The sequence below is a fragment of the Melospiza georgiana genome, chromosome 3, assembly GCF_028018845.1.
Source record: "Melospiza georgiana isolate bMelGeo1 chromosome 3, bMelGeo1.pri, whole genome shotgun sequence".
Taxonomy (NCBI): Eukaryota; Metazoa; Chordata; class Aves; order Passeriformes; family Passerellidae; genus Melospiza; species Melospiza georgiana.
In genome coordinates this window covers 105,204,341-105,334,565 of record NC_080432.1, presented here as the reverse complement: position 1 = coordinate 105,334,565, position 130,225 = coordinate 105,204,341, and the positions used below count along the sequence as shown (strand labels likewise).

The 130,225-nt window shown below is 37.1% G+C and overlaps 1 protein-coding gene across 1 annotated transcript; it reads left to right on the top strand.

Annotated features, from left to right (window-relative positions):
- Positions 1-16,807: 16,807 nt before the first annotated feature.
- Positions 16,808-126,463, top strand: BCKDHB (branched chain keto acid dehydrogenase E1 subunit beta). Its single transcript, XM_058021015.1, has 11 exons — positions 16,808-16,915; positions 19,360-19,437; positions 22,000-22,068; positions 38,048-38,181; positions 38,861-39,016; positions 42,905-43,013; positions 49,390-49,487; positions 51,626-51,736; positions 80,571-80,657; positions 120,577-120,729; positions 126,035-126,463. Exons 2-10 carry the CDS (start codon positions 19,374-19,376, stop codon positions 120,715-120,717), a joined length of 969 nt encoding a protein of 322 aa, XP_057876998.1. The 5' UTR covers positions 16,808-16,915; positions 19,360-19,373; the 3' UTR covers positions 120,718-120,729; positions 126,035-126,463.
- Positions 126,464-130,225: the final 3,762 nt, after the last annotated feature.

The window sequence follows — 130,225 nt, the reverse complement described above, 5'->3', positions numbered from 1 at the left end:
CCGTCTGGTTGGAGAAGAGGCAGCACACGTGTTGGGGTGGGTGCCAAAAACGATGTGTGTGCTGACTGCCCATCTGTCAGGATGAAAAAAACATCGAGCTTATACTTCAGCTGCAACAGGGCAAGCTATTTGTGTCCATTTCCTGCCCCACTCCTTTCGCAATGGTTTCCATGAAACTTAAGGGAATTCATTTCTGAGTTTTTTCAGTAGCGGATCCAGCCTAGTTTTGCTTGGCAAGAGGGCTCCTGCTCACCAAATGGGGGCTGACAGACATGTAGATAGACAGCACAACAAAGAGTATGACAGCTTAGAATTCATTAGAATGTCAAGCTAAAGTCAAAGGAAAGAGAACTTGCAAATATATATCAAATATATATATATATATAATATATATATATATGTAAAAATGCACGTCAATAGAGATGGATGTTGAAAGGACTTCTAGAAGTCAAACAACTAAGGAAAAAGAAGTTTAAATAATAAAAAGAGTTTAGTACCTATCTGTTTTGACAAAAGTACACACATTTTTCTCCCACTTCGTTAATCAAGGGGAAGAAGCAAACCCCAACCAAGACAAACCAATTAAGCCCCCGAGTAGTAGTGATCACAGAAATAACAATCTCTGCAGTAAACACAGCTCACTTTCCTATGTCCCTAAGCTAACTAAACCTTTCAGAACTGCAGAAAGGTTTATGTAAACCTGTCTGAAAAGGGTGCCTAGTGCTCCACAGGGAAGATTGTGGCCAACATCTTGGATTTTTAAGGTGACTTTACCTTCTACCATGAAGGCAAATACTAGGCTTCAAATGGAACTCCCACAAGATCTGATACTCATGGATCTCACCTCACTGTGCTTGAATACAAGATTCTTCAGAAGATCAACAGATCTTATCTTGGTATCCTGTTCAAAGGGGCTGATACCACTTGTCTTGCTGAGGACAGAGTAAGAACCTGTATTTACTGTGTTTAAGTGTCACATGAAGGTGGAGGCTGTGCAGGTACAAGAAACTGGCAGGAACAGGAGAGGTGAGGGATTGTGAGCAGAGCTCAGGGGCAAAAACAGGAGCTCTCCCTGGAAAGTGGAAAGGCACAGCACCAGACAGACTTTAGAAGTCAATGGAAATGACTTAGTATTGGAATGAAGAAGCAGAGACTGAAATGAATAGAAGGCAAGAGGATGACAGCAGAAAAATCCATACTCCAGGAATAAAAGGAAAAAGAGAGAGAAAGAGGGAGAGACAAAGAGAGAGAAGCAATGAAGAAAGGTTTGTCACCACTTTATTTAGCTTCTGGGATTGAAAACAGAAGCACTGTTTCTCCAGCTGTGAAATCCACCAATGTGACGTGTGTAGCCATCCCCCTCTAGCGCCCAGGAGACGGCAGTATTGCCATCACCTGGAGTGTGAGCTTGGCTGCTGGAAGGGTGCCAGACACAGCGCCTACTGCTGCTGATGACCCAGGCAGAGCTTTCACTCAGGGACACATCCCCTTGCTGACTTGTTCAAAATAGTATATGGCAATACTTTTAAATTGTTAGAAGAAATCTACATTTGCAAAATCAAGAATGAAAAGTAAATTCAATTTGCTTGTGAAATCTTACTCCAGCCTCCTTCTAAATATGATCATAAACTCTGTTCATGACCTAATTACAAACTCCTGTGGTTTCCCCTCAGGACTCCCTGCCTTACTTGGGGCAAAGAATAGCCTGTGTGTGCTGTGGGAATGTGTTATAACTGGGCAATGGAGGAGCCTGCTGTCAGCTAAGGCTCAGCTGCTTTTGTTGCAGTACCATCATTGCAGAACCTGAACTAAAATGGATCTACAGTGCCAGAAACAAAGCTCTTACAATGAAATTGGTTGAATGACACATTACAGAGTGTGGGCGAGCCACATAAATTAAGTGGCATTATTCCAGAGTGGTATTGTCCCAGAAAAAAGCTGCTACTAACAGTGTTAACTGGAGTAAAAGGTTATCGTTTTTCACAGAGGCAAACACAAGACCTGGGAAGGGGCAGACTGCAGAAGCCAGAAGGCTCTCACAAGAAGCAATCCAGGTCACAACAGGCTGTGTCTTATGCTTCCAGAATGATGTATAGTACTGTAAGCCCTGAAAAATCAGTCTGTGCACACCTGAAATGCAGGAGGCTTTCATCAACTCTAATCTAGGTGTTTTCATTCCTCCTTTGTAAAAAGAAGGGGTAATAATAATGCCTTCATTTTTTGACTCATCTTTGAAGATTTTAATCAGTGTTTGTACTTGTACTTGAGAACATGAGGGAATCCCATTGAAAATTATTAAATTCAGTGTTCTATGCTAAATTGAGCAGCACACAGTAAAGTAATGGAGAAACCTACACACTACAGGGAAAGGATAAATAGAGAAGATATTGAAGATCAAGCTTTAGTAAGCACCAAGTAAGGCAGTGATCTAGTAGCAAAAGTAACAATGACATTTCCAATGGTGGGATCCATCTTGCAAGAGAGTCACTTGCACTCTCTCTAGAGCACAGAGAGGGACATGCTCTGAGGGAGATATGCCTCCCTTCTCTCAGACACCTGCCTCAATTTTGGGTGAATCCAAAGAAGTGCTTTACTTCTGCCTATTGGTACAGCTAAGGAGCCCACCTGACCATTTGAGATTCACTGCCTTTCACACAGTAAAAATGAGATTAATCCTACCTCTATGGCATATACAGAAGTGGTTTGGATCCATTTTGCACCTGCAGTATTAACTTTAATGTCCTCTAATTAATGTCAGAAGCATGCTTGGTTTTGCAGCCCTGACTATAACACAGTAGACTTATGCTTTCAGCTAAACATGTATTTCTAATAAAAAAACCTGATAAATGCTTGGAAACAAACATAATTCTGTGATTTTATTCACTTTCCCATTAATGACTAAGAAGGCACACATAGGACATCACATTTACAAATCTCTGTCCTATCTATACTGATATTTCTATGGAGTTCTTTTTCTTTGGCTGGGTTTTTTGTTTTTCCTGTGGAATGCCTTTCTTACCTCTTTTGTAGAACAGAAAAAATTTGTAGAAATCTCAGACATAATTTCATTTGCAGACACGGCATGGGTATGTGAAATGTGCGGTTCTTCACTTCACATTAATAGAGGCACACAAGGAAATATATGCTCCTTTTCTATCACAGGACTGCTGATAAAAGCCTGGCTCAGGGGAAAAAAATGGAGTCAAGTTTCTACAATAAATGCATAGTCTAAAAACAAGCATCCATTCCTGTAATGAAAAAAAAGGGTCTCATTGAAACCAGTGTTACTATTTGTGCATAAATCCTCAATCTTTCCCAGTAGGCTAGGAGAGAGGAGGGTGAGTCAGTAGTTTGGTTTTGCTTGGGCTTGTTATCAACTGTTGTCCTTATGAGATTGTGATTTTGAAAGTACAAGTTGTCATTCTTCCTGTGTTCTCTCTCTCTTTCTCTGCCTGGGGGGGTAGCAGAAATGTTGCAAGATGAAGCGCTCCACATCTCACCTAAGATAAGAGCATCTTCATCAAAGGAAGACATAGCCACAGCTTTCTGCAAGTAATCTCACGAGCCAAGAATGCAAAACTTCAAGTAGCGTGGGAATGGTCCCATTCCAGTCACAGCGGAAACAGTGCAACCCACGCACACTCATAACCATAGATTTTTACAAGGAGGGAAAAATGGAAATCTAGTGGGAAAAATAAAGGTCTTTTTTGTGCAGGTGACCACACAGTGAAGGGTCCAAAATTCTTTCCTTACCAGGATCTTATTAGAAATGGAAAGTAATCTGCCATACACCTGTAACAGACAAGTGTTTGCTTCCAAATATTCAAATATCAGTTGGTGCCTCGGAACATAACTTGATGCAGTAGATGGCTGTGGCCACTGCAGCATGAGCAGGGAGTTGCACGTCTGTTGAGGAGCAATGCAGCTCCTTGGAGCAAGACACAAAGTATGATGACAGACAAGGAAGGGGTATTTTAATCAGGAGGAACAGAGCACCATCTCCACTGTGCAGCATTGTCTAGGAACTCAACACAACTGGGAGGGCCACCAAAGATGTAAGAGCAAGTTGTCATTCCTGGTGACATGGTACACATTAGTGGTGTATCAGACTAGTCTGTCACAAAACACCACATTGTCATATAAAAGCAACCACAAGGATGTTGCACGTGGCTCCTGACCATGCTGCTGTGGCACCCTGGACTGGCACTTCTGGGATCTTGTGTCCCCTCAGTCCTGCTACATCACCCTGTACAGTCCCTGCATCCCTAATCTATGAAGTTTTCATACTCCTCTGAGGCACTGAACCTGTGAGCTCTGCACAGCCTTCTGAGGGTGTATGGATAGGTGTGGACTCCTTCGCCCACACTCCAAGTTAGGCGAAAGCAAGCCGGTTCAGATCTGGAAGTGGTGTATTTGCACAGATTTAACAACTTGGGTACAGCCGTGGGCCACTCCAGATGCTCAGATTCCAGAAGTGGGTGGCATCCAGTTGGCTTGGAAAGTGAGTGAGGCAAATGTGTGTCTGTCTGCACCTGTCCTGGTCAATACATATGAGTCAACAGCATCATTATTAGGAAAATAAGATTAAGGCAGGGACTAGGAAGGTCCACCTACAACATCCAATCTGGTCTCACTCATCATGGATATCAATATCAACAGTGTGTATGATTGCATCCACAAACTTATCAAGCTCCACCTGAAGATAATCTAGGATGTGTTTGCATACCCTGTTCCTAATAGGACAGTACATAATGAGACAGAGTCTCCTGATCCGATGGTTAGGAATATTCTAATTCCAGAACTTTCTAATTCCAGTTATAGGTTACTAACATTTTATTATATGCACCTTCTTTCTACTACCAGTATGAATTCAAATTGCTTTCCTCACTCAAGGTATTGGATATCCAAGATGTTTGTAGACAACAGTGATGTCCCCTATCCATTTGCCTCTGGCAGCTCCATCTGTCATCCCTACTCTGATAGTTTGCAACTTCTGGTCCACATCTCGCTTTCTTGTTGACTGGCAAGCTAACATTATGCTAACTTGACCTCCCTGATGAAACTCTTTGATACAGAGGTGAATCTCGGATTTGTTTCCATCTGCTCTCCTTCAGGTGGAGGTAATTTTGTTTCCTGTTCTATGTCAGTATCACATAAGGCTTCATTGCTCTGTCTGAGACTCCACCTCTTAGCTATCTCAACTGTATCTCCCTCTCCTCTGTTGCAACTGTCTTCCCTAATTTTCTCTTTTGCCATTCCATCATCTGCCTGATTTTTCATATCCCCTTCCATTGTTGCAATTTAATTTCTCAATTTTTTCTTCTCTATCAGTTAGTCTTTTTTGTTTTACTTTTGCAACTGCATCCTTCTTTCTCTCTTGCCCTTCAGGTAAGTTTCCTAGATCCAAGCCTTAAAGAAAGGATGAAAATTCTCAGATCTCCTCCTACAAATTGCTACACAAGCCACCCTTGCTGTTGTTTGTTTTGGGTAGGTAGAAAATTCCTTGCAAGAGTAATTTTTCCTTTGGTCTTGCCTGTAACAGTCTTTCACAAGAAGCTGAACGTGTGCAGTCGTAGGCAGTAGCTTTGACAATACATATGAAACCACCAGTAGGTCTTGTACCACCTCCTGGCACATTTGAAGGAAAACAACCCTGGGCATTCTTCTACTGCAATGTAAATCCTTCCAGTATCTCCAGACCTGAGCAAATCCACTCCTGTTTTCTATCCCATCCTACTTCTTGCTATCACCTTTACGCCATGCTAAGGAAAGTGTCCTAGGAAAGCATGCTTCTTTCTTTCCACTAATCTCCTTTCTGGATGATGTGGGAAGCCTATCAGGAATACAGAGAATGTTGTTAGATAGCTTAAGTGTTCACACAGCCATCATATGCCTAGGAAATACACTTTGTTCTGCTGACCTCCAGAATATTTTGACTTCTCTAGCTAACTTGCTTCTACCGTGCTGCCTGAGATCACTCTTTCAAAGGAAACTGTTTTCATTTGTTAATCTGAGTTAGGTATGACCAATGGTCTTGCATTTTGAAATATGTTTTAGTTTACTGAGGTCTCTTCAAAAGAAAGCACAGGAAAGTACAAATCTTCCGTTTCTTAAAGGGGCAGTTTAAGAAAAACAAAACCAAACTGTTTGGTGCTTTCTATAAAAAGGAGATGATACAGAACATCAAGAGTTTGGGATTTTTTTTGAAGCGAGGGTAAGGGGGTTGAGGCAGATGATTTTTCAAGTCCTGTTTTTTATTATATCCACCTCAGAAAGTAGATGGAAGATGCAAAGTCCTGCAAAGGGGGCTGAACTTTGTCCTCTTGGACACAGATAAGAGGAAATCAAAAAGGTGGTTGTGCCCACTCTTGCAAACAACTGTAAATTCTAAGTAGAGTCCAGGGAGACTGCTTGTTTAGATCCTTACATTCTCAAAATGTGACAATATCTCAGAACATATTTATCCTCTTCTTGAGCAGACTTTCACATCTGATTGTACAACAATGAAAGGACCAAAAGTACAAAAAGAAATATTCAGTATTTTGACTCAGCTGAGTAAGCAACTCTTAACATTTCTGATAAAACTGTAAAGAACAACATAAGGAAAACAGGCTGATAACATATAAATATATATAAATAATGTTTCCTAGCTTCAGGCGTATGGTAACCCACATTTGAATTATGCAGACTGGAAAGACCTTTCCTTTGTGGAGATGCAAATACTTCATACTACTTATCTGTGGTTTTAAAAACATAAAGCACAATAAGTGATCAGCTTGATGGTTATGATTGTTCCTCCCTTTCCCACAAAGATAAGCAAACCACCACTGCCCCAGACCAAAGCCCAGGATTAACCCATGTCCTGTTAAGCTCTGTGCTAGTGAAAGCCCAGCAGCATCAGGATGTGCATACACAGATCAGTTCATGCCCAATCCACCCCAGAGCTCGCAGTGTGCTGCAGACTCCAGGGGCAAATTGCAATGTGCACACAGCTTGCATTGCATCTTGCACTGCCTGGCACACACCTGTTCCCAGCAGCCTGTCCTTTGGAGAGCTTGAGCAGCCCCACTGAACACAATTCCCTCTGAGAAACACACTTGCTTAGTGACTTAGTGACTAGAGGGACATTAGTCTCTCAAAGACAAAAATTTTTGATTCTTGAACAACTCACAATGCACCAGAAAAAATATTGCTTGTTTGATTTCACACAGGGTCCAAGCTCAATATCCTAACACACTGCAGCTCCTCTCCCATGCCCTCCAGGGCTATGCTGCATCTTTCCTGGGAGGTTTGTGATCTACACAGTTAGAAGGCAGAAACAGGGCCGGGTGATCGATAGATTGACTGCTAGACTGATCCACTGGGAGTACCAATACTGCTGTCAGCATCGACAGCATGATTCAACATGCTGATAGCATGCTGAATTAGATTCAATCCTGCTTGGCAGCTTTCTGAAATCTGTAACTATTATTTGTGAGGGAAAGAAATTGATGTTGAAGATGACCCACCTTTTATGCTGACAGCTGTGGTGGCCATGGGACCGTGATGTGCACAGGCATTGAGTATTTATATTTGGAAGGAATCTGATTTTCTGCAATCCTGTTGCTTAAGTCATCTTGTGGTACCATTATTATTATTGGGTTTGGCATTTTTAACTATTGAAGATTCCTGTTTGAGATAGAGCGTTTCCCACAAGATTGCCTATGTCTGAACTGTGTGGATACAATACAACTACTTAAACTCAGAGACTGAGATTAAATATGTTGAATTCTAACTCAAGAAGACATGTGGACTTCACAAATAGTGAGGTTATTGTGTAGTTACTATCAGTGTTCTCAGGCAATGCTGGGGCTGAACAGGAGGAAAAAAGGACTAAAAGTGTGGGAATTCCATACATCATTTCTGATGTCCAGAATTGCCGAGACAAGCCTTGGGGGGCTCGGAAGTCCTGGAACGTTGCCAGAAGTGCTTGGTGGCTAGACTTTGATCCTGCACGGGATGCTGCACCTGTATGAGGATGGGAGGACCACACGGGGATAAGTGGTGAAGGGATAGATTAATTATAGAGTGAAAACACAGGTTTTAGAATCTTGGTACAGGGGGGTTCTAGGAGACAAGATGGAGGGATTAGGGCGTGTCCTGTCCTTCTTCTTCTTGTCATCCATCTTTGATGGTGATGGTGGCACTTTGAGATTGGTTCTTACTGAATTTGCACTTGTCAATAAGAGTGAAAGGTATTGGGAGGAAAAGGTGTTGTGGTGTGCTGTAATGTCCCATTTTGGTCTTCCAGGTCATTTCCCCAAGTGTGCCTATGCCTCTCTCCCTTCCCCCTTGCCCCCATGCTGAGTGAGTCCTGTCAATCAGGCTAAACGTTCCAGCAAGGCGTCGTGTGGTTGGTCAAGTTCAAAGGATGCCCCTATGCCCAGAGGTCATTGGCCTGTCTGGGTGTCATCTTCCCCTGAGACCCTGCCCCTCTCACCTGGTTGGTGGCTCACCTGTACCTCCCCTCCCCCTGTCCCTGAGCTTAAAAAGGCGATCAGACCATGCGGTCAGGATTCTGTTGGAGCAGTTGCTTACGTTCAGATCTCTGTAACCATGGAATAAACCTCTGGACATTAAACCCTCCAGCAGAATCCTCTCCTTTTTCTCTTCACCATTGCCTGAAGCTATTCCTCCTGAGGTAAATGGGGTTCCTAACAAGCCTGGACTTGTTCAGTGCCCAGCTGCAACCACCAGCAAGCCAAGGTATCTCTGGGGTGATACACTGCAGTTGCTGCCTTTGGCCTGGCAGCGAGGATCAGACTGGCCCAGGCACTATCTAACTGGTAATACTGGGAGCAGTATTCCAATAAAAAGGTAAATATCTTACATGTAGTTTTTAGTATAAAAATAAGCAGCCACCCTGAGGGAGGTCAGTGTGCCCATGGCTGACTTGCTGTGCGGACCTCTGTTGGGCCGGGAGAAAATATTGTAGATAAGAATTAATAAACAACACTGAAGAACTGAAAAACCTGAAGACTCCTTTCGTCCTTTGGAGCGTGGGCTGCCCCAAGGCCATCCAGAGCCTTACCAGGCCATTTGAACAGCTGAGACGGGACATAAAAGGACTCCTTGCTTCCAGAGGCAATTGCCTGACACAAAAGAGACACACTGTTAAGAGTTCTCTGAACTGCTACCACACATTTTTCTGTGAACAATGGATTTCTGTCTCTTGACTGTCACTGCCATGTTAAAACTGCATTGAGCTGAATTTCTCTTCATATCAGACTAATCAATAATAAATCAACAAAATATCTCTCTTGTGCTTCTCTTCCTTTCAGGTGTTCGCTTATCAAATGGGAATGGCAAACTGCAGCTGTATAGTATTTTCTGGAATTGTTATTTATTTGGCACTAAATTATTACATAAACATATGGAAAAATATACTTTGGGTCTTTCCAGTTAAGCATGAGTGACAATATCTGTGGCACAGTTCCTACCAGCATCACTAGATGAGTTTGAGCGAACAAGAATAAATCTTTTAGGGGATACTCTTGCAAGGGATTTAATTCCACATCTCTGGGAAATGCTGAGCATAGATTTCCTTATCTCCTACAGAGTCACTAGTAGTGCAATTAACTTCCCATACATCAATCATTGAGCGAGTTATCAAGCAGACAAGTCTTGCCCTGTGATTCCTGCCACCTACCCTCTCACCAGTGACATCCATTGCAACTCTAAAATCAGCAGCCGACTAGACTTAGAGACATAAAAGTTGCTAGTAGTATAAATTCCCCGTCTTTTACTTGCAGCCATCTGTCTGTCAGCCTGGGTGTCTAAGCCTTCTCAGTTCAATCCTTTTGTGCCTATGCTGTGTAAAAGATCCCTATTGATAGCCAGACCCAGACACAAGCATAGCCCTTACAACCAAGGCTCTCAAACAATAATAAACGTTCTTGCCTTCCACCAATGCTTACTGAATTAGACTGGCCTAGGGGTTTCTTCCAGCAGAGGACTTAGCCTGACCAGAAGCAGAGATTAGAAGCAGATACACAACAGTGCTGACATTTAATTTTTAAGGAACTCCCAGTGGAATGAGTTTGCCTTGTTGTTTTTTTTTCTGTTTGTTTTTTCCCCCTTATTTCACAAAAGGATTGCACAAAAATGAAATCTGAAGCAGTTTTGATGAAAGCAGTGAGCCCTGTTGGTAAGTCATTTAATAATTAGCTAAACAAAGCTCTTGACAGTTCACAGTAGGAAATCTGATTCAAAAAGGGTGGAGAGAACAATCTGATAGATCTGTATTTCAACATATGTATTTCATAAAGTAAATCTTTACTGTTTCCTGCCACCTAATGGTATTCATTAAAAATTACAAACCAGTAAGAAAATTCTCAATTTATGCTGTTTCTAATAGATGCTGATATATTTATTTAAATATAGAGAAAGACGAAAGTTAGGGATAAAAATGTGAATTATTATTTCTGGCTTTCAGTGAGATCCAGGCTGCCTAAATTAGTCTAAATCCTGTGTTTTAGTGAAGCTGTATTTTACATTAAATCCCTGTGCTGCCTAAGGGTGTCACTGAAAACCTGATTAAAGATATCCTGTTCATCTAAATTAAACTTAGGCAGAAGCTTGTCATATATGTATTTGAGACTATCTTTTCTGTACAAATCAAATCTTTTATATAAAAGAAAGCTTTAATTTAGAACATTGCCACAACCTAGTTGTCCTTTTTGAATGGGACATAGAAATGCTGAACCCATCCTAGATTTCCTAGACCCATACAACTTGCATGAGTGTTAAGCACTCCTTCTCTTGATGGTGACCCACAGAATTTTCAGGTACTCTGTGGTGATGAAAATCTTTAATCAAAAGAGAATACAGAAAGATACACTCTATATTAAAATGAAAAGATGCACCTAGATATTTTTTGCTGGGATGATGAAAATTGATTGGGTAAAAGAAAAGAGAAGTAATAATAAATACCACAACCAGGTACTTTAAATAAAGACAGCTGCAAGTGGGTGACTGCAGGGGTGCAGAAAGCAGTGTCACACTGAAAGCAGCTTTAGAGTCTGAATGTGAACCAATACCTGAAACCTAGCCTAGAAAAAACACCTAGAATACTCTGTAACTGCACTGATGGTCAAACTAAAAGGAAGAGATATGAAGAAGGAAAAAAGGAAAAAAAACCCCTGCACTTTGGAATAAATTTAGGCAAACTGACAGCTGAGTATGGGGTTTGGCTTTTATAAAATTAGTGTCACAGGTATCCCTAAAGTATGGTCTAATTTTGGGTAGCTTTGATTATTCATACTCTGAACACAGTTCTCTTCAATCCTCTCATGCTTGACAGCTATGAAACATGGGCCTGGATACTGCAGTGACTTATGAAATGCTGCTTTTCTGGCTAGTGGTGCTAGTTCAAAAAATGGCCAGGTGATGCACAGAAATTGATGTCTCCACATGTAGAAGTTTGGCATATTTTACAATTACATGGCTGCAGTAGGACTTGTTCACTGGCTGGTAGAGTACACATTTGGTATGCTTAATTTCAGAAATTACTATTAACATTCGGTGGAGAGATTTATTACTTTTGTAACTGATCACAGCTCCCACTCTGATCAGCAGCTGAAGGCCAACCTGTGGCAAGGTGAACATAGCCTCAAGCACTTATTTAAACCTCTTGAATGTGTTGCTTGGTACATGGTTATCTCTAAAGCAGCCCCAGCCAGCAGCAGACAGAACACCGTGGAAACCTTTTGGGAACTCATGGGATCCAAATGTGATCCAAATGTGACTTCTTTAAATCACATGACCATTACTTAAAACCATCTCTGCATATTTGTTTTTTGAACACTGCTTATAATGTCAGCTATATGTGTGTATATATATACATACACACAAATACATTCAATATACCTGAAAAATCCATCACTCCACGTGTTTCTGAATCTGATTTTTGGCATACTTTCTTGACCAGTCAAATAGCAATTCTCACTTTATTACTGAAGAACAGGTATTTTAGAACTGCAAGGTATAAATAAGATTTCAGTATGACTTCACCTAGTAGTTTTGCTATCAAGATAGTAATTTTGTTTGAGCTACAGTACATCTTCTACAAAGAAATCTAGTTATAATTTGAAGAGTGGAAGTGATGAGAATCCAACATGTTCTCAGGCAAATTGTTCCTACATTTAACTATCCCCAGGATAAAAATGTGATCCCCATTCCTTGCACAAATTTGATTTAATTATGACTTTTTTTGGCATTAGAATTGTGAACTGTCAAGTATAAGAAATCATTTCCCTGTACAGGTATTTCTAGATTAAGATAGTAGAAAATAGAGTTAAATATGCTCTGTGGTTTCAAGGCAATTAAAACTGATTGAATTAAACAGAGTGGGATTCTCATCCTGTAATTATGAAACACTGAGATGTCGTATAAGGAGAGCTGAATAATGTCTCTATGGATAGACACTGCAGTTTCTAGCCTTGATTCACTTAATGTTATGAATTACTCATGTAATTTAAAATAGGACTGTCTTCAACTTAAGAGTGCAGTACTTAAAAATCTAAAAAGCAATTGGTGATGAAAACCACAGTTACTATTCCAGACTGAGTGGGAAGCACAGTCTTACCACAGAGGTGGGTCATATGGCAGAAGTAACTGGATGATTTCTGACCTTAGATGAAAATGACTGCAAAACTATGCCATTAAAGCTTCTTTTCCTTTTTTTCCCCCCTGCTCTCTGCCAGACTACAACTTGTCTGGTTCCAGATAGATTGCTTTGACCTGCTTTTTGTTAAAGTGTAAAATAATAATTTCTCTGCTAAACTGCAAAAGGGTTTCTGGCATTTATACTACCTAAGATGAAACCATTTTATTCTAAATCCTGTTGATCAAAACCATTACTGCTCTGGTCTTGTTCAGTTTGTTTTACTCATTCTTAGGGGTAAGACAACCCTTTCTGTTCCCACATTTAATCTGTATAGGACTGACAATAAAACCAGTCAGGCCAAATGGTGCAACTTCTCTTTTTCACATATCAAAGAAAGAAATAACTGTCCCTAATCAACAAAAACTCCTATTTGCCTGAGGGAGGAGGGATGGGAGAAAACAGCTCCAAAGTACCAGCACAGAAAAAGAAGGAAAAAGCAGACAATAATTAGAGCAGAAGGAAGACATGCAAACAAAGCATGAAAACAGCTGTAACACCAGGACCTAGGAGTAGCGTGACAAGAGTGCTCACTAGCAGCTCCTATAAGAGGGAGTGAATCAGTTAATCAGCTGTTGGGGTGGAAACATGCCACAAAATTCCTTCCATGAACCACAGAGCAGGGAGGCAAACTTACAGTAATACTAAACCATGTCAGACAGATGTGACAAAAAACAACTATGCTCAAAGGAATGCAACAGAAGTCTCCTGCATGCTTCATCATCTACAAAAATGTAATTTAAAGTAACACCTACAAGGAAATGTGACAAGTTTAAGGTTCAGTTGCAAGCTATGTAAAAATTTTGAGAGATTTTGAAAAAGAATAGTAGACTTGGAGCCATATGTTTATGTCCAAATCCAATATTGCAGTTTGCTCACAGCTGGATCCATGTCAATCAGAGGCAACAACATAGACTTCAAAGGAGTTACATCTCATTGATGCTGACTTAAATATGTGCATAATCTGGTCTGGGTCAGTCAGTAGGGTCTGCAATCACCACCATATCCTCATTAATTGCTTAAATCACAAATAATAGTAATTCCTGCCAGAGTTTTTTAATGGTTGTCAAGAATACTAAGGATGTGCAAAATGACTAATACACACAGATGGGGAATGCAGTTGATTTCAGCCCTTAATGTCTGCTGTACAGATTTAACAGAAGTGGCCCTAAGTGACTGAACAATTTCCAAAAGAGAAAAATGTCTTCAAAATGTAATTGAAGTTGCTGGAATATCACAATATACACCAGCAACAACATGGATATAATTATTACCCTGTCAGAGCTGGAAAGACATAAATGCTGGGAGTAAACTCCACTAAAATATTGTTCAGCCAATGTACATTTGGATAAACCTCTTTGATTGGCCCCCCCCCTTTTTTTTTTTTTAATTACCAGTGCAAATATCCAAGGCCATGTGGACAAACCATCTTTTGTACTCAAAAGGCATCAACAATTTAGGTGTTAGTATGCCTTCAGATATTTTTTCTCTTTTACCTAGGTCTGACTAGCAGGTTTTACTGAAGATATTTCTTCTTTCCACCCTTCCATCATAAATGTTGTAAATTCCTCTGTAAGATACTGGGCCACATGACCATTCTTTTCCTTTCCAAGTTCCATGTATCACCAGGTATAGGAGACAAGAGTCACAGCATGGTATCTACTAACTGTACATAAGCAGGATATATCTGACAGTTTATAGTATGAGTTTAGCAATTCACAGTAACTGACACATTAGTAATAGATGACAGACTCACCTGTAAAGCAATTCCTTTCTATACTACTGCTCTCCATTTTTAAGTTTTGCAGATTTTGCCTCCATGATGTGAAATATAGCTAAATTCCTCCTACTCAGATACATTTGCTTTCTGAAAGAAACACAAACATTTGAATCGTAAACTTGGATATTTTTAACATCTTCCACTATTAGCAATACATATTACATGATTATATATCACTTGATGGTTATGATGTTTTCCAGGTTCTAAACTTTTTCAAACATCAAATGTTGCCTTCAGTTGAAGTTGGAAGCAACCTCAACATTTGACATTTATACTCCTTGTTCATTGCAAAGATGGCTTTTCTGTTGTTTTTTAAAATTCTCACTCCCTTTAGAAACTTAACTAGTGCCTTGTTTCCCTGGAATATAACTGGGATATGCTCAAACTTGTTTGATCCCATGATCAATCACTCAAAATTTGAGTGCTTTTTCAGCAGTCTCTAAGGATAAAGGGCATGTTAAAGAGCAAGTGGGTGGTCCCCCCAGTTAGCAGGAGGATTAAGCCTTTTATTTTGCACAAATCTTAATGATTAAGAAATTCTAAGTGAAAAAATATTTTTTCACAAAATACATAATGAAACAATAGTCTTCAATGAAATGGAACTGTGATAATTACAGGTATATTCAGTAATGCCTAGGAACTCAGATAGAAAAAGAAATCTAATCATAACAGTTATATATATTTTATGTTAGACATGAAATCTAACATTCCAGTATTTAAACCAGGCCCTGTTCACACAGGGTTACATATGAGCCATCTCATTTGAAAGAGGTGATGCCATTTATAGATAATTCTAATTTCTAGCCTTTTTCTTTGAGGCACAGTATTGAGTTAGAGTTCTTGGAGCAAAGTAAAGATGCTAGCCAGTATGTTTGGTCTTACAGATAACATCAAAACAGACAGGGAAGAACAACTCAAAGCTTGTCACATGCATTGGAGGCTGCATGAAAAGGCTTGATGAAGAGGCATGCACAGGGACAAGATGTGAAACACTGGCGAAAGGGAAAGTCAAAAAAGATTGATCTGGAGACAACTGAAAGGCAGCAAGGATGGGTGTACAGAGGAAGAAATGGAGGCTGCAAAAGCAGACCAAGCAGACCAAGTAGATTCACCTGGATGATGGAAGGAATGTGACATTGTCACACTCTGATGAGGAGAACATTAGAAAGAATGTTTTTATAAAACCTGACAAAGAAAATATGTGCATATGAAAGATCATAATTTCAATAAAATAATGTAACAAAGGTCTGAGCAAGAGAGTTTGGAAGAAAAGACATTGGAAAAAATGAATTTAAAATAAGGCAGACTGAGAGCCAGGTTGGATGGGCAGTTGAGAGGGATTCTGAGAGACAGAGTGGAACAGGTAATATCTGCAGGTCTATGAATTCTTTTTTACCTTCTAGGGCAGCTGCTGGGGTAGAATTTGAGGATTTCAGATATTTGTGAAAGGAGCCTAGAAGAAAGATGGAGAGTTTTACAAGGACATGTAGTGACAGGACAAAGGGGAATGGATTCAAACTAGAAGAATATAGGTTTAGAATGGATATTAGGTAAATAATTCTCTACTGCAAGAATGGTGAAGCATTGGAAGAGGTTGTTCAGAGAAGCTGTGGGTGCCCCATCCCTGGAAGTGTTCAATGCCAGGTCGGACGGGCTCTGAGCAACCTTGCCGAGGGAAAGGCGTCCCAGGCACTGGCAGGTCTGTTAGAATCAGATCATCTCTAAGGTCCTTCCCAACCCAAACCAGTCTACGATTCATGGATTCTGGGGTGACGACACGACAAGCCCTGCAGTGGAAGAAAAGAAAAGAGTTTAAGGGGAGAGGTGAAGCCTTTGGTTTCAGCTGTGACTGCGACAGCAACGAGGCGAGGCCTCCCGTGGCCGTGCCTATGATTGAGTCCATGGCTGTGCCTGTACCCATGGCTGCGGCCGTGCCTCGTAGCTGTCCCGGTAACTGTGAGGGCGCAGGAGCAGCGCGCTCCCGCCCTCGCGGCGCGCTCACGGCAGCCGCGCGCGTGCGCGTGCGCGTGCGCGTGCTCGTGCTCGTGCCCGTGCTCGTGCTCGTGCCCGTGCTCGTGCTCGTGCTCGTGCTCGTGCTCGTGCCCGCGCCCCCGGCCCCCCCAGGCCACACCCCCTGCGCGCACGCAGCAAACCGCAGCAAACCCCACCCTCCCCCCACCCACCGCGGAGCCGCCGCTGATTGGTGCGTGCCCCCGCGGCGCTGGCCAATGGGAGGGCGGCCCGGGACCCCGCCTCTTTAGAACGCGCAGCCGGCGGAGGGCCCGGCATCGCGGCGATGGCGGCGGCGGGGCGGGCGCTGCGTGCGGCGCTCCCCGCCGGGCTCTGGGGCCGCCTGGCCCCGCTGCCGGGCGCTCCCCGCCGGACCGCCGCGCACTTCTCTTTCCAGCCGGACCCGGCGCCCAGCGAGTACGGTGAGAGCGCGGCTGGCCGGGGTCCACCCCGCAGGCCGGCCTCAACCTCGCTCTGCCGCCGGGTCCGTCCTGTCACCCCCGCCTTCTTGGCGGAGGCCGCCAACAACCCCGTCCGGGACGGGAGGGAGGGAGGCAGAGCCCGCCCAGGGCCCCGTGGGGCGCTGCCAGTCGGGCCGGGGCCGGTGGGGGCATCCGCACGGCCGCGTGACCCCGCTGTGTCCTCGGCCCTTCCAGCCGCGGGTTGAGCCAGAAATCCCGGGCTCGGGTGGGAAGGGCCCGTAGGCCGCTGGCGGGGCCGGCAGGCCCCCTCGACAGCGGGGTGGCGAAATGGCTCCGGCTGTCGGAGCCACAGCTGCGCTAGATGGGCCCATCGTGGGCTCAGACCTGCCAGGCCATCCTCGGCCCCTGTCCTAGACCAAAAGCTTCTAGCAGTAACTTAGCGAATTGACATCTATCCTGGTTTTTGTATTGCGTGCTTAGGTCATGAGTGTGATAATAAACCTATGGTGAATAAAGACTGCTGTCCGCCGAAAGGTTCGAGGTCATCCTCGTGGTCACATGGTTGAGAGTAAACACAGATAACTTGGGAATGAGCAGCGCCTGGCGTTTGACTTTTATTTCTGAGATGCATCCCTGGAAATGGCTAGTGCTGAGTTTTCCTGGAAGAAGCCTGCCAGCTGCAGAACAGCTGTTTCTATCACGTGAACCTCGCTGTCCTCTAGAAAACTTGTTACTTGGTTGGATGCCTTGGTGTTGCTTCTTGATCAGGACCAAGAGAAACAGAGTTTCCCTTAGTGACAAAGATGTACAGGCGACCGGGTGCCACATATGGCAGGTCCCTGCTTGAGACCGTGCAAAGAAGCTCTGGAGTGGCATGCCAGTTACTGCCATTAATTAGTAGAAATCTAATTCCCTGTGAGTCAAAATACACATTGAAATTCTGTGAAAAGCAGTGGAAGTGAGATAAAATTATGGCACTGCTGGTCCTGATATTGTTGAGCTATTGCTTTTCCAGCTTCACAGCTCAAATCTAAAAGGCACAGTTTGTTCCCCCTTTCTTCTGTGGGCCTTATACAAAGGCCTGTGTTATAAGCAAGAGAAACAGGTTAGAACTGTCATGGTGAGGAGTTTCTGAAAGTTGCTTAAGTAATAGCCATTTATTTATATCAAATACTGGAAGGATGGTATCTTGTAGGAAAGATAAGATAACCTAAGTACTAATGTGGACAACTAGGGAAAGAGAAGCATCTGCTATTCCTGGGCTTTTCTTCTCTTGAATTTGTGAATTTTGTTAGGGCTTTTGTAAAACTTGAACAGTTCCCATAACATTTTCTTTTCCACATTTTCCTCTCCTTAAAGGGGCACCTAAAGTATAAGTGAAGTTACCAAGCATAGGAATGTGTAGGAATGCAACTGTGCAGCTACTCAGGTGTGGTGTGACATGAGTCTAACAAAAAATACTAACATTATTTAAAGACTTAGAAGAAAGGGAAGGTGAATGGTTGTTGAGAGGTACTATAATTACTGGGAAAAGAATGTAGTTCACCTTTCTGAATTCTAACTCCCGTTAGTTTGTGTGGGATCTTCATCTAATAATCTTATTTATCTCTTTAATTTTACACACTCTGTGTTTTAGTAGGTAGAATTCTCCTGGACTGTGGCTTCTAGTCATGACTTCAGAGGTTTTGCCAGTTAAAGATCTATCAAATGTCAGCCAAGCAATTTCTTACTTGGTTTCTTTTAAGAATTATTTTATTTGCTTGGAGAGTCTGAATTGGTCACAGTGGTGAGGACTAGGCTACTGTTTTGGTCCATCTTTGCTTTCAGGTCTTCTTGTTTTTCCCAAAAGTGCTGGAATGAAGAAGGGCATTCTGGTAGCCTTTGTTTGAATTAAACAGCTTGCTTTACTTCAGTACCAAGTTTCTTTCTTTGAAGTATGGATTTGAAGCTTCAGACACTTACTAACTGCAGTGCAGAGAGCAGGCCAGTGGTCTAGAAAATTTCTGATAGTAATAGATGTCTGTAAATGGGAAAGACTGGAGCTTAAAGAAATGTGATTAAAGAATGATAAAGTAAGCTTCAGTAAATTTTAGTAAGGGGATTATCCCAGTCCTCAAAACAATAATATGTTGGTTTCTTCCTTTGAAAAGGAAGGCATTCTTCCCAGTGCTTGAGCTTTGCAAAGCTACATTTGCTCCAGGCAAGAGCATAGTTTTTTGAAAAAGGAATTGGAAGTGGAATTATAGTCCTTGGGAAAGCCAAGTATACCATGCTCAATCCCATCTATCCCATAATTTAATTTTATTCAACAAATGAATCTTGGGTATTCCTAGCAGAGATCTTGTTTTTGATGGTTAAGTTTTTGAACATGTTTGCACCAGTGTTTTCTAATGTACTTTGTCTTTTGAACCAAATTAAATTTTGGAATGATCACTTCCACACAGGGCAAACTCAGAAGATGAATCTCTTCCAATCCATAACAAGTGCCTTGGACAATGTTTTAGCCAAAGATCCAACTGCAGGTACCTTATACTTGTTAGTGTATTTTGCTTTATATAAATTGTGTTTTGGTTTGCCTATCTATGTATAATATTTAATGTATTTCTTATGGCCTGTGAAGTTTTTAAATAAGTTATTACTACACTTCGATCTCAAATCTTAAAAATGTGTTGCATTAACAGATAACTAACGGATTATATGGTCTAAAATGCAATTGTATCTTCTGTATTAGCTCTGTGTATTTCACTTGAAAGTGAGGACAGAAGATACATTACTTACCATGTTTAAAGTATTACTGATGAGAACTGTCCTTGAGGGCATCTTGAGTCCCACTAGTCAGAGTTTTAAAAATGTAAACATTACTTTACATTTCTTAAACTTTCTGTTCCCTAAAGCTGGTATTTTTTATGAGCCCATATATTCCTTGCTCTGTGCATTCTGCTTTCTTCCCTGCCCTCCAAAATGAATTTATAGCTTTACTGTTTTCTGTTCATTGTTGTCCATAAGCAGTGTAAGATTTCCTAGGCTTTTGTGGTCTGGATAACCCATGACTTGGAAGATGCTGCTTCATTATAGCAGGATTAAAAAGCCTTATGGTAAACTATTGCACAAAACTATTTACTCCACTTTTAATTCTTATATATAACAGGAGGTCTTTTGCTTCTGTTGTCCCAACAAAGGCATGATGATGGCCAGATATCTGAAAGAGATGCTTCATGCCATGAACACACAGCTGCTAAGGCTGCATCATCTTGTGTAATTTTGGGTTTGCTTTTTAGTTTGTTAGTAGCCCTTTTTGTCACTGCTTGAATCACTGCTCAGTCTAAATTTTGACCAATTGTCTAATCTGTTGGAACAAATTCTTGTGTGCGTTGTGTGCAGTACTATGCCTGTATATGTTCCCTCTCAATCTCAGCTGTTCTATATACTCCTCAATTAGGTTAAATTTAGACAACTGAGGGTAAATTAGGGCCAATAACAGATTTTATTGCCATTTCTGTAGAATCAGCCTTATAAAAGCAAGTAGTGTTAGTCCATCAGGAGACTAGACTCATATATAATCTTGAGCCTTTAGAGAACCAGTTGCTCTAAGGTTCCAGTCTTGCTCCTCAGCTTGGCAGGGCTTAGTCTTTGTAAAGCCCTTTGCAAGACCATGTTGGTGTTCTCCAGTCCAGATGTGAGTTCTCAGAATCACCACACTTACTGAACTAATTTGGACTTTTCACAATGGAAAACATGTCCTTCATATGTTTTTAGTTGTATGGGAATTGAGCAATTGTTGTTTAAGTGTGGAAATCCTCATATTTGTGTTGATCAGAATTAGAATGTCTCCAAGAAAATACATTTCAGTGGCTGAACTGAATGAGTAAATCCATTCGAGTTTGTGAATACCAGCATTAAATGGGAATATTTTTTGTAGATGCCAGCTGGCCCAAAAGTCAGCCATATGAGTAACAGAAAGGACTTGCAAAGATTTTAAGTACATGAAACCCCACCCAAATTATTGTTAAAAATTAGAGAAGTGATTTAGGGACATAGTGCAATCATACACATGATGAGTGTGTTCGTTTTACAGCTTTATAGAATTCATTTTTCTTTAAGTGGTGTCACTGATGTGATTAGCACAAGTATGCTAATCCCTTTTAGTGATTCCAATGCAAAATTTATTTTATTTCATTAAGAATAGTATTTGAAAGGCAAGAAGGTTAACTTATTATTTTGTGTCCTTTAGAATATGGAGAATATTGAAGAATTGTGGAATAATCAGAACTGACCCTGGTTCATGCAAACAGCTATTGGTGATATTGCTGCACATCTTACATGCTTAAAAATTTTAATTGGGCAATAGTTGTTTCTGTGAAGCAGATAACAAAACTGTTCTAAGAAAATTAGACATAACCATCCCCTAAATTCAAGGAAAAAACCTCACAAATAGATTAGTTGATATGAAGCCAAGTTTTAAAGGCAAATGCTTTAAGTAATAAAACTTTATTAACTACAAGAATAGTAGTGTTAAATACTGAGAACTGTCCTAGTTATTAAGTAGTCATGTTTTCTGTAGAGGAGTTCCTTTGAAGTCACTCTTCAGGGGTCTGGCAAGTATGTTTGGAGAAGGCTTGACATTTCATATTGGATTGATATTTTGAAAAAAACTTCAATTTGATGGTTTTCAAAACATTGTATTTATTGAAGTCTGTGGATGAAGAATGAAAATGGTTACCAGTTGAAGCAGAAGGCTTAATTTCAATGACTCATATGTGACTGAGTGTAATTGCTTTCTGGGATTTTATTCATTTTTAGACACAGTTTTAGACACTATGTTACTATAGGATATTTCAAAAAAGTACATAGCTAATAAGCCTAGCAGAATAATTTTCATGAATTCTGTTTTAAGACAGCTGTGTTCTGATTCCTCATTAACCTTTGTTCTTCATTTGTTATAGTCAGGCTGTGCATGAGAAATTCTTAGGTCTTGAAGTGAAATGAAGTGTTAGGAGTTACTTTTGTTAGTGTCTCATATAAAAGCCTTTGAAAGTAAGATGTGTTGGAGTAATGTTAGCCTCCCCTGCTGTTATTATTTTCAGTTATATTTGGTGAAGACGTGGCCTTTGGTGGAGTCTTCAGATGTACAGTTGGCTTGCGAGACAAGTATGGTAAGTTTATGTAATTTATAAATCTGACATCAGTTTCATATTAACATCACTGCTTTTTTTTTTTTACCCATTTTGCTGTGAGAAGTGTTGTTACTGGAATGCTAAAAAACCGTAAAATCAATGTTTCATGTATGCAGGCTAATTAGTGTATAGCATTTTACAAGTCTTGGAAACTGGTTGTGGAGACAGTAACATGATACAGCTTTTAATTTGGCAATTGCTACTCCCCCAATGGGCTGTTACAGAGAATAAGAGGTTATAACATATTTAGTTTCAGCAGCTTACTTTCTTCAGGGCACAGAGATGACTTGCACCTTTGGCAGCAAGTGATTAAATCTATTTAACGATAATTAAGATGCGTTACAGCCATGTCGGAGAACAAACATCCACATTTTTTTGAGTAAACCAAAAAGAGAGAGGATGAAGACTATACTTCTAAGAAGTTTCAGAAGCACAACCATATTTTGTTGCCTTGCTTCTCTGCTTCAGTTATTATGTAGATGTTCTCTTGCTCTCTAGTTTACACATAAGAGATAGAACTTCTGTTAGCCTTGATCTTCAGTGCTGCTTGTTGAGACTGAGGTATAGTTCTGTAACTGGTGTGATATATTGGCTGTGGGTACTAGACTCCATATGAAAATCAGGCCTCTGAGGCAGCAACCAGTTGCTGGAAACAGAGGCAACAGATGTTATTTGGGAAGTAAGTAAAAGAAGCAGATGGTTGCATAAGCAACCTTCTTGTGTTTTAGTGAACATCTCCAGTTTAAAAGACAGAGGGGACAAACTTTATATTGTTAGGGTAGTGCTGTGAGGGGTCATTTGATTGTTTTTTTGATGTAAGACAGACATAAAATATTGGCATGAAGAAAAGAGATTATTTAATCTTTGTAGTGATATTTTATTGGTAGTGTATTCCAATGTACCAGTGCTGTTCAAAGACTGTGACAGCCCTGACTGAGCACAGGGGGTCTGTGGAGGGTGTGCAAAGGACTGTTTACACTGTGCTAATCAGCATGATAAGCAGCAGTCACAGCACATCAGCAGTCTAGCTAGGGTCAGGTTTATTTCATGAGTATAATATCAATGATTTTTAATGAGATTTTTGAGGAAGCTATTATGTGACTTCAGGAATATTTGGAAAGAACTCCTTTAAAATGTGAGAGGGAACATGGGAATTGTACTTATATGAAGTACAATTGTACTTACATGAACATTGAACAAGGACTAATTAAACTAGTATTGCCATTTGCTCAAAAAGGGTACTAACCTCTTCAGAGTGAATAAGAGGAAATACAAGTTTGAACAGGAAGAGAGTCTGAAAATAAGGTCCTGATTTTAGGACTCACTTACAGAATGGGAATTCAGTTTTGTAAGGCAGATACGAGGACACAGATAACTCGGCTTCTTTGTTCACTGACAGTGAAATTCTGTAGAAAACAGACAATGGATGAAGAGGGAATGGCAAAGATGAACTGGAGCATGTACTGAAAATATAGTTAGAATGCTGAGGAGAAACAGAAAAGACTGAAAGTGCAAAAATTGAAAGAATACAGTGTTTTGAGGGGTGTGTCTGCCTATCAGTGCAATCTCAGAGATTAAATAAGTTCTAGATGGAATGCTTGTATTATGAAAAGGCTAGACTCCCTGTAAAATAAGGAGGAATTGCAGATGGAAGTGACGACCAACCAACCTGATGAATCTTATGAGGCAGATAACCTACACTTACTGACTCTTTCCCCATCCCCCTCCTGAATTTACTGTCAAATTATAGTAGGTGATGCAAGTAACATAATGTGATGTTGTTTCTCTATGTTGATATAAAATATGAAGGAAAAAATGGGTTTTTTTTCCTTCTATCCTGGAAGAGGAGCTGACTTTTGTTTCATTTGTTTACTTTCTTTTTCTCTGTAGATAATTAAGATCACTAGGTGGCAGTCTTTGCCTGTAAGTTGTTATTTTGATAAAAACTGATAGTTCATTTTAAAGCACTTCTATAGAGGTTAAGGTCTAAATATAATCTAATATTATAGTAGGAAGAACTACAATATAGTAATACTCAGTAGTAGTATTATAGAGATGTTGGTTGGTGTCCAGAATGTTGCTGAAGTCTCTCTGGAGAGACAGAAAAAAAATTTGCTTTTAGAATAAATTGGTCATTAAATAGAAAAGCTGCTTATTTTTTTTTTCCAGTGCAGAGTTACATTGTATAAACATAGCCAGAGGCCTGTACTAGTAAGTGAAGGAAAGCTCATTGACTTTTTAAGGAAATAAATGCAACCTTTTGAGCATATGAATTTTTAACATGCTGCCAGGAATTATGTTTAAAAATATTTAATTAAGGAATGGTATGTAAGTAAGTCAGTGTGTGGAAATTTAATTTTCATGATAGTGTGACTAAAGATGGTATATTTGTTCCTATGCATCTTATGTGAAGGTCTAAAATACATTATTCCAGTTTTCTGGCATTGAGTTGAATGTTTAAAAATCTGTCACTGTATAATTCTGAAAATGAGTAGACTTTCTGAAGTATTTATGCAGAGTACTCCTTTCAGTTAAGGGAAATAAGTGTTGTACAGTTTTTTTTCCTTTGTCCCCTCTCTCTGATCTGGTACCCTGGAAGGCATATTCATGTTTTATTTTCTATCTTCTTCCCCATCACCCTCTGACAGGTTTTTGATTCTCAGTGTTTTCCAGAAGTTACATCTTCTAACTTTAGAGTATCTTTATTGAAATAAGGAATGTGTGCTGTTCCATAGTCCTGCTCTCTGGAGGTGTTTCCTGTCCTCAGAACAGTGTGATGTAAACTGCCTACTGTGTTTCCATAGCCTAGGTAATGTGTGCAAACATTTTAAATTTTTTTTAAAGTGAAGTACATTATTATGCCAATCCTTCAGAGAAAATGCTGCCCATTTGTTTTTGAGTCTGCAAATGGAGTTGAAACAACTATCTTGGAATGGGAGTATGTGTCCTGTTGCTCTGCCTGAAGTGTCAAATAAAGTAGCAACATGTAAAGATCAGTATCATCCACATGACAGAAATATAGAGGAGATAGAGGTAGGAATTAAATGATAGGAGGTAAAGAAATGGGAGGAAAAAACACAGGTACAAGTGGAGAAATTGGACAGAAGTGAAGACTGAGAAATAAGAATAGCAGAAATAGTGATTGGCAATAGTGATGTAACTCAGAACAATGCTAGGGCAGGTGTTTTTTGAGTAACTCAAAAGAAAAAAAGAAAAAGACCTCTCTATCCTACTGTGGCTAAGAAGTGAAAATTACATACACCTACAGCTTGAGGGTTTCCTGATCTCTAAGTGCCTCTGTGGTCATTTGGCCTCTGTGGTGATTTTTCTTTCATACAGTCTGGTCTGCACTTGAAGGGAGAATCTAATGTGCACTTGCTGCCATGTCAAAAGATTGTCCTTAGCAAGGGTAAGGATCAGGAGCTTTCTGGCTATTTCATAGCTTGATATTTTGAGATTGTGGAATAGGATCAGTCCTTGCTCAGAACTCTGAGAGTCCAATAGAAGAAAGGTGAGCTTGGCAGGTCTTTCCCCATAGCAGTGCTTGAGTAGGAGCTGACTTATTTTGGTGTGTATGTTCACTTTTTCAGATGAAGTTTGCATACTTTTTGAGGTTCCACTCAGTTCCCTATTGTGCAGCAATCTGCAGTTCCTTGTCATGGAATGTCCTTCTGTTTGCCATCAAGGGAGTTTAGGTGACTGTATAAGTTAGATAAATTAGTAGATTAGTATTTACAGGCCTGAATAGATTGTTTTCTAAGTTTTTGAGTTATTGAAAATTATTTTTGACTGAAAGAGTAGTGTAAATGAGTCTTTTACTTTTCAGTGGGGAATTCCTGAATAATGCTATTTTAATTCCCTTGCAATTATTTGCAAATACAGGTAGAATGTGAATACATTGAATGAGAGTTTTTATTTCAAAGATTGTCTCAGTTCCAAGAGGATGTCACTGTGGTATCTTCTACCAGAAGCAAATGCTTGCCCAGGGTGTAAGAGACTTGGCCTAATGGTGTCCCTCAGGAGTTCTGAACTTACTTCACAAAGAGCTGACTGAGATGCCAAAGCTGATCTTTGTGAAGATACAGCAGCAGTTGTTCTTTTGAAATATTTTGGAATGAATTTGTCTTTTGCTCGTGTGGTTAATGTGTCACTGTTTGGGATCCTCTGTGTGATCACAGCATGAACAAGAGGAAGATAGGGTTCTTCCTTTCTGGTTAATGTTCCATCACTGATTGGAGAGTTTTTGACTCATGGCTTTTTATTTTTTATCTATTCTGTTTGGTCTCTGTTATTGCTGTTCCCCTCTTTTTGTGTCTCAGTGCACACAGAGATGTAGTGCCCACAGTAGCTTATGATACCCTGAAGCACAGTCAATTAGAACAGAGTGCTTTCCCCAAGGTTTCTGTGTAACATTGCTGAAATGTTCTAGAGGGATGTTTGCCACCTTTATTAGCAATGCAGTGTTGGCTGTCAGTTTGTCAGCCTGATTTAGTCCCCAAGTTTTTTTTCTAATCTGCTGCTGTGCAGCCACTAATTCTTTGCTGGGTGGATGCTTGATAAAATGAAACTTGGTAAGAACAACTGTGTGTCACTCCTATATGTACGTAGGATAAAACAAAATCAATCTCAGATCATTTCCTTTTAGGTAATACTGAGGTACACACATGGCTAGAGACATTAATACATGCAGATAGTAGTAAATGTGTAATAAGCAGCTTCATTGTTTTCTCCTTACTCATTTTACAGTTTTGTTATGTAGAGTGGAAGGGGAATGCACCAGTAACTTGAAATTTAATTCTCTTTTTCCCCTAATATTTTCAAGCTTATAGGATTGTTTTATATATAATCCTTCCTGTGCTTTATTATTATTGTTATTATTTTGATGCAGCTAGGAGTGTAAATATAGCTGCTAGGATTATTTTCTTCCAAACCATATATTTAAAAAAGTGTGAAATAGATGGGGAGCAGATGGTAAAAACTAATTTCTGTCTATTAAGTAAGTTCAGGATATTCTCTTGCAAACTGATAAATTACAGGCAAAAAAGGAACATCAGGAGAAGAGGTAACACTTGTATTGAATCCTGTGAGGACAGGGAGAGTTGAATCAGAAATTTCCCCTGTGGCAAGTTTCAAACTCAGCAAAAAGCAAATGACTGAACTACATATGAAACCACAGTTGTAGCTGTGAAAGAAAATAGTATCTTCATGTTCCTTATGTCAGGATGACCTAGCCACATTAGCAATCAGCTGGATGCTTTAAAAATGATTTTATTTATCACTTCCATATTTGTTTTTCTTTTCTTTCTCTCCTCCTTACAATGTTTTCTTTCTGAAGCACAGGGTATGTTTTAGGACACATCAACTGGCAAAGGCTGTTTTTAGCCTTCAGTGGTGAAGTTTCTCTTGCTTTCCTACACATATGGTCCCAGTGCAGGATTATTGTTATGATTTGAAGCTTTTCTTTATTGATCAATTTCTCTGAACTCTGGCTGCTGCAGCTGGAGGATATAGGGCATCCAAAACTGGATACTTTACTCATGTGTTTTACTGAGTAAAACCTGGTTGCTTACAGCTCTCTGTTCTTACGTCCCAAGATAATGCTAGCTTGTCTTGAGCAATAATGTTTATTTACAACAACTGATCCACTGTAATCCCTGGTTGTTATTCTGTAGATCTTGTGTCTAAGATGTAAACACCTGTGTGAGTTTTCAGGGAACACTTCATTCTCAGTAAATGAATAGTTTATTTATAGTCCAGTAAACTGATTCGTAAGTCTTTGTTTATTTGGCCAGGAGATGGCTGTACTTAGCCATGCCCACAGAGCACCAGCTTTTCTAAAAAAATAGTAGTCATTCTTTGAAGATAAGTATTTACTTGAGCACAATATTATTCTATGAGCTTTAGCTGTAGAGAACTCCTGAAAGCAAGTTCTGTGTTTTAAATAAAGCCTGTGGAGGAAAGCATGAGTGAGAAGATAGAGTTGTCCACATGTTTTTATGGTATTTGGTGAAGGTTGTTGGCTGAAGTTTGGATGTGCTTGCAAAAACTGCTTAAGGTCTTGATGGCTTTTAGTAGCATGAAATGATGGGAGAACCTTTTGAAGTTGAGCTAATAGGAGTATATATAGTATAGGGTTGTTTGTAAAGCAATTCTGATAGTTTGCCTCCAAAATACATAAAATACTTTAAAATGTTTATATTGTGTATATTTTTGGTAGTGATTTCACGAAGTTTTTTATTGTGTAGACCACGCTTAATGTGACTGGTAAGGTAGCAGATATCTGTTAATGGAGATTCTGGGTTTTTGTGGTCCCAAATGTTACAGTGCAAAGGTAAGAAGTACAAGAACACAATTTGGATGGGCTGTAATGCAATATATTAAGGCAGTGTGTTCTGCCTCCCAAAAGCTACTAGTAGTTGGGTCTTAATTCAACAGGTGGGAAGACACTCTGAGGTTTTTATGTGGAATTTTGAATCAGTAATCATGGTGTTTTTTACGTTCTTTTAGAACGTAACCATAGACTATTATGAGGAAGAGGAAAAACTCTGCCTAAAGTAGCATAAATGTTAGGGCTTCTCTTTATAAGCAGATAGAAAAATGTTATCTTGATGCTTAAAAGCAGACTACAAGCTTGCTGGAGAAACATGGTTCTTCTTTGGCACAGGTCCTGGTCCTTTCTAAAACATTGCATGTGATAGAAGGAAGGAGTTCAGAATTTTTGACATCATGGATGTAAGCTAAGGGTGGAACATTTCATTCAGAGTTCAAAATGACTACTTGTGTGTAGATTGAGTAAAACCTAAATAGCCTGGGGTTTGGTTATCCTTATTTCTTTTTGCATAGATTTAAGTGAAGAATTCTGCAGTTTGCTTGCCTGGTTCTTCCAGAACAGTTTGGCAAGACCTGGATTTGTTCTGATTTATATAAATGTCTTTGAACAGTAACATCTGGAGAATATGTTCCGGACTCATTACACAATAGTACATTTTGTTCATTTTCATCTTAAATAGCCAATTCTTTTTTGAAGATTTACAGTTAAAAGGAAAGTTATTTGAAAACTTGGTAAAATGTAAAAACTTGGTAAAATGTAGTATGTCTTTCTACATGTTTTTTATCTGTGGGATAATAATATAAATCAGTCACTGTCAGAGCTAAATGGCTTTTATTTTAGTTCTGTTTTCCTTTTCTTTTTAATTGCTCTGATAATGTGCTTGCTGTGAAAACTGTATTTTATTTATTTGGGGCTTGCTAATACTTATTATGTTTCTTTTCCTATGTTTTAAACCTGTTTGAGGGAAAGATAAGGAATATATTTTTTAATATAGAACTTGATATTCAGTGCAGAGTAAAAAGAGAAAGCTGTTCTCACATTTTTAAGATATTTCAAGATAGATTGCTGGGCGAAAAAGTATGTGCTGCTGAACTTCATAAAAATGGAATTTTCCACTTCAGAAAATACTTGTAGTGAATCATGTAAAAACAGTATTTTGATAATATCATGTCGAGGAGGATGAAACTTTATGTATTAAAGACCCAAGATGGAATTGATGAGCATAACTAGTCTTTGCAGTCTGTGTTAATATGAGGTCACAAGCACATTTTGTGTACTATTTTAGACATCTCTCTTTATGCCTTTGCAATTCCTTACGTGGAATGAAATGATTCTGAATTTCTTTGGTTAGTCCTGTCATTCCCTCTGTTTATCTGTATATTTATTTATCCCTCTCATCAGCTGGGGTTAATTCAATATGTCTACTGTTTTTTCTACTCTGAGTTTGGTGGTAAGAGGGTGGTAATTTCAATTTAAGAAGGTTCTGCAGGCTTTATTACAGGGAATAAAACTCTCAAGAGTTTTCTTGGAAGTAATTTGCTTGAAGCCTGAAAGGGTGGAAAAAAATCAAGAGTAGTATCCAAGTTTGGGAATTGTTTACCCAGATTTGCAGCAGAAGCACTTTGAAGTGCAGGTTAATCTTATTTTGACTTGATTCAGAGCCATCTTTCAGTGACCAGCTTGATATAACCTGCTAGTCATTTATTATAGAAGATCTCTTTTCTTTTTAGTTTGCAGAAACATTAGTAAATCCTCAAAACCTGGTGCAGGGTTTTCACACTTAGATGGAAGCACCAAGTATAGACTACTTTATTAATTTTTCCCTTGCACATGCTTTGCATTATTAAAGGCCAGGCATGGTTACCAGTGAGATTTGTAAGATGGTTTTCATTACTGCAGGTTTCTGGTCATTGAGCTCTCTGCTCCTGAGTACTTCTACAGCAGCATGAAATCCTTGCTCTTGTCTTAAGAATACTTGCTTCACAATTCCAGGTAGATCCAGCATGATTTCACATTTACTATAAAATACATCTACACTACCGATACTGAGGAATGTGAGAGAGGGTAACTGGTATTATTTAACATTTTTGCCTACTTCTTGATTAGTCATCCACATGGTGTGTGCAGCTTATTACAGGAGAATTTTCATTGACAGGTTGCAAAACTTAGCTTTGACAACTGTTGTGTTTCCTGTTGGATCTCTGTCATGTCGTGTCATGTTGCAGATGATGTGAAAATGCATGGAACTGACCTAAGCCTTGTAATTTAAGCTGGTGTGTTGTCCTCTGCATATACTCACCTATAAGTATTTGGGATGTCAATTTTGGGGCATAGCTTCGTCTGGCATATCTTCTCATGTCAAACTGTATGTCAGTTATGCTTTTCTGCAAGTGTGCTTCTCACGCAGCAAAAGTTTTTTGTAGTTGACAAAGGAATGTTATTAATCATAGCTGGAAGAATATTTGAATGCTTTGTCCAGTTAGGCATTGCTCTTTTTTTAATTTAGGCTGCCACTGGGTGTGTGAGCCAGATGATGAGGAGGATTTCAGTGTGGAGTGGGCAGCCTGCATGAATGTTTAAAGTAGCAGTTCCAGCTCAAAGTGTTCTCGGCGAGTCATTCTCTTACTCAAGATGATGTGTTTTCCTTCCAAGAGCTCATTAGATCACAACTACTCTTTCACCTCCTCTTCCTCCAAGAGTCCCTTAGAAAACTAAAAAGAAATTCTTGTGAGGAAATCTGCCACTGAGATGTGAGCATCTTTTTAAATATTTTCCTAAGAGTATGGATCTGACTGAGTACTATTTTATTGATGTCATGAATTGATTCCATGAACAAGCCAGGTAAAAAGGACAAGCATAAAAAGTTTTGGCAGTCAGCATGAAGCCCTGCTTGGGGCTGTTAATAAACCATAGAGACATGTAAGGAGATGACCTCGAAAGTCATCTGTTTAGAACCAGTCAGTACTCAACAAAGAGTTTAGTTTGCTTGTGATCTTGTCCAGGTGAGTTTTGAACATGTGCAAGGCAGGAGCTTCTACAACCTCTTGGGACAGCTTATTCCACCATGTGACTACTGTCATAGTGAAGATTTTTTCTTTTTTATAATTCGTTTACTTTTTTGCATCATTCTTTCACTTCACACTGTATACCTGAAAAGAATCTGCTCCTCCCCCTGTTCATATTACTGCTTGGCTGCTCTTCCATTGTGGGAGGATTAAATGACTTGCAAGGTTACCAGCATTCAAAGCTAGAGCCAAAGCTTTGAATTAACCTCCCCCAACTCCTCCCACTTCTTCCCTGAGAAAGGGAGAGAATAACATAATATATTTTAATATTTTTGTTTTATTCTTTAGCTTTCAGTGGCTGCTAGTTTGTCACAAATGACAGGAAATCTGAACTGGGGGAGAGGGCTAAAAATGAAATCTTCACTCTTTGCTTTAGGAAGGCAGAGGTATCTATGGAGTTTTTCTGGGTTCTCTTTAATCCAAAATTCTGTAAGCCTGACAAGGACATTATTAATCTTATATTCATGCTGTGAACTTTCAGAATTTACTAAGTTTTAGTGGAAAGTTTTCTTTCCAAAGCTGAAATTTGGTAACTCTGCAGATTATAAAAATTTCTGTCCATGGTAACCTTTTCTTTGTACTTCAGCAGTTCTCCCAACTGATTTGTATTTGTAGTCAGTGAGAGTGAGGGTTAAATGCAAATGCAGTAAACAGGCTTTTCTCCTGAGGGAATCTTGGGGGAGAGGAGGTGAAAGTGTACTTGTGATCTAATAAGCTCTTAGAAGAAAAATGCATCATCTTAGGTCAAAGAATGTCTTGTTGAGAACACTTTGAGCTAGAACTACTAGTTCAAACATTCATGTTTCTTCAAATGTATGATTTAGTAACTGGGGAAGACTTAAAAGGAAAATATATCTTTCAGCTGTTCTGAATTTCCAAATTACTTGAAGAGCTTTTCTCAAGTGTTGGATATGTCAGTGACATATAATATAAACCTGTAAAGAATTCCTGTTCTTACCAGTTGCCAGGCAGAACAGGTGTCCTTTACTTTGGGCAACACAGGGGTGACAAGTGGTTCAGAAGAATGCATTTTTTGTGGGTTTTTCTATTTTTGCCCCAAAGGAAGCATAATCACCTGTGAACAAGTGAAACCAAGTAAGAAAGACTTATCTGTCATTTGATCTTCAAAACTTCTGTCTAGAAACTTCTGTCTAAAACTAGAATAGGAAGTCAGCTCCTTTGTTGCAAAATAGAGCATGGTAGTGGATTTTGCAGCAGCAAAATAGGAAGAAGCTAATTTAGGTTATTGCATGCAAATCTCATTTCTGACCCTGATGTCAGTTGCTCACAGATTTTGGCAGTATGTTTTTTTTTACTAACTTTTGTATCTTACTGCCATAATGTGAATTTTTGGAATATTTAAGGAAAATATAATGGGAGTGTGATGTACTTAGTTGCTAAATAGTCAAAATTTGAATGACTTTTTAATTCAAGGTAATGAAATGTTGAAATAGTTTTGAAGGCATAGGCAGTGTGTACACAGTGTGTGTGGATACATGTATTTCATTTCTTCTATTAACAGACCAGCTCACTGCACATGACTTGGGACTTTACACTGACTTGACTGAGGGCTGAGACCTGGTCACTCAGCCCTGGGGTTGGCTGAGTTACACCAGAGGCATGGCTGGGTCCTTTAAGCCTCTTATGAAAGTTTGGGCACACACAAATGTTCTTGACTTTTGCAGGATACAGGGTTAGGGAAGAACAGGAGAGGAATATAGCTAAATTCTGTAAGTTTTGTTATTCTATGCACAGTAGGTAAAAGTCATCTTTGGAAGTTCAATGTATGAAATCCTTTTCATACAATCACTTTTCATCAGGTGAAGTACTGTAGCATGGATAGTTCTGGAAAAAGCAGCTTTTTAAACAACACAGCATTTAGTGTGCAAAGTTTCAAGACTGAGAGTTAAACCATCTCTGTGTCAGTGAGCTTGAAGCCCTGCTTTGGGCAAGTAGCTTGGAAATTTCTATATTAAACTCTAAAGTTAATGTATATTTACTGGTATTCCCTTCAGAGCAACAGGGCCTATTTTTTTAAAGCTGGAGAACTGTGGCTAGGTTATCAGTAGAAAAAATGGTAGAACAAAATTATTAAAATGAGTAAGTTGTTAGAACTACTTTTGTTAACCCAGGAGCTCTAAAATTTACTTGCTGTTTGGCTTGCCCTCTTCCATAGTATCAGAGAAATGGAAGACTACAAGTGTCACCAGTTGTAAAATGGGGTTAAAAGGAATGATGGGACCAAGAAAGCGTAAATGTTGGATAGATTGTTTTAAATGTGTTAAGAAATAAAATTAGTAGACTGATGTAGAAGTACATCTGTTAAAAATCCTAGGTATTTTAAGGTTAAAAAAGGTCTTTGAAGGCAGGACTGATTGGGAATTAATAATTCCTATTTGAATTTTCTACACAAAGTCCCTGGTGAGTACCAAAAAAACTCGTGTTTTCTTTCCAGTCCTTTCTGCATGTGGAGCCTGACTGCTTTGGTTGAACTTCTAATATATTTAACTTCTTAGACTTTTCTATTTGACTTCTTATGGATGTTTTAAATGGAAGTCAGTGAGATCATTGAGACAAATGAAATGCTGTCCACATATATTGTTAATACTGCTCAGTACAGACATCTTTTAAGATGTGTTATGCATTTTTTTAGCACCAGTGATGTAGCTGTATTTTGAAAACAAAGCACAGTTCTCCTTTGGCTAAATCACCAGCAGTACTCCCTAAACCACCCAAATGGTCCAGGGTGGACTTGTGCAGAGTGATATAAAATTCCTCAGAGTTGGAGCATTGGGTGGTGTGTTAACATTATAGGAGATTTAATATTGTTTGAATATCTCATTTTTGAAGTTAAATTAAGACAGGAACATGACTTGTTGCAGAATCCTGAAATACTTTTTTCCTGATGGCTTGGAACAAATAGAGATGAAGCAGCCAAAACATTAATGCACAATAATCGACTACAAATGTCTGTAAACACGTTCTGTTAGGTTGCTATGAAACTCTTAATTCCTGGCAAACGAGAAGATGACTGTGAGACTGCCTTAAAGCTTTTGTCTCTTACACAAAGGGTCTGTGGTAATTTGTGATTTTCAGAACAAAGAGTATCCCATGAATGTTCAAAGATCACTCCTTTTTATTTAAGTAAAATTGAACCGAGTATTGCTTTTTTCTTTGATGTTTGTTCTTCATAATTTCAGATTTTCTTTGTTAGGGAACACTTCTAGAGTGTTTTTTTAACTTCCTGAACATGCATCTAGTCATACTCCTTAGTTATTGGGATGGAGAGATGAGAAGAATCATCCCTTTTTTTCCCACAACCGTCCATGTTTGCCGTATTGCTTCCCTCAGTAGCTGGCAAAGGGCACTGACCTGTTCAGGTGGCTGGAACCAGGGGTGTTTGTGAAGCCAGGCAGGTTAATTGCAATGCACACCAGTGTAATGTCTTCTGCAGGGGCTGATGCACCTGGCTGCAGAAAATGCAGAGCTGCTGCTTTCACCTGGGCTGACAAGTCACCTCCTTGAGCTGGTGTTAGTTTGTTTTGAGCTGTGTGGCTGACGCAAATCATAGGAGGAACACATTTTAGGAAGTGTTTCTTTGTTGGTCAGGAAATGAAATATGGAAACACAAAGTGTATCTCTGGGTTGTCTGTCTGCTTCAGTCAGATTTCAGCTGAAGTCTGACTCAACTAGTTTGCAGAGGATGGTGTGAATGGCGGTTTATCAAAATGGGCTTCCTTTTCATGTTTTGAAAAAAAGTGAAAAATAAGAAAATGTGAAATAAAATGGATAAAAATACATAGGCTTAATGCATTTAAATGCTAAATATTTAAATATGTTGTGTTAGTTTTAGTAATGATTTTCATGCTCTATCAATAAAAATAGAAGGTTAAAGCAACACAATGCAATTTTTAATGTTTGGGAAAATTAATATATTTGTTTTATCCTAACAATGTGTATGTTTTTTTTCATAAGGGGCTAGATTTTATAAAGAAAGCCCTACTCCTCAAAACTCTGCCTGAAGTTGTTTTCTGATATAATATATAGTAAAGTGCTTTAGGGTTTTCTTTTAAGTGGTCAGTATTATTGTTTAATGCTACAATCAAAACCATTCCTGAGTAATAAATTTCATTCATTGAGTTCCCTTGCTTACTCTTTTCTGTTTTAAGTCATGGTGCTTCAGATGCTTCAGAATTGTACCTTTAGTCCTGAAAGTCCAAATTAGGTGCTTCACACTCCTCACATTACAGCTATCTTGTTGCATTTCACTTTTGCTTTAATGATTTTCACTTCATTTATTTCATCATACTCCATTGATAGCAATGTGATACCTCTCATTTAATATTTCATCAGTTTTATTAGGATGTATTTTATATTTTGAATGATAGTGTTATATGCTAGTGTGGTGGGGCTAATGTGCTTTTAAATTAATTTTTCACCCTAAATTGATATTAAAGAATTAATTTTCAAGCTTATGTCAATTATTAGTTAAAAAACTCCTTTTACAGGATTGTTCAAATACATTTAAATTTTTGTGTGAGTTTTATTTATTTATGGAATCTGTGTATTAGGGCATACCAGTGTACTCTGAAATAAAGAGCAAGGCTAGGTAAGCTATAAACCTTAGATCAAAATATGCTGTAAGCAAGTGAAGTGACAAATAGTGATCTGCCAATGGACTTATAAGAAGCAGGAAAGTAGAAAGTAGGAAAGAAAATGACCAACATTACCATATGTCTTTATATTGTTAATACATTTTTAGTTTATTAAAATAAGATTTAAGTTAAAATTAATTTGTTTCAGTGTAAGAGAAGGGAATCAAGATGGCTAATTCATGGTATGCTAGACAAATAAAAGGGAGGGAAGAGTTTGCCAAGTGTTTATGGTGTTACAGATGGATATGGGTACAGGGCTTCTGCACCTTCACAGTTGTGGTGGTAAGGCCTGGGACAGCTACACATTTACATAGGAAGTTTTTCCTCTTTTTTTGGCTGTGATGTCTGTCAATGGAGAGTGTGCACCAGAGAATGCAATATAGGAACTGAGATTACAGCTCATTCAGGAATGAGAACAATTTACACAATGAAGGGTCCCTCCAGAGGGAAAATTAATCTTGGATTCTCTTTGTTTCCACTGTCTTGTATGAGAAATCATGGTGTGTCCTGCAATTGTGGCAGCTCTTTGGACTTGGTGTTGGCTTGTGTAGCCTCACTGACACCACCAACACTAGTATCATTTGATGGCATTTCTTGCAGAGGGAAAGCCAAAAACATATTCACTGATATATCTATACATTCATACATGCATATGGACAGGGTACAAGGGGTGATAGTGGTGTGCTGGGTGACCTGTGAAAATGGAAGATGTTCCTTTAAAGATTTGTAAAACATACCTCCCTTTAGTATATTGCAAGTACTTGGACAATGGTTTTTCCCTAATCATCCCTTTCTGAAAACTTTTGTTAGCTTTCCTTTTTATAGTTGAACTTCGAGATATTGAAATTAGAAGTCCTACTAGTAACAGCTTTCCCACTTATTAGTTCAGTCTGGTTTTTTGGTTAGTTGATTCATGATTATTTTGTTATTGTTTAATTTTTTTCATAGCCACTGGTGTGCACTGTGCACATTTTTCCATCCAATTTGAAGTCTTGGCATTTTCATGCATGATGGATTCCTATAGAAACCTACTGTCTACCCAGTGTTCTAAAAGGAAGATTTAATAGCAGACCAAGATATTTCTGCTGTACTCCCTTGGCAGAAAAGTACTGCTGGCAAATATTGTAAATAAGTCTTATACAGGATTTTTTAGTGGTGTTTTATCTCCCTCCCACTCCTTCTTGTTTTTAATTTCATGAACTGAACAATTTTGTGTGCAGTCATCTATTAGATTGATGCATATTTGGGATCAGAAATTACTGTGGCACAGAAATTTTGCACTCCCATAGGGGAGAAATGAAAGGAAATGTTTTGGGTTTGTAGCAGGAACTGCAGTTCCTTGGGGACAAAGCAACTTATGTAAATGTGACCTTACCTTGGGAGAGAAGGGTGGTAAGAATGGGCACTGCTGATGGGGAGTGTGGGCCAGAGGCAGTGTGCTTTTGTACAGGTGCCCCTGGGCATCTGTCTGCCTTTGAGCAGGGACAGTTACTTGTCAGTGCCTGGAAAAAAAAAAATGGAAGAAGCAACATTTACCTTTATTGCAAACTATTAAAGACAGTTGTAAGCATTGTTCACTCCCATATAAGCATGGGGGGTATGCATGTTTAAATGTGAATACGTCAGAACAAATTTTCCTTCAAGTGTTCAGAATGTTGTAAGTTACAGGAACTGTTCTTAGCTTTCATTCAGTTTTTCCTTTTCTTTCTCTAAGTTGTTACAAGTTAAAGTATCTGTACCTCTAATGGATGGTTATTGTTGCTGCACCTAAAAAAGCCCATCTAAACAGCGATATGCTTAGTTGCATGTGACTTGTTTATATGTAAAATATTTCTGGGACAATGTTTTCTGCTTAGAGCTGGTTGTATTAATGGAATTGTATGTTTTTTTTTTCTTTTTTTTATTAGGTAAAGACAGAGTTTTCAACACCCCTTTATGTGAACAAGGAATTGTTGGCTTTGGTATTGGAATTGCTGTTACAGGTGCTACAGCCATTGCAGAAATTCAATTTGCAGATTACATTTTTCCAGCATTTGATCAGGTTAGTACTAATAAATTTGAGAGCAGTTAAAATAAATCTTACATCTGTTTAAATTACTCTTCTGTTAGCATTAGTACTTGGTTTGAATATGTAATTTTTGCAAATATAACCACAGATGTATTACTAATATTTATGCATGCTTTAGGTAAACAGGCGTAAACTGCAAACAGTGCTAGTACTGTACTGTAAACAGTAAACTGTACCATGGCCCATTTGAAGGCTTATTAAATAATGGAAATTAAAGATCTGGTTTGAGGCAACTGTCTGTTTGTTTTAATTTTTGGTTTTGTGGCTGTGTTGGCTTCAGCAGCCATAAAGTCAACAGCCTGTGTCTTCTGAACACAGTCTCATTTCTGCATACAGCTGCAGCTGGCCACGTGTCCACAGGACAAAGTACAGATCTGGACTGGGCTGATTGACAGTATAGAATGATGAAAGACCTGGATTATAAGGCTACCCTTGAGGCCTAGGCATCTAATTTGAACACAAAAAATTATTTGAATTACCTTGGAAAATGTTTGTCTTTGTGCTGACTTACAGTATTCCTTTGCTTCTAATGTCATCCTCTGAATCCCATGCATGGAACAGATGATGTAGTTGCATTGCATGTATTGAAGTGTCTTGATGCATAACTAGAGGTATTGGACTGAATGTTACTTTTGTATATAAATCTTCCCAGATTGTTAATGAAGCAGCCAAATATCGATACCGCTCTGGAGATCTGTTCAATTGTGGAAGCCTCACCATTAGAGCACCGTGGGGCTGTGTGGGTCATGGTGGATTATATCACTCTCAAAGTCCAGAAGCCTTTTTTGCTCACTGTCCAGGAATAAAGGTATAATAACTCTTATTTTATGAAGATTGGTTTTTTTTTGTTTGTTTGTTTTATAATGGACCTGACTAGGAATGAGTCTGGGTGCAGAGAGGGGAAGAAGAGTACATGTCAATCCAGAACAAAATATCAGAATATGTTAATTAAAAACTATTAGAAAACTTAAACTCTGCTAAGTGTTTGAAAATTTCTAGCCATTATTGAAGCAATCTTTAGTACACATAGCATTTTGTATTTGTCTGTTTTTTTGCATTACAAAGATACATTTTACATAGTTTTGTGTCCAGTATAGTACAGAACCTAAAAACTGACAAAAAGTAGTACTTTCCTTTAAATTTTTTTTTAAATTTCTGCATCTCTCTTAAGTGCATTATTGCATTAATTTATATGAAAGACGGTGGTAGGCAGTAGGCACAAACTGAAGCACCAGAGGTTCTTTCTGAACACAATGAAGCACAGATTGCTCAGAGAATTTGCAGAGTCTCCATTCTTGTAGGTGCTCAGAATTTGTCTGCATGTGATTCCAGGCAATTGGATCTGGATGCCTCTGCTTGGTCAAGGGCATTGGTCCAGATGACCCTCTGGAGGTCCTTGCCGAACTCAACTGCTTGGTGATTTTTGGAGTGAGAACTTCAGACAAGCTTTCTGCCCAAGATGGTGGCTTCCCTTGAAGTGAAGACACCTAGTGCTTGGGTGGATAACTTTCCTAGAGAAAGGGAGTGCAGGATATAATCATTTCAGACCAAGAGAGTTTGTCCGGCTCTTCATTTTTTCCTGACCAAATTTTTGTCTGTGAACTTGTACTTCTGGGTTAGCTGGCATCCAGTCCATTGAGCAATGACTCAGGGCAGATTAATGCAGAAGATTTAAGCAGAACCAGTATTTGTATTCTAAAGACACATGTTCATTGTTTATCTGCTGTTTATACTGTTGTCTCTGTATGATTTTGGTGTCCTAAAGCTTCAGATATTACTCATCTACAGGGAGGCCATAGCCATTTCTCCTACTTGTTCTTCTCTTAAAAAAAAAAAAAACAACAAACCTATATTATTCACACTTTATTTTGTTTTGTTTGAGGAATTCTATACATTCTTGTCTTTGGGTGTTGTTTATGGTATTTGAGGTCATCTTCTGAACTTGAAAGTATTTCCTGATTATAGACAAAAACCATGTACAAAGTCTTTTGCCAGGCTATTGAATCAAATGTTTTCTAGAGCTTGTTTAAAACTAAAGTAGTTTATTAATGTATGAAAGCAAAACATAGCTTAGATAATTAAAATACTGACTCCAGGTCCAGCTAATTTCTGCTGATCTTGTAGATCAATCTCAAATTTCTATATACTAAACCAAAGGTTGAGGTTTAGTGGTCCACTCTGGTGATTAATACTCTTTCAGATTCATACCAGCTACCTAGGCTGATGGCTAGTCTTAAGAACAAGTTAGTAAGTCAGAATTTTATTTAGTCACTCCATGTAATATGATTTCTTTGTTCCCACCTCTGATCTTTCTGTTCGTTTTTCACATTCTTTCACTTTTCCTTGGGTAAAATGCTTAAATAGGTTTCTACCACTACGATCCGTCATCTTAGTTAAAGGCGCATTAATTCTGTGGAGCTGATGGAGCAATCAACTAGCTTTTTGTGCACAGAGAAGTGCTTTAGACTCTATCTTTTGAATATTATTGCTTTGTGAAAACAATGTTGTTCTTTAATATTTTTTGCAAAGCTGTTTGTTGGTACAGTTCATAATGTTTCAAGATTGAAGGTATTTATGAATAACCCTGGCCCTTAAAATAGAAATCAAGAAGTTAAAATGAACTGCTGTTTCAGAAGCATTTTCAAATGTCCCATATCTAAGCATACTTTCTCCATATTACAGGAGGAAAGTCAGTGTCTTGCAAGCTGAGAAGGGTAAGGTTTGATCTTTGGAAAGAGTGGTTTTCAAAACAACCCTCTTATTAAACTTTGTGAGAGGTTTCTGGCTTTTTATTTTATGTTTTTCTTAGGTGGCAGGTAGAATTTGTATTGCTCAAGCCAAGTGGAGTTTGTACAACTTTAGTTATTCAGGGGAAGGATTGTGGTCATTGGTACTTAGGGAAAGCCTGTTGGGGTTTGAGAACAATACTGGATGGTTGTATCTTCTGTCCAGTATTGTGAGAGTGTACATGGAAAACATTAATATTGATTCTCTGCATTCCCTTGTACGAATATTTTCTCTCATGGTTAGAAGCTTTTTTTAGATTTCCAGCCTAAATTTGTTCTTGACTAACTTGTATGTTTAACTTATCAGTCCATTTATAGCCTAAAGCACTTGTACTCTCTTTAGTCTTTGTTTTGTTAGACTAAAGAAATCAAAGTATCAAAGAATTGTTAACAGTATCTGGAGCTCTTTTGACATCTGTTTCATTCATTTTCTTTTCAAAGAGTTGAAAGAAACATTAAGTATTCCAGTTGTGTTTCCAGCAGCGATTTTTACAATAGCACTAACAGTTCCTTGGCTATGTTACTTTTTTTTAGGACTTAACTGCATAGTATGCTAGTCATTTTTTGAGATAATAAATTGACATCTGAATTTCTACTCCTGAGTTCTAAATCTGTAACAAAAATGTAGTCCTTAAACATGTGACTTTCAATATGTATTTTTCAGTTTGTTTCTGTGAATTGGGTCTTTTTAGTATCATCCTCTCTAGTGTAGTGGCTTCCAGCTTTGGAATAGTCTTCATTGCCATGTTCTGATTTAACATTGTAAATGAATAAGGTAAATAAAGTCTGTCCTAAAAATGATTCATTCCTAAGGAGCTGTATTAATGTGGGTAATTTCCCATGTGTCTGTTACCAAATGCTTTGGTGAAATATTAATAAACTGCCTCTCCCTTGTTTAGAAAAATCACTTCTCAAGTTAATTTCATGTAATAGGAGATTTAGGTTGTTTTCACTCTTTTGTATTATTTTTATATAAATAAATTATATTACTCTCAAAATATATTTTGAAGCCATGGCTGTAATTAAAATGTATTTTTTTTTAACAAGTGCTAGAACTAATGTTTTCAGTGACTTCTAACAACACATCTACAAAAGTGTTTGCTGGCAAACTACATGCTGCATTTTGCAGCTTTTTGAGGTCTCTGGGATGGAAATTAATTGGTTCTTTTGATTTGAAGGAATTTGGCTCTTGGGTTCTATTTTCATTTAAACTGCGATAATTTGGTAATTTTCTTTTCATAATTGAAATTCTCTTAGATCATCCAAAGTTAACTCTTCTGTTGTCAAATGAATTATAGTGTTTCCTTCCTAGTATTTGGATTACATCTGGAGGCCTTAAGTTTTTTTTGCTTGATAATGATTTAAGGTATTTATTGGTTATTTATTTTCAAAAAGAACAAATTTCAAGCTTCTACTGTAAGCAAAAAAAATCAGCTTTAAGTAACTATTTTATTTTGTAGCCTTCAAAACTTACTGGACTAAGTCTGAAAACCTTTAGGGTCTGTTCTGATGAAATTTTACCCAAGTAATAGAGGATCATTCAGCTGCATTTTTTGTTGTACATCTACAGTAACTTCACTAAGTTTATGTATATTAATCTGACTGACATTCTTATGTTCCTTTTTACCTCAAATATTACTGTTAAGATGTTAGTTCTACCTTTTCTGAGCACCTTAGTATTTCAATCACTATATAGAGGGGACTATTGAAGCCTCATCAGCGAACAAAATAAAATTCAAAATTTGGAGTGTGTTTTAATAATGAAGCACTGATGTCAATTCACTTTGTAAGAACAGCTCAATCTCTAGGTAGATTTGTTTAAAGCAAATAATTGCTTAGTTTTAAGTATTATGAGGCAGTTTCTAGCAGAATTTCTATTTTGACTAAACTATTTAAAAATATTTTTACAGATTGTTATTCCAAGGAGTCCTCTGCAGGCCAAAGGATTGCTGCTGTCATGCATAGAGGAAAAAAATCCATGCATATTCTTTGAACCTAAAATACTTTACAGAGCTGCAGGTAAAGATTTGTATGTTGTATTTTCCAATAATGCAACAATGTTTGGGGTTTTTTGCACATGTATGTTAATAGCCTCAGCTAAAACAATGCTTCAGTAGAAGTCTTGACTTGACTCTAGCTATGAAGTGGTATGGGTTTTTAGAGGAATTGTGAAAACTGAATAAATTCTTGAAGTTTGACTGCAAAGATAAACATTTTTGGTCTGATTTATGCTCAATTAGCTTTGGAAGTGGAATTCTTTACAGTCTAAGGTTAACAAAAGAAGTAGAACTAAGAGGTATTTTTCTTTATCAAATTTCAGTATAAATTTGGCAGAATTTGAACTGCTTTCTCGTGGTAACTCTAAATACTAAAATAAAGATTCCAGATCAGTTTTTATTTTTCCAAAAGAACTGAGCCCCACCATCACCGTTTTCTCAAAGTTAAAATTTCTTTGAAATGCTTAATTTCTAAAGATCTTCAAAATCTCCTCATTTAGCTTTCAACCTTATTTGAAAGGAAATGTGATTGCCATTACTTTGTTTTTAGTCATAGTGACCTTTCTGATTCAGAGTAGTTTTAACAACTCTCAGTTACATGCAATATATTGGAACATTGGAAATTGACAATGATGGTATTTGAATTGGTTGTAAAAATTAGCTGGTTACTTCTTTGGACTAGAGAAACTTGACAGAAGAGAAAACAGATTAAAATTTTTGCACGTGGAGACAGACAGAGAAGTAGGATGAGGAACTGTTAAAATAGAACAGACGCCCTGACTTACCTGTAGCATTTCCCTGTCCTGTGGCTTTATATGCAAGCTCTGCTTGATCCATCAGTCCAGTTCATAAGTTGACTCTGTGTGGACTGTATTTGAGTGAGAGACAAAATGTTTCTGTTTTGCTTTGGACCTTTTAAAAGCACTTTTTCATCAGTGCATCCATTTTGTCAGTGAATTTATCCTCTTCCTAGGGAGACAGTAATAAAGGAAAAATTTAGAAAACAGACATCAAAACTACAAAGAAATAGTAATATAACTGAGGATCAAATAGGATATTTCCTGGTAAAACTGCTTATTTGCTTTTAAATTAAAAAAAAAAAAAAGCCCAGAAATCCCAATAGCAATGTAAATTTAAAAGTGCAGCTATTTTTAGTGTGGTGGGTGTGATGTATCTATAGGGTGTTGCATTCCTTAAGTTCAGTGTGTTTTGAAGGCTTACTAAAATTCAACTGAAGGGCCTCTGTCCATTCATTTAGAGAAAGTAGTTTGAAAAATGAGTCTGAGTCCTGTTAAACAAAGAAAAAAAATGAAGTGTTTTTAAAGCAGGCCTTTTTTTCTCCCCCTTCCCCCCATATTTACGAGTCACAAGTATAGACTGTAGAGTTAATAAAATACTGGCTTTTATATTGGCATGAAAGGCTGTGCATCAAAATCACACAGCTTTTGAGAATATAGGGATGTTTTTGTGTTTGAGGAAGTGACTTGCAGAGCAACTACTGGATCATTTATTGAATATAAATCAGGCTTGTGATGGAAATCTTGAGTAAATATGTGTTGAAATAGTGTTTAATGTGATGTATGTGCGAATCAGTAACCAGCTACAGCATTGCTGGTTTTGGTAATTTCTGAAAGACAGTGATTTCCTCCTGTATTCTGATGGCTAATTTTTGGAGACTTTAGCAATATTTTTTGTCTTAAAATTTCTAAGAACGTCAGTTTAGTGGTGTAAGTTGAAATTTATATGTACAAATGTGCAAATGTATGTACAATATATGCAAATGTACATATAGTACATTTGCATCAACAAATGTTCTATATGTACATATGACAGGGATGATTGTAACAGGTAACTTCTTTCATCTACATGGTTATTTTATTATTTCTACAATGGTTTTTATGTTCTGTTTATTTCCACTGTGAACCTTTCTTTATGTTATTGTTAGTTTGTCATCTTTACTACCCTTTGTGGGATGGGTCAGCTTGGACTGGAAGATGACTGCTGTCTGGGAGTTTCTCCTATAAAATTGGTCTCTCTTAGAGTTCATTCTTATTTTCCTGGCCACAGTCAGGGTTTCTGGTAATTCCACCATAGAAACCAGGTGACCTGGTGAATTCAGAAATGCACTGGGGCCATCATGATTGATAAGATCAAGATGCAGCAGCAATGAGACACAAACCTGGTAAACAAGAATAAGATAAATGGTGGAAAGAAGGGTTTTAAAAATGTGACTTGTGTTTCCTAAAGAAAAGTTTTACAACACCCCATGTGAATGTGTTGATTCTAGCAGGAGAAAGTTTCTGAATTTGTACAATTTTCTGACTTAGACAGTAAGCTTGAACTATGTCTGTATTTATTGTGCTTTCCATTAGTGTCTCAAGACAGTACAGGGTTTTCTGAAGGCTGGGAACATGCAGGCTTTTCAAAATAAGAACACAAAATGGTATCAGTTGTCCTCTATTACTTAATTTATTTTTTTTTTCCTTTTTAGCATGGTATAATACTTCACCTAAGGTTTGGGATCTCGTTGTTCCAGACGAAAATAAGTTTCTTTATTTCCATGATGATGGCTCAGTCATTGAATAATGAAATTATATTGCCCCTACTATAGCTTTTTTTTTTTTGCTTCATGTGAATAGACATGTTTGTTCAGAGAGCTTTGTGACTGATGTTACAGTGGGTGTGTAGGGACTTCGTTGAAAAATTAAGGTGTTAAGGATGTTAATGAGAAAGGAGATTTTCTATCTGTAAAATTAATGTAGGCTTTTGAGCCTCGTCATTTTCCTCTAATGGACTTTTCTTTCTTCCTATGAGACCTCTAAGTATTTGTCCGTGATATTTTGTTCAGGGTTGTTGATATATTTGAAATTACAGTTGAAAAGAAACTGTAGGTGGGATAGTCTTTAAAAGACAGGGTATCTGTCCTTATTCAGGAAGCCTGAAGCTAATAATGCTTTGTTTAAAACAAGCAAGCAAAAAGATTAAACTAAAATAATGACAAAAATCCCACTTCCACTCCATTCCAGCCACCAAACATTTATAACCCTTCTTTGAGTGTTCCTGACAAGGTTTGTTTCTTGTCGTAGTCATATTTGTCTTCATGTATGTCTGCAATTTTTTTCTCCTTTTTCTTTATCATCCCATCAGATAGCTTTACTGAAAGAAACACTCCCATATGCCCCATACCCTTATCAATAAGTGGGACTGAGCAGGTTTGGTTTTTGTAACTGCAACTCTCAACCTTTGTGGTAAGGTCTGTCTCCCTGTGTGTCCTTCCTCATGGCTTTTCTTTCTTCCTGTTATCCCCTTTTATGTTGTAAAGATCCTTTTCTAGACACCCTTCAAGGAGCAGATGCTTTCTTCTTTCACATAACCATACAAGTGTTTATCAGAAGTATTGTGTATGTTAATTTTCCTTCAATTATACTAGGAAGGAGCAAAGAAATGTAAACCTTTCTGAGTGAAAATCTAGAGTTAAATATGCAAGTACACGTGTGAAGAGAGAATTCTGTTGCTATTTAACTTACGAGATCATAGTGTTATTGAAAAGGCTGCAGTGATGTCCCCCTAAATATCAGATATGCTAAGAAAATATCTGAATTAAAAAGGAAAAAGAGGCTTTGGTTTATAAAAAGTGTTAACAGCCTGTGCAGTGTCAAGAGAACATAATGGTTATGAATCAAAGGAGAAGATGAGTCACACTGACATTATCAGGTTTAGACATCTTGTGGAGAACCTACTCTGATGTTTTCTGACCTTTTCAGTTTCATTTAATTGTACTATATATGACATTGGTGGTGTAGAAATAAATATAACTTGCATCAGTGGTTGTTATAGAGACAAGGCAGGTAAGATGAGAAAACATGTATTTTCTTTCTGCTGTTCAGACTGCTCCTTTAGAAAATGCAACAGATGTTGTACCCTCTTAAAATTGTCATGGCCCTTTTTCACTGATAATTACAACTTTTTGTTAATTGCTGTATTTGAAATCTGTGTTTGAAACATTTGATTTAAAATACTTGATTTCTTAAGTAATAGATGAACAGGCTGCTTTGTACATAAACATTGTTTTCCTGGATTAGATAATTACTATGAAAGAATATTAATAGAATAATTCCATGTCCTATTTTTCATCAGTATTAGTTGGGAAAGGAGTTTTTGCAAAGCAATCAAGAAAATCCTTCCAAATGGTACTTTGCTGTAAATTTTTGACAAGCTGAATTTTCCATTTAAAATTGTCAGGTATGATAGATGAGCTAATTTAATGGACATTTTAGTGCAGAATGGTTCAGCTATAGTAAGAAATTAGTTAATTTGTGTAATTGTATGTTGTATTTTATTTTCTAAATGGATAAAGCCATTGCACAGAGAAAAAGCTCTTATTTCTGTAGCATGTACACCTTCTGGTTCTTCCTCTGGCTCATCCTCTCTTCAGAACCTTCTAATTCTTGTCAGTATCCTGGGTTTCCACTTGAAGGTCCTGTGGTATCTCTTTACATTTCTGGTTCTCCAGGTTTCATGTAGGTGACCATTCCATGACAAAGACAGTCATGCAATGCCTATTAGTGTAGTTGTGAGTTTGATTATCTTTCAGGATCTCTTTCTGTTGCCTGAGGGTTGTACAATGTGCAAAATTCATAGAAACCTGGTCTGCCACTAATGTGCAGTGAGCAACTGCTGGATGTGCATTTCTTCCCCTTTCTTTCCCAGCCCTATATTTTTCTAGCCCCTTGTTATTAAAAAAATTATTACAGAGCAGGATGCTTGTACTAGGTGATCTCCAGAGGTCACTTCCTACCTGAGTCATTCTCTGGTTCTGTAATATACATGGTATTTATAGATCATTATCAACAAGAAAAAAGAAAATTGTCTGCCAGGATTGAAAATTATTTGCTGCTTTATTTTTTTGAAGTTACATTTGGAACTTGTAAGCCAGGAAGAAACCTAGGTCATTCTACTTGTGTTGTATTTACCATAACAGGGAAGGAAAAATACTAACCACTTCACTACTGCTATCACTCAGGGAGATTGTTCATTGTTACTTCAAGAAGCAATTTTGTTCAGCAGGAACTCAATATGTATTTTATGAGCTATCAAATATGTTAACAGAAAAAGGCAGTGTGTTTTCTTTATAAATTGTTTCTGTGTATTTAGAAGATTTATTTTTTTCTACTTATCACTAGAATATGTTTCAAGAAGTATTATTTGGCTTGCTGATGCATAGACAAGTTCATCTTTAGATCAAAACCAGTATTTCTTCTAAAATATTATATATGGATTTCTTTAATCATAGTTTTAGTCATTAAACCAGTCAATGTATAGTGCATTGGAGCACTGATTCAGAACTAGCACAACTGACCTAACTTAACAGTTTTCCAGCTGAAAACTCATAAATGAGTCTTGAATGGAGCTATGTTGAATGTTTAGGAGAAGATAAGATGCCTAATTCTTGCCTTCTCTCTTGAATTGTGGTGTATTTTTAGTGACTAGGTAACATTTTTTTAAAGGAAAAATATTTAGATTTATTTAAAACTGCTATAATCAGAAGTTCTTGCTGACATTCCTATGTAGGTTCTGAAAACTTTTTTACCTCAATTTAAACATAAAACTGCTGAGCACTGTATTTGGAGCATCAGGAGGATGCTAGCACAGATGATCCTTTTTGTCTGAGTATTAAAGTATAATTTCAAGACTCTTCTGATGATTACTAGAATAATCAAGAATTCTGATCAATTAGTGGTTACTTGAGTTTTTTTTATCAGCTGTAGCAGTGTCCATTTCCAAATCTGATGCTGACATTTTGACTGGATGTACGTCAGAACTCATTACTATCTTTTGCATGTGTATATATGCATAATCCTGTTGTGGTATATAACAGAAATTTAACTCTACACTGAACATATTTGTAACAGTCTAATTAAAAAGAATTTGAATTGCAGCTAAACCTTTGAAATGAATGCTCATACTCAGTTATTTTGGTCTAATGCTAATAAAATCACACAGTTGTTAGGGATGGAAGGGACCTCTGGAGATCATCCAGTCCCACCCCTCTGCTAAGGCAGGGTCACCTAGAGCAGGTGACACAGGAACACATCCAGGTGGGTTTTGAATTTCTCCAGAGAGGGAGACCCCACAAACTCCCTGGGCAGCCTTTTCAGTGCTCTGCCACCCTCAACATTAAGTTTTTCCTCATATTGAGATAAAGCTTTTTCTGTTTATGTTTGTGGTCATTGCTCCTCATCCTGTCACTGGGCACCAGTAACATACTCAGTGAAATTTTGGTCTATTATTTTAGATGGCTCTAACAGTGAAGAAAAGTTTTACTGTATGTTTTTATGGGATAATATTGACTAATAAAGGAATCTAATGCTTATTCTCCCCTATTTCTCTTTTTTCAGTGGAACAAGTTCCTGTAGAGCCCTACACCATTCCACTGTCTCAAGCTGAGGTGCTGCAGACAGGCAATGATGTGACAATGGTTGCTTGGGGCACTCAGGTCAGTAACTCTCTTACAAGCTATTTGTCACCCAGCAAAGCCTGGCCCAGGGGGTAGGTGATGTTTGCATTCAAACTCAAGGGCCAGACATTAAAATGTGTGTGTCTTCCATCACTATATGCTGGGACGAATGTTTGCCAGCGTTTAAATTTCTATGAAACCTGCTTTTTGTTGTGTAAGTTTTTACCCATTTTTGGTTGAAGATGACTCTGGAAGTGTAGAACAGGTACCTGTGCATCTGGCTAATGATTTTTTATGATTATGAAAATTATAGATTTAAGAATGGGGCAGTGAGATGTAACTCTGAGGAAGGTAGTGGGAAAGAAAAGTTCAAAATAGTATGCTGAAAGAAAAGATCTTCACTGCATGATTTAAAGAACCTTGGGTCCCTTTGTTGAAAGTTAAAAATCCATGGGACATTTAATACAAGTAGGGATTGGTATAGGTTTGATTCTAACAGTTACATTTCAAAGCTGTTCAGGAACATCATTGGCCACCCTCCCCTGCCCCCCTGATGAAGATCTGCAAATACTGAAAAAGCTGTTAAGAAAATACATCTTCATAGTCCAGAATTACAGAAAAGAAATTTGAGTCTAGTGTGGACTAATCAGAAGTTACTGTTTTCTTGGCCTAGTTGTATCTGAGAAGCTTTCAGAGGAGAGGATCTTACAACTTTTGTGACAAAAGAGTTTTGAACTGATCTCTGGGTCTGTGCTTTTTGTTGTTATTGGGGTCTGTGTAGGATTTATGAATGCCCTCTGACCTTCAGGCAACTGACACTGCCTGACCATGTCCAGGTTGGTAAATTTCTGTTGCCTTCGAGATGAAGATGACTTTATCCAAATTGATTTCTGGGGATGGTCCTTGGCTCAATCTCTTTGCTATGCCTAGGAGTTGCTTGATGGAGGTCATTTGCCACAATCCAAATCTGTATTGTGAAATGTTCTAACAATAAAGAGAGCACCAGAGTTTATTGGCAACATCATATTAAGAAAGTTTTCTACCCGCATATCTCATGAGCAAATGCTTCTTGCTGAGATATTTGTGGAGGATAATCTGAGTTGTAACAGTTCTTATTTTCCATATTGGAGCATTTGCTTGCAAATATTTGTTTTAGGGAAAACCAATGCTTGAGATACATTTTGCTGAAAAGTGTATTATAACCTAATGTCAAGACACAGTTTTGAATGTGTAGAGTATTTCTTTCTTTTCTGTTCTTAGCATAATACACCTTATGTAAAGGATGGGTGTAGATGTGGATGATTTATATCTACTGTGATTCACTACTAGTAAATAGTAGTGAATCAGTAGATATAAATCTACTAAATAGATTCCTTGACTGGTGGATAAGGTATAATCTGTATTCCAGTTCAGTGATAGCCTCCTGCTAGAGAAGAATACTTTTTTGTTTTAGTGGAGTGTTAATTGTAGTAATCAGGTAATGCAGGATTTGTATTGTTGGTGTTAAACTATGTGTTGGAAGAGCAATAAGTGCTTATAATGGCGTGCCACTGCTATGTACTTTGACTGTGGGGATCAGGATTGGATATATTTACAGGTTGTAGTAATCACTTTTTCTCCTAGCTCCTAATAAAATAATGCTTTGGAGATGATCACTTGGCTATGTTTCAGTAAGTTAGAGCAGTTACTGGGGCTACTAGAACTGTTTCTTGGCTTTTTGGCTAAGATGGGATGTAGTGGAGTGTAGCATTTCTGAATGTATTTAATGCTTCTTGCAGGATTGCATGGGACTGGTACATTAAATACATTACTCTGATGTATTTGGCTGTTAGCTTAGTTACAGTCCTAACAAAAATCTTCCAAAACTCATTCAAACTAATTAAAAAAAAAAAATAGTGAGGATTGATACTTTTCACTGAAAGACACTTCTCTAGAAAGCAAATTTTGTTCTCAGGGATTCTTCAGTGAATTGAGTTTTTGGAGTGGTGCTAAAATACTGGGAATAATTCGGTACTAAATAAGGAGAATGCAGTAAATACTAAATGGTTATTATTGAATAGAAACATCCCTGCTCAACATGCAGGTGGTATGTTAAATTACTGCTTGTATTCCAGATGTATAATTTAGAGAAATTTGCATAATTTGGATTATTTGGTGATGATACATTGTTTTTTCAGGTACATGTGATTAAAGAGGTGGCAGCAATGGCTCAAGAAAAGCTTGGTGTGTCCTGTGAAGTTATTGATCTGAGAACCATTTTACCATGGGATACAGAGACTGTTTGCAAGGTAAGGAAATGATACATATTCATTTAAAAACAACCTAGGTTGTTTTAAAAAGACCTGTTTTTTCTTTGTATATATTCTGTATTTTTGTTCTGTATCATAAATGCAGGGTACCTGCACATTACATGGACCAGACATTTACTTTAGCATTGAAAGAGAATTATGTTTCAAGGCTCAAAATAATGTCAGAATACATGTTCTTTACTTTCAAGCAGAGGGTATGATTTAATCAGACTTCCACCTGAAAATTGCTTTTCCACAATTTCTGAGTCTTTGTCTTTCTAACATCCCTGCTGTCTTGGGAAAATCTTTATATTTTCTTTTTCTTGCTGTTTTACATTAAGATCTTCATCTAGTTATAGGTCTGCAGTAATGTGCCTTAGTGTTGTTTATCTGTATTTCTAGAAATAAATGTTTTATTTAAGGTATATGAATTCTCGAGTTGGGGAGAAAAAGCAGCATTTATTCTTCTCAGACTACCTAGTTTGAAATTCCTGGGTACTGGAAAGTCCTTTTCTTCTTTGTGGAAGTTTTTGATGTCACTAACAGAGCACTTACTGCTTCTGCTAGAGCTGAGAATTTCCTTAATCTGGCAAATCCACAGTCCTGCAGGACCTGGCTAACAACTCCTTGGGTCCTAATTCAAGCTGGGTTGATTCACTCATTTTATGCTCCTGAACAAATTACTCAGAAGATTGAGAGATGTCTGCAGCTTTCTTAACTCAGGCCTAGTAACTGTGGTGTACTGAGTTAACCACAGGGATGAGAGCTGCCATGGGCCATCAAATATTTTCTCTGCCTGCAGCTTCTAATTTAAGGCAATATGGTGTCATGTACAGCTAACTCAGATTGTACAGATGTTTAATTAGGGCAGATCAGGCACATATCTGACTCTATGTACTTGGAATATCTTAATTGTGTAGACAAGTGTTCTGTCATTCTGTGTTTGCTCAATAAGGGCCTTGCTTCTGGTCAGATAACATGTAAAGACATTAAGTATGATAAAGGGAAAGATGGGCCATTTTTCTGCTACTCTGTGGCAAATCTTGTATTTCTCCTCAGTTTTATTTATCTGAGGGACTGCCAGTGGGATGGGATGGAATAGATTATGGGAGGAAAGATCCATGTTGTGCATTTGCTATTGGCAGCGTTCTGCTGTTGGTTGTGGATGTGTTACAAATTGTGCACTTATATGTGTAGCTATGAGTTGCCTCATATCAATTTGATCTTCTTCATTGAAGTGTTTTCATTTTTTTGTTTGAAGTGTATTTCTTGTTACTTGGATGTATTTTCTAACTGTAAAAAATGAAATGTGTTGAGTTACTTTCATCAATATGAAGTGAAATTTTGGCCATAATAAATCCTTCACAATCTCTTCTGGACAAGTAAAATTATTTTTTTTTTTTGGTAATTCTTTTTTCCTTCTTTGAAGATTTGAGCTGTCATTCTTTGAAAACAGTATCTCTTTGAAAGAGCAATTAAATCTGTTTTGTTGGGTTAGACTTGCACTGAAACACCATCAGGAAAAAATGTAGCTGTGCAGAGGAAGTGCAGAGCTTTAGTTGTTCTTTAGTTGTTCAGTATTTTGCAAATATGTTCTTTAAATTTGGATACCCCATGAAGATTTTTGGCTCATGTTCTGTCCTGAACATCTTTTAAGGTAACTGTAGCATAAATAAAAAATACCATAGAATGGTTTGAGTCCAAAAGGACTTTAAAGATCATGTAGTTTCAACTCCCCTGACATAGACAGAGACATCTTTTATTAGATCAGGTTGCTCAGAGTCCCATCCAGGCTGGCCTTGAACTTTCAGGGCTGGAGCATCCACAACTTCTCTGAGCAGCTTGTTCAGTGCCTCACTGCCCTTGCAATAAAGGTGTTTTTTATTTTTTTTTCTAATATCTAATCCAACACTTCTCTCAGTTTGAAGTTCCCCCCTTTTTGTGTCACTACATACTCTTGTAGAGCATCTTGTAGATGCTCTCCATCTTTATTGTAGGCTCACTTCAGATGCAGGAAGGCTGCAATTAGGTCACCCCAAAACCTTCTCTTTTCCAGGCTGAACAATCCCAATTCTTAGTGTTTCCTTGTAGGAGAGGTTTTCCATATCTCTAAAAGATAGAATAGATGGACCTGTTGTTTTAAATCTGTTAATATGTTTACTATTAAGAATTAAGAGAATCATTTAAAAAAAAGTATAGTGCCTGTTGGCTAGGCGGTTCTGCTGCTTATTATAATAAATAACAAACAGTAAATGTTTTTAGTTAGCATTGCTGTTATGTTAGTTTGGCTGTATGCTGGCTGATGGGAGAAATATTAAATTCTCTTCTTCTTTAGATCTTTTCTATTTTGCTCATCTGAAAATAATTTGTGGTTTGCATTTGTGCATTAGTTGGTTGCATTATGTAACACTGAAACTTTTTAATTTAATTTGCATCCTGGACAGTTTTTAAGGTAATTACTTGTGTAAACAGATGAATGTAACTACAGTTCTAGCTGCTTGCTCTAGTCTCATCCCAAGAGGAATTGCATGTGGCAGCTGTTGCAGTCGGCAGTGGCTTACAGCATCAGTTTGGGTGACGTGACTTGTTTTTCCCATCCTGAGATGCCAGGGTCAAGGTCCAAAAGATGAATAGAAAAGTTGGCCATTCCAGAGAAAGTCCTCAGCTGTCCATTGGTCTGCTTATGTTCTCTCTGTGGGCTCTTAAATGATAACAGAATTACTTTTACTCCAGTCCAACCAATAAGCAAATTATCAGCTGTTACAGGTCTGACTATTTGTTGCTGACTATTACTTGTGTCAGCACTCATAAACATCAAGCCAGTTTTTTGTTTTTCCTTGTCTCACATGTGTGTTTGAAATGTGTCTGTTGGATGCAGATGGTGGTGCACATAATGTGCTGTAACCTTATTGCTCTTCTGCTGGTGCTGGAATGCATGGTCCATGGCTGATGGGAGTCTGTGTGGTGTTGGAGACCAGGACTTTGGGTTTTGCTGTAAAAATACATCCCTCAGTTTCACTGCTGGGAGTGGTGTCCTTTGTGATCAGTAAAGGCTGTCATTTTAGTCTTAGCTGGAAATGCATGCAACTTTAATTAGGCAGTGTGGTGTAGCCAGGAAGAGGGATGGGCTGAAATTGTTAGTGCTTTGGAGATGAGCACTAATATGGAGATTTTCACTACAAATCTAACTGCTTGGTCTGCTTTTATTAGCTTTTTCAATACAGAAAATTATGTCCTCAAAATGCATATTTCCTAGAACTGTGAGAAGCTGTACTTCACAACTGCCAGCAGAGGCCCCTTCTAGCCAAGTTAAGCGTCTCTTTGACTTTGCATTGCTCCTATGAGTGCGTTTGTGAATAAATATCTCTGAGAGAAACATAAATAAGCATAAAGAATAAATACAGTTAGCATGAATAAAACTTGCTGCCTAATTTTACTAATATTTTCTTTGCATTTTTAAGATTTTGAGATTCTTCTCAGTTTTGAAATAGGTTAGCATTTGTTATCTGCATGAGGAGATGAGGTTGCACCTACCTGGAGCAGACTACCATGGACTTCTAATGGCTCCCAGCAGTTATTGAAACTTTTTTTGGTACAATTCCTGGAATAGGTCAGCATGCAAACAGGGGCTAGATTTTTCTTTTGTTAATCTTCAGATGTCTAAGAAGGAGAAATGAAAGAGAAATGAAATTACAGGAGCTCCTAGAGCTATTCTAGAGAAAGGATACTTCCACAACAGCATCAGCAGTCTTTTTTTTTCCATGAGATAAATTGGCCTCTGGAAATGTAATGCTTTAAAAGTTTGGTCTTTTTAAAAAAAAGAGAAACTTTAATTTTCCTAACGTTAGGTGAGGCAAATTGAACTCTAATTTTGCACCTGAGAAATGACACCTGCTGCTGACATAAAGGATGTAAGTAGTTGGGCTGTTTAAAAAACATATCTGACATTTTTACGAGGATAAAAGCAAAGCATCTGTTTGCTTTATTTACATTTCTGTGCATTAAAATGCACACTGATCTGTAATCTTTCTAAGGTCTTTTGCAAGAAAAATGGGGTAGATTGTACAGATTGTACATGCACAGGCTTCCCAGTATATTACTTCTGAATGAGACATGAAGAAAAAGCAAACATGTGCTTTTTCCCTGCAGGATTGAAAGTAAACTCAGCATCAACTCCCAATATGTAGCTATATAAACCAGCTTAAACCAGTTTTGTTGTTATATGTCAGAAAAGTGACACAAGCTTGTTTAAAGAGTATGTGCTGCCTTAGCTGCTTCCTTAGCAAGTGTAATGGCAAAGGCTGTCCTTAGATTACTGAGCATCTTGTCTATGTATACATTTTCAAAACACAATGCCATTGTGGTCGATGAGAAATTCGTTAGATCTTTTGTTTACTTTGACAGTCTTCACTGATTTCTGACTATAGCTTTGTTTTTATTCACTAGGATTGGAGTATAAGTGGTAAGCAGTTCTAACTCAAAGAGAGATGAGCTAGCTGTCCATAGAGTTGTTTTTTTTTGTATTTTTTGAGGGAGAGAATGCTTTCCCTGTGCTTATTCTGACATCATCCTACATCTGTGTGTTTTATTGATGTGGATCAGGAGTGATTTTTTTTCCCATTATACCTTCACCTGTAAACAGGAATGCATGAAATTAATGTGTTTCTCAACATGTCCTGCTGATAAAGAAGCCTTAAATGCCCTGCTGACTCCTCAGCTGTTGCATGTGCATGCAGGCGTCTGCATTTAGTGCAGCCACAGCAAAGATGTCAGTTCCTAACCTAGACAGATAACACTTTTCCACTACTTGATTGATTTGCTGTGTTATTATTGAAAGAATAAGCTGCCATGAAGGACACTGCTCAGAAAACTGAAACATGAGTGATATATGAAATGTCTATAAAAATGGTTATTTATAAGCCACAAAACTGTTTAAAAGCACTTTTTCTCCCTTTCAGAAATGAAATTTTCGAACAGAAGTTTTATTTCCTTCACTATACTTAACAGATTTGCTTGGACACTTTGAATAGATTAGGCTGTGTGGACTTTCCTGTGTATGAACTGCTGGATGGTGTGGTATTGATTTAAAAGTCCATGGCACACTTCCCAGTTCTTCATTGGTCACATTCAGGGTAAAATTCTGTAGGTGTAGTGTTTTTTATACTGAAAAATACATTTTACTGGAAGTAGGAAATCTAGCTCGGGATTAAGTACTCTTAAAGGATTGTGCAAGTTACTGTAGCTTTTTACCCTGAACTGAGGCAAGAATTTTAATTTGAGTGTTGAACCGATTAGTATCGATCTGCCATTTTAACTGTGCAAGTGAAAATTTGCAAATGCACCTTTTTGAATTATTTAGAAGCTAAGTATTTGCCGTGCACAATGATACCTAGTTAGTTCTCTTAACTGTCTCTGAATGGTTGCTACCTTAGTGCAAAGAAATGCTGAGAATAGTAATTCAGAATTTGCTTCTTTAGGACCCTATGCTACAGTCAAGTGAAGGCATGTATATAGTTCTGGGCACTCCATGCTACTTTACTCCTCTTCAGGAAGGATTCTGCAGACCCCCTCATGGAGGTCAGCAAAAATGCTTGTCAGGCTGCAAACCCATCTGCTACTCATTGGAAAGAGCAAATCTGAGCAAAAGAAATACAGAGTTCCACAGAGGGAACCTGGGGGTAATACAGATTGAGCAAACTCTGTGCCTGTTTTTCATTGAGGCTCTTGACGGGAGCTTTTGTTTCCATCATGTATTGAAGCATTATCCTTAATACACAAGTGGCATTTTTGTCAGATGTCATCAGTGAGTAATTTTCAGTAGTACATCTTTCATGTCCTATGCTTAATAGGCAGCATGTCCTAGCAGACCTATAGGTCTACCAGCTTGTTCCATTCCTTTAAGTTTACTTCATCTATTTGGACTGTGAATAAAAGGAAAATCATGATCAGCAACCCTGATGTGGGTTTTTTATGCATTAACTACACTCACCAGGCACTGAACTGTACAATTGTAGCACAGGTATCCTGGGATCAGATTTATGTTTCTTGGCTATCTGTTCTTGATCTTCTGCCATTTTACATGTTGCTCCTTGGATTTCTTATTGAATGGGTCTTGCACCTATAAAATATGATTAAAGTTGTACTGCTTGCATGATGACAGTTAATTTTGTCACTGTTTCCATAAGAAACTTGTGTCTTTTGGTCTTGTAGCTTCAGGTTACTAGAGCATGCTGTGGACTGTTGCTTGGCTTCCAGAAGCAGAACGCTGGAGCCATACTTGGAGGCAGACATTTTTAAAGTTACGAGAATATATATACATAACCATTTTATAAATTAATTATTCATGTCTTTGTTTATGTTTTAAGAAAGCTTTGAAGCCTTGTTTTTTGTTCCTATGCATCTTGAGTTTTAAGGGAGGTACCTCAGTGCCAAGGTGTTTGTCTATATGTAATGCTGTTTTCTCCTTTCTCCCTCCCAATATAAAAATAGTTCTCAGTCTTTTTGCCTATATATTGACAAGTGATACTTGAGAAAGAGTCTGATTAGAAAAAAAAGCATCGGTAGAGAAAAGTCATTTGTGGGTAGTTTCTCTTAACATATAGTGCTGATGATACTGTCCATCAGTTCTTCATCAAACCTTTTCCCTTTTGCTCACATAATGTATTACAACCTTCAAATTTAAAGGCACTTATGCAAATAAATGGGTAGTGGTACATAGTCTATGGTTAGAAGCTATTTTATGGCTACAGTATGTGCATTTATTTTTTTCCTTGCAAGTGGTGCTGATTGAATTCTAATGGAAGTTGGGATGAAGTTCCATGATGGTAATCATAGATGAATCATTCTTCCACAGACATAATTATTGCTTCTCTACAGTATTGCCTTTCTTTAAATGTCTGTAGCTATTTTTCTTGCCATTATCATGTAGTTGATCCAGCTGCTCTTTTAGACTACTTTTTTTTTTTAGGATTCATATGCTGTAGATTCTTCCTATTTGTGCTTTATTAACCTTTACCCCATGAGAAGGAAGTTTTAAGTATTTCTACAGTAATTTGGTACTTCTGAAGATAATGTTGAATTTGATCATGCCAAGATTTAATCTACTTTTTACTGAATTATTGTCTAACAATATGCATTTATTAATAGCACAGTGCATTGTGTTTAGCCTCTTGTAAGTATTTTTATGTTCACAGTGAAGTCAATCTGAAATGCTTATAATAAAAGCATAGACTACAGAGATTTTCAAAGGCAAATATTGTTAAATTTTTCTTTGTAGGAAGGCTTTATTTTTCTTTAAGATATATATATACTCAGATATTTTCCAAAGGTCTTAGAGCTGTCTTGGTATTACTTGGTTTTCATTATGCTGCTACTTTCTCTGATACTACTAATGTGGAACTGGACAAATATTTCCTAACCCTCTCATCTTTGTTTTGTGTTCAAGAGTCTGTACTTAAAGATTGCTTTCATTTTTTGTCTGCCATGCAACAGTGTTCAGCACAGTCAATTTGTGATTGGATTTCTTCTAAATAAATTCAATCTATTCCAGAATAACTTTTTCTTTCAAGCTGTTATGGAGTACTCCTAAAATACCCCAAGTCTCTCGAAATTCTTTTGGGCTGTTTAATTCTGCTCCCTGCAATCTAATGGGCTGAACTAATGCATGAAATCCTGAATATCTGATTACTTTATTGACTCCTTGTGATAGAACAGTTACTGTCTGGTTATATGTATTATAACTTCTTGTTATATAATTTTTGATAGCTCTGAGATACATTGAGACCTTTACCATACTGAAATGTTTGAAATCCTGGTTATATGTTAATGTGTCCTCTACTACGGTTTTTATCATGGAGGTTGAAGTAATCTGAAAACCTTGCAATTTGCTTACTTTTCCTATGTATGTAATTTGCATTGTCCTGAAATTTATGATATTTCACTTCATAATATGATAGTATAGGACAGAATTTGCTTGGGCTCAGTGGACATTTTACTTTTGCATGGGGATATAGAAAACCAAAAAATTGATGTTTTGTAAAGTCACAAAAAATGTCCTAGAATGAGATGCATGTATTTAATTATTGCATGGTTATATAGTGGTTTAACATGGAAAAAAACCATGTCTGCATTTTTTTTTCTCTCCAGAAGCAAATTAGACTAATTTCATTTTCTTAGCTTCTTGTTTGCAAAATATGCTTTTGATCTGTAAAGCTGTTACTGCAGAAATTGTTTCACTTGATGTGCTGTTTTGAGAATCCTAAACTTTGTATGTTTCAAAGTTCTTGAGGACTTTACCATAAAAGGAAATTATAAAACAAAATAATTAATTATCTTTTTCGGTGGTACTACATTTTAGCAGTGTACTTTAGCAGCTTTTCCCCCTTATCTGTGATTTCTGTTCAATTGTTCTCTAGAACTAACCCTACAGAAGTGAAAAGTTGCCTGTTGTGCAGAGTATTCTTTTTCAGACAACACATGACAATTTTAAGGGACAGAGATTAACTCTTAGTCTCTTCTGCTTGAAATTTTGCTTCCGGCTAAATTACATTTATATTGTTGGTGTTTGTATGGTGGGTACAGCAAATGATTAATAATGCTGTGACACCATGTGGCTTCATCTCTTGGAAGATGCTCATCTAATTTACCTTTAATATCAGCCCTTTAAGATCTCTGGAGATCTTTGCACCTGTTTTTTACTGGCATCTGAGCATATTCTGTTTTCTGTGCTGAAAAAGAGAAAAGCTTTGCTGTTACTCAACTTGATTCTTCTAGGCACAAAGGGGAAAAAAAAGGAAAAGAAGTGCCTGATTGCAGAGGTTGTCTTAGTCTCTCCCTGACACAAAGAGCAGGAGGAATGACTGTTGCAACATGTGCTACTGCTCTTGTTGCTCTCTTCTTCAGGTACCCTTTTGGTTCACAGAGATGCGTTACAGTAGTTTCTAGTCTTTGTACTTGAAATACAAACTAGTTAAAATGAGGAGCCGAGAGAAAGGAAGTGCTTTGAGCTGTGGCATGTATACATCATCTTTTCTTTGAGAAGAATGGAAAAAACCGAGCCTTAGTGGCAGGAAATGCAGGATGGACCAGTGACATCTGAGAAAAAGCAGGAGATTCCACTGGCAGTGCTACAGTGTTGTCATATGCTTGATTCATGTCCTGTTCTTCTACCCATGACTTGACTAAGAGCTACCCATCTGTAGTACTGCAAGTGGTGCGATTTTACTTACTGCATAGTGAATCTCACTACAGTGCTACATCTGCTGGGAAATTGGGTATTCTCTGCTTTTTGTGAATATTAGTACAAAATAAATTTCCTTTACTATCTTGACATTGTTCTTCCCTACTTTTCTACTTGTGTGATTATTCTGCAAATGCTTTTGCCATTAATCGACCGAGTAGCTTGTCAGCTGGTGTTATGTAATTATTATGCCAATTTATTTAATTTAAAATAAGGGATTTTATTAATAAAGTTATAAAACGTCTTTAGGGGAACTAGTTCAGACTGATTTTTCATCTCATTGATGAGAGAATATTAAGAATAACATATAAGAAAGGCAGTCAGAAATTAATAAAGTACTGGAAGGTCTTAATCTGAAGCAATCTAAAATGACTATGCTAAACATAAGAATAATCTTCAAAATTTTTTCAAATGTGTGGTGTGAGGGGAATTGTTCATTGAGCCTACTGAGGAAGCTGTCAGCATAATGAATGCTTACCCTGATATAAGTTTAAGATTATGCAATTAATTCATTTTTTCCATTTGATTCATATGTGAGGTGCCTATTAACTTGCCTAAGCAGTATTCTGTTTAAACTGTAGTCACATTACTTGGATCAGCAGTGAAGTGTGCTGTAAATTGGAGCTGTGCTTTGGTTTGTGTCTTGTAGCTTAAGACTTAACAAAAGTTTACAGAGAATGCTAATCAAATTTTCTAATGAGAAAAAGAGGAAGTGGTAATTTAATACCACTTGGTTACTGTATAATGATTGTGCTATAAATGTGCATTCTAATTTCTCTGTCCAGCTGAGAACCCCCATTTTGCCAGTTTTAATAAGTTCCTTGATCTGCACATGACAAAACTATAAAATCACTCTTTTGGCATGTGGTCAACACATTACCAATAAGTACCAATCTGTACTATATCATCACATCTGGCACTTGTGGTGCCTTTTTTGACACGCTCCCTAGACTTTGAAATTTACAACAGTGCTATGTTTGGAAGCTTTCAGATTTCTTAAGGAAGAAGGACAAATATGGCTGTGCTGCAAAAGGGGAATCAGTTCTGAGTTTAAACAGCAAGTGGCATCTATTTTTTATTTGCCATTAAACTGGTACGTTACTTTAGTAATAAAGGGAAAAAATTGATTTATTAAAACTTTTCCAAAGTTTTAAAACATTTCTCTTAAAAATTTCAATTTTAAAATTAAATTTAGAAGATGTGTGTTTTCTAACTGCTTTTTCTTACAGGGAAAATGGTGCTGAGGGGAAAAAAAATTTGGGTTATTAAGCTCAGCAGTGGGACCTAATTTTCATGTGTTAATATGGAACCATTTGCAATATGATGGGGAAAAATGTTGCACTTTAACAAGCCCATGGAAACAATTAATTTCTGATTACCAGCTATGGTGTTTTGCTGACATTAGAAAACTGTCTTGATACTGTCATTTTTTTGGCCAAGAGCTCAGTGATGTTTTAAATAATAGATTGGCTAGGGGAAGATGCGATTTTTGGATCTTAAAACACTGTCAGCAGTTTGTGGTAATACAGTTTTATTTTCCAGTGAAAGAAAATTAATCTTTCAGAGTAATCTGTCTGCATAATCACTTGTAAATTGCCCTTTCTACTGGACAATCAAAATATATTTGAAGTAGTTAATGCATATGTTACTGGGTATGTATGTGTCTAGATTTAAAGTATCATCTTGATGATCTGGACATCTAAGTATCACCAGGATTGATGTATCTATGTTTAAGTTAAACCTGAAAAAATTTGGCTGTTATATCTAATTGCATAGATGCAATACTGAAGTGCTTCAAAGTGTAGAGATTTTCTAAGGCAATTACTTGGGGTAATTGAAAAGCTAATATATGGACCCTTTCTTGTTTCAGAAATTACTTAGTAGCACACTGGGATTTGCTTAATAGAAAAGATAAATTTAGCTATATATTTTTTTCTCTGTGACATCACTACTTCTCACATATTTAGTATAATTGTAACTTGTTTTGCTTAAGTCATCAGCGTAAATTTTCTGACCTGTATCACACTAGAATAAAATTTTTTTTTCTACCTTTTTTTTGTTGGGAAAAAGTGAAAATAAAGGTTTGTAGAAGAATCACATTCCCCCTCTCCCCTGTATTAATTTAGTATTTATTTCATTATCACCTAAAGTAATATCAGAACTGACACAATTGAGCATCTGATGATTCAGCAAAGTACAGAGGAAATTGCTGATGTGATGAAGTTTTGAGCTTTCACCATCTGTGTTCTAAAGGAATAAAATATTTTTTGGCAATACAGAAATGCTGATCTTTAAACAAGTAAGCAGCTCTGAGCAGTCTAAAATTCCATAATTTAGAGGCTCAATGGTTTTCATAAGTAAACATCATTAGAAATGTGGAAGTATTGAGGAAGAAATTGGGATTTGCATTAGTCAAGTGCCTTACAGATCCTTTAAGATATTTGTGAAATTGTTCAATTTCTTTATGCTGTGGTCTTCCCTATTATAAATTTTATATTAATCTTTCATTTTTCCAGTGTTGCATGAGATAATTATGATTGTCCGATGAATTATTTAGAGCTTCCAGTAACTTTAAAGTTAAGTCTTTTTTCTCATTTTCTTTAAGTTTTCCTTAGTCCCCTCTTTCAGTTTTCTAAATCTAGCATTCTAACTGTTAGACTTTTGCTTAACCAATTCCTCTTGAAGAAAACCAAGTGACAACAAAGACTAACCAACAGTCTTTCTCTAAAATGATTGCATTCCACTGAAGAAAATTTTACCTGAGAACTCCAGAAACTGTGATAAACTGGCTTCTGAAAAGCTTTTTGCAAATAGACCTCTAAAGAATATCAGAGCACACAGAATTTGTTCTGGGGCATTAAGTTGCTGAGCTTCTGTGAGAAGTGGTGTGTAGCAAATGCTTTTCTGTAAGCAAATGTTGCTCAGAGTAAAAAAAACTGGAGAAAAATAGTAAACAACCACATGTTGTTTGCTACCTACAGTGCTGGGTAATTGGTCTTCCCTCTGGCCCTTCCCCTAGCAAACCAAGGTTTTTAGAGATCCTTAACAAAACTACAGCTCTGCTAATTACTGCTTTCCAAAAATGAATTGACATTCTGGTTGAATATAGTTTTGCTCTGTTGACAAGCTTGGTTATGCTTCTTTCATTGTCCTGCTCTGAGATGTACAAAGCTCCCTGGTATTTCCATAGATCTGTGTTTAATGCCTTCTCTCTCTGGCCCTGCATATGTAGAGGATGTAAATGAGGGGGTCTCTACAGGCATTTCAGTGATTACAGTGATGCAGCATTAATTCCAGACTGGGAATGAGTGTTATTCAATAATATTGCATTTGGAAATTAAAGCTTCAAGACAGGAAGGTCTCATTTGTGCCTTGTATGGTTCTTATAACAACTTCATGATTTTTCTGTCTGTATTCCTTCTGGCATCAAACATAAAAACTGTCATAGCAATTTGGGTGAAAAATATTCATGTGACACATAGTTTAAAACTGTGACATTTCAAACTGCTTAGAGGAAAGACTGTCTCAGATATGTAAGGAATATGAAATAAGCAGACAGGAGGGAACAAAGGCTATTATTCAGCAATAGTCAGAACTCTGCAGTGAATGAATTACAGGCTTTGATTATTTTTTCTGTCGTGTACAAAGACAACTGCTGTCTTTTAGTTGATAAACATTTAAAGGGTTCAACGTCTTTTAAGCTGCTGATCTAAGTGAAAAATGCAAGTGCCTGTGTATCATGTTGAACAGAAGAAGCCAAATAGCTAATTCTTTTAGGAGTATATACCAAATAGATAAGGAATATTTGCACACTCTTATGTCTGATGATTTTCTCATGCTGCTGTCTCATTGTAATGCTATGATGATCAGTTATCAATGGAAAAAAAAATTATATCAGGCTGTTTTTCCCAGATTACTTTCGCAGGTTTTTTCTGCTCACCAGGAGAAGCCATTTAAAAATAAAATGTATTTCTTGATCTATAAGTAGAATTTCTTTTGTCTACATTTTAAAATGACTATAATTAGTGATTCTTGGACTAGCATGTTACAAGTTTTGATGTAACGATTAAATGAAGCTCAGCTATGTGTCAAGAAATACCTGTCTCAAATATGAGGCTTGATTTTGGTGTTTGTCACTAAAGAGATTTCCATTGAGATCAGTGGCAAATGCTTACATTTTGTGACAGTTTTTGTGTGTGCTAATGTTTCACTGTCCTGTGCTAACCCATCAAATGTCATTGGCTTATTGTTGCTCTCAGTAGCTGAAAGACCATTAAACTTTATGGAAATGAATAATTGGAGGATGACTTTGGTTGAGTACAAGTAGCCCTAAACAGCATATGATTTACCACAGTAATGTTTTTGAGCATTAGAAGTTCTTATTTTAGTGTAATCTAATATTTTTATTAATTTTAGCTTGGATATGAAAGACATATGGAACATGCTGGAAGATTATAATAGTGGCATTTGCCAGAAAATAGAATCAGAGTTTCTAAAATTAAAGTCTATCTATTAAAGAAAAGATTGCTGAATATTAACCTTTTATTATATGATTCAGACATTTTGTTACATACAATTGGTCCAGAAAACAGGAATAATAAAACCAGCAAATTTATATAGACTTGAGTCATCATGTGATCTTTTTCAGTTGTTTTTGCGAAGTATTGTTTTACCTTTGTCCCAAGCACTGTAGCTGCAGTCTTCTGGGAAAAAGAAGTTATATCCAAATCACTGGCTTGAGTGACGGACATCGAAAAGGTCAAATTGATTGTTATAAAAGTAACAGAGTTATTGCTTAAATAGAAAACAGCTATTGTTTAATGGTATTTTCATGGAAATTTAAATGAAGAAATTATGGGCAAATTACTGAGTTTCTAAATCATCAACTCTGTGTTGATGATTTAGAAATTCTAATGGCATAGTAGGATTGTTCCATGAAACGGAAGCCTGAAAAAAAACCCTAGAGAGCTCTCAGATATGTGTTCCATGGGTTTTGCATTTGGCCTTACCATATTTTCCCTTCTCATGCAATGCTGTGAAGACACAGAAATTAATTTATTTCTTTACTTTGGATAGCAACATTATGATAAATAATGAAAAATAATTACTACATGAGGAGTGAAACTTTTTCTATGAATTTACGTCCCATATTTCCTGCCTTCCATCATTCCGTGTTCTCCATTTACCTACACTAAGATGCTCAGCTTCTTTCTAAAATGGATGGCTAGACAAAAAGCAACAGGGACAATTTATTGGTGCTTACCAATAAAGAGCTGTGGGAGAGATAGTGTTAAGTGCAGCTTGGCTTTCATGAGGTTATGAAGTTAGTAGGAGTACTGTTCTTCCTCAGACAGACTGATTTTTACAAAGCTTTCAGGAACTTAATATTTTTAAGACTTGGATTTGGCTGCAAAATGTCTATCAGGACACTGACAAACGGACAGAAAAATGAGCTCAGGTTGCGGGACCCTCATTTTCTTGGCTGACAGACTGAAAATTAATGCATGTCTTGAAAATGACTGTTCCTTCTTCTGTAAGTTGAAGTTGGTCAGATAGGGAGGGAGTGTAACTGATAGAAAAAAAAATAGAGATTGTAGAAGAAATGACCTGAGGATTGCTGAGATAGTTTGAATGAAGAGAGAACAAAAGATAGAAGAGAGACTAGGACAAAATATGATGCTGAAAGAATGAAAGGAGAAGGTGAATTGGTTGTTGCTTTAGAAAAATAAATGGGAAGTAAAACAGAAAAAATATATTAAGAACATAAACAAGGGATACAGTAATTTCTAAAGCATAGGTTTGCAAGCTAATTGGCATAAAATTCTGTAACAATCTGTTATTCAAATAATTATATCTATCACTTCACCTGCTAATGCTTCTTTTTGAAAGGGGCAGAGGTGGCTCAGCTCTCTTTTTCATACCTCTACTTGATCATCCTGGTCTGCTTCATATTTTTATTTAATTATTTAGTGATTATTTTGCTCAGATGTTTCCCTTATATTGTCTTGTGCTTTCCTATATAATCCATGTTAGTTATTCAGATACTGAGTCCAATACAGCCTGAGTGGGTTCAACATCTGCAGTGAAATGAATTCAGGTGTCTGTGATGAACTTTATGAATTTGTGCTATCAGAGTTAAAAGTAATTTAGGAGATAAGAATGAAGCAGACGCTGGATGCAGAGATGCTGAAGCTCCTGCTCTTTTGGGAGTTTTGGTGAAACAAAGTCTTGCTGCTGTCCTGGTCATGCTGTAATGCCCAGTATGAGCCAGAGTGAAAAACGAGGGGTATGCCACAAGTGATATTGCCACTTTTGGAACTTTTCTCAGTTCCTATCTCCATATCTTTCAGAATCCAGATATTTTTTTTCCAGAACTTGGCATCTCTCTTGCTATGGCCTTTTCTTTTTTTCTTGCTATTCTTCATTGACATTCCTGTGCTTTTCATTTTCTTCCGTCCATATTGCCTTCAGGTTCTTATATTCTTACAGTCTTCCTCTTCACCTACAAATTTAAGAAACATCACTTTTATTTTAATCTTTCTCTTTGGACCAAAGCAGGTTTTTGCTGGGACACTCTAACTATTTGTCTTACAGGGTTATTTGAATTGTGTTAAAAGCTACTAACCAGTTCAGTGGGGGGAAATGAAAGTATTGTTTTCAGCAATGAAATTTCAGTCTGTTTTAGTTATTTTATTGGTGACCTGATTCTATTTTTCTCTTTTCTTTTAAGAACAGTTCTTGGCTTCTTTCAAGTTCTCCAAACCTATAGTAAGCTTCAGTAAAATTATTCTGAGGAGACTTGTTATGTGGGTCAAATCTGGCAGGATGGTGTTTTGCTTCTGGATAAGTACTGCCAAGATTTGTTCCAAAACATTGTTTTTGTGTGTCTGTTGGGGTGTGAGTATGGCAGTGAATTAGCTGGCCCATTCTTGGATCCTCCAGAGTAGCTGGGGAAGTTCTCTATCTCGTATAGAGAAAATATATAAAATATATTCTATACAAAAAGTATAGTACAATATTTGGATTAATAGAGGATTTATGGATCTTACAAAGCACTGGATTGTCCATGGAGGGCCTTTAAGAATTGCCCAGGATCCCATCTGTTTTTGAAGAATAAAAGAATGGCTGAGGCACTATTCATCCTCTTGTTTTATAACTTGGTTTCACTGTCTGACTTTTTGATGTGACTCTACTTGAGAATCAGAGCACCTGGAAGAGCAGGGGTACTGAACAGAGAGAATGGTGGTGGTTGTGAAGAAAGGAGATAAATAAAGCTAGCTAGAGGCTCTTAGTATTTCAGGGGTTTAGGTATCTTCATAGTCCTGGGGTAGATCCCTCTAAGATTTTGGGACTTTCATCGTATGGAATGTGGATGTTTTCCCTACCTTTTTGGCTCTAGAAGACTGCAGTCTTTCCTTAAAGGTTATCTTGGAGGAACCTCATAAAACACTCAGACTTGAAAGCTTGAAATTTATTTTTTTTTTAAAAAGTATTATAGTGAAAAGAATATGTACTATGTCAGCTTGATTATTCCAGGAATTTGAGGGACAGATGAAATTTTCAATACCTGAGAATATTAATAAACAATATGCATGTAATTTCTGAAAGGCAAGAGGAGGGCTAGCTAATCTCAAATTTTAATTTATTAACAGATTTACAACACTTAAGGCCTAAAATAAGTGCTGGATTTGAACATGAATATAGAAAAACTGAAGAAGCAATTTAATTTATGAAGGCACTAATTAGTATGTTTAACAATTAATTAAAACTCAGAAAATGACTTTTCTCCATGGAATGTCAGCTGAATGTGGTGATGCCTCACAGATTTGAAGGGTGTCTTATAATGTGTCCATGTAGATTTTGGGATGAAAAGGATCTCTTTGGTGCAGTGTTGTTCATCTGTATTTCCTGAGACTTTCTAATTTTGCTCCCATAAACAGGGAATTAAATGGTGTAGAGGGTGAGGGAGGGATAAGTCTACCCATGTGTTTTATTCACACTGGTGAAGGTTGGAAGCTGCTGCAGAAGTTCCTGTTTTCTGAAACCTTTGCTATTAAATGTTATGTTTTAGGCAATACACAAATAAGGATTATTTGAATAGATATATTTAATTGTGGTTAGGTAGGCAAACATAGTTCAAAGTACTGAGGACTCATGAGTTACCAATACAGTGGATTCATGAATATTTTCCTTGAGTTTAGTTGCAATTATACTTCAAATATCTATTTAAGGAATCTGCTCATAATTATTGCTAGAACACAATGAATGGGAAATCTAGAGGTATTTGGTTAAAAGAAGTTTTTTTAACATTCATGCTACTTATTTCAGTAGTGTTAGCAGATTGTATGTGGAGTCCTCAGAAATAAACATACTCTTGCACCAAATGTATATTAAAATTATTAATTGTCACTATTAAGGAGAGCTTCCAGTGTCAGAAAGTAAATGAGATGTGAAGAGGTGGAGGAAAATAATGCAATTAAATCATTGTAGTGTATCTGAATTTATAAGAACAAGCCAGATGGGTTTTATTTTTAAATTAACTTTTGAATACTGAATCAGTTTACATCCCTAACCAATTCAGTCTAGGTTGTACATAGAAATTTGTCTTATGGATGTCAAAAAGCCATGCTGTGGAATTCCAGAAGTACTTTTTTTTTGCCCATCTCTTAAGGAAGTTGATTAATGTGTTCTTAAATACTTTTAAGTTAAGCAGGAGTGTCCATCTGCACAAAACATCAATTTTCTTCATTGTCCTCACAATCCATGACCATTATTGTCACCTGTTGTTTTCTCAGCAGTTATCTGTTTTAGGGTATGTAGAATGATGTTATAAAAGTATTACTAGAGAGTTTGTAGCAGTGTTGGATTGCAAGAGTAAGTTTACTGAAAGGTATTGGAGAGTTAGTTACTACCTGATAGAATATTAGTCCTTTTAGTGTACTTTAACCCTCTTCTATTAAAAATTATATCAAGCAACCCAGACTGTATTGAGGTGCACCCTGCCGTGTGTCATACCTCATTTTGCTTTTCACAGTCTCAGCTATTTAAATTGCAAGTTCTTTGGAGAGGAATTTTCTGCTACTCTTCATATGCTACTCTACACATGGGGGATCTGTCTTTGGTTCTTGGCTTTGCAGGAAGCTTATAAATTTCTATGTTGATCATCTCAGTCATATGCTGACAATGTTGTTTAGGATATAAAAGCCACAACTGTTTTATTATCCTTTCTTCACTGTTTCTTAGGATGTTCTATCTAGTCCTGTAGCAACCCCATTTGGTTTTGACTGCAACTTAAAAAATTTTCCATGTTACTTTCCATTATTCCTGTGCTTGTTTTCATTTTTCTTTCTCTCTGCACCACTGTCTTTATGCCACAGCATTGTTCTTGGTGCTGTGCAGGAAGAATCCACATTAGTATTTTGGAATTATTTTTGGCGTTTATAGTGTAAAATGATGCATACTGGAATATTAAAATCCTGGTATGCTGAGTCAGTAGATTTTGTGATTGTGTTAACATTTCTCAGCAAGATGTTTCATATGTGCTTCCCTGCTGTGGTCACATTAGTTCTTTATGAACTATTTCTGCCATACATACGACTGGGGAAAAAATCTGTCCTGATGTGGATTTCAGAATGCAACATCAGCATAACAACAGCAACTCTGCCTCTGGGCACCACTGCAAGGAGTCTGGCTCAGTCTTGTTTGCACCCTCCCTTTGGGTTTGTAGTTATATCAATGAGGACCCCTCATCCCACTCCTCTCATCCAATCCCTTAAATATCTTTGTGGCCCTCTGTTGGACAATCCAGTATGTCCATGCCTGTCTTACTGAGGAGTGCAGAACTGGATGGAACATTCCACCTGTGGCCTCACCAATGCTGAGCAGAGGGGCAGCATCACATCCCTTGTATGGTCAGCTCTCCTCCAAATGCAGCCCAGGATACCATTTGCCTTCTTTGCTGCAGGGGCACATTTCTGGCTCGTGGTCAATGTGGTGTCCATCAGGACATCCATCTCCCTTTCTTGCCAGGCTGCTTTCCAGCTGTGCAGCCCCCGGTGTGCACAGGTGCATGGAGTTGTTCCTCCCCAAGGTGTTTTGTGGAGAAAAGAAGAAACCTCACAACTTTGTAAAAGTTGTAAAGCTCTGTAAGTTTTTATTACGGGGTGCGTGGGATGCATGCAGAGGAAAATTTTCTTCAAAAGGCATGTGTACTCCTGAGGATTTCAGGTTTCCTTTTATCTCCCTTCTAAATGCATATGCATACAGTTTCACAATGGGTTCATAAATATTCATTCTGTGTGACATTTATTGCCAGTTCTTCTTTATCAAAGGAATTCTTAGGTTGGGGCAAATCGACTTTGTGGTTGTTTGTGTTTTTTTTTTTTTTTTTTTTTTTTTTTTTTGTCTCCTCACTGTCTCTTGCCTTGCAGATTTCTTTCAGCTTTGGCCTCACAGGCTTTTCACCTGTCTTAGACACTTCACCTAATTCAGAATGGATCTCTACTCTGTCTCAAAGGGCAGGTGCTTCCCTTTTTTGAACTACACGAGGTTCCTGTCAGCCTGTCCAGGTCTCTCCAGATGGCAGCACAGCTGCTTTGGCCAGTCAGCTGCTCCTCACAGTTTGGTGTCATCTGCAACTCTGCTAAGGGTATACCCCATTATTCAGATGCAACTGCAGATTTGCCCAAGAAGAAAACGGCAAAATTTTCTAAATAATGATGTAGAATACAGATTAGAAAACGTGTATTGAGATTGCTGGAGTGCTCCCAGCTGTGGGTCATCTTACTGACAGCATTCAGACTGCTCACAGGTGCATGTCTTCTGCTTCAGTGAGCTCTTGGTTGCATCTTGTGATCAAATTTAAGAAAATATGACGTATTTCATGAAAGAGTTAACAGTAAATGCTTTTAAGCTGCTTTTGATAAAACTTCACCCAAATGGAATGTTTTGTATGATTTCTGAATGTGTTAATGAGATGAGGAAAAGTAAGCGTAAGGAAAAGTAATTAATTGCTAAGGCTAAGTCTGTGATGAATGTCTGGATCTGTGGACAAGGGATGAGCAGTGAATGACACCTTGACTGGAAGAAAACTCTTGATGCTCTCAGAATACTCCTATATCCAATGAACAGCTCTGGTCCAGTGGACAGCTGGGTAGGTAAAATACTGCTTGAGTGCTTGCATAGTCATGGTTAGTGGGTAGAGCACAGGATTCTACCTGGAAGCCAGTGACTAGCAAGGACTGCAGGGATCTGTACTAGGGCCTGTCCTCCCTCCCTTCCTTCATCCATGCTACTATTAGCATCATCTTCTGCTTCTGCATTTGCACTGTCAAAAATATAGCCCAGCTTCTCTCTGTGCTCCAAATTGTTTACTTGTTGCTTCCCCTTCCTTTGAGCTCTCATTAGGATTTTCTTCCAGGTAGATATTGCTAATACTAAGGAGTTGGTAAAAGAAGCAGCCAGGTAGCAGCACAGTTGGACTGATTGTTTAGGAGAGAACAGATTTAAAGGGGTTATGTAAAATGAACTTAAGTTTCTTTTTTTGAGCTTTGCTCCTTATTGGAAGCCAATATTCAAATGCAGAGTATGCATTTTGAAAGAGCTGAGTAGACAGCATGGCAGCTGTCTACAACATACTATACTTGAGTATGTGGTTTGATAATTTATTTGATTAAGCATTAATCATTTAGTTTCAGGTAGACATCTTATTGGGCAGCAAATACATTTCTAGTACTTCTGTTAATTTTCCTACATTTTTGTCCATTGAATGATACTTACAGTTGTAATGCCTCATACTTTAGGTCTTTGTTGATTTTCTCTATTATCTGGTCTTGTGATTTGAAATCAATGGGAAAGGAGGTGAGGCTAAAAAATTCTGGGGTTTTGTGTGGTGGTTTTTTGTTTTGTTGTTTTTTTGGAGAGAGGGTGTTGTGGATTTTACTTGTTTTCATCTTTTACTCCAGAGAAAGCAGGTAAAGGTATAGGGACCGTGTCAGAGCGGGGTTGTGTAGCAGGACAGCTCCTCTTACCACTCTTGATATGCGAAGGTCACACATTTTGTTCAACATTACTGGACGACTGTTCTCTGTTGGTTCCCTTGTCACAGTTGCCTGTTAATGTTGTCCTCTCCTTTGTTTTGCTTCTCCTTGACAGAAACCAGAATCAAAGTATCTTCATCTTTGGCTCTTTGCAGTCTGGGAACTGTAAAGGATCTGCTTGTCATCATTCTTGACATGCAAATTAGTTATCACAGATCCTTTTGCTTTGGGGAAACTCAATCTGTGCTTCCAAAGCTGGCAGTAGGTTTGAGCCTGTCCCAGCAGCTTTGACTGTGCCATCTGCAGTCCATGAATTCCAGACTTGTAGGTCAGAAAGCACAGACCTTGGCTGCGTCAGCTGAAAACGCAGACAGGAGTGGATTAGAAGCCTCAGTTTTGGTTAAGTAGTAACAGGCAGACTTAGATTTGTGCTCTGCTAATGTGGGTCCGTTCAAATTGGCAACTGTTTAGCTGTTTGTCTCAAGCTGAAAAGGTGATAGACTTGTTTTCCATTCCCTGCTGTTAATCAGCATACTAGTTTATTTCAGAATTGCCGATGTTTTTTTCATTTTATTGTTTGAGAAGTTTTGGTAAAAGATTTTTTTGTCCAATGGCCTTCCTGAGTGGTGTAATAAAAATGACTTATTTTTCTTTCCAAGTAGATTTATCTTTGATCTTCATAGATTGTTGCCAGTGTTAGGCTAGGATTCTCTGCTATACAATTGCAATACTGTGATGATATTTGTTATACTTAAGAGAATCTTTAACAGAAGGGTAAGGCTGACTGCCTTGTTACCAGTAGTTGAGAAATCTCATTCATGCTTTGGGCTGTTGAACTGATGAAGTAATGGTTTTCATGTCATTTGTTTACCTGGGAATTGTCTTCGTTTTATTGAAAAATGACTCAATGAGTTTCAGTCAACTTTGGAAGTGGATCATAGACACTGTGATAGAGTACATCTCTCATTTTCCTTCTCTGGAAATCTAGTTCCGTTGAAACCCACAGCAAATGATGTTATTTTGTTTTCCCGTTTCATTTTTTCTTCAATGTTAAGAATGAGTTTTTGTTGTTTGGACCTTTAAAGAGGGCATACTTTTCCTAGTTTTCCTGCTTCTAGGAGAAGGCACTTTTGGGCTATAATTTGCAAACTAGAACATGATTGTTAGGAAGCTGCAGGATTTTCTTGTGTCCAGGCTACTAGGACACAAACTGTCCCTCTTCCTTTCTATTCCTTTTCTTAGGACCCTAGGGGGGAAAAATGGTGCTTGAGGATCTATTTGGTTTTCCAGACATCACAAAAATCCAGTGGGTTTCATCCTCTGGGATGTCTGGAAATAGGGGACGGAATAACTGCATTTTCTAGACTGTCAGTGTATCCCATGCACAAACAATTCATTGTAGCTGGGATGTGTCATCCTGTGGATCTGCATGTGCTAAGTGAATGTAATCCTCAGTGATTTATCTGGCAGATTAAGTTACATATTTCTCAGTGGGAAGTGCTGAATAGAAATCTGGGATCTTAATTCTATCCCTGTGCTTGTGTTCAGTACCAAGAATGCTGCTATGCAATTTGTTATTGAAACGTTAAAGGGAAGGTAGAACTAATGGATTGGAGAGAGTAGTCTCCCTCAGGGTTTACGTTTTCCAAACACAAATTCATTAAAGCTGGTCTAAAAATGAAAAAGGAAAATGTTTTTCAAGACATTTATTGAAACTTTACCAAGTAATTTTTTTAAAGCTTCCATATTCTGATTTGTTTTCGGGAAAAGCACATATCAATTAATGTTCATTTTTATACAGTTTTATAATTGCTTCATACATGCTCAGTACAAAATGGAATACACTAAAAATATAATTTGAGTATTCTCATCAGCTTTTTAAAAATTATTGTGGAAAGCTAGTTTTCAATTATGCAGGAAATTTTTATAGTTTCTAAAGAACACAATCAAAGGCATGCAAAAATTTAAAGGGGAAAGTGAACATAATTTAAAAAAATCCTTTTCTGTAAGAGATGGAAAATATTTTTTTTTTCTGAGAACAGAATTTTCTCCTTAACGAAAATATCTAGCTTACCATTGTGAAAAAATATCAGCTATTTATAAGAAAAGATTGACTTTGATAGTATCTCTAAAGGCTGTCTCTGTGTTAGTGAAGCAGCTGGTTACACTGGTAGTTGTGGTGTTGCTATATGTGGAGAGCAGTAGTGTTACATGTGGTTTAGCATCAAACTCATTTTGGTTGGCTGCTTTCTCCTAAGTAAGGGCAGAACATGTTACTGGTAGTGTCAGCACTTGGATTTCAAAGTGCTTGCAAGTGCCAGGCTTGTGTTGTTTCCTTCTGTCATCGGTGCCTGCAGGAGAGGAGAAAACATCCAACAAAATGAATTGAGAGTTGAACAGAAAAGTAATTATAGAAACTCTTGGACAGAGAGTGTGGTCAGGGAGGTTGAAAACAATTTGCTCAACTGCTTCACTATAAAAACACTGGGCTGCATCTCAGAAAGCCTTCAGAGTGCACCCTGAAAGCATTTGTTTTGCAAAGGCATTAGGTTTTTTTACATTTCCTTATTAGATTGTGCTGTTAGCCTTTTTCTCTGATGCACTATCAGTTGTCATTCTTGTGAATGACACCAATGTAAAACAGAAATGACAGTGAAATTGAAGTGGAAAAGTGTAGTCAGTATTGGTTTCTGTGTTTTTTTGGAGGGCTAATTTAATAGTTTAAAGCCCTAGAGTTTCTTCTCTAATGATTGGATATAGCAGAGGTGACATTGGTGTGCCATAACCTGGGTCACTGCTGCCTTCCAGAAGGAGAGAGCACTGCTGAAGCGTTTTCTGTGCAAATCTTGATGTACTTTCCATCTCGAAATCTTTCTCTGAAGTGATGTTTGCTGCTCTGTGCTAACTGTACAGGATAAATCAGATTTACCCCTTCAAGTGACTTTCCCAGTAGCCCTCTCAGCATTGAGGAGATGTCAGGGATGGTCTGTGAAAAAGAGGTTCTGGGCAGGGTAGGACCTCTCCCTTTTGGAAGCCCAGGGTTGTGTCATCTGAACTTGGCTGTGACAGCACAGAGTGACCATGATACAAGGAGAAGCCATGCTCTCTAAGTGCCTGGATAATGCTTCTGACTTCCCTTCATGGTGTGTTACTGAAGATAGCAAAAAAAAAAAAATCAATTTTCATTATATTTGAGATGTGATATACATGCAGAATCTCTTGGTGCCCTCTGAAGTATATGTAGACTTTAAAGATCAGCAAGCAACACTTCTAGTTGTAAAGAAGGAACATTTTTATCAGTGCTAATCTCTTAAGGCATACCACACTTTTGAAGATGTATTTTCAAAAATAATCTTCAAGAGATGCAGAATGTGCATGCATTTCAAAATCTCAGTTTTTTACTTAGGTAATAAACCGTAAAGACTGCGGTTTTGGAAGACAGAATGGGGATGTTGGGGAAGTGGGGCAAATCTATCCCTTACAGAAATACAAGTGTTTGGTTGTGAGGGGACAAAATACATTGTTCTTTGAAAGGCCATCCTTTTCTCTACCTAATCCAGACCAATAAAACCAATCCATCTGTACACCTTCAGAAAAGGTGCTAAAATGGTAGGATTATATGCTGGCCAGTGTGCTACACTGTGCAGATTTAGCCGCTCTTTTCTCCGGTTTTATGCAGTGATGTTTCCTAGGAAATCTGAAGGTTGAGAACTCCATTATCTGATGTTATTGAGCTGCATTTATTTGTACTCTAAATGCTCTTCTGAATATTGGGCTTTGGTATCCTGGCAGTTGAATAATCACCTTGTCTAAATTAACAGGAACTAATGTTTTGCCATAGATTTATAAAGTGAAATTAATGCCTTATAAAAGAACAATCATGATACCTGCAAATAATCACTAACCATATCTGCGGTGCCCTGTAGATAGTAGAGCAGCTAGTTTTGAAATTTGCACTTTTAACTGAATAACTATTTTGCTTCCAGGAAGTAAGATTAAATTTTCATTTGAAGATATTGAAGTTAAATGTTAGCTTTCTAGGACACTATGAATGTGTTTGCCTGGCTTTGTTCTAAGCTATGCCAACTGAAATATTTTTTCATGATTATAGATATTTAAAAATTGTATTTAGAAGAATCCCATCTGTTGTTATTGTCTGCTGTTATTACTGTATTGTGCTGTCATATGTAGACAGAAAAAACAAGATAATAATTAAAATAAGGAGGGCATACAAGGACTGCAGTATGTTTGCAAAATGTTTGCTAACTGAAAGTATTTATTGACCAGGAATTTCTTAGTCTGATACCTTATGGATCAGTTTTTCCACAAAAAAACTGTACTAAGTTAGTTGGGGAGAGTGATCTGTAAGCTCAGAAGACACTACCAAGAAATAAGCAGCTATTCAACAGTAATTAGAAATACATGCTCAACTGTTCAGTGTTGAGAACATTTAATAGGTGCTCAAAAATAAATTATCATGGTTTGAAAAGTAAGACATTAATTAGTGAGCTGACTTGTAACTGTATGGTGAATGTGATAGTGAATGGAAATAGTCTCAAATTCCTGCAAAGTTGGATTTGGAACCTGTTTTTTAATATTTCTGTCAAATATATGGAAAACATTATAATCATTACTGGTAAAAAGTTAGAGGTAAGAAACCGCTGAGAAAACGATAAAATAAACAGTTACTGATAAAGATAAGCTCATTAATTGAGCTAAGCTCAGGCGCATAAGATGTTTTTCAGTATATCCAAATATAATTTTGTGTCTTGAAATAATAAAGGCATGCTATATTTTCATTGTTATTCCAGGAAGCCATTATCCTTTAACCTTCTTTCCCATAAGCAGGGAGTTCCAGTTATCAGTGAAAGCTGGACTTGTCCAGTTATGCTTTGGCCAACAGGCCTCATACATCCAAGAGCTGCAGTACTGCAGCTATATTATCTTTGCATTTGATGGTGTTCTGATAAAATCTGGAATGCTGGTTCCTGATGGGTGTGCTTCAAGAAGGACATAGAAAACTGGAGATGATTCAGGGTAGGGTCGCAAGACTGATGAAGGAATTGGAAATGTGCTGTTTGCTGAAAGATTTAGAGCTCAGTCTTCTTAATTTATCAAAATCATATTTAAGAGACCATTTGATCACACTCTTAATGTATTCATTTGGGAGCAGAAATGTGGTAATAGATAGTGCCTCCTTCTAGCAAACAGAAATAAAACACGAAGCAGCAGCTTTGAAAGTAAGTCAGCCAAATTAATTTGGAAATGGGGTGCAAAATTCTAACCAGGAAGGGATGTAAAAACTGGAACAACTTACCAATAGGTATGACTCATTTATAAACACGAGAAATACTTTAGATTGCATGTGTTCCTGAAAAACACACTGTAGGGTTGGTTGGGTTCTAAAAGCACCAAACCTCTGCATGATTTCGTAGCAGGAGTGATACATATAAGTGTATGTAGAGATGTTTGTATGCAATGCTTGGTGATCACAGCTGCTTGTTCACTCTTAACAAGCTCCCACAGACATGGACTTCCTTGGAGCCCATGGGAATCACAAGGATTTCTCACACAGTAGAAGCAGGTTACCAAGAAGAGATTATTTTTCCCTTCCTCCCTGTCTTTTCTTTATTTACATGGATTCAATTTGAGATAAATAAAAGTTATTACTTATTTAGTATAAAAGACAATATTGGATTCAAGAAATGGGAGATGTGAAAATATTTGGAGACTGAGACATAGTGAAGGAACACATTTTATTTTACCCTAAACATTAAATTATCTCTTTGGGGAGATAATTTACTGGACTGATGGATTATTGGTCTGACCCCATGTGAATTTTCCCATATACTGACAGTGTTAGATTGTACTCTGTTATCTGAGAAACAAAATCTGTAACTTTAATGACAGCTTGTAATGCAAAATAATCTTTCTTTGAAATTAAGAGGATTAAAAAAAAAAAGAACAACCAGACTGAACTTTAACATTGATTAGTTGTATCAGTTTTACTATAGCAACTTGTACTATAGCAAGTGATTGTATCAGTTTTAATCATATCAACTTAAAACTAGAGCGTACATTTTGTTCGTGGAACTGTTGTTCTGATGTACTGGACAGATTTATAGCGCAGTTAATACCTCTGTTCCTTTAGATATGAATTTCCAGTGCTGGAAAAATACCCCAGAAATCAGCCTATGTAACTGGATTACTTTCCAACTGCTGAAATTACTTTTTCTGTCTTGTTTAGCTCTGAATGTTTTCAGACCATTTCGTCGTACAGTGTATGGAACATGTTCGTAGCCTACAAGTTGCCAGTACATCTGTGCATGAGCTGCTTAGAGCCACTGATTGAGTCATTGCTAGAAAAGCAAAAGAGTTAGTAAAATACTTGAATCAGAGAGAAAGCTGCCTAATTAGGGCATTGCCTTTATGTGTCTTTATTATGTAGATAACATGGAGCTGTCTGACTGGAGAGTGTGCTGGTGTAGACATTAAATTAAAGATCACAGTATTCAGAAGGTCTGATCTGATAGCAAGCACTGTCTTGAGCTCTTCCACTTGATGGATAATATTCAACCAGCAGTACACTATGTACTTATCTTAAATGTCGGACTGCAACTGTTCTTGAAAGATTAACATACACAGTAATCTGATTTCTTTTGACGTGCATATCTAGAAGTTTATGAAACTTTTTAATGAGCCTTTTTATTATAATAATTTTAAAATGCATGTCAGGGAAGCAGAGACTTCGCTACCGTATTTCTTATTAAAGGTATCCGAATGTTTGATTCAGACAATTTAGCATAGTTCCAATAAACATCAATATATTTCTGTATGATGAAGTTTATATTTCCCATAAGATTAAAAATATTTTGCTTTTATTATTACAGTCTGCAAGGAGCCCAGTTTTGGTTTTTCATCAAAGATGGTTAGGTCATCTGTATATATTATGCTCTTTATTTAGCTATGAAGTGTATTACATAACAACTGCACAAACATTGAAATTTAAAATTAGAAAATGGTACTACTAGTTGCCATGTAAAATTTAAATATGCAGCACTAATCCACACATTTCTTGCTAAAATTTTTATTTAGCAATTTTACTTCCTGAATAGCAGTGGTTTATGATGTTACATAGGATCTATTTGTACAGCGATATCAGGGAAGAATTTCTTTGTGTATGTATATTTTAGTATTTTGAGGACTCAGTTTTTTACTGGCTACTTGTTAAAATCTTTATTCTATTTCAGAAATGTTACAGTTTGCAGTGATAGGGTAAATTAATATGAAACGGGTTTAAATTTATTCTTGATACTTGCTTAAAATTGAGTGGAAAATGTGAATACTTTTATAGTAAGTATAAAACCATCCTATTAATGACTCAGTTGAGTATTTTAGGATAATTTATTGTTCACTGGAAATGCAAGAGGGGAAAAGGAGCTGTGTTCTAACACTGCTAACAAAGTCACATATTTCATATCTTCCACAAGCAGTACAAGTAAGAAATCACAAGAGCTGTAATTTGGTGACATTTTGGCCGTTTGTTTTTCCTTTTCAGTCGGTGGCAAAGACTGGGCGATTGCTGATTAGCCATGAGGCTCCCCTGACAGGAGGATTTGCGTCTGAAATCAGTTCCACAGTTCAGGTACACAGGTTATTTGTTTTTAAGTGTTCTGTGTGGATGAATGTTTCCTGTAGAAGAAATACTTAACACTACATTAAAAGTAGAGGTTTTATATTTTTTTAAAGTTATTTTGTTTTGCAGTTTTTTGCACACTTGCCTTTCTTTATTGGAACAGATGAGAAATGATGTTCCTACTAGGCACTGTGCATAGTGTCTGCTAAGCTAGAAATTTAACTTCCACAGCAAAACATGGAGAACGTGCACTGTGAGATGCAGGGGAAAAATCTTCATGTGTAGTCTGGTTTTAATGTTCTTTTTTATTTCTCTCATATGCTTATCCCTTGAGCTACTTAAAAATACATGCTAGGAATGTTGAAATCAGACAAAGGAAAAGCATTCATGTCCAGTACAGTATAACACAGAGTGACACACAGTGCTCACAGACCTCTTGAGAAAAGTCTGCAGAAGCTGTTCACGTGTTTGTGGTGATGCTCATGCACGTGTCAAGCTCGTGCACACAGAGCAGCTTGGAAAGGCTGAGATGTCCATCAGTGTCACTTACAGCTGGAGCATTAGGTTTTGGAAGTCCTTCTGAGCTTTCTGTTTTATACCTGTACCTCCCTTTAACTTGATTTCTTTCCTGTGCACATCAGTAACAGTTTCTAGAAACATCCAAATTGTGTCAATCACTATTTGATGACTCTTTTTTGATTATTTTAGGATAGCTTAATTAAAGGAATAGAATGAAATAGGATTGTGAAATTCCCAATATTCAAAATATAAACCATGTAGGCAGTTATTAAAATTTGGTAATTAGCCTTTTTATGGGAAGGAATAGTTCTGGGAGTGTAATTCTGAATTAAATATGCAGAAGGAATCAGAATACTATGTTTCTTTAACTTGGTGGTACAGTTTCTTTTAAAGAGTAGTTGAACTAATTTTAATGTAATCATGTTAAGTTAAATTCATTTTTTCTACCAAAATGTTTTCTGTCTTAAGAACCAAATATTTGGTTTCATGGAGACCTCATAGCAGCCCTCCAGTATCTTACAAGGATGCTGAAGAAGGGCACTTCATCAGGAACTTTAGTGATAAGAAAGTGTAATGGATTCAAACTGAACAAAGGGAAATTCATGTTAAATATATGGAAGAAATTCTTTACTGTGAAGGTGGTGAGGCTCTGGAGCAGGTTTCCCAGAGAAGCTGTGGATGCTCCATCCCTGGAGGTGTTCAAGGCCAGGTTGAATGGAGGAGCTCTGAGCAACCTGGTCTAGTTGAAGATGTCCCTGCCCATGGCAGGGAGTTGTAATGAGATGAAGGTCCCTTCCAACCCAAACCATTCTATGATTTTTCATCCTTCTAAATGATCAGCATTTGACCTCCTTTCTTTAGCAGACATTCTCTGATTAAACTAGGACTAATAAAACCATAAGGTACTGCCAGCTGTGAGTGCAGGAAATTCATTTTCTTTATAAATTCTCACAAAAATGTGAAATAGACTCAAACAAAAGAGCCTGTCTTCTAGCATCTTGTATTATTATCAACACTTGAGGAGAAAGCTATTCTAAGGTGAGCAGCAAAGTTAAAATCTTCCAAATAACTAAGGAAAGCATATGTGGTGGATAAAAAAGTGAGCTGAAAAAAAAATCTTATCAGCAAATATAATTGGAAAAACATGGGATGCCCAATATATTGCTAAAATTACAATATTAGTTTTTAATTCTCTGATCTCCACTGAGAAAGCCACTTACCTGATTGATCCTGCTTGAGGTGTTGTTTTTCATATCAGAAGTATATCTGACAAATATCACTTGCTTAGAAAACAAAGTGGAAAATGCTTTAGTAAAAGGCTATTTATTTCTGTCAAAATTAAAATAAAATACTCGTTTTATTATAGTTGCTCATAATTTTATATTCATCTTTCTTAGGAAACTAGGCTTTGTATCTTAAGAAATATTGGTCTATTACATGTGCTCCCTCAGAATAAATTTGAATATAACTCTTTGGCCTTGCATTTATCCATGACAAGTTTCTTTCATATAAATTGCCTGACTTGACTCTGTGTTATAACCATATTATCATTACTGTGTATCTCCGTTCTTGAAGATTCTATCACCCATACTAAAATTTTGATATGAGTTCTTTAAAGATTATACTGCAAAAGAGATTAAAATAAAAAGTTACAACTTTTTAAAGAACAGTATTGCTTTAGGCATAATAAAGACTTTGCTTTTCTTATTCACTTAAAAATCTTGTTTTCTTAATGATTAAGTCTGTATGTCTAATATCACTGTGCTGTAAAAATGAAAACAAAAAGTGAAATTCTCTTTTGCTGGATACAATGCATACTGAGAATGCCAAAAATTGGGGATTGCAGTTGGCTTTAGTTTCTTCTAACACATGGAAGCAATAAGACTTCAATAAAATATGCCCAGTTGGATTAGATGGTTAGTTTCCATATTGTTATTCCATCCTTGCTGTGAGGTCTCATCACAGAAATAAGGTGAATAGAAGTATATAGGCTATTTTAAAAGTTAGTGGTCACATACACTTCATGTGATATACAATTCAAGGAAAAGAGATCAAATGGTAATGATGGCTTTCAGTCATGAACTGTAGGAAAAAATACATTGAATACTTTCCTTTTTGCATATGAGAGGTTAAGAGCAGCATTTGGAGAGCATGTTAAATCAGATTTGTTGTGTGTCGAGTACAGAATATTTTAAAGGGGCATGTTACTGCACTAAGTGGTCATTTGCTCTGCTCAGATGTAAAACTAAAACCAAGAAAACATGATTTACTTAAAACTCTACATGACACAACTTTGCCCTTTGTTCCAGTATTTCATATGTGCTCTCAATGGGTATTCTGAAGTGAGCAACAGATACCAGCACAAATTCAGTACAGGTGCAGTTAAAAGTCCAAATAGTTTATATTCTGTACAAAAGCTTGCAAAACTGTTCTGTTCAGCAGAGGAAGGGTTAAACTTGAATAAAGCACAGTTTGAGAAGCACTGGGAGAGAAGTCCACTGAGATGTCACTTCCAAAATAATAAAGAACTGTGTGTGGAAATCATCAGTATATGAATAATTTGTAATACGCAGAAACATAAATCCAGTAACTGTGTTCTGTTTAAAAACAAATATTAAAAAAAAAAAAGAAAAAAAAAAAAAAGAAAAGAGAACCAGGCAGGATGGAGCCAGCTAGCACAAAGAGTAAGAGACTCTTCAGATTATTTCACAGAGTTGCTGCCTGCCAGCACTGGGAACTTGGTATGGGATGCATGAGGAAGCATTTTGGAATCATACAAGCCTTGTGGGATGTTTAAAGAAGGAATCAAAGCTGGAGAGATGTGGGAGCCAAGGTGGTTTGGGGAAACACAGATACGGGAAAACAGAGAGAGAAAGGGATGAAAAGAAAGCTTGCATTGTGGCTTCATGGTGGTTGCTATTTTCTGATAGAGCTGAAATAAATTCAGGGAAGTAGCATATACCCTCTGGCATTGATCCTGCAAATACAGGAAATGTACATCTTAGGAAAATCTTGGTGGTTTTCTAGCCATTCTCTGTAAGTAATGACTAAAATTATTAAAAGTAGAAAATTACACTAATAATTTAAAATGTTTTCATTTAAGGAATTTAAATTTTCATTTAGGAATTTTGATTTTTGCGTACATTGATGCCGTTATAGCTGGATACACCATGAAAATATATGCTGTTATTTAAACAAAAGAAATGTTTATGAGTAAAGAAATTTGCTGTCTATAAAGTAACAAGTTAGCACATTGTTTTTTGTAGACAGTTGCACAGATGATCATTCTTGCAGGAACAGAGCAATTCTGACTTAATGGTAGTTCCTGTTTTTAGCACAGTTTCTTTTCTCACTGCCTGGTCAGTATTTTGTCCTTGGGCATCTGCCTGCACAGGGGATGTTGGGTCAGCTACCCAAGAAATGCTCAGATGAGCACAGCTCAGTCCTCAGGAGCCCTTCCAGAGGACTCGGCTTGTTTCTCAGAATTACCCAGAAGTATCAGTCTCCCAGAGGACTAGTATCAGTCAGAGGATAGGACTCAGAAAACTCAGTGAAATAGCCTGTTTCTGAGACTTGAGTTACATGATCTTGTTTTTTCAAATCTTGCATTCTGTATCTATAAATTGGATATAACAGTATTTGACTGTTTGATCACTGATGCTTTAGATTTCTTTCTCCTGCAGCAAAATAAGGCCTAATCTCCAGTAAGTGGTGTAATTTTCTGCTAGAGTGTGGCATTAGGGGAAACTATTAGATGAGCTGGTTTTGTGAGAAGCATTTCAGGAAAAGGAAAAGTGGGTGTATCGTGAAATAGCTTTTCAAGACATCAGAGTTCCACAGCATTTTTATCCTAAAGCAGGTTGCCATAGGAGAAAAATATGCCCAAAAAAGTAAAAGAACAAGAAAAAGAAATGTAATGACTTCAGCGGTATGAACATTTGAAATAAAATGACCTGGTACTGACTGATATTGAACAGGAACTGTGTAGAGTAACTATTATTTTACAGAGTCTTAATGAAAAATTTCACCTTTCTAACAAAATGCTTTCAGAATATTTGTCCCAAATACTTCTTCATACCATTGCATTATCTGTCTTTAGAATTTGGGATGTGGAGATTTCCAAATGGTTCCATTGTTTCAGTTTTCCATGCGTAGAAGTTAAGGTGGGGCTTCCCAAGGAAGCTGTTGCAGTCCTCGTTGGGTCTCTGTGGTGCTTTGAGGAAGTGAATATGGTGCAGTACTTAAAAATATCCATGGGACCAGGTTTGAGTTTCAGATTATGCACCTGTGTTTGTACTTAGTGCCAAAGGAACTACTGAGTAACTTTGTCTCTGGGATCAATTTTTAAGTTACGGTCCATAGCATCAGATTTTGTGCTGGTGACACTTGAAATCTTACTTTACTGAGCAGGCTGTAAACTGGTATTAAAGTCTGACTTTATTGAAAGCAGTGACTCTGGTGTAATTGTTTTTCATTTATAGGTAAATGTTTTCATTCTCACAAGGTGTATTGAAACATATTGCCTTTTGAACTGACCTTTGAGACATAATGGAATGTGTGTGTGTGTTAAGAAACTGGAGGAGCTTGAGGTACAAATTGTTAGAACTACATAATTATGGAAATGAAGGAAATTTTAATTGTTCTTTATTCAACTGGAGAAATAATAAAAGGGCTCAAATATATTTTCCCGAGTTGATTAGAAAAATAATTGAGGCCAGCCTGGACAGCTTTTCATAGCACACAGACTTTTTTCACTGAGTGCCATTTAATGGGATGACTTAAGAAAGAAGGTCTGGACTAAATGTAACATAAATATCCAAGAAAAAGGCTCACTAAAACATACAGGTACAGCAGCATGGTACTTCAGCTGATGTGAGAAAATTATTACATCTGAATTAATGTTTTTTAACTTCCTTTGATGCAATTACAATACAGTAAATCACAATTACAATAGGCAGCAGAATTGGAAGAGATGAAATATTGACACAATGTGGTGCTTCATTTGTTATCCTGTTTAACTTTCACTATCACTCTTTTGGCACATCTAGCAGCAATCACTAACTGCAATATAAAAGTCTGGTTTTATAGATCACACCATCAGTTTCTGTCAGTAGGAGTGTGATCTAGAAAATATTAGTATATAATATAAAGAGAAGCTAGAATACAGGTAAGTAAATTCAACGTGGTCATAAATTGTTTAGCAATACAAAAAAGAGCAGGGATTTGTAGGAAAAGAAAATCAAAGTATACAGAAATAAGCCATAATGATGAAAACCAATAAGATTATTTCTTAAGTGAGGGATTGGGAGCAGTAAGGGAAATACCAGCATAAACTTGCCATTCAGTGACTGGAGACAAAGGTACATGAAAATGTTGCCTGTGTTCAATAAATGTGACTCTAAACAGTTCAGCAAACTCCCAGTTTATGATGCAGGATGAACTAGAAGCAATTTTTGCTATACAAGTCTGGAATCTTGCATAGCATTGAATGTCAGCATACTTTGTTACACAATGTAGAAAATAAAGGTGAATAGACAATATGTTACAAACCCAGGGTTTCTCAAAGGAAATGAATCTTTAGTATTCATCTATTAAAAAAAAGTTTCATGCATTATGAAAAATATTTGAAAAGTAAGATTCAACAGTAATTCTAAAAAGTTCAGTAAAATCAGTATTTTAAAAATTCTCTTTCAGATTAGGAATTTGATGTAAGAATTTAGTGTGAATAGTTTATATTAATTATCAAACTGACAGTTATTCTTTATTTTAAAAGAGCTTTCCAAAGAGCTTGGATATAGCAGTAAACATTTAGGATTTTTTTTTGTTTGTTTTCTTTTGTAAATAAGAAAGAAGAAATTCTGTGCCTTGTACTCCACCGTGTGCCCTGTGGAGGAGCATTGCCCCTCACTGTTGTAGTGCCTGCACAGCCCTGGGCTTGTGAGCCCCACTGTTGGGATTTGGTGGTTGTGATTGTCAGGCAGAGATGGCATTTTCCTGAATCTGTATCACATTTAAAAGAGAGCCAAAATCTAACAAGCAATGCCTGTTCACAGGGTGGTGCCTGGGACTTTCTTCACACTAAATCTATGAGGCCAAAACTGTTTTGGCTATTGCACAAAAGTCTCTTGTTCTAGTTTGTCTCACTGCATGGAAGTATCTTAATTTTCATTTGTCTTACCTTCTGATACTTACACATATACAGATGTCTTGGTTAATAACTAGGAAATGCAGTAGAGGATGTGAGAAATTCAGTACAGGATGAAATGGACTTCTAGGATATTTTGTTTGATGTTATCATGTGTTAAAGTCCAATTTACACATACTTATTTAATTTTAGTGAACATAAGGAAGAGCAAATTCTTCTACAATGAAAACAGCAAATGATTGTAATAGTGGCATATGTTATAGTTCAGCTACAAGGGACTGTTGTGTTCTCTCTAGGCTGGAATAAATTCAATACTGAACAGAGAAGAGTGATTTAATGAATTCAGTGTAGCCAAATATTGAACAGGACACGGTATTCTGTACTGTGCAAACCTCCCAAATACATTTCTTAAAACAAGCTCTCACCTCCCAAATTCTAAAACAAGATTCAACATTGGGAAATGAAGTGCTCAAAAATGTTGGTGGATTTTCATAAAATCAGCCCCAGAATACCTTCTGTAAAGATGAAAGCATTAAGTGTTTACATGTCCAATTAGTCCAGTCTCTAGACATAACAAATATCAAAATGTTTTATTCATCTGCAGCTTAGCTTGAAGTGTTTTCAGCTCAGTGAAGCACTTCCTGAAGAAGTCCACACAGGAGTGGGCACGTGGGCCAAGAGTAGTCCCAGCCAGAAGGTTGCTCGTGCACATTGGCTCCTCCTGGCTTTGGGCACGGTGTCATTCCATGGGTGACAGAGGACATGAACAATGCCTTGCCTTCAGGTGGTGTTTCAGTCAGCCACCTGTGGCATGTTCTTCTGGTAGCAAATGATTAAACCATGTTTGAATCCCACTGGCACTGGTTTGGACATGGATTTCTACATTATGTGACTGTGCCCCGTCTTCTTGGCTTTGGGTCTGTTCTGTATAAAAAATATGGGTTGGGGCAAGATTTTCCCATGTACTATGGGGCTAAAGCTGTTTGTTTACATGAAAAACGGGACAGGAGCTTGGCAGTTTCCATAGGCACTGAAAGGAGAGGAGAGCAATAAGGTCTGCCTTACTAAAAGTCCTCTGTAAGTGAAAGAACAAGTCCAGCAGTGAAGTTTTGGGGGACTGTTCCCACTGTATGTGGATAAATGCCTGCTTTTTTGGAGTGTGCTGCAGGACCAGAGTTCACAGATGGAAAGGATGGGTTGGAAGGGGGGTGTGTGCCCATGAACACCTCACCATGGATGGAACAGGGAGAGCTCAAGCCAGTGATCAGATTGTGACTGCCTGCTTCTCCAGGCTGCCATTTATGGTGCTGCAAGATTGGCACCTTTTACAAAAGCATTCAACTGAGAAAAGAGCATTTTTAAAACTGAGAGTTAACTTGAATGCTTTCTATGGAGTTACTTATTTTCAAGTGATGTATTGAGCAACAGCTTTTGGGATTGAAACAAAATAACCCTTTCCTGTCCCACTGCATTGTGTGTTAGCATTTCTTCCAGCTGCATCAAACCCTTTTTGTCTTCTCCTGTCAGAACTGGTTTTCCTTGTATTGGTGGGGTACAGAATTGTGCAGCCAAGTACTTTTATTTTTAAATGCAAATTCCTGAAGAGGAACAAGTTTATCCCTGGGCAATACAAAGTGGTAAAGTGGAAGAATATGCTGAAAGTCATTGTGGTTCAGTGAAATCAAAAGTTTTAACTACTGAACAATTCAGTGTTTGATTCACCCTAATAACTCAAGTGTAGAGTATAAAGTGTGCTCTTGGTGTATCCAATGAGGACATTTTTTCCATGTTCTAATATTTAATTTGGCATGCAAATGTTCATATGCCTGAGGCTGAGCTCCAGCATCATTGTCCTGTTGATACATCCATGTTCATTCAATGTGATTTATAACTTCAAACAATGTGTTTAGTCTTCCATATACTAATTCTGAAAAATACCAAAAACATGGGCACTGAGGCAGAATTAAAATTTTCTCTTTTCTGTACACTATCTTCCCTTTGCATTTTCATCTTTCTAGTTATCAGGAATCCTTCTAATGGAAGGAACCTTTTTTACTTACTTTAAGGTAGAATTTACATTTACAGTTTTAATGCAAACTGTTTTGATTAGAATCATGTTGTGATTCTAGCATTTACATTTCTGATAGCTCATGGAGCTGATAGAAATGAAATGGTTTTAATTGTGAGGAGGGCAAAAAAAACTTCTCTGAACTGCACATCTTATGTTTTTTGGTCTGTGATCCAGTGATATTTTTCCTTTTTCCCCCCTCTAATACCATATTTTAGTTCAGTAATCTCAGCATTTCTAGCTGATATGTAAATACAGCTAATGATGATCTAGGAGAATATCAGAACTATGAACTTCCCTCTAGCAATTTTGGGTCCCTGATAAGCCTATTACTCAGCAGGCCTTTATATTACACCCTGTCAAATCACTGACTCGTTGCTTAATGAAAATTAATATAAATGAAGTTTTTTGAAATTTTGACTTCAGTCCAATAACAGATGATCTGTGACAGGGCTCTGGAATAAGGCAACTCTGCAGAGCACCTACTAATTCAAGGATATTCAACTTCTCTCCTGTCTGAAAGCTGAACAATACCATGTGTAACTTGCTTTATTTTCTTTGGCATTATCTTTAATTCCTAGTAAATTATGAGTTGCTTTAGAACTACTAGTAAGAGCTTTGAACAGCAGTTTATGATAGGGAGCCCAGGAGTCTCCTCTAAAGTGTAATAATGACCTTTCTTTCAATTTTCAGTGCCCTGGAGCTGTAAAAACTACTTGGGTGGTGAAAGTCACTCAACCTTTGGCAAATTTCTCCAAATGCCTCAGTGGGATGCTAGAATCCCTTACTAGCTGCAGGTACAACAAGTTAAAACATACTAAGGCACCCTGGCAAGCCAGGGTAAAGAAAAATGTGAAGGTTTTTAATTGCACTGCATGTCAGGTTTACTTCCTTGGGCCATACAATCACTACCTTGTCTTACTGAAAAAATTATTTTAGTCTGTTGGTTTGGGGTTGTAAAGTGCTGATTCATGCAAGTATATTCTGGTTTTTTTCCTGGTCTTTCATATTTGATATGGCTTTTGGAAATAATCTGGCTAGACTATTAGTTTAGAGCAACAGACATAGTTCAGAGTAGCATGATTAGAGAAGAGTGGCCTGTGGCATATAAAAATCTATTCAGAATAGGGGAAAATTATAGAGCAACACAGAAAAATCTATCCTTCTATGTTAATGGCTCAATGAAGTTTTAAAAATAAAAAGAAATATGTAAGGAACTTTGCCTTTTTAATTTTCTTGCAGGTTTAATTTAATAATTACATAAAGGCTTGTAAAACAGTGTGTGTGTATTTATTGATGTTTTATGTATGTTCATAAAATCAAATTATTTCAGTTCTGTGATGAATATATTCATAGGAGGAGATGTAAAAAGAGCCTCTTGAGCTCTTCTGAGCTTCTGTGCTCTTCCAGAGTACTGTGAATTTTATACTGTTGCTGTTGGCTACATTAATATTTTTAATGTAGAAGAGAAAATGGAGGGTACAGTTTTGCTACCTCAAAAAACTAGTCTAGGAGCTTCTGCTGCTTCGTTGAGAAGGGAACTGCCTGACCTCCCTGGGGCAGGCACAGCTTCTCAGTGCCCCAGATGTCAAACCTGGCTTAAAGCCTCAAATCTGGATCTACAACAGTAGGATAAGTTATGACAGTGCCAAGTTTCCCTGTTGTAGGTAGGCATAGTGAAAGAAATTTTCAAATAGTCTTATTTGTCCAACAGTCCTTTTGAATGCAAATGGATACATGTTCATTGCAATCATGCAGGGATCTGGCAGTTACAGTGAGGCAATTAAGCTAGAAAAGTGATTAAAGGCAGGTAAAAATGCCTGAATAGCAGATGTAAGCCTGGAGCTAATTTCCAATGAAAAAGACAGTTACGGTCCATTACATGACAAAAATAACCACACTGGGAGAGAACCTTGTGTGTCCCTCTCTTCCTATGATCTTACCTGTGACAAGATCTGTGCTAGAGAAAGCTCTATTCTGTAATGTAGCACCAGCAAAAGAGAATGAGCTAAGGTACTCCCAGTTGTGCATATAATTCATATGTGTATATCAGCAGTGCCTGTGATGCTTTTTGTAGTTGTGCTGTTTGCTACCACTGTGGGATTTTGAAAGGCAGCATTTATGGAAGAGCTATAGCAGTACTGGCATCTGTCTGCATCCTGTTGGAAATGTTTGTTACTCTTACCACACTTAACAGTGATCATGGTGAGCAAGAGACAACGTTCCAGGCACACACAGCAGAAATCCTTCTATAATGACACTTATCTCACAAGCAGAAAAGGCTGGTGAAGGTTTGATGCTCATTGTGACTGAGGGAGGGAGGGCTGCTTCCTCTTTGCCAAACACTGAAGGAATAATTTTATAAAATAACATTCAAAACTGAAAAAGTTCCTCTACAAAAAGAGACAAATCCATCTTTTATTAATCTACATATAGAAGTTTCTGAAGTTTCTCTAAAAGCTGATCTGTGTAGCTGTAGCTGGAATTGTTCCTCAGATACATTTGTTTGGAAAAAATATTTTGCTCCCTGTCATCACTGAAGAAGTGCCTTTTATCCATGTTCCAGCAAGTGGCATGCTCATCACCCAGCTGTGTTTTGCTGAAGCACTAAGCATGCACAAATGACTAACACTAACTTGGGTGTCTAAGGCGTGCAAATGTCTTCTTGAATAGATGCTTGAAGTGGGCACAGAAGTGTTTCACTTTTTCCCTATATCTAGTGAAAACATGCCATTTCTTCTGTACATTTTAAAGAAACTGCTGTCCTACATTTGGAGTAATGCAGATTAGGAAGGAACATAGATAAAATGTGACTTTCTACTCGAAGCAACATTAAAAAAAGACCTGACTCTTCTCCCAGGGGGTGGTAGGCAACACACGCTGCACAGTTTTCAGCCCTTATGTGGATAGCATATCCTCTCAGTCCCCACGTGTCTCTGGCTTTATCAGCTTGGCTCTGAGTTGCCCACAGTGCAAATGTAGGCCCTGGTGATGAAGTCTGTGGAATTAAGATTTCATTCTGAATACCTCTTTTTTATTATTCCATTTTTAGTATTCTTTTATATATCAGTGCATGGAGAGGATGGTTTGCCCTAAGAATCACCTGTTTTCTTCTTTGACTGGTTGCACATGTGTACAATTGGAAAGCTCTAGTTCATTAAACCAAAGACTCTAGTGCTTTGCTTTTTTGTACCTTCTTTTGTTCAGCCAAGATTAGGTTTGCTGTGCATTGATGAATAATCTTGCAATAAGTAAATAGCTAAAAAGTGCCAAGAAATAATATGCCAAGACTGTGTTCTAATATTGCAGTATTAGGAATATTATTGATAGATGCATAAGAATCATATATCACTGTGTGTTCTAGAGAGGAAACATTTAATGGTTTTGCTCTAATTTTGTTGTTTTCATCAACATTATATCAAGATCCTCTATGGCTTTGTACTTTATATTGCATGAATATCCACTACTTACTGTATACTGGGGGACCTAAATGAAGCTGTATAGCATCCAACTGTAAGAGTAAACTTGTAGCTTGGGCACACTTTTTTAAAGCCCTTTTAGTCAAAATGAAGTACATTTTTTGAGAGAACTCAGTGTTCCTCAACACAGTGATTCAGTTCAAAATTACACCCATGCCACATGAAATGATAAAAGCAGCAGTAAAGAAGAAATCTTCATTATTCAGTGTGTCTTGCCTTGCTGGAAGTTTTAAAAGGCAATGCAGTGCATTTATGGGTATCACACAACCATCTGAAAAATATGCCACAATTACGGTGGTTCTGTCATTGACAATCCGAAAAAGAAATTTATTATTTTAGCCTTTGTTTTTAAAAGCCATTTGTGAGACTCCGCAGTCTTCTGTTTTCCAGTCCTTCTCATATAACTTTTCATTTTAAAGGTGTCTGTTTTTTTCCTTTATAAGATACCTGTAGTTAGACTAAGAAGTCTGTATTTGGTTACCTAAATACATGGCCTGACATAAAAAAAAAATTAAAAAATCAATCCACATCTGTCTTGAAGCTTACTAAACAGTTCTGCTTGCTTCTTTTGCTTAGTGGTTCTCATTCAAGAAACTGAGTGAAAAAGGTGAATCTAATCTACTCTAAAGTAATCCAATCTCCTAGTTATTCCTTTTAAAGTTGATAGTCTATAGATGATCTGCAGAATTAAATGAGAGAAAATGTCATAATCACAGAGTTACTTTTTCAAAAGAAAGTACTGAAAGAAAAAGGAAAAGTCTGTATCTAAGTTTTCTGTTTGAAAGTAATTGAACCACTGATATGAACACATCATTACTTAACTTTGGCATAGCTAGCATTTCAAAATTTCTTTATAAAGAAGCTTTTCTACCTTTTGAGAGAGATATGATTTTTACCCAGCAATTTTGCACTCATGATTGTGTGACTGAAAAGGTGTTGGGTTTTCTGTCCATATCTGACTATTTATTTACTGGTTTCAGAACTTCTTTAAATTTAGAGTGCTTTGGAAATAAGAAGATGTGAAGTTGTGTGGTTTGAAAGGTTCTCTTAAAATGGATTGTAGATTTGGGAGTATCTTATTGCCCGAGGCAGCAGCACTTTTGTGTTTAACAGTGATGTGTTTCATGGTTTGCAAATTTAGCTGATGAAATTTGCCTCCCCATGGATAGAGATTGACGCTTGGCTTGCATGTGTATTATGCCAATAGATACAGAAATCTGTAATGCTAATATAATGAGTTTTTTTGAAGTAGAGATAAAATTAATATTTAGAATAAAAATTATTTTTCCTGTCCTTTCCTCTGATTTTTTTGCTTACCTATGGGCTTAACTTGCCCCTGAGCAAGCATTATTTATAGGTAGGATGGCTTGCAAAAAAGGATGTCTGAGAATTATTGCAAAAAAACATGTCTGAGAACTATGTTTCAGAAATCTTTCCGTACTGAATTCAGAGTTTTCGTGTGAACCTTTCAATCACTTAACTTTTAAAAAGTTGTGTGACTTCTGTGATGTTGTGAATACATAATTTGAGCTTCCTGTGGTTAAAAACATGGCTTTCCCAGGAATTGATTAATTTAAAAGATAAAAATATGTTAATCTCTACCATGCATATGACATTTGTTGGACAGAGGAATATCCATTGTGGTAAAATAATAAGGTTTTCTCTGTCACACTGATTATATATTTTGTTTTTAATGTGTATAAACAGTCTAAGAGAAAGTAAGCAGAAATTGAATAATAATTGATGCCATGGTGAGGCTATTACTCATTATTACTTCTGAACATCACAGCTAAATGCACTCTAGATGACATAATAAAATTAGCTGCTATGAATTTTAAAGAAAATCCTGCATATCAGTTTTAAATACAGAATTATTATGATACATATGAGAGCTGTTGAAATGCTGGCAGCCAAGTGACTTCATATTGCAGAAGTGAATTTCAGGTCTGAGTTGTGGTAGTACATGATACTGCTTAAATTAAAGATGAAAGAAAAATCTGCTACTGAAACTCGTATTCCAGCATTACTAACTTAAACTATGACCAGAATAAAATATATTTCTAAGCATACAAATGTGCATTGCCAAAGAAAATATCTTCCCTAATCTGATTGCAGCTGGTAGTTAAATAAAATTGCTGAATATCTAAAATAAAATGGTTTTACAGTGTTAAAATAGAATTTTGGTTTGTTATTGAAGTTCTGTAGGCTACACATTTTTATAATTATGTGGGCAGTTTTTCTTTAATCAGCCCCTAAAATATTTATTATGTAGGTATATTTTACATTATTAAAACCAGGTCCTCCTCAGTGACATTTTAAAATATTTTCTGTGAAAAAAAAAGCTGCTTGTTTGCGTATGTTCCAGTGCTTTAGTGCTTCACTGTGGGATGTAGTTCTGCATAAGTTAGTCCTACTCTGAGTCATGAGCTGGGAGTGATGCTAAAAATATGGTGAAGATCACTTACACCTGTGGAAGTAAATCAGATTTAATTTACTTGAAAAATTGCCTGTGCAATATTTAAAATTCATTGCAAGTGTGAGATCTTGGTCCTTTATTTGTGTGCTAACAGGTATCATGCCAGCTGCAGGCAGCAGCCCAGTGCTCCTTGCCTTGTGAGTTACCTGGCACTTTGACTATGAGAGGTATGAGGGCCAATTATCAGCCCTTGTGTAACATCTATCTTAATACGGTGCTGCTTTGCAATAGTTAAGGTCAGTGGTACTGAGAGGCATAAAAATAGAGCCAGTGATTACAGTGTATCAAAACAAGGCTGAAATAAATGATGAGAAACATAAGGGCCAATATATAGGTTACTTCTATTCTTGACTGACTGTGACAACATTAATATCGCAGCCAGGATTGCAGTGGAAGTAAACACTTAAAATGCTGATTGAAACCATCAGGAAGAAAGAGCTATAAAAGTGTGGAATAACATTAGGAAAGGCTGGGCTTCATGATTTACTGGATATACAGATCTGACTAGCCAGTCAATTGTGACTGAATTAAGCACATGTACATTTCCTTTACTTTCCTCTTTGTCACAAGCTGAGGGAAGGAAGTCTCTTCAATTCAGCCATAGGGAGTGATGTGAAGCATGTTCTCTCTGAGAGGAAAAATACAGCCTGAGTAGTATCAAAACATCCCAAAGCTGCCTTCTGTCATAACTAAGGTCCCCTCTGATACTGGCTAGAATGGAGTCTCACTAGAGATCGCAAATGTGTTAACTTGAATAGAGCAAACAGCATCATTTTCAACAAAACCTGAAGGTGGTATCTTCTCCTTCTTCCCCTTGATATCTATTGAGGGCTGAGAGGAAACCCCCTGTTTCCTTAGAAAATTGTTATTTACACCCACTTCAATTGCTGAAGCCTTAACAATTTGCTTGGCAATAGCTGCACTGTGCAACAGCTTTATTCCTGGTAACTGACAGTTTCTGCAAAGGCGTAGAGACAAATTTCTGACAGTATTCCAAACAGCTTCACTCTTTGGGAGTCCTAGATGTTCATCATACCTTTTTCCAGTCAGTTGCAAAATGCTCTGTGTTTGCTTTTAATTTTGTCATAATTTACTAGCAGTAGATATATTAAAACATGAAGCAATTGAGGAAGATGGCTGAGATAATTACTATTAAGTTTGGCCTGGCAGCTGAAGTGATTAAAAGTAATCATATTGCAACATGCCTTTGTATCTCTCCTGAAGGAAGTGGCAGTGCTTGTGCTTCCTGAAACCTTAGCGTACACGGATCAGAAGGAAAAAAAATGGAGAAGTATGGCTGCAGATTTTACTGGCAATTTTCAAGTATGACAATAGTGAAATAAATATTGTTTTGATGCTTCCAAAATGGAATAATAACTCTTAAGTTTTTTAAACTGTAAAATTTTTCTCTTTTTTTTTTTTTTTTTTTTTTTTTGGTGGGGGAAGGTTTTTTTCCTAAGTTCCAGACTGAACTAAGTTACATGAATGATGCTGAACTGCTGCTGTACATCAATCACGAAAAATCGAAACCAGTCATCACATTAATCTTCCTATATAGGTGATTTTGTTTTTCTGTCCATTTTGACAAAACATTTTTTTAGATAACAAGAAATAGTAGTAAAAACCAATTTTTGGGGAGATATGTGCCAGCATGCTGCTTTTATACCCTTCTCTTGGTGCTTGCAAACCCACAGGTTTACAGTAGCCATTCTGCTAAAGAGTCATGTCTGTGTGTGTCCTAAAGAGGAATGTGAGTTGAATTATTGCTCCATAGATTCTTTTGGGCTGAAAAGGATGTGTTTGTGCTGCTGTTCTTCTGGACTCTTTTCCCCTGCTTTCTCATTTGTACTTGGCAATGTGAGCTGCAGCTCTTGAGAAGATCATTAAGATTACTGACAGATCTTGGAGATATTTTCACAGTTGTGGCCACTCTTCCTTCCATTTTTGTGTGCCTTGGCAATGGCATGGTAAAGAAATAACGGCTTTTGATTAACAGAGAAATGCATAATCTGGTGGACTGTGTTTATGAATTTTAAATAATCACATTCTGAAACTCAAGAGTGTTACATCAACAGAAGGCATGACACCTCTGTTGCAGTGCTGGGGACTGTGCCCGCCATAGCAGAGAGTGTTAATTAGAGAAAGTAGAGCAATGAGGGCTTAGAATTTTCTCAGTTCTCACAGTAAATCCATATCTGTTATTTTAGAAAGTTTTTAAATCATAAAAGCTTTTTGCAAAAGGTTGTCCAGTGTCTAATAACCCTTCAGTCCTGATGTCAGTGCCTACGCAAGCAGGCTTTCTGATTTACTTTGCACTTCCCCATATACAATGCAAACAGATAGCTAATGACTGGGTAAATACAATGGGAATGTACTTTGTGCACTGTGTGTTCTGAGCTTGAGTGTTTTGGTCTTTATTTTGTTTGCCTATTTTTATATTCTTTCACAAGCACATTTTGTAATGATGGGATATTACAGAGTTTCTGGTACAGTACAGAGGAATAACACAAGGCATGTATTGTGCTCACTCTCTTTAAATCTGAAATCTTTGCTGATGCCAATTATTTTTGGCTTTTATTCTTTTGAACTAATATAGTATGAGCAGGGGTTATGTGTTATGATTCATTAGCAAAGAGTGTTCATTTAAAGCAAGGAAAAAAACCCGACAAAAATGTATCTGTTAGACTTTGGCCTATCTGTTTTCCTTTACTCGCTTTTTAATCTATTTTTTAAAATGAAAATCCATGAAAAGTTCTAATACGTGAAAGAAAAGACAGTGAGAGCTGAGGAAGAAGTCATTAGCTGAGAACTACTTCCAGTTGTAGTATTAACCCATGAGGGTCACATTTGTGTCATGTAAGGAATATGATTTTCAAAATCTTGAAACATAGACATTGAAAGCAAAGTCTTTAAAACCAGTCTGATCTTGGACTTGATAATACAACCCAAAATGCCATTACCTGCCCTTGCTGGAAGTGCCTGATGCTACCTGTCATGCAGCTTATTGCCTGACAGGATTTCCATCTTTTCCACAGAGCGGTGCTCATGGTGCTTGGATACTGGGTGTAGGACTTGTGCTCCACGATGTGCTTGTCATTCAGTTTTTCTGTGTGATGAGATGCCTCTGTCCCAGCTTATCAATCCTTTCCCCCCATATTTGTCCCCTCTGTATTTTTGCTTTGTGTGCTCCATCCCTGAAGATTGGTGATAAAACTGTTGGTGAACACTGATCCCCAAGGAATATGTCGACTAATTGCCTCCTATTACATTTCACCACCCTTTGAACCTGACAGATACAGACAGTTTTCCAACAGTGCTCATTTTTGCAGCTTGTGTTCCACTAGCTTGACTAAAGGAAGGCTGTTGACAGCCTTGCTTAAATCCTGGTAGAACAGCATCTTCCCTTGTCCATTATCTTTAACATCTCGTGTTAGAAGGCAGTCCGGTTGATCAGGCAAGATTTGCCCTTGTTTAATTAATATTGACCATTCCCAAACAACTTTTGCTCTTAGACATGGCATTGAGGCCCCTTGGTGGTCTTGGAGATGCAATTGAGAATGATTTACTCTGTCTTTCTAGAAACTTGATATTAGGCTGACTGGCTTACAGCTGTAAATTCACATTTCTGTACATCCTCCTTGCCCTGCCTAAAAATGTGAATTGATTATATTGCTCTGTAGATCACATCCCTACTCTGATTCCTACAATCATACAGGATATGAGGAAGAAATCAGCTTTTATAAATGTTTTTGTGGTACCAGGGAGTCCCTCTAAGCAAAAACCCCAACCCTGTGTCAACCACCTGATTTAGCTGAAAGGGCATGCTGGGTTTTGTTTATACAGTACCCAGTGGCCTGAACAGAATGGATTGGCAGAAGTGCATGGGCTAGTCTATTCTTACATAACTAATTTTCCTAATTAATCTAGAATATTATGGTGGAAAGAAAAGAAAACTAATGATAGCATTTCTGAAAAAAAATCATAGCAACTCAATGCCTGGCAATTATTGTATCAATATGAAAAGCTGCAGTGACCACATGAGACCGGAATGCTTTTGCTGTGTATTGTGTTAACATCTTTCACTACCTAAATTACCTCTCATCTGGTCTATCAAGCCCAGTCATCATCAAACAGGTCAATTTGGGTTTTCTTTGAACATTCTCTTGACATACTTTAAGGTTCAAACAGTGATACTTTGAGATACTTGGAAAAGAAAAGCTGAATTAATATTTTATTATTTTTGAAGGAAGGAAGGTATTTATTTTGGAAGTCTAGTAGACTTTGTATCCTGCAGAGATGCATGGTTTTCAGCATCACATTTGTCTAAAGGGTTTTTTTTTTTTGCACTGCATTCCTTTGCAACAGCTGGAATTGGGCTCAAAAAGTAGACAAATGGAACAGTGCTCAGTAGGAAATCTGAAAAATTGTCTCTCCTAGAATCCTGGTTTGTATATTGCTAGCTGGTTTAGATAAAAGGGGACTTCATTTTGGAAAGATTTGGAATCTGTGATGTGTTTCTTTGGGAAAAATTAGCAGGAAAAGCAGCAGAGCATTGGAACATGAATGTCCATCTCTTATCTAGGATTGCTTGACCATATTTTTCCTGATCCTTGATGCTAGATAAACCTTGACTGCTGTTGACAAAAGGCTTTTACTTTATCTCTTACTTCTTGGTGTCACATAGTTTCCATAAAGTCTTCGTGTATGAATCCATTTTATCTTTGGGATTACTGGAAGCTGTCTGTGTGAAACAGAATGGTTCTGTATGGGGCAGTGGACTGGGTGTTCTGGAGAACACTTCAGATCTCTACACTATCAAGTTAGATGACCCTGTTGCATAATTCAAGATTAGTTTTCATTGTTTTTTCTTACTCTCTCTTTCTAGTGTCATTTCTTATTTTTATTTTTGCCTCTTCTCACATTCAGCACTATTCAGTTATTTTAGCAGCTCTTTCAAACACTCCTGGAAGGAAAACAATCATATGGTCTCATTTACAAGAAGGTATTTTAAAATGATCTAAGGAAAACCTGTAATGGTAAACTGTTGTTTTTAACTCAGGCCATAAAAATAATTAGAGAAGCATTTTGGAGTTGCAGGCAAAACTGTTACTCTCTTTAGATGCATTGCATCTTAAGCAAGGGCACTCTGTGAGGGACTTTGCAGAATGCAGCACAAAGTCTTTCCAAAAGTTGCAGAGGTGCAGTGACTTAGAGTACAAGGGACATCTCCTAAACTGTGGCAGTATTGGCAAGTAGCTAATTGATCTTGCTGAGACTTCTGCTCTAGGTGGGTGCTCATCAACAAATATTGTGTAGTTGTATTGAATTACTGCTTAACTGAGCTCCACTGCTCATGTAATTTACCTCCACTTGGCGTCAGTGCAATCAATAAAAATGTCAACAACTGAAAATAAGTTCCTTAAACTTTGAGTTGTTATATAAAGCTTGCTAGCTTCACTTGCAAATGATAGCAACATCTGATCTTTGTAACTCTGAGATGTGTTGATTGGTGTCTGTTTATTTTGCATTACTTAAACATAGTTTAATAACAGTCAAAGAAAATGTTGAATCCATTACATTTGTAACTATTCTTATGCTGCATATATCTATGCTTGATTGGGAATGTTCTCTAAAGGCAGTTGTGCTGCTTCTGTAATTGAATATAAGCCAATAGTTTAATTTTATTGTGGATAGATAATTTCTTAATGCAAACTGTCAGACATAGTTTTAATTGATTAAGGTCAGATTTTTATCTATTTTTTTAATAGCCGATGAAATGGGATTTTACACAGAAGAACTGAGCCTTCTCTAAAACTGATTAACATATGCAGAGGGTGTTTAATCTCTGCTGTATCTTGTGTTTGGTGCTAGGTTAGGATGCCTCACTTAAACTGAAGTTAGGGAGAATTCCACTCTTAGAGGGAGTAATGACAGACAGGTGAATTGTCTGCATCACTTACAATAGACTGCATAATTTACAATAGATGATTTATGAATTCCCTGTCTGGTAAGAATTACATGCTGAAAATCCCTAATTTTGAGTAAGGAGTACTAATATCTTCTCAGACAATTCATAAACATTCATAAGACAGCACATTGTTTTCAGGAGTACTTGTTCAGTTTTCCTGTTTAAAGGAGATGTTAATAAATTATGTGTGATTAGCACTTGAAGACACTCTGCTTTGTCTATTCAGAATCAAACAATTTATGTCCATATAAATGATTCTTTACCAAGCAGAGGAGGACTATTGTATTTTTTTCAAAGAACAGTTGTTTATTTAGGATAATTCAGCATTTCTAATAAGATAAAGAATGTATTTAGAACTGAGATTAACATTCTGATCTCTGAAAATGGGGTGTGGGGATTAGCTTTAGAGTGCAGAGGTGACTAAGAATTTCACACTGAAGACAATATCTAATAGCTGTGTATTCAGCCCTCTGAGCTGGAAGGCAGAAAGGGGGATCTGAATGAAGATCCCATAACCCAAGGGAAGTGGTCAGCAACCTCCTACACCACATAGACACATAGAGGTTTATGGATCTGGGTGGGATCCACCCAAGGGTATTGAGTGAGCTTATGGAAGTGATCACTGAGCTCTCTGAGACCGTGCTGCTCTCTACAATTACCTGTAAGGAGGTTGTAGCCTGAGGGTAAGGCAAGAGGAAATGGCCTCAAGCTACACCAGGAAAGGTTTAGGTTGGATATTAGGAAACATTTTTTCACTGAAGGATTGTCAAGCATTGGAACAGGCTGCCCAGGAAAGTGGTGAATTCACCATCCCTGGAGATATTTAAAAGATATGTAGATGTGGCAAATTGGGACATGGTTTTAAAGGAAGACCTGGCAATGCTAAATTAATGGTTGAACTGAATTATCTTAGAGGTCATTTCCAACCCTATGAATTCTGTAATTTTGTGCGCCTATTAATAAAATGTAAGTGAAGCAGAAGGACCATCTACTCTTGAAATACCTTTGAATATATCCACATTCCTCTAGATTGCTATAAAATAAGGAGTCACACTTAAAAATCTCAGTGAGGGAAAATCTGTGAATAAGTATTTATGGTATCATAACCCAATCAAAATACTATTTCAGCTACCATAGCATCTTTAATAAAGATCCTGTATGATCTGGCAATAGATAGTTTCCCAAGTATCTAGAAGCCTTAGTTCACCAGTTTGTAGGAGTGCCTTGTGTAATGGTGTCTGTGAAAAGGAGGAATTAAAGGCTAAATATATAGCTCTTTTTCTGAAGATAACTACAGAAACAGTACCTTACCCTATATAATAGCAAATATTCAGTGGGAAGTTTGTAAGGGATATCAAAATAAATTTTCAAATCCCAACCTTAAATAATTCTTAAAAAAGAGGCAGTGAATCCTTTCAAACATTGCTACATACATAATGAGTAAGCAGTAGTGTTACCCACAATGCAGCTGAGAAATGTGAGGATTAAAAAGTTTTTAAAATTACTTAAATCATAATTCTCTCTGATATTAAAATACAAGAAAGTGAAATAGGTTTGTCAAAAATCTGACTTGTTTTAGTGTAGTGCTATAGATAAAATGACACTTTAACAAGTGAAAGGAAGCAGAAAATCCTTCAAATTTTTAAGTAGTAAGAAATATACTTAATATGAGCTTTATCAGAGTGGTGTGTTTGCTCAATGCCTGAGTTGTCAAATATCCTGAAACAGTGAAAGAAATTTGGATTTTTGTGCAAAGCAATTGGTCTAATTCGAATTCTAATTCTCTCACTAATGCTACTGGAAAAAAATAGTATTGGAGTTCAGAATAGAGTCCAAAAGGAGGACTGAGTTCAGGGGATTTCAGGAATGTTTGCAAAGTTCAGAATTCATGAAAAGGAGGGGATATGCAATCAAGATGGTAGTCTTTAAAATGACAGATGACATTTATTCTAGAGGACAAGCCTCTGAAGCACAACAAAATGAGTAAATGTGGTTGAAACTCTGATATAAAACTGGCATTACCTGTGACTTATCTTTCATAGTTGTACAGACTGAGAAGATTGTATACATAAAAATATTCAAAGATTGTTATTTTAAAATGCAAGAGGACTGTATCAGGAAAATATATTCTGTTGTTGAGAGATATTCTTCCAGGTCACTCGGGCTTTTGCACAAGTATTTTGTTACGGAGATTTGTTGCATATGGTTGTAATTATGTTTACACTTTATTGAACTTTCACTTTTCTTTTTTAGTTCTTCATTGTGAACACAATTTCTAGAAAATAAAAATATACTTAATTGAAACTTCAAAGCCTGTTAGAGTTTTGCTGAGGTTCATAAGATCTACCTTGCTATGTGGGTGCCAGATTTTACTAGTGAGGACATTTTGCTATTCAGAAGACTTAAGAATTATCTCCTGCATTTGAATATTTGAAAATCCTGATGTTTGCAATAATTTGCTCTGAAATGCTGTTGGTGTTTTGATTTTATCATGTGCTTTAACCTCTAACTACTCAGTTGGTTGGAAAAGCTGATTCAGACGTACAGAGCAAAGTTTTTGATCCGATTGGAACTGCTGATGGTTTTGTTTCTGTAGCTGGGAAATGGTGAGCGACCCGTTACTCATTTTTCTCCTGCCGTCTTCACCCTTGAGTATTAAGGAAAGAAAATTCTTTCTCAGCTCAGAAATGCTTATCATTTATAGCAAGAAAGTTGAAAATTAGGATTTTCAGCTGCAGAACCTGGGTATCTATGTTTTAAACTGAGGGAGGCCAGACTCATTAATCCCAGATAGATGCACTTATTTCATCTAGGCACTGAGTGATGCTGTAAAATGTGAAGTCCTGGAGGCAGAGAAAATATTTGATCTTTGCTAAGAAGACAAATATATCAGATAATCAGATAACCATGCTAATAGGCAAGTGTGTTACACTTTTTGTGTGTTACACAACAGCTGTTGAGCATTTCCCCACCACAGAGTATTTTTATACTTTCCTTTTAACCCTGTAGCACTTTTTGACATGAGGGAGGGAGATTTTAGTGCCGGTTCTTTGCAGTTCTTTGGCTGGATAGTTTTTAGGTATTCCTCAGTGGCTCTCTTGATTTAGACATGCTCTATGGTGTCATCTACCAGCATGATTTACTGCACTGTATGAAAAACAAAGGTTCACCTCACTATGTAGCTAACTGTCAGGATGACCAGGGCACACGGTAGTTGTGTACTCTTTGTATGCAGTTTTGTATGTTCTTTATGGGCCAGATACATTAAATTTAGTGGTGATAACTCTTTATACAAAGGGAAATTAATTTTTGATTTAATTGTTGCTTGACTGGACAATTGTCTGGGCTGGGGTACGTGAAGGGACTGGGAAGTTTTGGTGCCATAAGCTCCCTCTGCAGTCACAAAGCAGAGGTCTCAGTCACACCACAGAATGCCCAGGGTCTGCTGTGCCCCACAGGGTCCTCTCTTCTCCTCCCCTCTCTTCTCCTCAAACTGTGAGGAGGTTTTGGACAACTGGCTTAAACCAGATGCTGGCTCTAAAATAGCCAGCTGAGGCTAGAAACTGCCCACTGTTTGGACTGATTTCAGACATTTTGTTGACAAAACAGTTCTAAATTAAATATTTTACTGTCCAAGTGCATCTTCAAGTCCTTTCAGGTAATACTCAGCTGTGGTTGTTGCCTTTTTCCTCTGGGTAGTAAAACAGTAACACAAGTTTATTCAGCGGCTTCTGAGTAACAAAACCTGCTTTTAGGTATCTTAAACGTGCCAAACCTGGATATTCAGTGTTTGCTTTGTGACTTGAGGGACTGAATTGCATTGCCCAAGGTTGGAGAGTGGTCATTGTGCCATCCCTGCCTGCTCAGCGCAGGGGACGGCTCTGTCCCCCCTGGAGATGCCCCCTAACTGTGGGGGCTCCACCCTGAGGAGCTTTGCCAGTCACTGCAGTGTGCACTCATGTCTTGAAATGTGAGGGAAGTGGGAATTTTGGATCTGGAAGTTGCCTGGAAAATTTGCAGGTGTTTGGCACTTGAATTCAGAAATAAAAGTGGAAGAGGGCCCAAAAAATTGATTTTATTGAGTGGAACAGATGGCTTTTCTCAGGGCCCACTTCCAGAGCAGCGTTTGAAGCAGACTGGTCACTGTCTTCAATTGAATTGAATTACAATAAGTATAAAGCAAAATCAGTTGTTTTAGCTCTTACAGTTTGTGATCAGCTACTGCAGAAATGTGAATATTTGATGGCATGGATGTCTGTCTTCCTCTATAGCCAAAATACCCAGGGAGCTGAACTGGAGTCCATGCCTGAGGGCACAAAAACCAAACTGAAAAGTTGTTTTAAAAATGAAATGTTTCCTGCTTTTAGTCTGCAGTTTAGTCGGCTGTAACATGTTCGAGCAGTAAAATAACTAAAACAGAGTTTAGTGCCTTAGCATGTTTTGCACTGCTTCTTTCACAAAAAATTCAGACCAAACCCTTTGTGTTATTTATTGCTGTCACCTTTGACTGAAATCTGAGTTTTAAGTAAGCTTAAAATGGGAAGGCATTTCACAAGTCACAGGGCTGGAATCGTTAATGTCTATGCAACTTTTTTTTTTGACAATTCTGAGCCAGTCATTTTGTTTACATTGTAGAAAGAATTCAAAATGGTGATTAGTGGAAGTAATAATGAGTCAATTTAGTGACCATATTTATATAAATATTCGTAACAATTATGAAATATATTCCAAAGAAAATGTATGGGTTTGTTTTTACTTCAGTAATACAGTATATTTCTTTGCATACTTTGATACTAAAACATAATAGATTACCTCTTTCTCTTTATGCATATCGAAGCATATTTGTGAATGATGACAATTTTAAATAAGTATTTTTAAAGCTTAATTTTCTAAACACAGCATAAGATGGTTACAATTGGAGTTAATTGCTTCCATGTACTTTGGTTAATAGTAGCACTGCAGCTTTAAAATCTGAAAGCCATTCTAATGCCTATTTCATAGCATGAAATTTCACAGTGAATTATGGAACATACATTCAGAACTTAAAGACGGAACTGTTATTTTAAGTAATTTCTTTCTGTGCTAAATTAATATGTTTATAATTTATTACTTTTTAGAAATTATTAAATTTAATTCTAAAGATCAGAAAAATGTTGACCATATTACTAATTTTCCTTTAGAAAAAACCCCATAACTTTTGATTTAAAAAACCCACTGATTGATGCACTGTAAATCTTAAAAATTAGTTTTCCATACCTTAAAAAATATGATAATAATTATTTTATGGTATGTGGAACTCTGTATATTTAATTTTTTTTTACATTTTATCTCTTTTGTATAGCTTACGACTAAAGGAAAAATTATTCTTTCTACAGCTGTTCATGGGTTTTATAATCAAAGCCAGGTTTAAATAATACAATAGAAACATAAAAGCACTACATTTGTATTTTTGCCAAAGAATATAATTAATTAATTTCAAAATACATTAGAGTATAATATAATTATAAAAATGCACAAACTTTAAAATTAAATGCAGCCTTCTTAATTTAAAACAATTTGCTGTATTTGAATTGTCTGTTAGCTGAAGTTGAAACACAAGTTTAGTTGCATGTGCTTTATAATCTGATCTCAGTGTAAAAAATCTTCGGAGCAGTATAAACATACGTGTAAATGAATTGTTTTAACATTCAGTTTTTATGATATAATTGCTCTGAATCATGAAACCTCAGACCAAAGATGTTCCATCAGGGAGGCAGAAATACTGGTAACAGTGATATCCAAAAAGCATACAAGAAATAGTTGGTGAGGCCAAAGACAACTCACGTGGTGTTCCTGCAAAAACTTGAAGGGGGAAAAAAAAAGGCAGAAAACCCCACTCCTTAAATCCTGCATTATAATGGGAAAGCTCCATGCTTTTGTTGGACAGCTGAGATGGATGAACTGTATTTTAGGATTGGCTGCTGCTCTAAATACAGTCAGACTTATGCTGTTCAGTATTGCCACAGAAAAAAACTTATCTGTAGGCCCAAGTTTCAGTAATTAAATCCTGGAAGGCCCCTTGGGTGGCTAGCATTGACTGGTGTTATTCCAGAGAAACAAGCATTGCAATTCATTTATGAAATATGCAAGTAGAAATATGATGTATGTGTCCCTTTGCCTAGCATAGTTTCAATATTTTTCTTCAAGATGAACTGTAAAAGATGTTCAGACTCTTACATTTAAATGCCTCTGTAAGTCAGAGTTAGATCCAAGACATTAATGGTAGGAGAAGGAGACAGATGAAAGTTGTCTGAGGACCTGGAGGAGGAATAACCAATTCCACTGGGGCTGCTTATATTTAGTCCCTGCCAATCTATTATTTCAATCAAGCAGGAAGCTAATTACATGTAACACTTCCATTCTTTAGCACAAAAAGAAATTGTCTTTATTTTAGGACTGATCCTAATCGCCGTCCTTTTGGCAAAATACTGTTCTGTCAGAAAATGCCAATGTCAAATCTTTTTGCCAGTTTTAGCAGGAGGTTTTTCAGGGAATCTTGTTCTGTCTTTCCAGGTGGAATTTCTGACAAATCAGTGTTCTTGGTTGAAAGTTTGAACTTCTTCCCTGGACTGTTTTCTGCTTTGTGTTCATGTCCGTTGGATAAAATCCTTATGTGAGGAGCTGCCACCCCTGAGATGAGCACCCTGGCCATGGGCAGAAGTGCCCTACTTGATCTCCCTTCTTTGCTGCTCAGTGGCACTCTGACTTTTGGGGTGCCACAACAGAATGTCCCTCTTTCAAATTTTACCATCTCTGTGGTTATTTATTAATCATGGGAGTACTTAAAAAAATAGACTTTGTTGTTTGTTTGTTTATTTTTATTTGCTTGTTGTAGAATAGCTTCAGATACCTTACTTGAGGAGGATTAGGTTCCAAACATCAGATTCTTGCTAGCCTGGCCACCACCTTACATTAAGAATATTGTTTGGCTGAGAATAAGAAGTACTGGTTATAAAAAGCATTGACTGTTGTGTATTGTAGGTATCACAATACACATTCTGTGTATTGTAGGTGTCAAGTTCAAGTCTGCATATGCATATGTCTGAGTCAACCACAAAATATATTGATATTGATGGAATTCATGTGATTATATGCTAATAAATATATTGACGGACTTACCTCTATTCAGTCCCAAAGGGCAGAAGTGAAAGGAGACAAAATGTCTCTGAAATATGAGTTGTAACACCATGTATTGCTATGTGTTGAGTCAGAAAATTGTTCCCATTTATTCAGAATACTTCAGGTAAGCAATTTGTCTTCAGAATATATTGAAAATGTTTCAGATGTGCAAGGAACATGGTAAGTAATGCAGAGGAGGTAGCCCCACTGTTACTCAAAAACCACTTTATGTCATCAATGTTGCCTTACCAAGACAATTTTAGCAGCTTTTCTCTGAGAAGAGTCCCACTTGGTTGAACCAGAATTGAAAAATCTACTTTCCTCTGAGGCAAAATCCTTCTAATTCCTATGTATTTAATTGCTGTCTATATTGAGACTACTAAGGAAAGGATTTCTTCTATAAGTAAGTATGTTGGGATTATGTGAATAAATATGGATGTTACCATCTTTGCACAAGTTATAAAGAAACTTGTACTGTTGTTTAAGGATTGAAATTCTGATTTAACTTTGAGTAGGAAGATTTGAATTTACCCCATTTTCATATGGAGTTTTGAGCTAGTTGAGGGAAACATTTGGCTCTGAATACTATATGTAACATTATATATGGATTTAGAAGTTTCCAGAAGCCAATGGGTTTACCAAAATTATAGGAGTAATTTCAGAAGTCACCTAATGAATGGCATTTATTTTCCTTTTATATGTTTGATTACTTGCAGTCTTCATTCATCTGTAAAGCTGGATATTATACCAGCTTTGAATCCCAGGTAGTTGAGAAACTTGAAAGATCTGAAGACTTTTCACTGTCTGTGTACTGACAATATATATCATCTTGTATTTTATGTCCATAAAGATTTTGTCACCCTTGGCAGTGGATCTGACTGAAAAGAAAGGGAAATATGGATTGATTTTTCAATATCATTGTCTCTTTCACTGTTACTGATGGACACTCTTACGGGGTACCACAGATTTTGTAGCAGTCTACCTTCTGCAATAATTTCATTTAATTGTGAATATTTGTTTCATCTCAGAGATTGTCACTGCTATAAGGTGGCATGGATTTTATTAATAATGACTAAGTTGGGATTGATCTAAAATTGCATCTCCAGTCTATGCCCTACAAGCCTCCTTTATAGTCAGTAAGGATTAATATCTTTGAAGGATGGTACATTTAATTTTAGAGTAAATATCCCTATGGAGAAATTTGAAACTTTTTAGCAGTGCCTGAGAACTAGAGATCCTGTTGATTGTCTCCTAAAATTGTCTCCCTTTTAAGAACATAAATAGCTTTGTTTGACTTTTAATGGTAACAATCTAATGAATTACACAGAACTGCCTGTTTTACTCTTAAAAATTCTTTGGCTGGAGGGAAATCAGAAACAAATAAGTCTTGAAAACAGCCTTAATAATTTAGGAAACTTATATCAAATAATTGGGAAAACTTTCAGAAGATGCTTGGATAAAGGAAACCGTTGTATTCAATAAGAAAACTGCAAAGCAGCAACTTGAATTTCAGCATGCTGGTCATTGTGCTGCAGCAAATCTCAGCCCTTGATCTGTTCATTCACTGTGTCTTCTAGGCTGAAGTTGTTTATTAACCACTACAAGCTAAGCTTTTCTTTCTCTACATAATTTGTGATGACCACTAAAATAAGTAGAAATGCCTTGAAAAATTATATACTGTTCAGAAAAAGATACTTAAACCTCTATTTTTGTAGAGTATTCAAAGTAATATTGATTTTACAGTGGATAGGAAACTATGAAGCCAACAAACCCCGAAATTTCTGGAGTATCCCTGAATTCATAGCAGAAACAAACCAAGAAACTAGTGTTATGTGTGAACTTTATTTGATGACTTCTTTTAAAGTCAACCACAAAAGAAGACATTTGAGAACATGTTTCTTGTCTTGATCAAGAGAAAGTACATCAGACACTTAAACTGGATCTTTAGTGATCTAAACCCATATCTGCAGTGTCTGCATGTTTCATTCTTACTGTTGTTAGCAGGATTGGTTGACTTTATTTCTACCATCTGACCAGTGAAAAATCTCACCAAATACAGTGAGAAAAGCCCCATAACTTCTGTACTGGCTGGATTTTTTTGAATACTGGTTTTCAGTCTTGACAAATAATTCCCTTCTAAAAGCATGAAGTACTAATTTTCTTGTGTTATTGTGCTCTGATAAAAATGTTGTCAGCCTCACGTTTTTTAAATTTAATTTGTCAGTGAATTGCTGGGCTTTATACAGTGAGTGTATATTGTGGCAGATTAACCTGACAGATTAGATCCTGACATTACAAAATCATGTCAGTACAAGAACTGCAAGGTATATGATGTGGGGATTGTGGTATGGTGGGCTCTCAAAAATATCACCAATTTGTAAAAAGAAGCATTTTTAAAGACTTAATTAGATCTTAACCTTTTTTTATCTCTTAGTTAAAAACACAGAATTCTGAAGTCACAAAGTCAGTCTATTATTGACATAGTAAAAATTAGAATCCTATAATGAACCTGGGCAATATGGAGGGTCTCAGGGGCAGAGTTTCTGCATGGCTAGGAACTCCTAACTTTTTTAAGCATAAACTTATAAATGATTTGTTGGGTGAAAGAGGAAGAGCTGGTGTATCAGTTGGCTTCAGCTCAGTTGTATATCCTGCAGGTGGATAAAAAGACAAGTGTGTTAGGAGAGGCCCTTATGGTAGAAATGGTAAGGACTTATTTTGTTGCAGAAGACAGTGGTGTAGTGAACTAGTTTTTTAAAATAAGTATTGAAACCAGGTGACATGAGTCAGGAGCTGTTAGGGTCATCAGAAGCCGTGGAGATCTTGCTCTGTGAAAATAGCTTGATAGTGCCTGCCTTCTTTCCACTCTCAAAAGGAAGACTAAAGGAATGTAACTCCTGTTTATAAATTTACTGGGAAAATAAGCAAAGGTAACCAGCAGAAAAGTGTTTGCTAAAGTAATACTGGGGGAAAACTATATATGAATGGATCTGACATTAATAGCTTGAAATTAGAAAAAGAGTTTCAAGATGACCTGTCACACAGAAGGAGTGTGAATAAAAACAGCAATAATCACATTATAGTATTATCACCACAATGCAGTACAATACAGTCAAATATATCAATATCAATTTGTGATAGAAGCTCTGGCCTTCTGTGATGTCAGAGACAGGTCTTCAGTTCTGAGACCTTGCCAAGTTTCATATCCTTACTCTTTATCAGAAGTCCAGGGAAAAAGCTCCAACTTCAGCTGTGCACGGCCTGGTGGTCTCATTTGTTGAGAGAAAATCAGGCATATGGGCAGGTGGGCACAGAAATGTCCATGGCTGGATAACTGTTGTTTAAAAATGTGCTTTGATTTTGTGGTTGCCCAGCTGGAAGAGTACATCAGTGTAAGTGCACCTAATCCCTCACTTCTGACATCAGTAGTGATTTTAGGTGACAGGAAGCCTGACTCAAGCAGTGGTGAGTTTGGTCACTAGCAAAGGAAATAAAATCCCAGACTTTCACAGAATTCTACATTTTGGGTTCTCCCTTTATGCTTCCTCTTGTATGTCATGTATCACAGTCTCTGTGATTGCAGGAGGTTAGAGTTTATGCTACTGTACAATCACAGTACTGGATGTAGCCAGAAGCCCAATGTACTTCAAGAGCTATGTTAAAAAAAATTAAAATCTGACATAGGGAACACTAATTGTCAAAAAATCCTGCCTTAATATAATACTAATTTTTTTTTTTTTTAGGGCAGATGGAAATTAGGATTGCCGTGTAATAATTAGCTTAATAAAATCAGACCTTGTAAAGAGTAAATTAATGTCCATTTGTACTATAGTACTGTTTTATATATTCTGATTTTATGTATTATGCTATTGAATGTAATTTGTTAGAGATGTCTAGTCCAGTAGAGTCCTGATGGATTGAGTTCTGCAAAAAATTTAGTGAATAAACTGAGAATTTCTCTCAAGTACTTGCATGAGAGAAACACTTTTTTTTATTGTTTAGCAGACATATAGGCGGAAAAAAAATATCTCAGTGTGAACTCTATTGCAATTTTCCTTTTGCAGTACTACCAGTAGATTATTTTTGCATTTAATTCATGGCAATTTTATGTTGAGTGCTAACTGAAACAGAAAAGAAGAAAATTATGAGAGGTGCTTCACAGTAAGGCAGCTGTGTCGGTATTTTACTTTGTTCTTTAAGAAATTCCACTGTACAATTGATAACATTGATAGAAGACATATGTTAGCTTATATAAAAGATTTGTAGTTTCAACTTAAAAACAGTAAGTTCATTAGTGGGGTGAAAATTAAATTTGTGTAAATGATTTAGCATAAAAATAAAGTTCACATAACCATTTTAAGAAATTTATTTAAATGATCAAAAACATAGACCAAGTGAAATACTTGGGCTTAATCCAATGAAAACTTCAGTGAGACTCCTAAAATATACATTTGACATCTATGGTATGCTTCTCTCTTGTGTAAAAATAATTAATTCTGTTATCTGTATTTCTGTGTTTAATATTGCTGAATATGTTGCAGGTCCCACACATTTGTTTTTATACATGCATTTCATCGACTCCTCGAAATCAGGGCAATAATTTTCAACTATTTTTTCTGGCATAAAAGAAACTCAAAATTTAATAGCCTCCAAAATGTGTTATTCTTTGTCTTCATTTTTGGATCAGTTTTTAAATTAAGAGATGTAATGTGAACTGTTTATGGTCTTATTAAACATTTTAAAATAAAAATGTTTAATTTGCAGGTCTTTTGTAACAGAGTTGCATTGAGTATTTATAGCTGCAAAAATTAATGAAGTATTAATTTCTTATTTTCTTAGAGGTCTTGTTTTCATTTGTTTTGTTGGCAATTTTTCATTACACTGTAATATCAATATAGCCTGTTTGAATAGTAATTTAGGAAATGAAGTGTAGAATGATCAAAACTATAAAAAATTGCATCCCTCTAGGAAAGAAGAAAAGCTAATTACTCTAAGAAATTTGGATAAATAATTATTTCATGCTTTTTAGTTTAACCTGTACCCAAAAGCTCAGTCTCTAATATAGTTATTTTAGTATTTCTGTGTAATTTTTTGCATAAACCTTTATATTAAAACCTCATTACATTTTTCTCCAACTTTTAAAACTTTTTCTGTAGAATAAAAATCATGTCTATTCTCGCCAGTCAGATTTCATAACTGTTAATTTTGCCTTTGTATGAGAGAATATTTATTATTAACTTGAAGCTTTTCACTAGAATTCTTCTACCCGAGGGCTTGAACCATCAGGCGTCTTCCGATAACTTGAATTTATAAGTAAAATGATGACTTGGTTTAAATAATACACCATGAAATTCCTTCTATCTTTGTGTGATCTAATAATCCCCTCCACTCTGAGCCTGTTTTGCAAAGGTGATCATGTAAAAAATTCGGTAAAGATATGAGGTAAGCCCTAACCTTTTGATGAGAGGATGGGATGATTCCTTTGTATTTGTGCCTTGGCTGCCTGGCCAAGCTGTAGGTTTGCCCTGGGGAAGGATTTGGTGACAGTCACATTGACAGCATCATTCTCACTGCACTGTCCCAAAATGCAAATGCTTCAGTATGAAAAGGGAAATGTGCTGGTTTAAATTGTTTGGTAACAGCAGCTGAAATTGCATTTCCTTTGAAGTTCATTAGTGTGTGTTGAGCGAAATACTTCCACGAGAATTTTACTGTGCCAGATACGTAGACTGACAAGGCTGTCTTTGCAAGAATCTCTCAGCTGCCTCAACAGCTGTAAAAATAAAAATACCACTCGCTGAGTATTAAAACTCTTAGCAGCAAATCCTTCCAGTCACTTTTGGCATGCTGAGCTTAACCAGAAGATGTTTTCACAAAATACTTAAATAAGTTATTAGAATGGTAGGTGATAAATGATGATCGAAAAGTATAAAGTTTGATTACCTTGGTAGCATATTTCTAGCTTTGTTATTAAAAGGTAGGAAGTAATTAGAAGTAGGTTAATCTTTACTGCAAATCTTAACAAACGTTTGTTGTACAGAACAGCTGCTCTTTCATGCAGAAAAATGACCTGTGATCTGCAAACAATTTCACGTAAGAATAATTTTGTGCAGGCCCTTCAGCTCTGTTGATTTCCCTTGTATTATCCAGCCATGTTATTGTACGTGTAGCAGTTTGCAGGATCATTTACTGAACAGATCAGTTAGTAATGCCAAGTAGCTAAAAAAGGCAAGAATGTTCAGATACTCATGGGCCTGGGGAATCATTCTAGCTCTGGCGCTTCAGGTATGCTTTTAGAAAATATGTGGGTCCTGCTGCAAATATTTATAACTGCCACTTAAAAAGTGCACAGGAAACTTGGAATATCCTATAGAATAAAAGAATTTGTAGTAACTTTGCTGTAAGGTGGTTTGCTGCTATATAGAGGAACAACTTCTGTTTGAATAATTTTGTCATATTCTGCATACATAATACATACCATAATTGCCTTGGAAAAAGATAGTATTTCTAGTATTTGTAGCAAAAAGATGGGAGGTGATCATTTAGCGAATTGCAATTAATTATCAAAAACTTGACTTGCCAGAAGACATTCTTATGGTTAAATTAAAGTAGCATATTCCATAATCTGCAAGTCATTCCACATCCTCTGGTGTGTATCTGTCCTGTGCCCTTTATTTTGTGGAGAAGAATTGTACTGGCTGCTGCACCTCATACCCCAAACAATGCAAATTATACATTTACCAGGAAGACCTTAATTCCTCCTTGTGTGTTCTTCTGAGTTGAATATATTTCAATTCTAGTCCTAGATTCTACCAGAATCAATTTAAGTGGTATAGTATTTTCATAAAAAGTCTTTGACTTTTTGCATAAAACACAGGATTAGGTTGTGAAGAAATAAAAATTACTTTTTATTTATTTTCCTCCTTGTTGAAAAGATAATTCTTTGACATAAATAAAGTTTTGGGTTTGTTTAGTTTGTGGGTTTTCCTTTTTTTCGTTTGGTATTGTAAATACCTTGGGCATGCAGTGCCGATTTCTTTGTGCAGTTCTGCCACCAAGACAACTCAGCCAACAGCTTCAAGTTAATGATCTTGCTGTCAATGTCTGTTGGAGTGGTTCTGTTGTTAACTTGATAAGGAAAATTTAATAGTCCATACCAGTTTTGTATTGGGTAATTAAAGATTTTTCCATTCATTTTTTAAGCTGTCTCAAATGAAATTTGAAAGCAATCTTCAAGCCTGTGTATGAATTGTTCATTTTATGTTATAATAATACTTTATCTTTTATGGAATAAATTTGAATTATTCTATAAATACTCCTTTATATGATTTATTACTGCAAAGACAATATTTGCAGTTAATTACATTTTAATGGCAAGGCAATTAATTACACAGAACGGACATTTTTTTCCCCCTAAATTTTTCTTTGTTTTATAATTACTGAAGTATTTTGTAAGTAAAAGTATGATCTCTTTTGGCAATTACAAAATAAATAATTTTAGCAGCTAACTATTTTTATGTATTTGACAAGATATTAATTACATATATTCAAAGAATTGGTAACAAATAAAATGGATCATTATTAATCTGTGCTAAGTTATATAGTCTTAGAGTGATTTGAACAGGAGAAAAATATTTGATAGAAGTTAAAAGTTTATAACATACATCTGCGGAGTTCTCTGAGGAAAAATTGTGTCATGGTTGTAACTATCAGGAAAAGATTTATAAAAGTACTTTAAGACAAAAATGGCTAAGCTGTTGGAAAAAAAAGTTCCTCTGAAGAAAGAATGTATAGATCACTCTCTCTACTCATATCTCAAATTGAGAATATCTCGTGGGTGCATTGTATAGTACTTATGTAGCTCGTAGAAGTGACTGTTCATAGGAATGTGACATATATTTGTTATCAAAGCAAATTGTGTTTAAAATGTGTAGCATTTGGTGCTTGCAGCTGTAAAGGAAGGTATTGTACTGCAACTGAGAAACCTATGAAAACTGAAGACGTTTGACTTTGCTGTTATAAAAAGTAGATTTTTAAAATAAGACATTTTTAAGCAGAAACCAAGGAAAAAGACGTTTAGTCTTTATTTAGTGTCAGCTTTATTGCATGAAATCCACATTTTATAAAATGGGGCTTGATTGAAAACGTCTTTGGAAAGCTTCTTTTGAAAATATAAGTTATGAGTTAAAGAACAGATTTTATTATAAATGAGATTTCCGTGTTCATTGTTAACCTATAATAGGTTTAATCTTATTTTTTAAATAATAGGTAATTTACTGTTGAAAATCTGTATGTGGAAGTAATTGATAATATAGAAGTAACAATCACAAAAAAAGTGGTCTGAAATAAATTTTCTTAACTGTTTAAGCCCCACACTTGAGTTCATGGCAACAGCATAAATAAATCTGAATAAAAATCCAGAACAGAAACTGAAACTCTGATGCAGTAAGTTCTCCCTCTGAAAAGTTCTATAATTAAATGCGTGTTTTTTAAAATTTTATAATCTGTAGATGAGATGGCAAAATTCAGAGTTCTAATTGACAGTACTGACCACAATTTAATTAAAGCTTTGCATCCTGCAATTTATTTGCAAATGAATTTCTGAGTCTAAATTTTGTTGTAATTGTCAGCCAAAAAATGAGTATTCCTGCATGAAGAATGTTCCTACAGTTTGCCTTGTGTAATGGACTTTATGTTTAGTCTTCTTTTTATTATAATAGCTATAATACCACAATAAACATCAAGAGTTCCATCTAACTCATGCTATTCATATTAGCCTTTTATATAAACTTTTTGTTTATCATCCTTCATAAAGTAAATTCCTGTACTCAAGAAGGAGTTGTAAAATCAGTGGTCTCATGTAGATGCCTTCTGGAATTCTAGTAGCTGTTAATTCTGAGTAGCTGTTTTTGGGGTACTTGTAGTATTGCAAAATAATAATAGTGTGGGAGAGACTCTGAGGACATAATATATTGCAGAAGTAATTTATTTTTAAAGGAAAGCTTTCTCACTTAGGAAGTATTCTACACACAACAGAAATTAAAAATAATTTAAAAAATCCTATTGATGGATTTTAATCCATGCCAGCTACAGTGGTAAATGAAATAGATCCAAAATATAGAAAAAAAGAAATTAGGATTGCAATGGGGGAAGACCGAGTTTGAATTTGCCTGATTTGCTAGCTATGCATTAAATAGTTTCATTTACCAGTACTTACTTAGCAAAGTGTTTGCATTTGAAGATCTTTTTACTGTGACTGTAGATTTGTAGAGATTCCCTTCAGAGGAAGGACAGGCTGGAGCAAAAACACCCCTCTTTTAACTATCTTCTTCTTGCCTAGGTGCCTGAAAGCACTTCCTCCAAACAGCAGATGAGATTGCTTTATTTTTCCATACATTGCAGATGGATGAGTAATGTTTTCTTTCACCAATGCCCAATAATGGACTTGATTTTTTATTTTATCCTTTTTGTACAAGTATATATCTCTGTAAATGTCTGCAGTTCTCATTCAAAGATTTTTAAAAGTTTTTAACTTAGAACCCTGATTTAGCAATGAGTACCTGTATCTCTGATAAAAGTAAAATATGCTTTTAAATAAAGCTAAAAGAAACGTGGATAAAATTTTCTATATTAGCATACTGAGACATTGTAATCTGGGGAAATAGATTGAGTGTACCACATACTGGAGGATCCGTTTCACATACAATTATGTAACATCCAGGAAGTCCTTGGTTTTAGGTCCTATTCTAAAAAATCAAGGCATGTGATTGTTTTAAAGTGTTGCATGTGTGATACATTTGACTGATTGCTGTGAATTTCAAGAACACATTTTTATTGTGACCTGTGCTCTTAAGATGTTTTGAAAAGTCTTAATGAGAGTGTATTAAGCAGCGAATGTTCAAATAGAATTATGTGACCAATTATATGCCTTTATATCTTAATATAATAATATATTTTCCAGAAAGCTTTCGGTGAAAATCAAGCAAATGAAGGAAAATTGGCAAAAGTCATATTGAATAACTGAGGCCAGAATTTGGCTTCTGCAGTTAGGAAGCAGGGCAAGAGCAGCAATTTAATGTTTTGTTGGATTTTTTTACATTAAAAAAATTTCAATAGATTGAACTAATAACTATAGCTGTTGGTTTCATAAACACTTTTCTTACAAAATAATAATTTTTTACTTTAATTGAATTTTGGAGGTTATGGATATTGTGCTAATAGAGTATGACTTTTTCATACAGGTTTTCAAAACTAAACATTTTACACTGAACCAGAAATCCCATGCCTACTACTTTACTTCAAAAACCATTTAACTTTAAAGTTTTTTCCTAATATCTTTCCTGGGGAGATATCAGTTTGTTTAAACAGTCTTTCTTCTAGATAGTGGTCTGTGTTGGGCACTTGAAAACAGCACTGCAGGGCTGGGAGCCTGCAGGTCTAGAATATACTTGCATGTTTTGGTGTAATGCAACTGACAGGTGGATTGGGCAGTCAGTTTTGGCATGCTCCAAAATCTATTGTCGTGTCTTACTGGTCAGTTACAACATGAGAATCAAGGTCTGTTTAGTATCAAAATTACCCTTGCCAGCAGGTCAGAGTAGGATGTCATGATCTATCTCATGGACAGATAAAGGACTTACTACACTCTGCTTTCCAGGGTTTTGTGTTGATGTGAATCTTTTGCTTTGCAAAGAAAAGACTGCCTAGAAATGGAGCTCAAAAATATTTATATTGTTTGCCTTTATCTTTTACCTCAGACCTACTCAGAGTGTGAAGTTTTCTAGGTGCATTAATGCACTATGAAGTGTAATTGATACTGTGTGCAATCACATGACTTCTTGGACTTTTTACTTTGGTTCATGGTCCAGAAAAACCCATCTCACAATGCTGGAGTGAAAGGTTGAGATCTCAGTGTGTTACCAGTACCTTCTATACTGCCAAACAGTGATGTATAGAAAGCACAGTAAGTGGAATTAGGCTGCCATGGACTGCAAGGCAACGTGCGTTTAAAACAGTTCATCAGTCTGAGAAAATACTTGGCACTCGTTTGTAGAAAAGCATTTTAACTTTTCGTTCAAGCATTTGTAGAAAACCTTTTAAACTGTTTTCCCTGTGGGCCTGGCGGAAAAGGACCGGTAGATAATACTTCATCTTCCATTTTGCTGAGCCAAGTACAGGGGAAGTTGGCCAGGATTTCTCAGTTGCTGCACGCCATAAAGGAGAGACCAGGAGGAGACATGTTTTATCACTTCATTTATCTGCTTTGGAAAGCAAATACCTATACTAAAGATATGGGGAGAAAAGGGAGCTGAAAATTACCATCAACATCAGTTTGGTCTGGCTAAGTTATTTCTACATCCACTTCTTGCAGGTATTTGTGGTCCATGCCATCATTCTGGCACTTGAGAATAAGAAGATGGAAACCCTACTATTTATTTGGTTATTAAGGCTGATAATGTTACATATTTACAGGTTACTTTCAAATTAATGTGGTGTTTGTAATATTTTGTGCTCTTCTAGGTCAAGTAATGAAACATTATGAATCATTATCAAATCTGATCTCCAAGTAGAACACAAATTGTAGAGGGTTGAGTAGAGCATGGATTTGACTGAAAGGTTGGAGATATGCAAATCCACTTACTTTTCCTTACTGCTTAATGCTTAGACAGAGCCTTAATAATCTAAAAGTTGAAAGAATTTTGAATATGGTGTTCCTTTATCCAACAAATAATATGCACTCTTAGATTATATAATTTTTCTATATGCTTAAAAGTGGCACAGGAAAGAGACTCTTACTCCTTTGCTCCTAAAATATTTGTTTCTTGGCAGGAGTTGTCTGAATGTATAGCAGATGTACTAAATATAATCTGGCTATGATTTAATGCAGCACACATGCAGAGAATGAAAATAACATTAATATGATTTGTATTTTTAATTAGGACCTTTGTGCAAGAGGAAGACTATTCTGGTTATGGCTACTTATTTTGTGATATAAATAGAACTTCTGAGTTTCCAGGACTGTCTGTCTGGCAAAGTTCATATGACCCCAATTTGTGATTCAAGACTCCTGAAAAGAATGTCCTTGCTAACATTTATTCTGTATTTTTGTTAACAGGAGGAATGCTTTTTGAATTTAGAAGCTCCTATTGCAAGAGTATGTGGCTATGACACTCCCTTCCCTCACATCTTTGAGCCTTTCTACATCCCAGACAAATGGAAATGCTATGATGCTCTTAGAAGAATGATTAACTACTGAGCAATAGTACAGGTGAGGAATAACAGCTTGTACTGGCAGGTTACCTGCAAGGTTTCTGACAGGATTACTGTAAGGTTTGGGCCTATAGTACTACTTGTTTATTTAATTAATTTATTTGTTATTACATTATTTATTTAATTTATTTGTTTAATTAAAAATCTTATTTTTAATAAGATTTGCCTCTTACAGCTTTGGGCCTTCAGTCTTAAAGGCATTTGAATATTTTTGAGTACTGCCATTGAAATCAGTGTTTAAAATTAATTACCTTGCTTAATCAATTTGAATATTAAGTGTCTTGAATCTTGAGAAGTGAAAAGAGTACAAAGCAAAGGGTGAAAAGAATACTTATGCAAAGAATATATTTTAATCTCTATTAGAATACTCAAGAGTTACTTCATAGGCAAACCACAATGTTAAATTTTATAATTTTTCACTCCTCAGTGTAGCCTGTAATCCTGCAACGTACAAATAACACCCAATTTACTCTGAATGTTGGCTCTGTATTGTAAACACACACAAACCACTGGAAATAATGTGAAGCATCTGTAGTGTCGTACAGTTCTGTTGAAGTACTATTGTTTAATATTTATTATAAAAATAATTTTTCTTTACGGTCTTCAATGTAATTTAATCATGCTTGAAGATTTCTGTTTACAGAGTGTGAAATAATACATATTCCTGTGTCTGTTACTCGCAGTCTGTAACATCTTTTGTTTCATTATAATATTATACTAAGTAACATTTGACTATGGAGTGGGCTGATGAGGATTTAGAATTGTGCTGTGGGGGAACTTCTGGTGTATAATGACCAAAGTTTAACAGTTTAGAAAATGTGTTAACAAAATGTATTCTGTGCTTCCTTTAACTGAACAAAGTAACCTGGTTTTTGAGATACAGTCTTGATGGATCTTGTCCATGAGAAATGAGAAGAAGAAAACAACAGAAACTATAATGGACAGGCAAGGGATTTTTAGCTGTTGACACCCAAGACAGGAGGGCCAAGGTGGGCCCTAAATGACGGGTGCCATCTTCTGTCTGTTTTACCTCTACATGAAACTGTGAAGTAAATTTAGAGGCATGGATAGAAGGTTACCAATACCATAATGTTAAACCTCTCCCCACATCAAATCAGAATGATACTTCCTATTCGTCTATGCCATTCTCCGATCCATCCCAAACAAACTAGGAGGCATGCTAGCCTTAGCCGCCTCAATCCTCCTCCTGTTCCTCACTCCATTACTACACACATCAAAACTGCCATCAATAACTTTCCACCCTCTATCACAAATCTTATTCTGAACTCTAGTTGCTAACATCCTCATTCTAACCTGAGTAGGCAGCCAACCAGTAGAACACCCATTCATCATCATTGGCCAACAAGCCTCATTCACTTACTTCACAATCATCCTAGTTTTATTCCCCCTTGCGGCCGCCCTAGAAAATAAAATGCTCAAACTCTAATTGACTCTAATAGTTTATAAAAACATTGGTCTTGTAAGTCAAAGATTGAAGATTAAACCCCTTCTTAGAGTTACCCCACCAGCCTGTCTCAGGAAGAAAGGATTCAAACCCTCATCTCCAACTCCCAGAGTTGCTTTCAGGAGACATTTTTGTTTCTGCTCTGTTTCCTTCAAAAGCAGAGTTTGTGTATGAGAAATGGGATTGCTACCAGTGATGCAATTTCTGCAAAAAATAATGTAGTTCTACTTTTTCATACATAAAAATGGCTTATTACTGACATACCAGAGCATTTCATAGAATCACAGAATATGCTGAATTGGAAGGGAACCATCAGGATCATTGGGTCCAACTCCTGGCCCTGGGGAAGACATCCCAACAGTCCCATCACGTACCTAAGATTGTTGTCCCAAATGCTTCTTAAACTCTTTCATGCTTGGTGCTATGATCACTTCTCTAAGTTTCCTGTTCCAATGCCCAGTCACCCTCTGGGTGAAGAACCTTTTCCTGATATCCAACCTAAACCTTCCCTGACTCAGCTTCATGCTGTTTCCTTTAGTCCTGCCTTATAATGAGTGAAGAGATCAGTGCCTGCCCTTTCTTGTCCCCTCACAAGGAAGCTGTAACTGCAGTGAGGCCTCCCCTCAGTCTCCTCCAGGCTGAACAGACCCAGTGCCCTCAGCTGCTCCTCACACAGCTTCCCCTCAAGGCCCTTCCCCATCTTTGTTGCCCTCCTTGGACACTCTCTGATAGTTTAATGTCTTTCTGACATTGTGGTGCCCAGAGCTGCCCCCAGCACTGGAGGTGAGGCTGCCCCAGAGCAGAGCAGAGCAGGACAATCCCCTCCCTTGCCCAGCTGGTGATGCAGTTCTTAGTGCATCTCATTTCCTTGGAATTAAAAGTAAAGCTGTTTTCGGACCTGTCATATTTTTTGTAGAATATGTAATCAGTGCTCTTCTTTTTATAACAGTTGTCCTTGCCTTTGTTCTGGGTTGAAGTAACCCCATTAAAGATTTATTTCCTTTTTTGTTTGGCACCTCTGTAGCAAAGTCAGGGTATCTTACATAAGGAGAATGGTTTGGTTGTATCTGTTCCTCGAGGCAAGTTACTGGCTCATGCTAGGTAGCCTCTGATTTGTTCCTTTTCAGAGGAAACCAAAGGACCAAACCTTTGGTCCTCTATAAAAACAGGGGGACAAACTGAGGGCATTTGTTTGTTCAGAGACATAGTTAACCCCTTGTTCCTCTGCAGGATGGTAAAGTGAGGGAAAAATGGGTTCTGAGATTGCATTGAATTTGCGCACAGCCCAGTTTCGACACTGGAAATCCACACTAACCCTGGTCTAAAAAATTTACCTGGACTTAGCATGTTAAAGAGCAGGTTTATTAGAGGTTGTCTGAAAAACAGTGTCAAGACACAGAAAACTCTGCTTTCTGCTTTGTCTAACAAAACACCCAGATGTTGAGGCCCATAGCACCATATATTTTGGTTGGTGTGACTACATGTTAGTGTCACAGAATGAGCTGCTCAAAGTTTTTCTGTGTTTTTCTATGAGAGAACATTAATGTTCCTTGTTGTAAGGCACATTTCAGGGGAGTATTCCCTTATTTTTCTGTCTGCTATACATTGGTCTTACATACTTGACACAGCAGTTGCAACAGACCTCCATTCTGCTGTCAACTCCACCGAGTTTGCCTGTGAGGTAGCTCACTTATGTTTCTAAGAAATTAAAGGATTGCTTTATATTTGCTTATTTTTGTACTCATGGTAACATTTGTTACTTGCCATTGGTACAGTGATGGATTTAAGTGTTCCAAACCATCTCATATATTGTTCTAAGAAATGGTTATACAGTTTGTGTGGATTTGAGCACAGCCAGTCCTTCTGGATGTTAGAGGGGTTGGGCCCCTTCATGTCCTACTGTTGGAGAGGCAGGGCAGCTAGGATTTCCCTGAGGTGAAGATGTGCGTAGGGTTGGCTTTTGAGTTACAGAAATGGTCAAGCTGGTGTTGTGGTTTAACCCCAGCTGGCAATACAGCTCCACACAGCCTCTCTCATTTCCCCTCAGTGGGGTAGGGGAGAGAGAACTAGAAAAGTAAAAATATCTGGGTACTGTGGTTAATAATTTCTAAAGTTAGCAATGTTATCTTAATGTACATTTAGTTTTGTTCAGCCTATGTTGACAGCATCTCACACACAGGTAGTTGCTTATCTTGAGTTTGTCAGTACAGATGGATTTCCTGCATAAAGACAGTGTTTGTTAATGTGTCCTGTGTACCTCGCCAACGAGACAGGCAAGAGCAAAGTCTCTGTCTTTCAGCAGCTCCTCAGTTATTAAAATTTCTAACTATGTTAAGTATATGAGAAATAGCTTCCAGATAGGCAGCTGTGTTCCAGATAACTCTCTGTAGTTGGAAAACAGATAAAGATAAAAAAGCAGTGAGATTAGGATGGATATACATTTCCTGGGTAAATGGAACAGTGTCTGGCTGTTTGTTTGAGGGAAAAAACCCTAAAAGAAGAAACAGAAGATAGCCATGAAACCAAAGAAAATAGTGACAAGATTTATAAAATATGCTCTTGTTCACAAACACGTTGAAGGCTGACTGTAGCATCGAAATGGCAAGTATTTAAGTGCATTTCTGTTAATTTTGCAGCTTTTACTACCACATTTGCATATTTTGTTTTCTTGTCAAATTCTGAATTTTAAAGCTAGGTTTCACTTTACCTCCATAAGAGTGTGTGTGTTCATGGAGAGCCACTGTAATAGTAAAATGCAGCACACTAAACTTCATTGCAGAACTATTGTATGAGAAGTTTAATCTTGGTGCTTAAAGGTTAGGTGATGTTAGGGGATCTTACGGGATTGGTTTAAATTTATTTTTCCTTCCAAGCATGCAGTTGAAATTGGTTGTGCTGGGAAACAGGAAGGGACCTGGAAGGTACTTTAGTTAGTAATTGTGTCTTCCTTGCACTCCTGGCTGTTTGGCAGGACTTCATACAGGTTAGCATGAGGACAGGACAACTGTACTTCCTCTCCCTGTTTGGTAAATAAGATATGAGAGACTGTGCAAGATCTTTTTAACCTGGGACTAACAACCTTTTTCTTTCAATACATAAATCAAAAATGTGGCAGACAAGACTGCCTGCTTAATAAGAGCTATCTGTAACCCACTAGAATAAACAACCTCCAGAAACTTGAGTAGGACACAACATTCCTGGTTTATAATCCTTTCCTTCTGGATGACAAAAATCATACAGGTGGTCAGTGAATCATGTCTTTCTTCCAAGTGAGTAGTCCACATATAAGATACCACTCTACTAGAGCTATGAGTTAGACTGTTAGTATGGCTGCTGCAAATCTGTACTTGCATTCAGACATTGCTGAGAACTCAAGCAAGATCAATAATGAAATTATCCTAAAAAAATCCCTGTAAACAGGAAAGGTGTTGCCTATAGTTTCTTTACCAGACCCCTCTTCTCTGTAACAGTAGAATGAGACTATATCTAGTAGAAAAAATACAAAACATTTAATGCTGAACATTCTAGAGTAGGAGGGAAGGTAGTTCATCTTAAATTTCTTTGAGTAAATGGCAATAATTAGTGGTGTGCTGTGCTGACTCTAGGTATCATTTGCAGCATTTCTAATTTCTGTGGGTCTACCCTGGCAGACATGAAATAGTATTTAATACAAAATCAGTAAGTAATTGATAGTAATTTGTTTTAGTTCATACACCTTGAAGTTAGGACATTATGAATTTAAAAACTAAGATTACCCTGGAGTGAGCTGTCTGTTTAATGTGCAGATATTAGCTTCAGTCTTCACATTTATAATTTATTTTGTCATCTTTTTCTGCAGAGAGGAGAAGAACAACAGGGAAATACAGAAGCTGCCTTCAAAACTCTTGACATTTAATCAGATCTTTTGGGTTTGGAATTTACATAGCAGACTTTTCTTTTAACTCAGCTATCCTAAATGTTCATCTTGGCTATTCTTCAGCAAGTTCAAATTTTCCTTATTATGAAATCAGTGATGGGCAGGTGATTGTTACAGTAAGTACTTTCAGATGTATTCAAAGATATTCCAGATGTTGAATGAAAATTGCACATTGCCGTGCTTCACTAGGCTACATCTAGACTTCACTGTGTAAATATTAGAAGCAGAATTTTATTCAATAAAACATGTTATGCTCATGTAGTCTCTTCGTTTTGCTATTGTTTTGGAAGAACCCAAAGAAGTTATTTGAATGTGACTGTTTTCAACACAATAAACCTTACACAGCCAGACCAACTTGTGTGATAGAGACCTGCTTTAGCTGGTGGCATCAGTGTTTTACTTGAGTGGCTTCATGCAAAATAGTCCCTAATACTTGATTTCCCTTTCTGCATTTTTCTTGAGAGGGGAGGAGAGCTTTTTTTGCCTTGTTGCTGTGAGGGAGAGGCTTAATTGGTACATCTTTGCTGCAATATCCTTCCTTCTAGAATTGGAATGTGTTTGCTACTAAGCAGCTAGGCAAAAAACAATTCCTCTTCTTTTTGCCTGCTTTGCTCTCTGTACAAATCAATCTCATGCTGCATTGCTTCTTACTGAATAGGGGAAGAACTGGGGGGGGTTGAGGAGATGGAGGGCTGTAGCCAGATAATCACATTTCTGTGATTGTTCAGGAGGGTCTTTCTCAGAGAAAGAAGAATACCTTTGTGCACAAACCTGCTCAGGACAATCCTCAAGGAGACAGGTAAAACACACCAGGGAGGAACTTGAGGGGGATAATTTCACATTCAGTATCAGTGGATCTATGGGAAGTGCTAAACTGTTATCTTTTCAGGTCTTACCATTTTGTGTAAGGTTCTGTCTTCACAGTTTGTACATTCCCTAAAGAATTTCACACTTGATAATGAAGCTAGTTCTTAATGTATCCAGTCAGAATGAGATTGTTGTCAAATTGTGTAAGTCTCCTGTAAACGCCATGTATAGAACTTGTTTATTGTCTGAAATAAGATAGGTGCATTACATACTTTATATTTTTTTGTGCTGGATGGAAGCTATTTTGGTCATATGAAGAAAAATGGTTTTAAAAATTATTTCTGTCTTTGTAAAACATTAATAGATATTTTAGTAACTGTCTCCTAAAAATGTACTGTTACTGTATTTCAAAGCATATAAAATAGATGCAATTATAGTACTGCCTTAGTAAAATGTACTTTGGTAATTAATAGCCTTAACAAAATATACTTTGTATTTACAGTTTTCACAGAAAAAAGTGATTTCTAATGTAGTGCAAAGCTTAAATTCAAGTTTCCTGTATTGATATTTGAAATAATATATTTCTTAATAAAGATGTAGAAAATATTTGCTCTTAATGTGGACTGCTACAATCCAATTTAGGGGCAGGTTTTGTGTTTTCGGTGACTGGTGTTGTGTTGGTTTTAATAGTATAAAAATTGTTCCTTTCTCCTCTGTTTGGGGTAATAGAATATTTTTCCCTGACAAACATGGATTAGTGTTCTTTTGGAGGTGCTGCCTCCAAAAGCCTGCCTAGATGGCAGTATTCACTCACATAACCTGTGCTCAAGGATGGAGGCTGTTTAAGTGCTTACAGTACTAAACTGGATGGGAAGGTGTATGCTGGTACATACAAATAACTGTTTCTTATTAAGTTTCCTAATAATAAAATCCAAAGACAAGTCATATTTTCTGGGTTTTAACCAGTTAGGTCTCTTAATTTTATTCTCAGATTTAACCTGGGCAATGATTGTTTCACACTAAGTAACTCCTAAAGGAAAAATCATGTCACTACTCCTTGCTGATAGTCCAGAAAATTAGTAATCTACCTAGTCATGCTCATTTAACACCAATTTTTGGAAATACTTATGGTGCAAAGTTAATTGCTGGGTCCTGAGATCTTCACTGAAAGAGTTTTCAAATATTGGAAGAGCTCCAGGGAAATAGGGGAGTCACCATGCCTGGAGGTTTTTAAAAGGTATGTAGCTTTGATATTAGGAGTATGGTTTAGTGGTGGACTTGGTTGTGCCAGGTTAATGGTTGAACTGGGATGATCTTAGAGGTCTTTTCCAGCCTAAGTTATTCTATTATTCTATGAAAGACCTACACAGCCCTCCTGGGACCTCAGATTTATTAACTGCAGATGAAAGACTTGTATCCTCTTCTGTCATCTAGCTCACTTAAGACTGTAGTGCCATAACAACCTCACAGTAATAAACAGTGCGCTGATTATATAAAAATTGGACTTAAATCATTAGAGGTATTCTTCCTCGTGGAAGTGCATGTGTTTGTAAGAGGATTAGCCAGTAGTACATTCTCACTGCAGTAGCCAGGAGCCTTGACACAATGACCTTCTGCTCCTACAGTCTGATAATCAATTCTGAGCCCATTAATCTTTCCAGACAGATTTCTTGCTCCCTTAGCTAAAACCCGGTGTTCCTGGTGCACTGGTATACTGCAGAAGCTCTGTTCTAGCCACATAACTTCAGAGGCAGCAACTGAAAGGAATCCATTCAGCAAGCTGGCAGAGATGGTTATCACAGCAGCTCATGGGGTTCAGTGAGCATTATATGTTCATAACAAAATAAGCTGACACAGTCTGTAAGCTCTGCCAGATTTCAGCAGACCTGAAATAAGGATGCAATTCTTTTGTAGCTCTTTTTCAGCTTAGCTGCTCTGCAAGATACACATTGATTAGATATGGGAGGGCTACAGCTGACTTCAGTATGAAACATGATTTTTAGAACTTGTTTCAGTTGCTTGTGCTTTGGCATCAAGTACCATTTGAGGCACCCTGGGGTATCCTGCATGGTCTCCATGTCTCCAGCTGCTGCTTCCATAGGTGCTATGTGGTATCTGCCAACCCCCTGTGTATCTTGGGTGCCTCAGGGCATCTCAAATAGCATAGATGCTGGCATTCAGGCATCTAAATGGAGCCCTTTGTTTTCTAGAACTTTGGATAGCTGATGTCTGACTATTTTTCTGTGAGCTTGCATAAAATGCCAGCAATGAGATTGGTCTATTCCTTGATTTTCCAGGTAAATTGGGCAAATCCTCAGTATGTACGTGAGGTGGGATACATGATGTTGTGTGTGAAAGAAAGTATCATCTCCCAGGTGATGGGCTGATGCTGCACTGGCCTGTTAGTTCCCCAAGGAGAATAATTTAGAGCAAAACCCCAGCCTTGGAACTGTTACCTGGCTGGAGTTGGTTGCCATATGTCACAAGATTTCTGATGATTATCTGAAGGTAACGGGGAAAGGACCTAGTTCTATTTCAGCAAAACCATGAGCAACAGGAGTGAGTTAATGGGAGATGAGTCCCCTTGCTTTCTGTAGGCTCTGTGTGGGATTCAACTCAGGATTAAGCCACCTAAATGTGTCTGGATTTAGGTGTGTATGACTGAGCAGAGCAGTTGAGCTGGTACTAAGTTCCTTTAAGGTAATCTTGACTCATTCTGCAGGCTGAACTGACTCCATTGACTGGTCTCTGCATGGTGCCACATTAGGTGCTGTAAGGTGTCCTGCCTGGCCCTCAGCTGCTTGTCTGGAAAGGTTCAAGTCTCCCATCAGTGCTTGGTCACACCTGCTGTACTCAAGGTACATCTTTCACCATGCTCGAAGTCATCTGGGGCATCATTGCTAAATGTGTGGGCAGCAATTCCCCAGTGGGAATTTAATTCCCCAGTGGCTGTGGCTGCCATGGGATCACAACCCAAAGGTAGGCATTAGATTCTTAACTTCAGACAAAATTTCTCATTCTACGCTTTTGGCAGAAGGGATAGAATGGAGAGGAGGCGCATGAAGTGTTTTGAGGATGCTGGGGCCATGGACTAAGTGGTGTAAGAAGCTGGGGGAGGATGATCTGTCCTTCAGTCCAGCTGCTACAAGCAGCATTGGCCTAATCCATACTTCAGGTCATGTAAGTCATCCCCAGCCTTCTAACAGAAAGAACTAAACTCCCTGATGAGCAATACCAATTAATTTGATCAGCTGCCTATTTTCATATTTCAAGGGCAGCACTGAAGCAACCCCAGCCTTGGTTTTA

Excerpts from the sequence above, each read along its gene's own strand:
- BCKDHB (XM_058021015.1), top strand. The coding sequence starts at position 19,374 with ATGAATCTCTTCCAATCCATAACAAGTGCCTTGGACAATGTTTTAGCC. Across the intron at positions 39,017-42,904 it reads CTCACTGTCCAGGAATAAAG|ATTGTTATTCCAAGGAGTCC; the intron begins GTATAATAACTC and ends ATATTTTTACAG. Across the intron at positions 43,014-49,389 it reads AATACTTTACAGAGCTGCAG|TGGAACAAGTTCCTGTAGAG; the intron begins GTAAAGATTTGT and ends CTCTTTTTTCAG.